Raw genomic sequence first — 139,888 nt, 5'->3', positions numbered from 1 at the left:
GAGTGTGTGTGTGTTTATAAATACATTTCCTGGGGGGGGGTGACTTCCTCTTAGAAGACACCTTGGAGAACCTTGTGGTCTGTAGGGCCCAGTTGCCACCTATGCTGGACAGTCTCAATCTGACTACAATGAAATCTAACCAACCATGGTTGAGTCAAGTTAAGTCAACAAAAGTGACTATTACAGCTATACTACAAACTACAGACTACTTCAACAAACCACTATGGCGTGGGTAGTTGAGCTGGGAGAACCCTTTCTCGCAGCTTCTGAATCCATATTCAGTCAAACACTGATAAGCTAAAGACTGTAGAACAGACTAATATTCTGAGACACGCATTGGATGCTGAACATTCCCATGCTGATTGAAAGCATAAATTACTAATCCCGGTGTTGAGACAGCTGGTGGTGACCAAACAGTACCGGTTGCCAGGTGTGTTGCTGACACAGTGCAGCAGAGTGTCGCTGAGCGTCAAATTCGGCTTCCGCTAGTAAGCCGTCTTTGATGAAGTCAGATGCTGACATGTACGCTCACATAAGAAACAGACGCCGCTGTATTGGCCTGCCATCCGCTGTGAGAGCGCAGGGGGATCCCGCAACCATGAAGATTAGCATCTTTCTCTCTTTGCCTGTCTCTCTCTCTCTCTCTCTCACTCTCTCTTTCTCTCTCTCTCTCTCTCTCTCTCTCTCTCTCTCTCTCTCTCTCTCTCTCTCTCGCTCTCTCTTTCTCACCCGCTCACTCTCTTACTCAAGACTCACTCACCCACTCAGTGTACTTATTGTTGACTCGTGCTAACATGGGAATAGGTAGCAATCATCCCACAAGGGCCTGTAGCGTGAAGATGACCCTGGCTGGTCTCTGAAGGCTCCTGGGAGCAGCAAACATGTGACAAGGCAAAGACAGAAAGAAAGTGCATCAGTTAGCAGGCTTGGGAGAGTCAGAAATCTGTTTAAAGATGGCATGCTGGAGTTCCGTTCCGTCTCTATGTCTGGAGACACAGACTGGAGCTTCCTGTGGTTCTCCAGCTGGACGTTTGTGTAGCAGGTAGAGCCAGGCTGGTCTAGACGGAGAAAAAAATCCTCACTTGACTGACAAGACAACAGATGGCCATGATGCGCTGTTGCTAGGCAACCACTAATCAAACACCCCCGGCACGCCACTGTGAGAAAAAAGAAAAACTTAAGAAGAAATAATTAAATAAATCTGCCTTTCATATTAGTGAGTTAAATTCTTGAGATTTGGTTAAAATTCACTCAAGCTGCTAGTGGCATGGTGTGGAAGAATAATAGACGACCTCTGAAACTGAGTCATGGACAGGTGTAGAGACAAGAGTTGCGGTGATGGCAGATGGTGTTAGCACGAGCTGGCGGTTCTCCATCCGGTGTACAGTAAATGACCCCAAGGTCATCTCTTTCATCAAGGGTGTGAGAGAAGTGATATCATCCCAAAGATGAATGATCTTTGATATTTTGTGATATTGTAACCCCTTGCCGTCAACTGTATGAGGATGCACGGATACGCCTTAGGTGTAAGGCGGACACAGACGCACCAGATCCTCCGGAGGACCAATCGAATCAGAGGTGAGAGGCGGGAAACCTGGGCGACACAAACAAATCGACCTGCAGGAACCACTGCTGGAGGAGCGAGGGAGTTGTTAATTAACACTCTATATTTAGACTGCTCTCACACAAAGTCATCATGGGTAGCCTACAGAGCGTATCCACAACAAAAAACGACAGATCGTACCTGAGTTGAAGCTCAGGCTATTTGTGAAATGTTAATGTGTCTCGGTAAATCCAAGAGGATGCTCAGTAAAAAGGTAAGAAAGAAAAAGAGAAAGAGAGAGAGAGAAGGAGAATTACACTGTGACACTAGTATACTTGTATATAGATATGTAGATAGTAAATATGTCTGTGGCAAGACCAGGAAGGAAGCCCTGGTAGTCACCCTCCCTCCCTACCTCCCCCTCCCCAGGTAAAGCCTCTGATTCTCTGCAGCTGCACCCCGGGGTGCTGCTGATGAATTGTAGGCTTCCCTTCCTATTCCACACTGCTTGAATCACGCATTCCATGGTTGATCTGGCTGAGGTCACCACCACCATTCATAGTCCACATCCACCTGGGAGCCCACACTCCACCCCCTCTCTCTCAGCCCTCTCTCCCCATCCCTCCCCTCCATCTCTCGACCCCCCCAGGTGTAAGAGTGTAGGAACGGCTGATCACCCGGGTGTTCTTGGCAGGGAACCAGGAGATAAAAGGCTTTATTGAGATGAATGGACCAGTGGAGAAACACATAAGGAGTGGCGCAGCAACAGACCAGGAGACTGGAAAGACAATCCCAGAAATGCTATTCTAAAGGGAACTAATAAATCCCTGATAATCTCAATGAGGTCTGTTGTGCTTCACTATATGTGACTACAAAGGTTAACAGTGATTCATTTTCTCACTGCTTGTTTATGATTTTCATTTGTGTTAACTCTAAAGCATATGGGTCTCTGTGCACGTGTGTGCTTGGATGTGCGTGTGTGGGCCTGGGTACCTTCTAGTATGTGTGTCTATGCTTGTATGTTTTTTTGTGTTTATGTTTGCGTGTGTGTGTGTGCGTACCTCAAGAGCAGCCCTGGCAACATCACACACCGTGGCTGACGTGCTTGTTTACACCTCCGCCCACTAGGCGCTGCCACATGGGGAATAAGCAAACAGAAAGACCAAAAAAAGCGCTCAAGAGTGCAGAATCTGCAATTAAACAGCATCATCCTAAGTAACGAGACCGAGGGAAAGAAGTCAATGTTTAAAAAGGGAAATACAGAGAAAGACTAATCATTGTAGTTTGAATTAGATTTAAACACCAAGATGACAGTCAAATAGCGTTTCTCTTGAGATATGCCTCAGTTGAACTGAAGCCATCTGATAAATGATTAAAAGCAAATGGCAATCAATATTGCAGGAGGTGAAGCATGTTTAATTCTTCATTCACCCTGCGGATGTAGATATTGTCTGTAGACAAAGCAACAATGTAATATCTCATGTAGGAGAGGAGCCCATACATAGGTGGCTCATTCCATCTAAATGTTTTCCCATTTAACTATGGTAGCTTGGCTCATCCCAGTATGTTGCTTTCCACAGTACTCAGTTACCCAGTCAACTAGTACCTTCAAGACGTTGTTCACTATTGTTCACATATCTAAGCAACTGATTATAATGAAACTGTTACTAACTTAACTTAACTGGGACGAGTTACAGTGTAATGATGTTAGTATTGCTGCCAGAGACAACATCTCACGCACACCATTTCCATCAGAGGAAGTCCAACAGTCTTTTCCATTTAATGAAACCCTTCATTTCTCATTTGTTACACACCGCGTCTTAATCAAATGACCCCCTCCTCAGTATCAAAATTTCACACTCTCTACAAAGCACATCCAACGGCAGATTGCTTTGAGCTTGTGGACAATCAATGGATTTTGGCATGCATTGATTTGCAAGCTCTCCCTCTCTTTTATTCCTGGACGTGCTCATACATGCAAACAGCAGGATTATACATTGGAGACAAGCCGTCATGAGAGAGCACCATGGAGGGGTTGCTGAGGGGCTTAGGGGAAATAGTCATGTCAATTGAGAAGAGCCCAGTGTTACCAACCTTCTCATACTCTGTCATCAACATATGAATTGTGTTTGTATGAAAAAGTGTGGGCTAGTGTAGGTGGGTATATGTTTGTTTGTTTGTGTGTGTGTGTGTGCGTGCGTGTGTGTGAGTGTGCGTGCTGGGGGGGTGGGGGGGGGCAGGTACTGAGGGAGTGAGAGCGTGATAGAGAAATCAGGAGAGTAGCCTTAAATTTTTGCGCTGGCGTTCCAAACCTCTGAAACATTTAAGGCATTTAGAATTCTACACAGTTAAATCCAGAACATCAAGGAGTGTGACCTGCTTCTCCTTAGCTTCCTCAAAGAGGCTACCTTCCTCATGAATGCAGCACAGGTGCAAGTTAGTTAGCTACGCACTTCTGTATCTCAAAGCGGGTGTCCCAGAGCTGGGACATAAGTGGGTCATTTAGGATGCGTCTTTATTTATGAGTCTGAAGAGTTTCCCAGAGTTACATTTTTATCCGCAGTAGGACGCATTACCATCTCTTTGAATCCAACACCTAGATGGTGCCGGAAATGAAGAAGCAGTACAAAGAGCTTCACACTGGAGCCATTAAAGTTTAACTGAGAGGATAAGCAAGAACAAATACAAAAACAACTCAGGGCTGAGTCACATACCCTGGTGGGGGGGACATAAAACACAGCTAAATAAACATCAACAAAGCACTCTGCATAGCCTTGTCCGAAGTTTGAAGAGATAAGTCTAACCAGACATGATTGTTACTGGTTGAAAAAGGTTTTAGCAAATAGATGACCATAGTCATGCTATAGGATTATCGGCTATCAATGTAGAAAAGACTGAGTCATGAATTTAGCAGGTAGCCTGCTTTATTAGCTGTTTTTTTAGCTCTACTACTGAGTCCTGACTGTACACTGATTCCAGGGTGTTCCTGGAGCTCCCTTCACCTTCATATTTCTAACTCTCCTAAGGGGCCAGTAATCAATGGCCTGTCTGGCCGGTTTCACTGTCACACTTCTTCTCATTAGTCCACTGCACCGTGGGAGCAACCCACGTCTAGACTTTCTGATTGATAAACACAGCTCACTTCAATTTGTGCAAGAGAAATTCATAGAAATGTAATTATATCTCCCACTTGCAAATTCGGGGGAATTTAAAATGGATAAATAGAGGTGAAGACGACAAAGTGTTGTAAGGTCGATGGTGCTGCGGCTGATTGTTTACCAGCTCAAGTCTTAAGCTAATAGTTTCTGCGAGGAACGGTCAAAACGGTCAGCGTTTTAACCCTAGCTGAGCAGTTCCCAGTGAAAAAGACTTCCGACACACAGATCAATTACACAACGGTAAGGTGTTCCCTAGGTCCTACATCTCAGAGAACTCCTCTGAAATTAGTTTTCAGAAAATGATAAAGGGATCTAAAGAATTTGGTATTTTATGGTGTGGGCCTACAGATTGATCACATAACCCACTGTTGGGAACTGTGCCCCTTGCTATTCAAACAAAAATATCAATATGCATCATGATTAGCTGGTTCAAATGATGACACAAACAACATGAAAGGAAATTAAGGGATAAAGACGTCACCAGCACCTTCTAAACAAACTCCACTAATCCTACTGTGCAGGAAAAGCAAGGATCAATACCCGACTACAGACTAGCGGGACGTCAATTCAGAGAAAAAGCAAGACAGAGAAACACTGTTTACAAAGGGGCTTGTGTGTGTGTGTGTGGTGGTGAGGAGTGGGGGTGAGGATGCAAACTATACCCACACCCTGTGGCGTTTCCACAAAAGCAAAGTTGGTAACATTTTTGGGTATTATGCTAATTTGGTCCTCCATTTTACCCTTGAGAGCTGACTAAAATGCTTGATTCAGTGGTCACACCAAAAAAAGGGAAACAGATAGAATATGTTCATTAAAACTAAATGGTCTTTTAGTTGTCGCTTTTCTATTATCCCCTTTGAAATGCCAGAGAAGGGGGTAAACAATCATGCAATTTATTGTAATCGAAGCTGTGTTACAGTCAGAACCAGTGAAACTTTAGAGGTGAGACTCGTCAGAAATGTTGATAGCTGACTTCTTTCTGTTGTATCTCTAAATTCTAGGTGTTGTCGGTTATGGTTTCTGAATATAGTAGGTCTTAAGGCACAATATAAACAATGCAATAAGTCTATTTGGGGAGAAAAAAAAACATTATATGCAGAGGGAGGAAAAGGCTCCAAGCTCCATTACAAGGATCTGTTCCTAATCACCAGTCTCTGATTGGCTGAGGATTCTCCATTCCCTCTCGTCTGTTATCAAGGCAGAGTGGAACTAGTCTGCTGTCTGCCCTTTGCCCAGGTTGTCCTTTAACCATAAACACATTTGGAATATAAATACACATGGACAAACACACACACATACACACATGCAATCTCAGGCTAATTAAAAGCTAGATCAGTAATAACGATCATTATGTTGTATAGTATATCCACAAAATGTTTACCAAAATCATTACATTGATCAATGTGGTACAATTGTTTATGATTGTCCCCATGTTATTAGGATATTCCAATTTCCTGTTTGAGAAATAAGATAAATGTGTGTGTGTAAGTTTGTGCATCCGTGTGTTTGTGTCTTAATACAACAATGCTGCAAATTAGTTTGCCAATAACTCATTCCTGACATTTAAACCGGCTTGCATTATTAATGTATAATAAAAATGAATTACTTTCATATGCAACTGAAAATGTAACTTTTGCTATTTCATTTATTAAAAAGAAACAATGCATACTAAATTATTTATATCTCATCGTTTCCTCATTGTCAGGTTACGTTTGGGTCACTCAAAGAAGACTGGAATCTATTAATATCAATTCTTGAAACTCGGTACCAAAACAATGTACCATGGAAATATCTAATCCCACTTTCCTATATGGGTGCATTTTAATTGTGGATATTGAGCGGGGACAAGGGTTGGGTAATATTGTCGTTATGAGAATATTCCCCTGTGACAGGGAGAGAAATGTAAATGCAGCCTCAGCCAGCCATTGCTTAACCTTTTAAGGTTCATTATACCCCAAATAAAACTTCTACTCTTCCAGCAAATGTCTTGCATAAAAATATTTCAGGCACCACCATTCAGTGTCAAATTACCCTGTAGGCAGTCTCCCTGAGAAGCGAGGTTCACAGCCACAGTGGGGGAGATAACAGGGGAGGTTGCTGCAGTGATGTTGGACATTGCAATAAAATGCTGATGTTCCCACATACATTAATAGCATTATTGGGAGGTGAACTTACAACCTAAAGTTTTCTTATGTCCCGGCCTTCAGTAATATCACTGAGGAAAACACACTGAACACCAAACTTCTTCTAAGAGCTAGACTGGTGAAGCCCTCAGATTGAATCCAGGCGAGGTATGAGCACACTATGTTCTGAAAGGCTGCCCTGATCAGCTTTTAAAGGGTAATTTAACAAATGATCTGATGTTCTACATACTGGCGCCCACCAGTGCTCACACACATCTCAAAGGTAACATCAGTCTGACCATGACAACATTTTAGCAATGCATCCCAAAACAAAAAAATACACTTTATTGAATTACATTGTCCCTCTATAGCAATTAATAATAATAAAAGTTCGGGAGATTGATTTTGCATGTCTGCCTTGTGGGAGGCACGCAAAATCTCGACCACGACATTGGAACAAGTACTTTGTACAGGCTGTAAAGTGGATACGGGGTTTAGAAAGCTGGTCCGGGATGAGTATTCAGGTAGGGTAAATGAACCACTATGAGCCTCATTTGTTCCTCACTGGCTGATTAGGCCTCAGTTAACAGATGGGAGTTTCCAGTTAAGGATGAAGGAAAGCTGGACAGAAAAAGGGGTTGTGGCAGCCATGATGTGACGCTTAAACTGAAGCATCAGCTCTGAGATCAAAGAGAAGCCATATCAGTAAGGGGGGGTGGGGCATCTGAAAGATACATGAGGGGTGCCCCTAACCCCTCCACCACCCTCTCCAGTAGTGTCATGAGGACGCCTTCCCACGATTGAGTCACTCCAGTCTGACGGCTGTGAGTGAAGAGACAGATGTGGAAAGGCCTGATTTGAGCTTCAGTTAACATAAAAACTGGCTACCATATACTCTGAATGAGACCTCATTGCTAGTGACTGAACCGCTTACGCATCACAGATATTTATTCAAACATAGACATTTACACAAGCTCAATTGAAGTGCATGCCACAACCTATGCTATTATGAGTTTGCATTTAAGGTTATATGACAAAACCAGTGACAGCAGGGGTATTGGAGCCACTGTTTATAAAATCAATGTCTATTATCCAGTTAGTAGTGTAGGCGTAGGTTGTGTTCACCAATCTGTCTGTGACATTTCACCAGACTGGATGGGTGGGGGGGGGGGGTGGGCAGTGTGGAGGTGGGAGTGGGAGGGGGAGGGGATCCCAGGTATACCAATGCCCGATATACCTGAGATTTTAATAGAGTGAGCAAACTTCACAAGGCTGCATCCTGGAAGGCTGTAACATTCAATCTAGACACTTTGGGTCAAAACAGCCAATCACACGTCTGAGGTGACAAGGCACCCTCTTTTTGAGTATGGAAAGTGGGGAATGCTGTGCTGTTATCTTCCAGAGTGTTTGTTAATCAGCTCTAATGATAGGGGAGCGTGAGGATAATTGAGGAACAGCTTTAACAGAGTTAATTCTTTGCAATCAGTATTCATCAGAGGGATGCATGTCCTCTTAAAGGCTACTTGATCTTATATTGACAGGGAGTAGAACCACACACTAGCATACTTAACGCATCAACCTTAAAAACTTGCTGAAGTAACTGCTCTTATTCAAGGTTGGAGAAAACAACCTTAGCATGGTGACGCAGGTTCTCTTTTTTGCTCTCATGCCACAAGGTCTTGGAATGGTTATGGAAGGAATATACCGTACAAAGCAATGTGTGTTGCACTATTGTGTGTTGCACCCTGTCAGTGCAGGACTGTGGCTGTATCTCTGAGTCCATCTCTCTTTCCCGTCAGCCTAACTCGTTCTCTGTAATATGAAATAACCTCGTTGCTTATATCCTTGAACCAAGTACCTTGTGATTCTGCTGATATTCTCGGAGATAGCTAGGATAAAGACTGCCAACTAGCCTTGGCATGCAAGAAATGTTTTCAGCTTGTTGAAAAGTAATGAGTGGTTTCTATGGAAACCCATCAATACTTAGGAACAGTGCAAGGTTGGATGGCACTCTAAGACCTTCCCCCTCCCAATACTAGAGACTCACTGTGTAATTGGTTGAAAGTGTGACAAGCAGTAACAAGCGTGCCGGTGATCAAAACTTACTCAAATGATTCATTTTCATCACTCTCTCTAGGATTTTGTGGTTTTCATTGCCTTGTCAACACAGAAAACACTCAGGCTGGGTAGTCAAGCAAAATAAATAACTCCACACAGAACTGAACCCACCCTGTCTGGGTGGGTTTAATTAAGCAATTAATACATATTATTTTACATTACATTTACATGTATTCATTTAGCAGACGCTTTTATCCAAAGCGACTTCCAAGAGGCAGCTTCACAAAGTGCATAGGTCACTGATAATAACAACAAGATAGCCCCAAAGCATTTCGGGTAGCCAAAACAAGAAGCACACAATGTGAACAACCAAAAAAATAAGTGCCAAAGGGAAGAACCATAAGACCATGTAGTTAAGCAAGTTACAATTACAACATGAATCTCTAAGTGCAAGTGTACCTGTAGGAAAAGCAAGCAACAGTAAAAATAAAAATAAGATTAACTAAAATAGAATATTTCGCAGCGAATACAACAGTTTAAATCAGTTACCACTAACCAACAAGAGCAACAAGTCTCTAAGCAAGAGTCATTGTGATCCTTGAGGAAACTAGCATTGGGTTCAGCAAACCATTCCTTAGTACCGTTGTACTCCCGGAACAAGTGTGTCTTGAGCCTTCTCTTGAAGGTGGAGAGACAGTCTGTGTCTCTGATGGAGATGGGGAGTTGATTCCACCACTGTGGGGCCAGGCAGGAGAAGAGTTTGTGTTGGGTCTTGAGCGGTGGGACCACCAGGCGGTTATTTTAATCCATCAAATGTTCATATTAATTTTCAACATGGTAATAACTTTTCTACTAAAATCCAATCCCCCATATTTGTTTTATTTTGTATGAAAAGGGATCATTTTTCTTCATCAGTCCAGTGACACACAATGGTATAGGGGCAGGAGAGGAGGGGGCTGAGTTGAGGCCTGTGTTACCTGAGGCCAAGTAAAAGGACACCTACCTGCAGCTGTAGAGGTTTGTGAGAAGTTACTCCAGCTGACCTAAACTATGGATCCAATGCCATGCCTGTAAACAAGGCACAGGCAGGGAGTCTCATTGGCTGTTACCAGACTAAAGAGACCGTCGCTGACAAGGTCCCGACCTGTCGATATTTATCGATGGTCTCACTGTCGGTATTTTTGAAAAGGGTATTGGATGGCTTGAGCTGCCCACACTGAAATGAGTGGACATCAACTTTAGAGGGGACTTGCGATAGCCTTCGCTGCTCAAAGGGCATTCTCTATTTATGTCACCTTGGGGGAAATACCGACGGCTTTTCATTCAGTTTGTGTCAGTAAGCGGAGGCATTTTAGAAGATGATGTCTCCACATCAGCAGATCGTTATGCACTGATAAACACCTGATCCTTCCTCAACTTTGCAAAAGGGACAAGCTAGTCAAATAACACATTTATTTTTCTCAAACTAATCAAAACACGGTTTATCATCTGATGCATCATGTGCCACAATAGGCTATACGTGATGGGTTATTAATCTGAAAATTAGGTCTCAGTTTGAACAAACGGAAGATAATGGTAGGCTACAGCTGTCTCCTTGTCAGGGAGACTGCCTACAGGGTAATTTGACACTGAATGGTGGTGCCTGAAATATTTTTATGCGAGACATTTGCTGGAAGAGTAGAAGTTTTATTTGGGGTATAATGAACCTTAAAAGGTTAAGCAGTGGCTGGCTACACATGCCTTTTGCATGTGTAGGCTTTATGATGTAGGCCTATATAAAAAAAATGTTTTACCTTGATCCATTCTTGAGTTTGTAGCCTAATGTAATGAATTTGGTGTTGTTTTGTCTGTGTCTGGACCCTGAGTTTGTGAATGAAGTTTGATTTAACAACAATTGAATTAGCCTTTTGAAAATAAATATCTTGTTGCTATACGAAACTCGACAAAGAGCGATTCTCATTAATGGTCCAGTTGCTATGGTCCTCCATCCATCTTAGCACCGCAATTGGAAGTTTATTGACACAAAGCCTAACGGGAGAACAGGTTGGACTATCAATGGAGAGACCGAACAGAGTCTTGGCTGATTTGTATTTTTGGTGCTTAGTCTACTTGTGAATCTCAATGAGCTCCTTCTTGACGCTTTCTTCACACAGCTGTTGATAAACGTTAACTTGTTAGAACGTGTGTGTAAGGGACTGCTTATATCGTTCTGATTTGTTTGGGAGTCAGGTGGCTGAGCGGGTAGAGCATCGGGCTAGTAATCTGAAGGTCGTCAGTTGCACATGACGTTGTGTCCTTGGGCAAGGCACTTCACCCTACTTGCCTCGGGGAGAATGTCCTTGTACTTACTGTAAGATGCTCTGGATAAGAGCGTCTGCTAAATGACTAAATGTAAGTGTAAATGTTTGCTGCGTCCAGAGGCAGCAATCTAACTCCAAAGTGCAGAGAACCAAATGCATATTTAATTCCCACCATTACTATTCCTATCCTGTTTGCACCAGCGAGACCTTTATAACCAGCCAGACACAGCTGCTTGCCATTACATCTTCTTGCTTTAAAACAAACTAAAAAAGCTATTGTTTTTGGGGGTTGTTCACCTGGAGGCTTGGAGGAAGAAGAACATAAATATATTCAACGATTCCCAATAACGCAGCCGTGATGTATTGTGCAGTATTACTCTTTTTAATGCTCTCAATAAATGTAGCCTCTTTGCCTTCTGTAACATTGAGATGTGAGCAATGGGTCCAGCAGTCGATTCTTTAACAACTAAATAATGGCCAGAGATGATGGCTGTGATTTTCATTACGACAAAAGAAATGGAGACACAACTACCACAATACTGGCCCAGATGAGATAAAGACAGATTCTCTCGACACCCCCCCGACACACACACACACACACACACACACATATTCATCCATTCAGTCAAGACCCACAGGCCTGTATTGATTTTCCAAGTGAAGAATGTTCTGCATTACTGAATGCTCTTTAGGCTTCATTCATCAAATGGCGAAAGTGGGCAGACTTAGCAACTAAACCACAATGTGTATGTGCCATGATGTGTGTCTCGTGTGTATGTGTGGCACCTCATATCTGTATAAGGACAGCTCCATTAGTCTTTCTATGTCTTTGAAACAGAGAACCTGTAGTCCTGTTTCTCTTTTATCGTGTATCACTAGAACAAAAAACAAGAGTGAAGGGGTTTATCTGTTAAATCTGTCTCATTCTGGGAGCATTTAGTGCACTCAAATAATTGCTTTGTTAGTAATTGTTAATGACATAAGTGCATGAGCTCATCTATGAAGTCATTAGAATTGGCAAACAGGGACAAGGTATCATAATTCTTACAACTGTTAAAAGATGCCAGGGTGTAAAATGGTGTTTGCTGTATTGTTATCTCAAAAGCAATTAGCGACTGTGAAGCAGAGCCAATTCCTTGATTTTCTGGAGGCTTAATTACATTTCAGACTGATTACTTAATTACCCCAGTCTTATTGTTCTTGAGGTGATGCAGCAGCACAGAGTATTAGCTCTGAAGCAGAAGATTGTAGGCACAGACGGAGGGTTTCTGTTTCTATACATTTCTCTTCCAAGAAGATCCACTAGTGCAGTGCCCGTGATGTCTGGGGCTGTGATACAGCTGATGATTAACATGTCAGTGAGGACCTCTTAATCTGGAATTGTAGGTATATGTAAAGCTTAGTTCCCTGGGGTCTGCTCAAGCAATGTGTGTCAGTCAGTACAAGACTCTTAACATGAATGATTGCACGTGCCTGCTCACTCACACATGCACACAAGTACAATCACGCGTACATGCACGCAGGACCAAGGCAGACAGACGCACACACACACACACACGCACACACACACACTGTGCTTGAGCAACATTATACTTCCATAGGCTCGATTACAGAGACAAAGTCACAAAAACTCAAGACCCAAAATTCAAGCTGAGTCTAGTGATTGCAGTTGACTTTTACTCTGTGTCCATTTCCAAACAGACGTGACACTTGACAGTGTTAGCTTCTGGGCTGAGGCTACAGCAGAGCAGATGGACTGACAGCCTTGTCGACCCCTTGTGCCCGTTAATCTTGTTCAACACTCACTTGTCAGTGACACGTTTGTGGGACAAGATGTCTGCCTACATGCTAAATGAGTTGTGGGTGACCGAAGCAGGCCGCCTATAGCTCAGCCGGAGTGTGTGTGTGTGTTTGTGTGGCGGGGGGGGGGGGTCAGGTGCTGCTTTGTGACTCACTGCTCTCCAGGAGGGAGGGGCATTGATAATGACAAGGGCTGGATAATTAGCTCATGTTCATTCATTACCTTCATTAAATTGAAGAGCCAGACACATGCTCACTGTCTAAATAAAGGATGTCAGTCATCCTAGGGCAGTCACGGTGATTAAAGTTAGACTGCTTCTGTTACAGCCCTTACAACACGGCTCAGGCTTCACTTTGATCTGAGAAGTGTGTATGTGTGGGTTTGTGTGTGTGTGTATTTAAGAATCTTTAAAGATTATTGCTCGGACCAGTAATTAGGAGCTAGTTTGATTTAAGATTACGGTTCAGGTTAGGTTTTTGGGTAGAGTTTAAGTGTATGGTTAGGGTTAGTCTAGGCTGCAGTTAGCTGCAGGGTTAGTGGGTTAGGGAAAACAATTTTCTGATCGGCGCTGAATTGTGAGTACCCGCAAGAATAATAAAACAAACGTGTGTCTGTAATTGGGGAGGGAGGGGGGTGATGGCAGATAAAGTATTTGTCATAACACCGTATTGTCAACACAAATGCTCCAATTAATAGAGATAAACTATTTGAATGTAAAAGAACAACCTCCAGTAAATGCATGCCAATATTTATTTAGCACACTTCCCACTATCTTAAACCTCCGCCATCAAACCCCTAGAGTCTCCTGAGTCACCCTTCTATGAGCCTTCGTGTTCCACTGCCGTTAATCAGCCAATCATTGTCAGTCATTGGCACAAGCGCGTCAGCCTGTACGATGGCCAGACAGTGTGACTCCCAGCCTCCCTCTGTATCTCCTCCACATACAGAAAATTAGAGTGCTCATTACTGGCCGGCAATTCACCACTCTACTGTCTGACACCTTTGGTTCTTTTGTGCGGCAGGGTGGATATGTGCCTTGGGCGCCTTTATCTGAGGCTTTATCTGAGGGTCGATGCTGGGAACACTGGCAGAGATCTGTCTTAGCTGATGCAGGCTGGGATGTTCACCACAGCTGCCACTGTGTGTGCAGGTTGCAGACGTGGTGTGAGACAAGTGAAGCTCCACTCTTTTCAGCATGTGTCAGACGTTAACAAGCTTAACGAAACGCACACGCCTTTCCGCAAGGCTTGTCTGAGGAAAGTCGATACGACAAGTAGAGATCAGAGCGAGTGGGGTAATCTGCACACACTTAGGTTGGACTGTATCTCCTTGCCATATCTGTCAATACAAATGCCTCCATCACCTGTGGTGGCCAACTACAGAGCTATTTCAATACTCATTTTCATGGAACATAAAGACAGATGCAGTACCTCATAAGTACTGGTGACAAAAAAATCGAACTAGATATACAACACTTATCCATCTATGTAGAACACAATCATTACAGTATATATTACAGTATACACATATGTTTGACCATTGTGAACAACACAACAGTGTCGGTGAGGGGGAGCAAAGCCCGACTGTGAGGAATGCTTGAGCATTGCCTAATGATCCAGGTCACAGCTGTGCCAGGGGCCTCAAGGCTGGGCTTGTTGTCAGCCTGAAAAGGGCCTGATTGGTGCTAGGCTTATCTAGTGGCTTGAGAAGCCAGCAGGGAGGGCCACAGGAGGCTAATTGGTCTTTGGCATTTACCACATTGTCAGTGGAGGTGGATGAACACATTTCCCTGTGTGGTTCCTCTTCTGGGCTAACGTATGAGGACAGAGCAGGCCAGAGACCTGGAGAGAGATGCTAGTGTGAGCTGTGTTTGAGCTGTGTTCTATCTAGGAAGCTTGTTTGAGTTAAAGTACAGCTTGGTCTTATTTCTTAGTTCTGGTCTAATCAGCTTGCATCACAAGATGTAGCACTAAGAACCTTGAACAAGTGCAAAAGCATTATGCTGTCTGACCTCTTTACAAAATTGTTCTAATGCAGATAATCACAATTTTTTGGACTTTTTTACAGGCAAAGAGAGCACCGTGAACCCATCATGGATGATGGCAGCTAATTCTAACAAATTGACAAAATTGAAAGCACATGCACTGACACCTCATACAGAGTTACGTAATAAAATACACCAATTGGAGCACTAATATGAAGCCATTTGAAAAGGGCCTTATGATTCACTGACCACACAGTCCCCAGCCGACTAGACCCATCAGTTAAGAATCGTGTGAACACAAAATAAATTAAGCAAGGAACATGGCATCCTATTTCTTACTTTGTTATTGCAGCAAGAACACAAAAAACACAGGTTATGTTTAATTCATGAGATTGTATAGCACAAAGTAAAATTCTAACCAACAGCCTACATGTGTGTTGCATTATTTCACAAAGCATCAGATCTATGGATAGCAAGCCTAGTCTTTGAGTCAGCTTTTCACCAAGTTTAAAGACTACAAAAACCATCTCCTCTCGGCAACCCTGCTGTGCCTCTGGAATCTCACTGGTGACTCATTTGTTTATCCTGTAATTGCCCTCGCTGACAACATAGCTGACAAAAATGTACACATGGCAACAACTCTGTGTATAAATATAACCTTTTTTGCTTTTATTTTTGTTCAGACTAACATGATTTAAGATTCAGTCTTAGTGTGATGTAAATTAATCAGCCCTTGATTTGTAGTTGGAGTGCGTTTTTCTCATTTGTGACTGTCTACATTGTTTTCATATCTCACACTCAAGCTCCACAAAGCCATCTGATACACAGATTTCCTTTGGACGATTCTCTGTAGGAATGAGAAGAGGAAGGATGGGGTAAAGTTTTTTGCTATAGCGGTGGGCAGAGAAAGCATCATGATTCACATTAGTCTCTATGGATGGGTGTGAAAGCATATTCCTGCCCTCTGCAGCCAGACAAAGACAGATAGGGCCCAATGGATGCATCCTAAAGCATTTACCTGATGAGTCTCCAACCTCATTTCTCAGACATTTACAGTTTCCTTTCAATCATTCACTTTCAGTTGAAGATGGCCTGTCAAAAAATATTTACCTCATCTCAACATAACCTCATTTGCCAAACAAACATTATTCAAAACTCCAATGACGCATATCCACAGAATCCTATTTAGATTCAGGATATCACTCAAGGGACACTGCTCTCTCAGTGTTCTGAACAATTGGCATTTGTTGGATCTGCCATAAGTACATTGAATTTACAACCTCTGACGTATTGCGCATCTAGTGACGCAATGTGTGTCGTAGTTATTATCAAAGGTAGCAGAAGGCCAGCTGTAACTCTGAGCAAGGGTCCAGTCCCCAGGGCATGGTGTCCTAATGATCCTCTCAGGTCCCAGTCTCATATCAAACACTTCCTGCCACACAGAAACATGCACATATGTACACTTACACACACAAACACAAATGTTTACTCATTGTTGTCAAAACGTTGTGTCCCAGGGGAAAGATGATTGTTGCAGCAATACATTCACAGAACCCGTTTACAGAATCTACAACCCCGTAGGAATGTTGCATTGAACATGTACCATTGTGAATAACTCTGCCATTACACATACATTCAGACTTATTCCACTTGCTCTTAACTAACTGAATCCTCTTTTCTCTGCTTCTGTGTCCATCTTTTATAAGTCGATGAGGAATGTCGGTAGCCATAGAAACAGGAGTTTTGTATTTATCCTTGTGTCCAGGGCGGATGGCTTGAAGACCCTTGAAACACATTTGTATTTCATTCAGGCAATGCTTTAGTGTCCCACAGGACCCCCGTCTCATCTTCAGTGATTTAATACTCATCCCACCCTATTGATTGAGTTTAATTATGAGGACTATACGACTTTTCAGCTACAGATAACCCACCTTTACAAGAATCTACATGTATATCCTGCCAGCATAAAGCTGCTTTCTTTTCTTTGTTTTTATCTTTGTCACCAGGAATTTGTCTTGTTACATTAGCAAAATTACAATGTCCACACCCCTTACTAAGAGGTAGAAAGAGGAGTGGTTGTGTGTTGGACGTGAAACAGATTGTGACCAGCCAAACTCTGTGACACTGCAGTATGCATCAAACCACCAAAGACCCCTTACAGGAAAGCTTAATTGAACCGATATCCCTGAGTGGGACACAGTACACTAAGAATAGGATGATATTGTGCTTTCAAACAGATGGGGCACTGAGAGTTCTAAAGAAGGCTCTGGGCCACTATTCCACAAGAAGAAACTGTTATAGAATCAAGCCATCAATATATAATGTGGTGCCGTTTTGTTCGTGTCGAGGTTGTGAGTAAGAATGTCACTTGTGGCCCAGATTTAGCCTGTCCCAGCAGGCGCTATTACCTGATTTGTGCAGAAATGGTCTCCCACAGCAGATGTTAAACTGATTTCCACTCTGTGTACAAGTGTGAAATCCTACATGTGTTAACACGGCAGATTTTAAGGCGTCCTCTATAGGTTGGTCTACTGTGGCATTCAAGGGTTGTGCTGGTGCAAAGACGAGACTATGCACCGTTACCTTTACTGTGAGTTCATGTTAATATAGTTCCTCTCACAGGAAGGTGGAACCTGCTGGCACACATGGGAAAGCAGGATAGTTTGGCTGCTCAGAAACTGTGAGTGTCTTGTCTGAAATGGAAATGAAGGGGGAATCAACAACAACAGATTCCAGACAAGACTCTTACCAAGTAAACAAACACAAAAGGATCTGTGCATTTGAGGTGGAATTTGAGAATTCTCCTTCACAGATCAGGGTTGGCAACTGTGTTTTCTACAGCCTTCCTACTGAAATAAAACCTACAGCCCTGCTGACCTGTGTCAATTCTCAGATTCCCATCTAATAATATGAGACATCTTAATTTTATATTCTTATGTTCTTGTCTTACACATACACCTTTGTCTCCTCGGTACTCTACAACTTTTAACCCTGCTATTATCCTGTAGTCATAATAACCCAACATCATATTCAAACCTAAGAAAAGGATTGAAAACATTGATCTAAGTGTCCTTCTCAGTTTATTCCTAAATTTAGGGATTTCCTTTATACGTGTATTCTACACTTTGTGCTGTGCATTGTGTTTCGACCTACGGTCTCGGTTAACAAATGTTTTAACAAATCTCGGTCTACAAAGGCGTTTGCAGACCTGTTGAGGAGTAAACATTTGCTGTTTATTAAGTTAATTGGACAATGCAGAAGTGTTGAGGGAGGACATTGTTATTCAGTGAATGAAGTATTCTTGTGTAGTATGTGTCTCATACTGGTAGATATACAATGTTGATAAGTTATTTGAGCTTTTGTAAACAGAGGGGGAGGAAGTTGAAGAAAAATACAGCAGGGAACCACCCAGTCAACATTCAACAGCAAGGCCCTATAATGAGTTGAAGCTTGAAGCTTGGACAGCCTCTCTATAGGATAGATGGCTCCTCGTTTTAGGACCCAGAAATGTGACACTGGCACTCAAACAGGCTCAAATGGTGATAAATGGCAACTGCTGGGCAAAAATCAGCTGGAATGAGTCACACAGAACCGTGCCTGGACCTTCCCAAGACTGAGACTGACAAATTTGGGCTCAATTATATTAGTGAACCAAGTCGGTCCTTGTCTCTCTAGTCTACAAGGTTGGAACTTATAATATGATGCACACCAGAGCAGTTTATACCTTTTTTAGTGGTTCTAGAACTATATTGGGAGCTGGTTACTAATTAATTAGTGTGTTCAATATTCTAAATGGACCTTCATGAATCATTATGGAGACACATGCAGCTGTGATGTTCAAAGGCAGCTCCCTCAAGCACTTTTCCCCTTTTCTATGAATTCTAACTGTTTAAAGAAACATTACAGTTGGTCAAAAGCATACTCGGAGGAATACAAATGAAAAAGGATTGGACGGCTATATAGAACCATGTATATGTGTTTGTTACGGTTTAATTTACGATATGGTACAGTATGATACTGTTCAATATGGTACTGTTTAGTCTGGTATGGTATTGTATAGTGTGGTTTGGGATGGTACTGTACGGTATGTTATATGGTATGGTACGTATGGTACATTATGGTACACTTTGTTGCGGTACGTTACATTATAGTTTGGTATAGTATGATTATGGTATGGTACGTTTGATACGATACAGTATGGCATGATACAAATATGAATGCTTTAAAAACACCACCTTTATTGATACACAGTAACTAGTCAGTGTAGCCTAGTACTTTCTGGATTTTTTTTTTAACGGAAACGTAGCAGAAGACATGACATCCCGCCAGAGATTTAGAAGACACTCGTTAATAAATTAAATATTAATCTGCTTAGGGGGGAGAAACCATGGTCAAACATAAAGTAAGTAGGGAAATCCTTTAATTATTTAAATTGTCATTAAAGATTTATGTACTTCTTCACATTTGTGCTTCACAAGGGGTGGTGCAGGTTTAGCAAGGTGCTAGGTGGTGGGGGTGGTGTGTGTGTGGGTGGGGGGGGGGGGTATATGACAGAGTCTCTGACATTCTACTGCACAGAATAATTTGTTTTATAAGTGCTTAGAATATGTGAAAATGGTGTTACACAACATGAAACTCACAGACTAAAAAGTAATCGTGTGCAACATTTCTTGTGATAAGCCTGAATCTGAGGGCTTCTGAATTGCTTAATTGTGGTTTTACAACAAATTGAACTCTCAAGTCAAGTCAAACTCAAGACTGGAGAGACAGCAGTGGTAGTATCGATCCTAAGCAGATTGAACAGCTTTTGATATCATGGTTCTCCCTTGCAGAATACAGGCTTTAACCCTGGGCTGCAGGGGACATTTCTCATTCGAAACCTTAGTAGCAACAGCCAACACTAAATTACAGAGAGAACCTCCACCAATTACTACACATTGGAGAAACAAATCTCATTTGACCCTATAACACCCCTGCATTAAATTAGACAATAATGAGCAAGTGCTCATTTTCAAAACATGGAGGGATGAATAGGAGAGAGAAAAAACCTCTTGCTGTACAATGCATCAGGGCTAGTAATGGAGGCTTTTAACTCAATGACATTTGAACAAGACAAGTAAAAAGGTTTCCAAGACTATCAGGCCAGTGTATCTGCATTCCTCATTTGTGTCTTCATGTCAGGAAAGAGGGGATAAGAGAGAGGAGAGAGAGAGAGAAAGAGAGAGTGATACAAAAAAACAACATTTAATACATTTTCCTCATAGGCCTACCTACTCATGTGTCATTGCTGATGAATTATTTATCTGGCTCCACTGAACCCCTGACCCTCTCCAAAAAGCTGAATATAATGGTGTTGAATAATAGTCATTTGTCTACAGGGTACTTACATCATCATTAAAGGCCAGTTAAGCTAACACCAGGAAACAATATACAGATCATTAGTGTTTGTCGAGAAATAGCGCTAATGGACAATTATTCACCCTCATAGCCTATCACCTATGGGGACTTAAAAGTTCATACACACAATACATACCGGTATACCGGGTACATTTGTTCATCCCAAATGTGTTGGTTCAGAACCCAGACGCATGTGGTGTGGACTGCGCTTCATCAATGACTACAAAGGGAGAACGCCCAGCCCAGCTCTTCCCATCAAGTTCAACACCTTCTATGCACAGTTTGAAGCAAGCAACACCATCCAGTTGGTCAGTCTATCTGAGGGTCTCCAGTATGCCCTGTAGACCTTGTTCGCACATGAGTGTGTGGCCACGTGCAGCTCCAAGTTCACCCTCAAGTTCATTGACAACACCACCATACTTCTTTCATTATATATATATACGAAGATATATTTTCCCTATTTACTGCTTAGTTGTGCATGAATCTCTCACTGCTAATTTTTCTATTATTTCCCCATTTGCTAGTTTTTACCTCTGCATTTTATACATATAATATTTACATGTGAATATTTACACGGATCATCTCTGTCCGATGGTCACAGGCGGTCCAGCCCTACAGTTCCTTTTAATTAGACTGGGGGCCTCTGATACAAATCAAGAGAGGAAAATCTCATTCAGTTTCTCTGCCTTATGTGTCATTAGCAAGACATTGTCATTGTGAGCGAAGGAAAATATCTCCCCTGGCAAATCTGGGTCATAACGGATAGCGTTATTAAAATATCCACCACCAGGGAAGTGAAATTGTACCTCTTGGTCACACACTTGAATTCAAATAACGATGAATCTGTGATAATGAATAGTCAGAGCTGAATTAGTTTTAATGGTGAGCTGTTAACTACCCTTGGCTCATGAACTCTGGAAGACAAACTTTTCTATTGAGCTTAGTTTTAAAATGTATATTTTTTGCCATCTGGGTAACAATCACCAAACGGAAGGACTTAATCAATGAAACAAGTGAATGGTTAGGCAATTAAATTCTCTCCAACAAAGAACAACAAGTTTTCAGAGATAGATTTTTCAGGTCCTGGGTTGACAGTTCCATACGACTCCTAAATGTAAGTAAAAAGCCTGACTTGTTATGGTTATGTGTCATTTTGAAATGGAGCCAGCCAGGATGTGAATATTTCACTTGGTCCTGTGTTTGGCCTGGTAGTACTTGACAAACGCTGCACAAGCATTTAGGCAACTGGGACCTGTAGCTACCAGCAAAGAAAACAAGGTTCATTCTGCATCCCAGCACACCAATGTACTACTATACTAAATACATTTCTTCTAAACTTTAACCATGAACTTTAACTGACCGGTGGGGATCTCATTCTATTACGACTGTAACTGTTAGCTGCTCCTGGCATTCTCTAATCCCTGTTCTCCTCTCTGTCCCCCCCACACATCCCTTGTGATGTTGGGGGTCTGAGCTGTCAGGACCTGCCTGGTCGTCGGTCTACCAACGCTGGACCAGGTCGTCAACCGGAAACCAGTCTCCATGACGGCCAACAGCAAGTTTCCAGGTCCCATCCAACGTCTATAAAGCCGATCAATGGATTTTGGTGTTTCAAAACCCATTGACATTGTATGACTATGTTTAGCTTGTGTTCTGCTCCTCTCTCTTACCAACCGTCTCTGGAGGAGGGGATCCCTCTCTGAATTGCTCCTCCCAAGGTTTCTTCAATTTTTTCTCCTCTAGTTAGTTTTTCTGGGAGTTTTTCCTTGTCTTCCTTGAGGGTTTAGGTTGGTTGAGGGGCAGTTCTATTGGCATATGTGAAGCCCTCTGTGACATGCTTGCGTGTAAAAAGGGCTATACAAATAAATTTGATTTGATTTGATTTGAACTTTCCAACTAACTGTGGGCTTAAAATGGAATCTGTATTCATATGATACTGGAGCATTTATAACATCATCCAATTTCAAACTGTCTGTTTGGCAAAATATATGCCTTGTGTACTTGTGTAGGATGGCTATATGGATGTGAGAATTCTCTCTCATAGAAAATGTGACATTTTTATGAGGTTCTGCTTGCACCACTGGGGCACTTGACGAGGTCGTCGGGCAAAAATATGACATCATTAGAGTAGTTCCCTCAGTGGAACAGGGGATTAGGAGATGTACAGAAAGCAGGAGATGACCCGCCAGGTCCACCTCCTCCACAGGTCTGCAAACACTTAGAAAAGGCTTTGCTGAATGATTTAGAGCTGTGTTCACAAGCTGCGTGTTGAATCACTTTTGTTGAGGTACTTTGTCAGGCCAATGGTACATCAATGGCACACACTGGTTTACAGCCTGACAAGGAGAGTATCAACCCTGACCATTTCTTTCTGTTAGTAACCCGGTCTTTGTGAATGTGCAGGGTTTGTTGTACCTGTCTGCCGATCATTAATTTTTGATACTCGTGTCACAAAATGTTACTTGTTTTAAAGGTAGAACCTTGTATAGAATTTGTTTTAAAGCATAATTGTCTAACATAACGCATTCTGACAAGTAAGAGTCCGAAGCTAAGTCTTCTTGAGTGACTTCCCAAAGCCAGACTAAGTCAGTTGGGAGGGGGAATATGAGGGAACGAGTCACACTGATGAAGAGAGCAGTTATTTCAGGAGCAGTCACAAAGCTGTCAGCCTAGATGAACTGTGAATAGCTAAAGATAGAGGCTCTATTTTAAATATCAAAGATATTAAAGATGCATATCAAACAGGCAGAGGTGGAGATGAGAGATGATACAAATTCCATGAGGGAACCTTGTAGAAACACATTGAAGCTTATATACTGTACAACTCATGCCAGGGTATGGAACATGATAATACTGTGCAATGGTACTTGATCGTGATTAGAAATGGTGAATTAGTTGTTGATAGACTGTTGATAGAAGTACACCCACCAGCTGACAAGCAATTTACGCAATGACTTTAATTATTAAAGATTCTAAAACTTTGGACAATGATAATGGTAGACCACAAGACCTCATTTACTATGGACTGCAAAATGGAAACATGCAAAATATGAGGCTAGCATTGCAGCATAAGTGTCTTTGCCAAGCCATGTAGAAATGTATAATATGTATAGATATCAAATCAAGTAAGATATGCTTAATTTATTTCACAAACCTAATTAAATGTTGTATCTATTGAGCAGACGTGGAAGAATGTATCCGGCTGAAGTCATATCCAATTATATTTACAATTCATCAGATGCTAATTATGTGTCAATATACATTCACTGGTAACAAATCCCCCCCTCCCCCAAATTGAGAAGTAATAATATGCTGTGGGCAGTCAACGAGTTGGGACACATGACAGTGCACATACCTTGTCTCTAGATAATACAGTGAACCTTTCAGTAAGGTACATGGAATGATCAGAAGCTAACACTTATTTCCATTTATGTTGTGGAGGAAACCAATATGAAACCACGTAAGATGGTGTGTTGGTGTGGATGTGGATGTGCTTGTGTGCACATGCACCCACTGATCTGATGCTGCAAGAGCAGAGGAAGAGATTGAACTGCTCTAATTGCTGCCCGTCGTCCTCAGAACCATGGTTCTTGTTAGCACTAGCAATTACTGGCTGGAGCCCAGCCTACACCAGGGCTAGCTGAGCCATATCCTCAAGGAAACTGAAATAACTGTCAATGTGCTTGATGAGCAACAATCGTCCCATCATTTAAATGATTATCAGATCATCTTCATCAGACAGCTGGCCTCAGTGGATCAACTGCATTGACATGGTGATATTTGGCAACGAGGATGTGCTCTTCAATGACAAGGTCCAGTTTTTTATTCCTGTCTCAACAAACACCTGCATGGTGTGTCTTGGGAGAGTGCCTTCATCCTGTTCCCACCAGTCTGTCAAAATTCAATTAATTTGTCACAGGGTTATTGAGCTGCCAGCATTCAACGTTTTAATAAAGTTGGATCCTTTGATAAAGCTTTACTTTAATTGGCAGGGAGCAAGTGATAAGTCAGCTTTATTTATTTCCTGTTCTCTCCCCCTTCTGTTCAGGACTCAGGGCACTTACTTTGATCAATGCAATGAGACAGTTGAGATTGTCCTCTGACTGGGAAACCAGAAGTTCTGAGTGACTGGACCACCACTCTCTTTTACTCCCTCTCTATCTCTCTCTTTTTGTGTCTTAGTCCCCTCTCTCTCTCTACCTCTCTCTCTCAGTTTCTCTCCCATTCTCTCTCTCACTCTCTCTCTCTCTCACTCTCTCTCCATCTCTCTTTCTGACTTGAGTTAACCGCTCAGGTTTCTGGGGGGAAGGTGCAGTTGGTGCTCTACCTCAGGGCCCCCTTCCTCTGTGGAGGCTGTCACAACCACAGACATGGCTGACATGGCCCTGCTCCATCAAAGCAGCACATCACGTTTTCCCAGAGACCCAAATGTCACCCAGCATCTCCCACTAAGCCATGTCACCTCCGTGTTATATTGTGCCACAGCGTTCGCCAGATAGAAGGCTTTGCAGTGTCAATTTGTGTATTAGGCTACACAGTGGATCTCATGCATGTCCATGAGAACAGGTTTAAATATATTTAACTTTTTGAATCTGTTTGGGGTTTCAATCAAGTTGGTGGATTCAAATCAGGGGATCTAGTTTTATTGTGGTGACAAGATGCATCAATCAATTGTGTTTTGTCCTAGTTTTGTCAAACATTACTTGTGGGACTTTTCAACTAGTTCGGTATTGACGAGATCCTTTGGCTGGGAAAATGGTACTTTGTGTTCACAGTTCATATAGCACACGTATGACAAAGCTCAGCCTGCGATGCTTATAAAAACAAGCTTCCATGGCATTCTGCAACTTTGTTGAATGACTGAGATTGTAATTAGATGCTAATCATAGAAGCAGGTGAGTAATTACTCACCATTAAAACCAAGAGACAACAGAAGATAATACCAGTGCCTGTAGTGTGAAGTACAGATATCACCAATAAGTCTAACTTCTTGTTGTGCTGTGATGTTCTCTACAGACGAAAAGCTATTCCTATCTAGAGGTTGACAGCTTGGTGAGAAGAGGCAACATATGTTCCCTCTAAGCATAATCTAATGAATATATATATTCATTATCGATTCGCCATGGTTCAAGAGCTTCTTCCACATTTCAGTGTGGGGAGAAAAAAACCTTCCCTACATTTATGGGATGTTACCTTTATTGTGTGGAGCAGAGCAATAGCTCATGATGAACGACAGCAAACTTGATGTCTACAAAAATAAAATGGTAAAATCTCAAGTTGTAATTTTACATTTAGAGTAAGCCCTAGGGGAAGTTAATTGAACTTTGCAGTCACAGCTTTTTCAAAAGTTTTTCCAAACTAATCTTGTGCCTAGAGTGGTTTCCCAAGTGTCAAATTATTCATTCCCGTAAAGATGTACCGTAGACAGGTAGCATTTGTAAAAGTATTTAGTTAGTGTAAACCAATAGTCTCTGACTATTCTATTTTCACATCTGTGACTAAGTATTTTCACATCAAACATCCCTGCTCTTATTACTCTTATTAGCTTTCTGTGTCTCAGTCCTTCCTGCTCAATTCAGAATAGGAAGAAGCAATGGCTTTACAAGTTATTCTCTTCTATGTTCATATCCTGTGTGCAAAGTGATTTCTGTTTGTAGTCAATATGTTTATGCGGCTGTTATAGAGGGATTTTAGCTTTCCAAAGGGAGACCCCTCCACATGTGTTACGAAACGCCTCCCATAAATAACTGCTTGGCTGTATGCAGGCATTGGCATCACCCACAGCATCTCCCCCGAGTCCAGCTATTCTGGGAGGCTCTCTCCTTCTCATCTCTGATCATTCACAACGCGCTGTGTTTAATATCAGATCTGCCAACAACGCCATCCTTCCACCCATAGGGGGTTAGGTGGGGGGCTGTCGTCCTGGAAAAATGGCCTGTTTTCTGGTGGGTGCGGCAGAAGAAGAATTTTTAAGCAAGACAGTGCTCCCTGTTACGCAGAAAGGCTGGTAAATGTCTTTGGGGGACATATCCGTTGGCCCTTTGATCGTTTCAATGTTTCATTCACCTCTACGCACTTTTCTTTCTCACATGGAGATTTGATTGAGTGGATCTGAAACTCGCCCTGACAGGTTAAGCAGGGACAGGACCCAGTCCCATGCCCTGTGCTAGTTCACATTATTAGAAACATCCATTTTTAGAATCAGCTTTAAAGGCCAATAACTCAGGATGTCAGGGGTAATTTACCTGGGCAGTTCCTAATGTAGGACTTTGGGTGTGGGAACACGCCCTTGAAGATACTCAAAAGCAAACCATGTGGTGCCGCAGTCTGGGACGGTGAGCAAAGCCTTGTCCCATGGCTCGGCAGTTTTAGATGTATTATGCTTTGTACGGTTTATTAAATCCCTTGCACGGTTTGTGTTGTTTCCTGTAGGGTCTCTCCCAGTTTTGATTTAAGACGAGTCCTGTCTTTTACAGACAGTTTATTGGATGAATGAAAATGAGTGGCGCTAATATTCTGCAGAGGATGCAACGGGATGAGAAATCTGTGCTTGTGTTTGTGTCCTTGTCTTTTTCCGACACAAATCATCAGGGAGCTTCTATCACCTGGAGCTAACGTTTTTATGAGCCTCATTCATTCTTGTCGTATTATGAGTCTGTTCTGTAAAGTTGTTTAATTTCAGAGATATCTCACCCATTATAGCAAACTATGTGAAGCCTGACTGCATCTCCATAACTGTACAACCCACAAAGAGTAGCCAGAAGAAGACAAATGTCCTATAAATGCTTTGATATTATTATCAAATGCATTACATTACCAGTGAACCCACAGCTATAGGTGTCCTTTTCAAATTACTGGTCATTGTACCGGGGGCTTGAGTGCAATAATGTTTTATGTTATTATTGTCATTCGGATTATCGTTGTAATTGTAATCTTATTATGACCATGCATTCATAAAAAATTGATTCCTTGGATTGGATTCCTGTTTATGTGATATAATTAAGTAGGAGCACTGGCAAAACATGAATGCTGATTGTACACCTCAGTTTGTGAAGTACACAATCAGCAGTTAGCACAATCAGTCTCATATATTCATTTACTTGTCACTGGATTTCCCAGAATTGGTCAAAAGGTCACAAAGTAACAACCATGTGAACGTGCTAATGATCTCGGAGGCTGGGTCACAAGCAAGAAGCTGGAAGCCACTAATAAATGTGTCAATAAGGTAGGTCATTAATCCAGGGCTACTCCTAGATATTGAGTCCTAGGTCATTAAAATAGGGCTAGTCCTGCTGGGTCTATAGGGAGCAAAACAACACCTTCTAGTTAATAGGGGAATCACTGTGGAAACCTGGGAAGGTGTGGATGAGAGTACTTCTAACATGACATCAGTGTGAAAAGGCATCCATAGGCGAGTCTAGCATAATTCAATAAAAGGGCCTTCACAGTTATGTCACATAACTTTACAGTACAGTCACATGTGTACTGTAACCATGTACAGTAGGAGCCAGTCTCTCCTTTAATGTTCTCTGACCACAGCAAGGACCAGAGATATGTAGAATGGTGGTTGGGATGGGTGTTTTCTATGGAGGGCTACTGTGCAGCATAGCTACAGCTGTTAGTTAGTTCAGGAGAAAGATGGATGCCCACCTTCAGTATCCTGCACTGCAAGCTTGGGCTGGATGACTCATCAGGCAGTGAGTTAGGAATCCAGAAAGTTTAGTTGTTGAAATGACTAAATGTTTCTCTCTCTCTTTCTTTTTCTTTCTCTATCTGTGCTAACCTCTCAGTGAGAGGCCAGTTCCAGAATTCACAATATCACAACACAAGTTTGTTGTGGTGTTCTGCTTCATCAAGGATTCAAATCATTGAGCACCACCTGACATCTCAGCAAAATTGCTGTGTTCTTTATGTATTTTAATGTTGTTTTTTGTTGCCTGGAGTCATTTTCCAATTTCTGTGTGGTCTGGCTTTCCACATAAACGCATGTCCGGAAGCCTCCTCCAACACAAAACATTCAATCTGGTTTATCTAACCAGTTATTCAACACTGATCAATGTAAATGAGGACACAGTAAAAACGTACTTAAACATGTACTGTCTGTATGTGTGTTTGTCTGAGAGAGAGAGAGAGAGAGAGAGAGAGAGAGAGAGAGAGAGAGAGAGAGAGAGAGAGAGAGAGAGGGAGAGAGAGAGAAAGGGAGAGAGAGAAAGAGAGAAAGAGAGAAAGAGAGAAAGAGAGAAAGAGACCGAGTGGGCTGGTGTGTCCTTGGACAAGTGTGAGACTGAACATGTCCCGTCCCCAGACACATGGACAGATGTGCCAGACAAGGCTAGGAAACTCTTCCCTTGGGTGGCGAGACTACTTTCATCTACTGTAGAGGCAAATGCTTTTATTCAGCTGTAGTCATGTCTTCAGTTTTTTAATGACACTTTCTGGAAGTGTTCTTACTGAGGTGATACAGAACAAGATGTTTACCAGACAAAGCTATTGGCTGGAGACTTTTTTTGTTTGTCGAAAAATGTGACTGACAACATCACAAGCAAAGTTCTAATGTCAAACACAGATGGTTGATTAAGAGGTCAATTACATTTCCATAAACTAAAGGGTCTGACAATTTCTGCCAAGATGGCATGAAGAAATGTGGCCTCCACATATGTACAGAAGATGTTGGGGTTTAAACAGGTAGACATTTATCATATAATTAAGTGCCATGTCATTAAAAATAATTTTCTTTCTTAATGAATTATTGATAGCTTTTTTGTTCAATTAAATTAAGACTGTTCTTTAGGGGCCTTCTGAAGCATTTCAATCAATGTGTTGCCTATTTTAGTCTCTCTCTCTGGTCCTCTCCATCTCCACTCTCCCAGTCAGTCAGTTTCCTCCTCATTGAGTTTTTTCTGAGACAGGACCAGGGAGGGGAGCCCTGGAGAGTCAAGGCTGAGGAGCTGGTGTCATCCCTCTCCTGTGTTTGTGACTCATCGAGCCCTGAGTGTCCCTGCCTGTCACAGAACTGTCTCTCTCCCCGGCTAGGTTGCTCTACGGAGGCAGGAAGCTTCGCCTCACCAGCCCTGGTGTCATTAACACTAAAATAGGCTCTCACAGCCAAGGAAATCCTCGTTTTCCTCTCTGGGCCTAGTTGTTCTTCTTTCTATCCAAGGTCCATCCGCCTTGTCCATTCCCTTGCAGCTGCTTAGCCTAGCTATGTACTCCACATTAAGTTGTTTTCGCTCGTGGGATGTGCTGTGACAAAGTACTTTACACTGTCTCATAGCATAGCATGACAAGATGGCAACAGTATATGGTGTAAAAAGAACACGGTACGTCACCAGCAAGTGTAACGTGTGTGAGCAGTGCCGACTTGGTCCTAAAGCTGACATGATGGGCTGATTTAGACCTGAGGTGCGCTTGGTTTATGACCCTAGTCTCTGCTAGAGGGTCGAGTAATTACACACATTCCCACAAGAAACATATTTCCCCTGGCCATGTGAAGTTTAGGGTTTTATTAAAGGGAGACTAGGCCTTGTTTGGATGGATTTGTGTGCTGAAGCAGTGGGGGCTGGAGAGTGGGGACAAGAGGGTGATTAACTTGGACTGTAAGTGTAACTCATACCAAACAAAGACCAGCTTTATTGAGCCTGACAGGGCCCACAGGGCATCCAGCTCTAAGTGATGGAGACGGAACAGTGTCATTTGTGTGTTAATGTGAGGGGCGAGTGTGGGGGTGTGGATGGATGCAATTTGTGTTGCTGATCTATGATGATGGAACACAATGAAAAACGGAACTGACTAAGATTCGACCAAGTGCCTTTAGGCTATCGGGGATTGGAGTGGGAGAGGGAGAACACATATATTACTATTTAATAACTAATGAAACCGTAATTTACTGACTTAACAGCACTACCCTATTCTAGTCTGGTGATGCTTTTGTCTTGTTTCTTAGTTGTTACTTAATGGGGATTGTGTATAACAGGTGACCTGTGTTGTAACAAATTGGGCCATTAAGACATGGAAACCATTCACTCACTCAACTCACTCACACACACACAAGAAATGAACAACAAAGGAATTTGACGAGACACAAGAATTTGGTGAGGTTCTGACCTAAAGAGATCAATTAAGCCCAAGTAATGAGTTAACATTTGTGAAGAGCGCTGTGAATGAACCCCTTCACCCTCCCAAGCCCGGTATCCCTCTGCTTTGGCCTGAGACACATTAGAGATGGGCCTGTTCCATCAAGACTGCTCGCCATTAAAGGTGAAACTAATTAATCTTAGTTTCACCGACAAACCAGCTCGTCTCTTCAGGAAAGAGACAGACTCTTGAGTGATTGTTCAGGAGGTTGCAGGCCACCACAGGTCTGCCTAGTGTGCTCAGCACAGACTAGTTTACATTTATTAATACAAAAATCAAAAAGAAGAAATCATTCAAAATAATGTAGCCAGCAGTCCCCTCTGATGAAAATGTATCTTCACAGAATAGTCTCGTTCACGTTTCATTCAGTAGCCAGGTTTTGATGTTGCACAGTCTTGTGTCGTGTTGAAGCATCTTTGAGAAAGCCATAACTCATTGAGGATCAGATTTCTGTGCAGGTGACCTCACACTGCCCCATCCTTTCTCCATGTCCTTCTCTCATCAATTATAACTGTCAGTACAACATAGACAGAGCAACTACAGAATCAAAGTATGGGGATTTGTAGGGTCAAAGCTGACAGTGACTGATGTAACTGTTGATGCTTCAAACTAGTCTTAGATGTTCGGTAGACATCGACAGATGTCGAATGTTAACATGTTGAGTGAGCATTTATTAAAAATTATATTAATTACAGCTAAACAACTTGGTGGGCCTTAAACAAATATTACGTTTGAAGACATGCTGAATAATTTAAGATTCTGATAATGAATCAGGCCTTCTTTTGAGGTTTAAACTTTTTTTTAAGAGGGGAAGGGGGGGCGGAGGGAATCAGGCAGCTTAGACCAGGTGTTGCTGCCGTGATCAGCACCGTTGGAGCTCTCTGCTCCATCCAACTTCAAAGTAAAGGTGTCTCCCTGTGAGCAAAACAAACACACCCGACATGACATCATAACACCTTCAGAATACCTTCCCCTTGATTTCATAGGGAATGGATACATGAGAAGAATTAATGGAGGACCAAGGAAAAAATACATGGGCTTGGAGCTATTGAAATATCTCATGACTGTATGTATGGTGTCTGTCATCCTCAATTCCATTGATTTATATACTTCTAACAGAAGATACTTGGACACACACATGCACGCCATAAATAATGCCTCTTGTTATCCTTTGCTATTCAGGGCAGATTCTAATGGAGTGCAACATTTTCCAACCACAATCCTTTAAACACATTCTGACTCTGCCAATGTATCTGCCTCGGTAGCTAAATGTACTTTTGATTCTTTCTCTTCTTTATTTGATGTCTGAGAAGTCCTTGCACTTATGACATTCCGTTGTTACTTACGCAACTCATTCATCATAAGGCTGGAATTTTCGAAGAAAACCTTGGAATTGCGCAGCCTTATTAGCTACAGGACAATGCAGTAGGCTGAACAAGAACACAAGTAATGCAATGGATGGGTTCACTCGTTTGATGACAATCTTCGGTGTGTAAGTCCTTCCTTGAAACTTGAATCCCTTCTACGGGATTCAGTCAACAAGTCCAGTCTCCTCAGTATAGCCAACCACCGTCTGTAGTCTGACGCAGAGACGCCGGAGCCTCGCATCCTCTGGAAAACCTCACCAAGACTGCAGCTACAGAGGCTTCTACTCCCTATTTATCAAACATGCCACCTCCCACCCCAGCTCCTGAGCACCCACGGATGTGTGCTTTAAAGGTCACGGTATAAAATGGAGATCTCTGTTCCTGTAGCTTGAGGGGGCAGGGGGGGGTGACACACCGCTGGGATTGTGATTGATGGAATTTCCCCTGGCTGGGGCTCCATCTGTATTATTGGCAACAATCTGCCCGAGCCACACCCTCACACACACACACACATACATAAACACATGTGCATACACACACACACTCACAGTCCAACACATGCGTACAGTAATTGATACACACACTCACAGTCCAACACATACGTACAGTAATTGAGTGGCACACAAACCGATTTAGTTTTATTCACACAGACACACACACTCCCGCGGTGACAGTCATGGAGAGTGTATTCATTTTCTATTCATCTTTCACTACAGTAATAGCAGACTTGACTAGTTATTTTCTCCTGGGAAGTTGAAATAAAACCAGGGCTCTCTCCCACTGCTACTTCTATTCTCTCGTCTGAGAGCGTCTGCTAAAATGTCTAAGTGTAAAATGTCTAAATTTATTCTAAGGATTCACAAAGTAATGTTTGTTACGCTAAGACTGGGACACTCGTCTTGGTCCTTGGTCCTTTCTCAGACAGTGTGTGTGTGTGTGTGTTTCAAGTTAGTAGAGGTGTGATGGAGGACATTACTACTGGGATCTTTTAACTCGATCCTCCAGATCAAAACTGTTATTCCTCCTTCTTTAAAACTCACAACGCTATATTCACAACACATTGCCCTTTCACGTCCCACACAGTAATGTACATGGAAGCGCAAAGGTTCCAAATGTTGCCCAGCCCTGCTCATCTATTACGCAGCAGATTTGTTCATGACCACAACCAGGTGTCTACTGAACAGGACAGATATTCCCCTGAAACATGCTCCAAATTTTGAAGGGCATGTATCTTCAGAAAACTAGAATAACTTGTTTTAGTCTTTGAAAAGGACACATTGTGTATAGTCCACCTTGCTTCCCTGTACAACAGGACAGTCTAGGAGATGTGGCATGAAATGCCTCAGTCCAGAAACTTTTTATAACTGGATTAAAATGGGATCTTTGAGAATTGGACGCCGGAATGGTGCCGACCTTTGCAGGTGAGAGATTGGAGGATTGGTATTCTCCTCCTGAAAACCATTTCTGCTCTTCCGCCGCGCAGAGAACCCAAATGGCTGTGGATTTTTGATCTTTTTACAAACATTCAGTTACTTTATGCAGAGCAAGGCCATCTTGGCTGACACATTTCAAATACCCAATTTAACCCTATTGATTGTGTTAAGGGGGGGAGTGTTGTTGGTGGGTGTGTACGTTTCCTGGGCTGATGCAACAATTGACCTCAGGTGAAAGCCAAGCCAGATAAGTTGACAATGGACTTTAGCTAAGAGGAGAAAAGAAGTGAACAGCAATGGACAGCAAACAGGAAACATCCTAAATTGCTCTGAGTTTCTGACCCTTTTTTGAGTGACCAAGTGTCAGTGTTCATCTCAAAGTATCAATACTGTCAATAACTGTCACCATGATGTTATTGGAGAGAAATCGATTTTTTATGATTTGCACTTGATTTAGTTGTGTTAAAGCATATGCTATACTGTAAAAAAAAAAAAGGGAGTGAGGAGAGAGAGGGGTGGATGGAGAGATAGTTTGATGCACCTATGCACTGAATTGTGTCATTGTGGTAGAAACCAAACAGCAAAACAGAAAAGGTATCTGTACCATCTCTAAACTAAGCTCCCACAACACAACCTAGTCTTGACAATCAAAACTGACTAACATTTTATTATAGTAGCCATGACTTCATAGATAGCATTACACAAGATAATAATTGAATGTATTAGTTATTATACAGTGGTGTGCGAGTGCTATTGCATAGATACATTTTCCTTCCACAGAAAATAAAGGAAAAACCCCTCATCATTCCATTTATTTTCCCCACCATGGAAAAACAATGGGTAGTGTGTGAACCTATCTTTGATATTACATCAATAATAAATACTTACGTAGAAGAAATACTGTCACTGCATGTTAATGCTCGTGAACATGAGCATCTGGCTGATGTGTAACTGTGTGCTCCTGCTTATCCTGTGTTTCTGTTGCAGTGCGAACTCTCAATGCCTGTGCTGTGCACAAAGAAGTCATGTCCCTGGCCATATCTTCAGTTGTGGAAAGAGATACCTAATGCCTCTCATATCACAAAGAGCTTTATCAAAGCCTTTCCGATGAACAACCAGCACCCTGTTCTGCCCGAAAAGAAAACAGCAGAGGAGGGCCAGCTGTTATGAAGCTCCTCTCTGTTTCAACAAAGCCAAATCTCAGTAAATTCAGCTCTAAGTGATTTTACTGCCGTCACAGACCAGGAAGCTTCGGCATCATCCTCCTGTCAGTCAGACTGACAAGCAGCCTGCTCATATCCCTCCATTTGTCTCCCTGACTTTCCATTGCTATTTTGGGGGTGTCCGCTCATTTCCAGATATTGAAGCGGCGTCTCTCTCTCCCACCCTGACATCCCCTCATTGACTCACTGACACGCTGCTCTGCTGACAGACAGATCTGTAAACCTAGGAGAGACACGAGTCATCCTGTGAATGAATATGGAAACCTTCTCTCTGTCTGTCCATCTGACATTAGCCGCCCACTAAGTTTGAATACTGAAGGGACCGCCTGAACGACTGATGGAGTGACAGAAAAGAATCTCAGGCTTATTCAAATCGAAATCTGATATTCAACACAATTTCCAAATTACATATTCGTTGTCAGCCAACGTAATGTTTGGTTTATAACTTTACCGGCGCCTGATTGAGGAATTGGAATTCATTCCCATGTGCTTAAAGCCAAGTGGTGAGGTGTGCAGTTTGAATAGGGATTGATTTCCTGTAAGCTCAAAATTCAATTGGGCTCCTGCACTACTGATGTCTGTCCTCCTTCATTGCAGGGTAATCTGGAGAGCAAATATCAGCAGCCAGCATTCCATCATCCTGGGAGAGACAATGGGTGGATCAACAATGGAGGGAGGAGGGGGGGATGAAGGAGGAGTGGAGAGGGATGAAGATAGGGTAGGCCGGATGATGTGGTAGGTGGAAAGGATTTGGAGAGATGAGGTGAAAAGGAGAGAGGAGGGGGAAGGAAGGAGAGGATCAGAGGAAGGAGTGGGGGGTGAAGAGGGAGAAAGGTAAGGAGGAGAGCAGATGAACTGGAGGAAAGGAGGCACAAGAGGGAAGGATGAAAGTAGGGTAGAGAGGAGGTGAGGAGGGATGAGGGGGAGGGGGAGGAGGGAGAAGGAGGGGGAAAGAGGACAGAGGAAGATGTCTTGAAAGCCTTCAACTTGCCCATACATAAAAATGACAGGATTTGGAAATGTGCAGTCGTAAATCTACCTACCCAAACGTGTGCTTAGATGATTCCTTTCACCATGCTGTCCTGTCTAAAGTCTGAGCCTACAGAGATTGAGGTGTTGGTTGTTTTCGCAAGTAACCTTCACCATATTAAATGTAAACATGACTTGGAATGTCACTGAACATTTCCTATTGCACTGTGATGACCTCTGACCCAACCAGTCACACTGAACTTTGGCTTCAATTTATACTTGACTCCATTAGAGGTTAGGTGATGTATGTGGCCAATATGAAGCACTATAACGCATTCTCTTGGTAGAGAGGTTATCACCTCTGAATTGATTACAATTTCATTCAACTGGGTTCTCACTTGGGAATTTAGGGGAATCTTTTTTTCTCAGAAGGTAGTGGCTTGGTGACTTTTACATTATTTAACCACATTATTTATTTTATATCTTTCTTCATTGCATCATATCTGTATTCAAAATTAATTCAAGCCCACTATATGGTCTCCACTATATGTAAATGAGAAGTATCCTCTGGGGGACTGGTAGAGCATGCCGATGGGAAACAAAAAAGCATCTTTAATCTGATTAAATTATCCCATTCCCAATGTATAGAAGTAAGGTCACTGAGCATCTCTTCTTTACTCAGTAGATCTGACATCCTTACACACACACACACACACACACACACACACACACACACACACACACACACACACACACACACACACACACACACACACACACACACACACACACACACACACACACACACACAAATCAATGGTATCCAGCCAACACAATACTACATTCTAACTTACATAAGAGATTATCTCCCTAATAATAAACAATCTGGGATCCATGTTCATTCTCCTTTTGTAATAACTTTTCAGTAGCTATTTTCTCACCAGTTGGGCTGTGTGTGTGGTCTGGTTTCAGTGGTTTTGATGTGTCAGAGAGGAGAACAGAGCAGAGTTAGTCAGAAACATCCGACAGAGAATGACGGCTCCTGGAAAATAATTATCTCTATCTCTCAAGCTCCTTTGGGAACACCAAAGGCTGCCAGTTTGCAATACTGCTGTCTCTAAAACTGTCTTTGACCAGAGCACTGTATCACTGTAGCACAAATCCTTTATCCACGGCAACATCATTTGTCATCCATGTCATGTACAAATGATGGAGATTGTCAGTGCAGATTCTTTCAAGAAATATCACTCACAATCTGAGTAATGTACCTTAAGGGAAAACTTTTAGTAATGTTCATCTAACATCCATGTACAAAGTACAAAAGGTGAGCTGTGCCTATTTTGTTCTCAAGCAGTGATATTGCATTTATAATCTATTCCTACGCTGAATATTCTCGTTAGTCACATTTGTAAAAATCACAAACCAGACAAGCAGTCACGTGAGTCTAATCAAATGACTGTCGTTTACACAGGGTGACTGTTCTGTCTCTGCTCAGAGTCTGGACTGTTGAGCTATGAATGTGCCAGACTGGAAAAAAGAGTGAAGATGTGGAGGAGGTTAAGGGTGTGTTCAGGCTCCTGCTTCATCCTTGGCTTGACAGAACACCTTCGCTCCTCCCAGTGCTGGCATCTGGAAAAAGGGCCTTAATTACTTGTCTCTTCAGAGAGAATGGGGGGGGGGGGGGGGAGGAGTAAAGTGTAAAGTGTGCATGTGTGGAGGGAGTGTAAAGGGGGAGGAACGTGCGGCAGGCATGATAGTGGCCCAGAAGAGAAGGAGAGGAGGTAGAAGTAGAGGAGACAGAGCACAGACTTGATCTGTGAGGTGTCAAAGTAGAGAGTGTGAAAAGAGAAGTTACTTATTGTATTCCTCTTTGACTATCGATATAACACTAGTGATATCACATTGACAATATAATGAGTCAACGAACTTGCCTGACGCAGTAGATGATTCTGTGGGTCTGGTTTTGCTTCTACGCTACGTCAGTGTGGTAAATGGTGTGTTTGCTTGAGGCCAAGACATTTGTCAAAAAGGACGGGCTTCGTGGGTGGCATCTGGAAATAGACGATGGAGATAGGTGTTGGACTGCAGTCAAAGTATCTGACCTTCCTGTCTCTGCCATCTCTGGAATATACGGGAGAAATGGTGATGCTGTCACGTAGGCTACTTTGTAGTTTCTTTCAATAACAAACGGCCAATTACACAAACGGAGGCCTGTGCATGCTTAAGTATGTGGGGGTGAATGAGGTGGAGGCTGTATGAGAAGGCAAGGTCGATAAACTGCGTCATGGATGGGCTCCTGCACACCAGTTTCAGGAATTATCAGCCAGGACACATCAAGTCCATTTCCATTTTCAAAATGGAGACTTTCTAAAAAGTCAAGGCTGAGGAGTGAGCGTTTCTATGGCTAGGCCAACGTTTCCGTGGGAACGCAGACAATACATTGATCTGTTTCAGTACGGAGAGAATCCTTGGTGACCAGGTTGGCTTTGTTGGGCTGAAAGTACAATTTCCCAGTAAGGAAAAAGAAAAGCATTCTATTTGGATGCGTATATTAAATCAATACCCTGTTTCAGGGAAATATTTCAACTTTAGAAAGTGGATTACTAAAGGTTAAATAGCAGCACTAGCCTTGGAAGTGAAATATATAACAGTAACCTATTATAAAAGAACTCACTTAACAATCTGAATAGTTAAACAGTTTTGAGTATAGCACATTGCACATTCATTTAGCTGGCACTAGTCCTCCACTAAAATGTCATGATCTTCGTGATGCCCTATTCAATCTTTTGATATGAACTGAAACCTAAGAATAACTTGGCGTGTTCTGAGAGTAACAGCGAGGCGGGGGGAGTCAGTGACGAAGCATGGACACAATTTACAGGCTGCAGACGTGATTACTGGTGATCACTGATCATTACCCAAGATGAACCATGGGAATCGGTTCAGGAAGTGAGACACTAGGAAACAGACCATTACAGATTGGAATACAATTTTTCACCATCAACACTGATTGGTGCAATGATGTGTGCCTATGACCAAACTGGTTAACTTTGAAATGAGAACTTGCGCCACGCAGGTCACCAGAGTCAACAGGGTTGATGTGATTCTACCCTACCAGAGGAGGAGGCTACAGGTGGATGAGAAACTCAAATCGAGTTCAACCATTTTTATCTTATCGAGTTTTGCACTTTAAGGCTTTCTGTCAAAAATGTTTTAGATAGATACTTTAAAGCTTATGTAACCTATCATTAATGGTTTTTAAAAGCTTAATAATGCTATATTAGCAACACCCACAACACTTCCCATATTCAGCATTGATTCAATGTGGCATTTAATTTAATATATTAATTTTGCCAGCTCCATGGGAGTTTGAAGGATACAGGGTTGTTTTGAATGTGGCTATGCCCAAAAACAGAATAAATCAATTACTACACACCTGGGGAGGGAGCTAATGAGAAAACCTTACCCTCCTTTAATTAGTTGGATGTTGAAAGCCCAATACAGTTGCCTCTCCTCACCCAGACAGGAATACATTACAATAAATCCTCTCTTTTCTGTTTCTCAGTCATGATCTTCTCGCCACAAGGAAGAGTGAAAGGAGATGGAGCGAGACAGAGAAAATAGGTGTAATGTTGAAATGAATCTGCATCAGTCTTTCTCCGGATTTGTCGGAGATTGCTGAGTTTCCTTTTGCAGCAGCACCACCTCCCCCATTATGTAGCATAGGTGACACCCCCCCCCCCCCCCCCTGGACCCTAGGCCCATCACAAGAGTGCAATCCCGCTGGAGAGAGAAAGCAGAAGTTGCTTTCAAAAGCGTGCATGAATGGTGAGAGACAGTTTGAGGAGGATGAGAGACTTGCTCTGATTTAGAATCAACTCTGAGCAATCTGGCAGGAATGAGAGTTTGGTGATCTTGTTTGAGGAGATGAGGGAGATGCCTAGGCATCCGCTAAGGTAGCAAGGGATATGAGGCAGATGCTGAACCACTAAGGGATCTAGGAAGTGACTAGGGCAGATAGGGAAGCACTGAGGTAGATCCTGAGGGCACTGATGTAGATGATGATGCACTGAAGTCCTGTGGATTCTGACATACAACAAATGGTCTCAGAACCATGATCTTATGGCCACTGTCTTTCAGGACATAGTGTCACATTGTTGTTAGAATCTGACTTAAACAATTATCAGGCGGATGCATAATTGTTGGCATTTTTATTTACTGAAAACTGTAAAAAAAAAATAAAAAAAAATCACAACTTCAGATAATATAAAATATAAATATTATCTAAACATTCAGTAGTTTTTCCTTCCATCCCATTCTTACTGCAGCAGCAAAGTCAAAACTGTTCTGTTGAGGGCAATATGACAGCTGAGATTCTGAATTCAAGGATTTTGTTCCTTACATAAAGTTGATTTGCGCACAGGAGTGATTTCATTTTCATCTCAGCTCTATCACACCATCGGTTCTGTGATCCACCACCAAGCAAACACACTACGACCCAGAAAACAGAAATCACAGATCAAAGAGGAAACAGATAAAGATGTTCAAGCGCTCACAGAAACTTTACAAAAACAAATTGGGACTTGGATACAAAAAGCCCTGACAGCACCATAGTTAGTTTCTTAGACCAGTGTGGGAGGAGAACGATGAGGGGGTTTCCGTGACTGCAGGCTGCTCTATGGATACATCTGTGGAAGCCTCTGGAGGCTTCTCTACGGGGTATTCTGTGGAAGTCTCTGCAGGCTGCTCTATGGGTTCTTCAGTTGCCTCAATGGTGAAGTAACTGACATGCTGAAACTTGAGCACCTCGTTACCCCAGCAGGCCCAGCCCGGCAGCAAGCTGCGGGCAAACAGCTCCAGGCAGCTAGCGTCCGCTCCAACAAACGGCTTCAGCACCTCTGTTGAGGGAGAGAGAGACCAACAAGAGGAGGAGAAGGGACGGCTCAGTCAGTGAAAAGAGAGATTCAGCTGGAGAATGCCTGCCTGTCTCCAAAGCTCTGCTGCTTACTTTGCAATGGAACATTTGTATTTTTTTACAATACAATAATTCAATAATGTTCTATTGTGTTCTATTCAAATCTGGGTTTTATGTAGAGTAGGACTGTATGTTAAAGTAGAGCAATTGAGTGACTGACCTTGCATCTATGGGAACAATGGCATTCCGGGAAGCACACACCTGACAGATATGTTTCATTTCACCTCCCACGCCACCTCTCACAGCTTTGTCTGTGCACATGCACCCTCACACGCGCCACCCCGATCCTCAGCACAGCCTACGCTCCGCTGGGAGTTAATGAACACCACCCACCCCCCCTCCCCCCACCACCACCACCCACTCCCCCAAGACATCTATCCAAACTACACAATTCACCACCCACCCCACCTTCCTTCCCTCCTTCCCTCCCTCTACCTCAGCTCCCCTCGTTCTACACGTCACATAGGAACTAGCTGCAGGCGAAGTAAAGGCCAAACATGCCCCTCTCAGCCGAACACAGACCTCTCCGGTTGACTCGACTCTCAAAGTTGGAAGAGTAAAAGGTCTAATTACGCTTTTAACTCACCGAGGAGGAAAGGACAAGGTGCAAGACAAGCAGTTGGAGAGACAATGAGAAGGCACTCAACTTGGGCACAATTAAAAGGAAGTTTTCATGGTCTATTTCTCTGCGTGTGCTGTGCTCTCACACTCATGAGGGAGGGAGGTGACGTGCCTCTCTGTGGCAGACAATGAAAGAGCATACACCTCCGATTGGTTAACTTCACTACCGACAACACCCCTGTACCCAGTCATCTACCACCACGTTTATTTTCAGCATGGTTTGGAATGAATTGTTTCGGCATTGGTGAGTCAACGAGAAAACACACATTACTGAGTGACTGTACTGTCTGCACTTAACTTTTACATTGTGGGGTATTATTACAAATGTAGTGACGTTTCTTTTTTCAAATCACAGATCCCAGTCCATCAAGCGGGCACTGCCAATTAGCAGCTGATTATATTGCGATGCTGAAAGCATCCTTCTCTATTTCAGTCATTATGAAAAAAAAAATTGGATACCAATTAAAAAGCAAACATTGAATTTTCCAGACACACATAAACGCTCTTTTTCCAACAGTTAGGCCATCTGGCAGGAAAATGTACACCGTCACGTGTGAGAAGGCTTCCCTGTTTGTTTCCTGCCCCTACCCCTTGCCCCCACACAAAAGTTGAATGTCACTGTCAGCATCACCAGTTAAGAAGGGGACCAAAAGCTATAGGGTCACAGGGTTGTGTAACCCTTCCCTGGGTGTTTGAGACAACTGTGCCAGGAGGTCATGACTGAGGCTTAGGCAGTGGAGGGGGTGGAGCGGGCACTGACTCAAGATGAGCTGGCACATTTGGAATTCACTGGAAAACACTGGGACTGCACAATGCAACAATTAATGGTTGAGATTGGAAATAACTTCACCTGCTTTAAAGACAACTTTCAAAATGTTGCATAATCCTCTCCAAAGGTAGGGAAAGGACAGCCAAATATCTTTTTTCATGCCTCTGGGTATACAGTTAATATCTTACATTAAAACCCATAATCCTCATGGTCATTTAGGCCTGCCAGCTCAGTGGAACTTTTCAGGATCAATAAAGTTAATTCAATGCCTCTCAGTTGGAACTTCTCTTAATGTGAGGTGGCATCTCAGGGGAGTTCTCTCCGCAGGAGACGAGGACCAGCCCAGCTGACATTTTCTTTCTGCCGCCCACAACAAAGCCACACCCACCCCCACCATGGTGCCCATGGAACCTGGGGAGGAGAGAGGGGTGTGGAGGACTGCAGTGCAAGGACAGAGAAAGGGAGCACATCACTAGCAGGTTAGTTCACAGCTACCACCCCCAACCCCCCCGAAAAAAAAAAAAAGACGACAAAAGGTTTGAAGGATCATCCCATTTTGTTCTTTGAGCTATTGCGTTTCACTCAAAAGGGCATTTCGAATTAGCCAAGCCGCCCAAACGTAAAAAGGTGTGATTGTTTTCCAGACGCCAAACTGACCTACACGGTTGAATCCTGAGCTAAACTAGATGAAAATCAAACCCTCAGAGAGGATCTACACAACACAAAGCATCACTCTTTCACAGGGCCGCCATAATGGCCACCATAATGACAATTATGGCAGGATATTTGACAATATCCTGCCATTTACACAGAGTGGCATCTTTTATATTTAGCTGAAAGGGCACGGACAGACCTTCTTCCTGCTCTGGCTTGCTCTCCAAGTAAATCTACGGCATAATAAAACGCTTTCCCTTGAGAAGGAGGTTGCTGACGTCAAACCTTGCTCGTTCAAAGGCTCTCTGCATATTCATTGTTGAAGTCTGTCACCATTCCAACACCACTGCTGCTTAGTTTTGATTTGAGCTAAAAGTTTTCACTTGCTTCTAATCACAATAAATATTGCAATGTAATGACATAGAGGCCACAAAGGTGGTAAATTCCCAATTAGGCTTTAATTACCTGTCGCAGCTTCTGTATTATGGCCATGAGGGTGTGGCAACCTGCATGACTAAATGGCATGCTCTTGTAACAACGTAGTTGCTTTCTCAAACACGACGGTGAGAGAGCTGCAAAGCAGAGGTCATCTGCATCTCTTCTCCCCCACCCCTAGTTCATACTAAGACATTCTTCTGTCTTTATGAAGAAGTGAGAAATATATAGACAACGCTGGTTGGAGCTGGTCAACGAATCCCTTCATGTAGTGTTATTAGTGTTGTTGTACTGCCCTCTAGTGGCAAGATTTAGTTAACCCACACATTTTTTTATACTTAAACAAGTTATCTGTTTTACAGATGCTTACCAGAGAGTGATGGCTTCTGGGAATGCAGGACTGACGGGACACTGACAATAACACGCTGATCCTCCACAGAGATTTTGGAGGTCTCTGAAGGACTGAGACACAGGGGCTCATGTGAATAATCCATGACCAATGAGAATATAAGAACACACTGATAAAATGGAAGTAAAGGTATAGGGCTAAAGAATAAATGGTCTCACCTGGGGGATTCTGTGCTGTTTCCATGATAACGACCCAAAACTAGCACTTCGTAAGGCCTCTTATGCTGAGAGTCCAGGGGGAACACAAACTCACCGGACCTTGTGACCTGAAGAGTACAACACGACAACATGATTCAAAAACACTACAACTATAGCTAATATTCACAGACACACTCGCTTACTTCATCTCCATGTTTACCATTGTCTTCCTAATGTGCTTTTACCTTGACCCATAGCCATTCTGCTAGAACTTTCACTCCCCAATGTGGGTAGAGCTCTTCCCTGACGAAGCGCAGGTGGCTGGGCCTGTTGGTGACCCAGGTGACCACCAGACAGCCTGGAGAGGCCAGCAAGGGCACGGGGAGGCGTTTGAGCTGGGTGGAAGGCAGGAAGCTGTACCTGTGAGCAGAGGTGGCGAATCGTAACGACAGGGGAAATAAAAGGACATGCATCCTAACAGAGTCACACACTCTGGATTTGCTGTTCATCCCTTCTGCGTTGCAGTGTTTGATTCTTCCGCTAACCTGCGACTTCTTTTCACAGACTTGTTTTCCCATGGCGGATCCAGAACAATGAGCTCATATGTCTGTTCACCTGCAGAGGAGACACACGGTCATACACGAGCCAGATGCTATTCACTGTCTCCAGACCATTTGTAACTGCGCTGCAGTGATGTCAGCTGTGAAATCTCAACCACGTGTTATGCACTTACGGTCAACCAGCGGCTGCATTCTGGTGAAATCGGAGAGTAGGAAGGAACATTGTGGGGGTATGATGTATTTCTCCCCCATCAGTGTCACCTCCATGGCACAGTCCATACGGTTCTCTGTGACCCGTGTGAACAGGTCCAGGTGCGTTGCACTGTCATCCTCAGAGTCAACAAACTGTACCTGTTGAGTATTCTTGTCAGGGTCAGACACAAGAGGGAGCACTTTAGCCAAGTCACACAGTGCCGCCAGGTTGCACTCCTGAAAGGGATGGGGCCCCTGTGGGCCCATCTCTCCATTTAGGTATCCACAGGACAGACCAGCTTCCACCAGGGATTTGGTTCCCTCAGCGATGAATGGTCTAACCTGTAACAATCACATACACACAGTGTTATGTTGAGAGTTTAAAGATGGCAGGCAACATGGGGGGGGGGGGGGGTAAACATGACTGACATGAGTGTACATCACCTTGACGTGGTAAGACAGTGAGTCAATTTCCCCTTGGTTTAGATCACTGCGTTTCCGTTTTCTTTTCTGTGGGAGTATGCAAACCATGACCATTAACATGTGATGAGGACAAGACACAATACACGAGTAGTCTACTCACATACACACTCCCATAGGAGGAAGTAACAGAGTATGGCAATTAATTAGTAAACTCTGCCTTGCTCAAAGGCACAACGGTGGTACATTTACCTTTGATGGTACTCTACTCGTAGTCCCATTTTCAGCCTTGGACACATTGTCTAAGGTTTTTTGCGGATCAGTATTAACGGGGTTCATATTAAAATGACACTTTAAAATCTGAAAACATTGCTGTTTGAAACGACATTTAAAATAACGCTCTCGATCTGCTTTAGACTGCGAAATGCATCGTGCGTGTCCCTGGTCTATGAGTGAACATGCGTCCAAAAGCCACCCTTTATCATTTTCAAATACAATCGACATGTCCGCAAAAGAGCAGCAAAACCTGTACTTTTGGAGGAGTAGGCTAAACAAACTGCATTCTCGCTTAAGCTAGCTATGGCTAATTGTGTGGTAAACTATCACAAAGCTTAATACCAAAGCCAAAACGTTGCATCTTTTTTAAATCGCTCCACTTCCTAGTTGAACACGCTGTTTTTACCTTACATTTGAAGATTGGCCAAAATAATTCCACTGCGCATGTGCAGTAGTGAGGCCAGCGCGTTTTCCGCAGCGCGTGCGGGCTAGCGATCCGCCAATCAAATTCGAAGAAGAGGAAGAAGATGCGCTTTGCATAAAAATTATTAGGCTATCACAAATTGGACGCACATGGAATTTGAAGTGTTTGGTGTAGACGTCTAGTCAACAGACGCAGAGATAGGAGCTAATTTCAAAATATGCTAGCGAGCTGTACTGGCATTCGTCTGCTAACATTAACTTAGGGCTAGCACTGGTCATCCAGCACGACATAGCTTAACTAATATCTGGCTAGCGCCTAAAGAAGTTCAGAGAATGTCAGAGTTGGGCGTCGAGCAAAACTCAACTGATGAAAGCTTCAAGGCGGATATACCATCTAAAAGATTAGTTGTGTATGACTGTCGCATAGAGAGCAAGACATCGACGAAGAGAGTTGTAAACACAAATGGCTTGGACTTTAATGCTTTTCTACAGCATATCTCGAAGGTAAAGAAACCGTTTCCAAACGACAAATAATTAACCAGGCCCCAGGGTTGCGTTTTTGGTGGTAGAGATAACGCTTGACTTGCTCACGTGCATTCAGGATATCGTAGACAACGCTACCTATGCATTTACCCCGTAATGCACAGATGACATTAATGAAAAGTAATTAACCATGTGACATATCTAGGTAGCAACTACAGCATCATATCGTGATGTTTTTACAGGAATTCGCCATCCCCACAAACGAAACATTTGTCTTGACGACAACTGATAGAACAGGAATTGATGTTGAGAGATATGGTAAGTGACACTGAATCGTTCCCAAACTGCCAACTGTAATTGTACAATTTGTAGATTTGTTCTTTCTGGTTCAGTTACCCAAACATGTCATACGATTTACACCACATAAAGCCTCAATGTATTGTGTAAATAAATGTTGGCACGCAGGCAGATATTTTCTTGTTCTTCTCAGTGTTGTTATTTTTCCTTTCAGAGGAACTTCAAGATGGCAACACACTCCACCTTTTGCAAAGAAATGATCAGGTTCTATATGTTGCAACAAAGGAACGGATTAATTTCCTGCCTCATTATGACACTATTGTCCAGAGTGGAATGTATGAGTATTATGCCAGTGAAGGTCAAAAGTCACTACGTGAGTTTCTCAAAGCAAATATGTATTTATAATCCTGTTTGTGAAAAGCTGGTGTAGTGTCTCATACACACTAGGTTGTCGTTCATGTTTGACTTTGTTTATTTCCTTAGCATATGCTTTTGCAGAGCTAATCGACAATTCACTGGCAGCAACTTCTAGGATCACCGGAGTTAGGTCTATAGACATCCGTTTGGTTAGTCATGAGTTTTTCTCAACTTTCAATGGTCGTTCTGTGGTTTGCCTTACTCAAATATAGATGTGTTTTCAGTGTTGTATTGCTATCATTAAAAGTGATAGGTTATTATATATCCATAACAACAGCCTTCATTTTCCTCCAGATGTTTGATGATTCCCTAGGGAGACCAGCAGTGGTTGTTCTAGACAACGGCTGTGGGATGTCTTCCAAGCAGCTCAATAACTGGGCAGTGTACAGGCTGTCTAAGTTCACCAGGGAACTCAGCAGCCTCTCCAGGTTGGTTCACTGCAAGAGATATTTCATAAACCACAGCCCCTATGTATCATGGAACCACAAGGTTGTGTACCAATTGTTTGGATTACAAATTTGCATTGATCGAAATCCCCCCCCCCCCCCCCCCCATAGTGATCATTCCCAGTATATCCGTCCTGAGGCTGTCCCTCGCAGTCTCAACAGTGATATATCCTACTTTGGAGTGGGAGGGAAACAAGCTGTGTTCTACATCGGACAGTCAACCAGGGTAGGTGGTGAACATGCCCGTGTAAAAATCCTGTCCCCGTTGCTTCCGATACGCGATCCATGGTGAAGTCTGTGTTGCAACTATATCTGATGTGTCTGGCAGATGATCACTAAACCAGTGGGATGTCCAGATGTTCACGAGTTGGTCCTTTCCAAGGAGGAGTTTGAAAGAAAGGAGAGAAACAAGGAAGATATATACAGTGGTTTCATCCGAAACAGAAAGGTAAGGGAGACATCTTTATCCCACCAACAGATCCGTCTTCATCGCTGTGGTCTAATGTCACCTGTCGGTCATTCAGGTGGGGGATTCCTCCCATGTGAAGGACGAGGAGGAGCGCTTCCTCCACGGCCTCATCGCAGAGGAGGTGGGAAAGGAGAGCTTCACAGCTGTGGTGGTGACTGGGGTCCAGCCTGAGCATATCACCCTTCTCAAGCAAGACTTCCACCTGTGGACCAGAGAGCTGGCGTGAGTTCACTCTCCCTCTGCCAGTCCTCCTTCCCTCACACAGCACTTCCCTCACACAGCACTCCTATCAACCTGACAGGCTCCCATCCCTGTTAAAGCTCCTGATGTCTGTGTAATAAATCCCTGTTTCAGCCATCTATATCACTACTACATTCATGGAATCAATGGAAACGACATGAAATCCACCTATCGGAACTCTGATTGTGTCTCCAACATTGACATTCAGGTCAGATGGTTAACTGTTATTACTATTACTGTTTCTTTTTTATTTATTTCAATAATATGCTTTTTCTGTTGTTCTGACAGATGCTCGCATTTATCATTCTATATTTGTATCCGTCCAATCAGATCTCCTTACTGGAGAAGATCCCCAAGATTCCCCGGGTGGTGAACCTCAGAGAGATCGATAACGACATGCAGACCCTCTACATCAACTCCACAGCAGACACGTTTGAGTTCAAGGCTTACGTCGAAAGCGACGGCATCGTGGAGGGCATTCTGAGATACCATCCTTTCCTTTATGATAAAGAGACCTACCCCGAAGATCCCTACGCCCTACCAGGTGAGGTCAAGGTCAAGAAGACTCACTGCTCAGTGCTGATGTGAGATATTACTGTCTATGACATGGTTATCAGTGAACACTAGCATGCTGAAGTCTGTTCCACTGTATCCCTTTCTTGTCATCAGCACCCATGGAGGAAGATGATGAGGACTGTGTCATCCTGAACCAGGCCCGGGGGAAAAGGCCCATATTTGAGTGCTTCTGGAATGGAAGACTCATACCATACACTACAGTATCAGAGTACGAACTGTTAGGAGAAATGTATTCAGGTTTTTGCACCCGTTTGTTTTCATTGATCAACCAATTGATGGGGTTGTCTGTCTGTGTGGCTCTGTGTGTTTTCTAGGTTTGACTGGTGTGCCCAGCCCAAGAAGGCAGCGCCGGTGCCAGTGGAGTGCTACAGCCGGTTCTCCGGGGTTCTGTTCACCAACGACAGGTTCCAGGTCAGCACCAACAAGCTCACCTTCATGGACTTGGAGCTGCAGCTCAAAGACAAGGAGACCTTCTTCACACGTGTCGTCAACGGACAGGTAGACGCCTTCCTCCAACATCCTCCCAAAACAGACGCATAGAATTTTGACTTGAAATGTGTTTCATTCTTCCATCTTGTGTTGATATTGATGCATGTACCAGGAGCAAAGAGTAAAGATCCAGAGAGAGTTCTCCCAGTGGCTGAAGACCTGCCACGAGAAGCTGGACAAGCAGGTGAAGTTCTCCGGCTTCACGGGGATGACTGCACGCACTGACGTGGCCACCAAGAAGATGCAATATCCCTGGGCAACCTTCTCCTCCATCGAGTGGGAAGGCAAAACATACAAAGCAGGCCAATATGTGAGTACAAAACATGCGTCTTGGGTAGACAAGCTTGCACTCGAATAACAAATCTTAGGTGCACACTAGGTCATGTGGCGACCCAAAGTGTGGTGAGGTCTCATTGCTGTTCCCTCCTGGCTTCTCTCCTGTTTCAGGTCAAGTCCCTGAGAACAATGCCCATCTTCTGCGGCTCAGTGGCTCAGTTCCTGCTGTTCGGAGATCACGACGGAGATGTGTACGCCACGGGGGGGCAGGTGCAGGTTGTCATGGTGAGAGAGGAACATTCACATTGACACTAAAGATTCTAAGAGTTACGTAGTCCTTGTGACTGTGAATGACTTGTATCTGTCTCCATAGGAACCTTCCAGCCTATACGATGAGATCAAGATTATACCCATCTCCAAGCTGGACAGGAACGTGACAACTGCAGCGATTAAGAAAAGCATTGACGATGAACTGGCCAGGTGAGCTATCTTGGTGTTGATCCACATTAACCTAAGGACTTACTGTCTCTTATTTGGTTCTAAAATGTAATGTTATCATGAAAGCTTTGTTGTTTATGCCCTGTTGTTGATGCCCTGTTTCCTTGGTTACCCCTCCCCAGACTCCCAGACAAGGTGAAGGTCACGTGGCCTGAGAATAACCCCTGGGCCCAGAACGATGTGCGCCCTGCAGGGACCTTTTTAGGTACACTGGACTGCGCTCCGCTCCTGCTTCTTACAGCTAGTTTCATTGTACAAAGCCACCATCGATATTCATATCACACTCTTGTAACCAGGCTAGGCTCAAGAGGTTGAAAAGCTCCTCTATGAAGAGGTTGGCCGCCCGAGTACATTTTTGTTTAAGTGTTCCTTTTCCCCCATTGAATGTAATCCATGTCAAACAGTGCTCACTGCATACTGTGTCCTTAAAGGGCCAATTCATGTGGATGTGCTGAACAAGAAGGGGGAGTCCATGTCACGGATGCCCTCGTCCTCTCAGAGCACCGCCAAGAAGCTTCTGATGGAGCTGAAGGTGATCTGGCATGGTGAGTCTTCACTGCTGGACTGGGCCCAGTATGGCACGCTGCTGAAGAGCTGAAGCTTTTTGAAATGTCTCATTCCTCTTCTTCTTCACCTGCAGGTCCTAAAGGAGATGTAGAAACCAACTCTCACATCGCCCAGCATTCTGGAAAGTGGGCATTCTGGTTCAAAACTATGGGTACTTTGTTTTGATAACTCACTTACAAGCAGAGCAATGAACATGCAGTTAAAAAAGTCATCCCAATGTATTTTCAATATTTATTCCCGAGGCTTATTTGCAGCCATGTTTGACTCTGTCTTGTCCAAACTTTACAGAGAACCTAAACAAGCTAGGGAAGTACACTTTACACCTCAACACTGTTCTCAATGAGAGCAATGCCACAGTCTTTGGTGGGAAGCAGCTGCCCAGCTACAAACTGCATTTCTCCATCACAGGTAACACTAACTGTGATATCACAAACTAGTGGTGAGGAACTCCTTATAAATACACCTAAGTGTATCAACGACTAATCAAGTCTCTCCCCCCTCACCTCCCTGAACGTCATCTGCTCCACCCCAGAGGGCAGTGCAGAGAGGTTTGTGCTGGGCGCAGTGACCAGTCCTGTCCACATAGGGGAGCCCTTTGACCTTCCTGTGGAGGTGGTGGATGGATACGGACACCCAACTCGGCCCCCTGCAGACAGCAAACCCGTCTTGGAATGTCGGTGGGTTGCTCAATGCCAAATGTCAAGGATTATCAACGTTGTCCTATTAAAGTGCTTAATTATAGCTGTTGTGCTTTAACTATAGTGTGTATGATTAAATTATTATAGTCCTCGGCTCTACTGGTGGTCGTGAATATCCTGTGGTGCCAGATGTGTTTAGCACCTTTTCAGCTGCTAGTTGCTGTCTTTCAGTGGTCTAGTAGTGAGTTATGAAGGTACAGCTATGATCGGGACCAAATACACCATCAAAGGTGTCACAGCCTGTGGAAAAGTGCAGAACTTTCAACGCAAGGTCAGAGATGCCTCACACTGTGTGTGTGTGTGTGTGTGTGTGTGTGTGTGTGTGTGTGTGTGTGTGGCCATATTAACCTCAAAAAGTGAATACTCTTGAAATAATGCCTGTTTGATGTGGTGTTTTTTTTTTCCTCAGACATTTGATATGAAAGTGGTCTTGCCTGGGCTCCAACAGGACTCGCAGACTTTCAAAATCAGTTTTCTCCCGGGTAAGACCTGCTTTTGATCTCTCTACACTGAATGTTCAGGTTCTCTCACCCACATCTCTCCCCCATTCCACTTGTTTATTTGGTAAACATTAAACAGGCCGTTGGCATTATGAGTTATTGTACCCTTCAGACATAATAAACACTTGGGTGCTCCCAGCTGATATATGACGGTCACCTCAGCCTGGGGGGTCTACGAGAGGAGAAACATCCCGTCTTCCTGTCTCAGGGGGAGGGGGGGCTTACACAAGCCTTTAGTGAAGTGTTAGTGACAGACTAGCAGATGCTGTACAGCTGGGGCTTGAACTGGCAGCTAACAGACAACATGGGATAGGGGAAAAACTGACTTGGGTCGCTCAACGTGACCTAAACAGTGTTTAATCGACCGCATCTCTGAAATGTTGTTCTGCCCGTTGTACACAGGAAGTATTAACGGCTACATAATAGTGGTACTTTTGTCATGTTTCTGCTGAACTGTGTGATTTTGACATGTCCCCAGGTATCCCACATTCCCTCAGGGTTACACCAAAGGATCAGCCTATCACAGTTGAGAACGGGACACCCGTTGTCTTTGACATTGAAGTCTATGACAAATCAGGGAACGTCACTGCCCACCCAAAGCTGATCGTTCGCTGCCAGGTAAAGTAGACCAGACATGTCCCAGCTAATCAAGCGCTTCCTGCACTTTGCATCCGTTCTGACCTACTGATTTCTCAATTTCCAATGAACAAATGAACTTTTATTATAGAATTCCTCTATTAAAATAAAGGTTCCCTCTAAGCTGCGCGCCTGCATTTTTCAGAGCGTGCAAAAATAAAATCTGTATTTTTAAAAATTATTTCATAAAACTGAAATGTTCAGTTGATCGGCCAAATGCGGAGGTCCACTTCATACATTTCCATGTCACTCTAGACTACATGCAAGCTGTTAACAGAACAACGGCCCTGGCACTCTGCTCAAGCTTTGATTGTAATGAAAATCAGGAACGTTACCTTAACAGGTGCCCCAGAAAGGGGGAAGTTTTACATTTAAACATGAATGGCGTGATGAAATCAAACAAACAGACACAAGCAATGGTCCAGGTAGGCTGGTGAAGCTTTCTGATATATTTAGCTACGAAGAAGCTGGCGGAGTTCTCTGCAAACTTTGCTCAGAGTACTGAGGTTTGCGCTCAGACAGATTTGGTCGGTGTGGATTTTTTTTTTTGAGGGAACATTGGTTACCATTTCTGAAAGCATCGGGTTCTTGTTAAGCCATTTATCATGTTGTCATACTTGGAACTTGCAGCTTAAGGGGTGTACTTCTGTCTGTGTACTTCTGTGTTACAGTCATTGGCAAACGGAAAAACATGGGACACTCGGAACATACATATTTTTCTGAGGGAAGTCATATACCAGGGAGAGGCTGTGTGTCCCTCTGCCAAAGGCAGCAGTGTTTCAGACCGGGAGGGTTGAGTAACTGTTGAAGTTGAGGGCTTGGCCCTGTGTCAGCTAATTTAAGGTTTTGTGGCCCCTCAGGGCCTCTGTCCATTCACCCCCCACATCAGTTCATTTTCTCATCTCATGGAAGAATTAGGGCGCAGAGTCAATAAAAACAATTGGAGCATTTCTTACCAGAGGCAAGATCACACATCTGGGGACGATTGTTTAAACTTTAATCTAGGATTCATAAAACTAAGGCTTAAAACAAATCCATCCCTAACAGATGCTTACCAAACAAGATCCTGATTTGTCATAAACAATTTTTTGGGTCAGATGTTTGAAAGTGTTTCTGTGAAGGATTTGATGTCATTTATGATGGACGGCAGCTTCTCCAGATGCTCGTTTAAGACTGTTTCCCACCAGGCAGCCATAGTGTTACTCCAAGACCTCAACCTTATGTCACCTTTCTTTCTTCTATAATGACATAATTCAACATTCTGTTCTCAGCTGTGGATCCTCTCTACTGCCTAGTTAGATGAACACGTTGCTGCATTGTCATCTGAATGGATGCCTGTGCCGTTTTTTGCCCAGTTACAAGGGGTTCCCGGCTCCACATTGGTGGCCGTAGACTGCAGTAACACTGGAGCCGGCCAGATAGTGACCAAGCCCATCACCCTGAAGGACATCAAAAAAGAGCAGATGGTCAAAGTGAAATTTGACGTGCCTGTAAGTCCCTAATGACCTCTCCTTGGTTAATCAGCCTTTTATGACACTAGAAAGTTCTGGTGTTTTTGGAGAACTTTCTTAAGCGTACGTTGTTCATTTGGGGGGTAAAGTCTGTGTGTGTCTGTGTCTCTCCATCCGTGTCTGTCCTGTCAGAGTCAGAAGGGCGTGGTGGCCTTGCTGCGGGAGCTGAAGGTGGTCCCCAGCAAGCGCGTGTCCAGGCTGGAGGTGTACCGCCAGGAGGACGGTGAGGACACCACGGTGCTGAAGGACAAAGAGAAGGTGGACTGGGTTGTTGGGGACACCCTGGACAACCTGTGCTACAGGCTGTCTGACGAGGGTGGCAGGACGGTCACTCTGTCAGAGGAACTGGCCCTCAAGGTCAAGGTAAGGATCCTGGTCTCCCTCACTAACTTATACTGATGAAGAGTGGGTCTGAAGGAAACTGGGGTGGTTTAGGGTAGTGCCCTTTGGGCTTGGTGTTTACTCTTGTGTTTCTCTGCCTGTGTGACAGGTGAACTGGACGGCAGATTTGAATGTTGAGGAGTTGGTTCAGGGGAAGCTGCCCAACATCCAGGTTCCCACCCTGGTACAGGACGAGCACTACTACCAGGTCTCCTACCAGGACCTCAACTCTACTGTCGACACCTCCTTCATCATAGTGTAAGCTGATTGGTTGATTGCACGCCTGCTTGACTGACTGACTCAATTCACTGTAAATGTATATATGCTGCTTGAAATCATGACTGTACATTGTTTGAAAAGGAAGCTTTGGGGAGAACACAGTCTCTCAAAAATTCTTCTCACTTGAACATGCATACACATGCCTTGGGATCAGCTGTTAGTGGGTGTGTCTGTGTTGTAGGCCCCACCCTGATGAGCCCAGGACCATGAAGGTTACTATGAGAGACAGCTCTGTGAGGATGGGCGAGGCTCTACCTGGAAATATCTGTGAGCCTGAACACACAAGCTCAGCAGCCAATTACAGAGCAGTTTACTGTCCCCTCCTCAACTGTCATATCACTAGAACTAATATGTTACTTATTATTAGTATTGTTGTTGTTATTATTATCGACAACTGTTGTATAACGGTGCAATTTCAGCCCACGGATCAATAATGTCTAGTATTCTAAGTGATGATTTGGTTAGCTGCCAGATTTGAAAGCAGATGATTCCTCTCCCAGACTTGGAGCTGACGGACCAGTACGGGAACAAAACTCTGTCTCTGCCCCCGAGCGGCCTGGACGAGGTCAGCGCAAAGGGAGAAGGTCTGGATGAGGCGTCGCTGGTGTTCACCTGGCAGGTGACAACCTTCAATCTAACACTCAGTAGATTCAGGATTACAGAAATCTCAGCAAAATAGGCAATCTAGACTCGACCTCAGCTGTTTATGATGTGTCACAAGGCTTCCGGCAATGTGGCCTGGAGTTTATACATAAACCTGTCAAGTTGCCCCTCTTAACACTTGCATGTTCTGCTGCACTGCGTCCAGGAGAGCCGACACGCCATGGTGGTGACGGGCTTGCGCTTCTCCCCGGGGGTGCCCGGCCCCCGGGAGGTCAGCTTCACCTGGGGGGGCTTCACGGCACACGTGAGGGTCAACCTGGCCGCCGGCCAGCCTGCCCAGTTCAGACTGGTGGACGGGCCAAAGGAGGTGAGTATGGAGACTCGATGATGTTTCTCTGAGAGTGCAAGGCCTTTGGCATAACAAGGTTTAAACCCATAACCTCTAACCCACTGGTTTATACTCCGATCTGGAGCCAATTCTGAAGATAAAAGTTGCAATTTTGACAAACAAATGATGTACTACTGAAATACAGTTTAAATGTACATATTCGAAAGAAGGGGAAAAAAAAACTGGTGACAGTGAGTTTCCAGTACTGCACACCAGTCTTATCTGTTAGCCCTCTGTTGTGCTTCTTGTGCTCAGCCCCTGCAGGTGTTTAATGAGCAGAGCATCGCAAAGTCCTTCATCCTGCAAATGTGTGATGAGTGGGGGAACCCCTCCCCCGGACAGAAGGTGGTTGTGATGATGAAGTCCCCCAACAGCTCCTTGAAGGTCAGCTCCACCAACCAGACTCCATGTAGAGAGACTGGAAATGCGGCTGTTGCTAGGAGATATGAACCCACAACGATGACCATGTTGACCAAGGTTGATTTTTGTATTTATTTTTCAGCTAAGATTGTCTGCTGCCTCCCAGCCAGTTGACTTGGAGGGAAGAGCCACTTTCATAGTGGACAACCTGAGCGGCCCTAAGTGAGTGAACCCTCATCTTGATCCAGAGCTTCGGCTATACTACAGATGGTTTACAGTTGGCAACAGGACAACCTTTCCGGAAACTAACTTGCCGTTGCCCTGCTGTAGAGAAGTGTTCCATCCCCTGTGTGTTCTTCCAGGGGGGAGTACCAGCTGGAGTTCCGGGGTTCCTTCAACAGGAAGCCCATCCCTGGCCCGTCAATCACCATCATCATCGTCCCCAGCCCCAACAAGCCTGTCAGACTGGCTGTGGAGTACGACACCAAGGCTGTGTTTGCTGCTGGAGGCACTCTCCCAGGTCTGCACCTCTCTCTGGGTCTGGGTCGCTCTCACTGCTGGAGCCTGTCCATGTCTGTGCTGCTAGCTGTTTTCATCTGTCTGTCTGTGGATCCACATGCATGTCCCCTTCCCTCTGCTGTCTCTCTCAGGCTCTTTATCTGTCTTCTTTTGTTCCTGCCTTTCTCTCTCTGTTGGTCTGCTTGTCGCTGTCTGCTGTCTGTCGATTTCTGCCCGTGTGTGTGTGTGTGTGTGTGTGTGTGTGTGTGGCTCCACCTCTCCTGTGTTTGTGTGACCCGTGTGTGTCAGCTGACTGACCGCCGGCTGCTCCTCTCCAGTGTTCACCGTGTCAGTGATGGCGGAGGACGACAGCCCCATGAGGAAGCTGAACCCTGCGTCTCTGTCCATGCTGATGTGGAGGGGCGGGGTTTCCGCCTCCAAACTCCCGCCTAAAGCGGTGAGTCCCACATTAATTTACATTTAGTCATTTAGCAGACGCGCTTTTCCAAAGTGACTTACAGTAAGTATGGGGACATTCTCCCCGAGGCAAGTAGGGTGAAGTGCCCAAGGACACAACGTCATTTGGCACGACCTGGAATCAAACCAACAACCTTCTGATTAATAGCGCGACTCCCTAACCTCTCAGCCATCTGACCCCCCTCACATGCACCACCTCACATTCAGCCCTGCATCACCTGCAGACCACAGAGACCATACTAAACACAAAGCTTGTTTGAAGGATCAGTATCTATGATGAGTGATGGCTCTGCAAGGTCAATGTGGTGTAATGTGTGTTAAAGGGATGCTTTTTCTCCTCCCTCTGAAGGCCTCTCAGCTCAAGTGCAGCAAACCCATGGGGGATGAGAAGGATGACTGTTTTTACTTCAGGTACATGGAACGTAAGTCGCTCTGGATAAGAGCGTCTGCTAAATGCCTAAATGTAAAAATGTAAATGTAATGGAGCAATCACGTTTTTGCATTCCTATTAAAACTGGATGTCTTTCCAAACTGATTTCTCTCTTGATTTCATTGTTGGTTGGAAATGTGTTTGTTACTTTCCACCCATTAGAGACAAAGTCATCCCGGACCATGTGGGAGATTACACGGTGCAGTTTGCCCTGTGTGTGGACGCGTCCAAAGGCCTGTGGAGCCAGCAGGTGGGTCAAACAAAACCAAGCCTGGCTGGGCTGGGACCTCCACACACCCCTTAACAAAACTTGTAATGAAACACAGAAGCATGGATGTGGCTGTCAAATGGGTCTCTCCAGCATCTTACACAGCTGGCTTTGAATGGTCATGTTTTTGGTTTCAGTCCTAAAACCACACATCATTCATTGTTGTTGTTTTTTCACTCAGTATGTCATAAACGTGGTGGCTAACGAACCTGTCAAGCTGGCCCCTGACTCACAGCCACCAACCCCAGTCATCTCCAACAATGACATCATTGCCAGCCGGACCCTGGTGGAAGACATGACTCTGAGGATAATGGTGAGATGGCTTCCTCTGAGAGGGGTGGCCATGAATCACTCAATACTACCATCTAGCTAGCCCACGCCAGACAGTACATTAGACAGGATGTAGACCCATGGACTTTAAATCCAGCACTTTCAATTGTAAACATTCATCATAGAGATTCAATATCAATAGCATCGTCTCTTACCATCTATTAGTACTGCTACTCTTGGTATTACCTCCATACAGGGTGTTTACAATAACAATTCAGTAAGACAATATTTAGTTTTGTGTGTGTGTGTGTGTGCGCGCCGCTCATCCCTGCAGGACGTGTATAACAACCCGGCAGGCGCGGGGCTGCAGGGGAAGGTGGTGGTCACCATGAGGAGCTCCAGCAGCTCAGCCACACTGCCTGTGTTTGACGGCAACAAGAAGAGCCTGCAAGTGCCCCTGTCTGAGGGCCAGGCCCGCATCACTGTGAGTCTTAACACTGTCTGAGGGCCAGGCCCGCATCACTGTGAGTCTTAACACTGTCTGAGGGCAAGGCCCGCATCACTGTGAGTCTTAACACTGTCTGAGGGCCAGGCCCGCATCACTGTGAGTCTTAGCACTGTCTGAGGCTTCCTTCTACCGCATTAGTCCATAATAGGCGTATCATTTGTAATTTTTTGACCATGCTGCTGGTTTGCTTCTTGTTTTGTTAGCATAGAGTGAAATGTGTGTTGTCTATCTGAAAGTGTGCATGAAAGGATTTTCTCGTCTCGGTAGAACCTGGCGATCATGATGAACAGCCCTGGTGATGACGGACAGGAGTACACCCTGTTATTCAAACCCTCCATCTCGGGGTTCAGCTCCAAGAAGCAGCTGGCTGCCTTCGAACTACCCTTCCGCTTCTACAACGGTGAGGAGGGGGTTCTCACAGGGGGTTCTTACAGGGCTGCATCTTCACACTTCCCTTTTGACAGTTGAAGATAGCTCTGATGATCGTTTTGGCCTTCTTCCTGCAGACGTCGAGAACCAGAAGCAGATGTTGGAGCTGACCAAAAAGAAAGACCAGCTCTCCCAGACCATCGACATCTACAAGAGCTTGTTTGACACCAACAGACAGCTTGTCACTGAGCTTAACAGTAAGGCTGTTGTTCCTGAGAGTTCCAATGAAAACATCATCCATCCATCCACATGAGAGTTTCGAATGTGGTTGTCTCGCTTCGATTTTCAGACCAGGTCAAAGACGTCACCAACAAAGAGACCCTTCTGAAATCCCAGTTACGGAGACAAAGTCTAAACGTTGCCAAGTTATCATCTGTGAGTACATTTCATACATTGCTATTAATTTAAACTTTTATCTAAAGTAACTTAGATGAAGTGCATATAATAAGTGCAGCAGATCATTGAAGACTAGAAGTACACTGTAATACAGCGTTGGCAAGCGTGAACAAGGCATAAAAAGAAGATTGGATGATGGGTCTGAATTTGCTTCCATGCACGTAGATTTCAGAGATTGACGCAGCCATCCGTGAGAGCTCGGCGGAGGCCGAGAGGGTCAGACGGCAGCCCAGGAGAGTGTGCTCCATGCCTGATCCCTACAAGGGCAGCCAGGACGTCCTGGGAAAAGTAGGCCCACCAAAACCACCCCTGCTGACTACCTGCTGCTCCGCTGAATAAGGAGCCTCGTGGACTGCCTATTAGACTACACCATCGTGCATTAGTTATCAAACCAAGATGCCGAAACTGTTTTCTCATTTAGGAGTGAGGGGTTTGTCTGCTGGTTTCTGTGAGTGTTCATGGCAGTGATTCCTGCAGATCGCCCACCTGGCGCAGGTGGTGGATGACGATGCCGCCACGGTCATATCCTGGCATCTCCTAGGAGACATGGACTGCGTGGTCACCAAGACGACAGTTGCGGCACGGAAGATCTACGATGACACCCAGGGAAGGCAGCAGGTCTTGCCTTTGGACACAGTGTTCTGGAGAAGCGTCCAGAAGTAAATACGCATATGTGTCTCAGCAGTCCTGTGCAATGTAGTGTGGTAAATGCTGCTGAATGGGTTTGATGGGTGTGTGTGATTTCTTTCACTACAGACCCTTACCCCACCTGCGAAACGGTAAAACCAGCTTTCAACCCACTGGAAACCCTGTGTTTGCCAAAGACCTTCTCATCTTCCCAGAGAATTCTGAAAGCTGCCAGATGGGTGAGTCTCTAAGGGTTTGAAGCGCACACACAAGCCCCCCCTCTCCGCTCATTAACCGGGACTACTCAGACCAGGGGGGTCTGTGCACTACATAATAGTGTGGTAGGCCTTGGTTCCTGAGCAGTTCCAGAGGCTTCGCTGTGTCTTGGAAGAGGGGGGGAGGGAGGGGGTTGTGGACGAGACTCCACGTCAGTGTTGTAAGGTCTGTGTGTGTTTGTTGTTGTTAGAGTAGTCCCCCGCCCCTCCCCCTCTCTGTCCAGCTCTTTCCTGGTCCCAGTGGTGGTGAGAGAATGGGGGCTTGAGGGGAAACATTTCCAGAAGGAACCCCAGCCTCTGGGGGGGGGGGGGACCGATTAGATATAATGCTTCAGGGGGTAGGTTTTCACTGGGCTCCGTTTCCACTTTGCAGTTATTTTATTTTAGTGCCAAATGGAAGAAGTTTTTTATTTATTTACAATTTCGAGATTTGGGCTGATGTCACAAAGGGATTCCTGTAAATAGACCCACATCCTGTCATCAGCAGTTGTTTATCTACTAACTACGAATACAAGACAAAGAATATAGCTTGGAGCTTCCAAACAAAACACCCAAGAGTTCGAATGAGTTTATTTGTTGTCTGTAGAAGTAACTGTGATGTCATTTTCCTCTGGGCTGCCTTATCAGGATTGGAGTTTGATATAAAGATGAGTCACGAATAGTAAACGCTGGAAAGTGAACAAGGGCTTTTTACGTCTGGCATTGATTTAGTGAGGAAGTACACAAAACCCCTTTGTACCAGCATCCCCCCCCCCCCCCCGCTCTTTCTCTGACATCCCCCCACCCCACTCTCACAGTGTTTGGCAGCCTCCTGGGAGATACCATTTTGGTGGACGACCTTGACTCTGCTAACCACTACAGGAAAGGGGTGAGTCAGGCTGGGAGTTGCATGGCCTCTATCAAACATTCTGCAGCACCACAGACTTAAGTTGTGTTTCTAGTTTAAAACAGCCGCGTGCCACTGTTGTTGGTGAGCAGAGGATTAAATTAATCAAAACGTTCTGCGGGAAAACAGTCTTCTAAGTGTGTGTGTGTGTGTTCCGTGTAGGTGGTCCAGAGCCAGGTCCCTTGCCCCACTCTCCTGACCAGAAAGGGAGAGAGGATCCGTGCAAACGGCAAGTTTGGGGGTTTGCAGAACAAAGCCCCCCCCCTCGAACGGATGCGCTCCCAGGTGTTTGGTGCACCCCTGCCCCAGCAGTACCACACCCTCATGGGGCAGATAGGTGAGCCAGGCTGGTGAATTTGTTGGTAGATTGCAGAGGTGTGACATCACATGTAGCATATCTCTAATATAGAGATGATGATGAAGAAACCCTTTATTAATGTGACATCACATCCTGGAATCTACCTGGATTGTGATTTGACGTGACTGTTTCAATGTTGCTTTACATTGATTCTCTGTTCATGGGATTGTTTTTGTTGTCAATAGATTTGCTCCAACAGAGCAAGATGACCATGCAGAAGAGCATGCAGGTGAAGATGGAGTTTGAGAACCACTTGCAGTACCTGAAATCTCCTGAGATGGTGAAGAAGGAGGAGGAAATGGCAGAACAGGAGAAGCAGCTCAGAGACATTGAAAAGACGCTCGGTGCGTTCACAAAGTGTAAATCATTACATATACATATAAACCCCATCATGGAAACTTTTTGATGTGTTTTTCTTTCTCTTCACAGCCAGCACCCCAGTGCGACCACCGCCAACTTCTGCTGTGAAAAGGAGGATAGAGGAGGTTGATGAACTGTCTGATATCATTATCAAAAGAACAAGGTCAACAAAAAGGGATTTACATTAGTAGTGTGTTTTTTGTTTTTTTGGGGCAACATTGTGAGATATACACTTTTATTACACAATTATTTTTATTAAAATTCATGTAAATAGTTTGTATAGATAAAAACACATTAAGTGTGCACAAGTCAACATTGAAACATTATGCATTTTATTTCTTTTTTGTTATTTAAAACTGCGTCCTTTACCTGTGTGTGTCACATAGTAGAGCAGCGGAAAAAATGTCAAATCTGTTTGTATAAAAGTAAGAAATAACGATATTGCTCTTTTTTCAAATTTACATGAATAGTATGTTCTATATATTTTATAACCTACATACGTATCAATACAACCAAACTGTTTTTTATAAACGATAAAAAAATCTTCTTTGTTAACACCTGTACATAACATGAGATAACGCAGTGATGTTCATATGCTAAACATTTTAAGTTGATAGTAGGTTGAAAGAAAATCTCAATAAAGCATAGCGACATCTTTGTCCAGTAGACATGCAATCCTTTTTCGTTTTTCGGAGAACTATCACCGGTCATCTGCGTGCGTGTCTACCTGTTGATTAGCAGTTAAAGATACTGCCAGCATGAGGAGTGATTTTTTGTTTACCCCAGATGTTTTATATAAGTCATCAAATGCATTTGGCTACTTCGTACTGAAGTTTGTAACGTCCTATGGATAGAGCTGAAGCAAATGAGTACATCTGTATAGTTTTTCTTCTTGCTACGCTGCTTGTAAGGGAGCGCATTTCTCTTTTCAGAGGTAGTTCAAAAACTTCAACGTCACATTGCGTGGGGCGCAGGCAACCCCCTGAATAACATTTAACAGCCATCTGCCTTGCGCGCTCCAAGACAGCGACTTAAACTCTGAAGTTCATTTCCACAATTTCGGAACAGTTTCTTCATTTTGAAGTTTATTTCATACACAATGGAGAGCGAAACCTTGACACTGAAAAGTGTGATATTTTATATCACACTCACTTTACCATTGATAAACGGAACACCATCTAGATACAACATGTTTCACGGCAGCGTTCATTCTGGCTCCGAACACAGGCAGAGACATAAGTAAGTACACTTTTAATTAATAAAAGTTAGTTCAATTGTTTTCTGGCAAAATCAAAGTAATCATCCTGTTAAGTAGCCTATATGTTTTGTTATAACATTTGGATTGCATGATCAATTATAACCCAAATAGTCCAGCATACATGCCTAATGAAAACTTTAAATATACAATATTTCCTTTGTATGATCATGAAATGTCCCTTTCTCTAGAAATTGGTGTGCGTATGTTGTGCATAAGAACGTGAGCTGTTCAGTAGTCGGAGGCACTGCAAGTTACGTGCAACCAGAGTTCTCTCCGTGCCCAATGCATCAGCAGAACTGTGCGCAACAAGTGATGTAAGTTTCCCGAGAACCAGCTGTGGGTGGAGGGTGACAATTTATTAGGTCTTTAGAGCAGTGGGTTTTAGCTCGATATCGTTTCGACATTTGGCTGAAAATTGTGTTCTTCCGTCATGATTCACTGGGACAAAACTGAAAGGATAATTAGCTGTAAACCACACAGATCGACGGTGGGAGGAAGTGAGCAGGAATTGTGCTTTGATAGGTGCCAAGGGCTCACTATCTCTCTCCTTTGTGATTTACGTTCACATTTTTAGATCTCATTGTGTATGCCTATTTGCAACCTGTTATCTCTTGATAATTAGATATGATGGACAAGTGAATGTGATTATGATGTTTTTTGATGTACTCAGCAGAATGAAGACTGTTGAGGTCATGAGAAGTAGGTTCATTCTACAATTACACTATTGTCAGTCAAAACATGACTGAGTCAATTAGTAATGACAACATTACTCCCTACCCTGTGTCAGACATTTCATTATTTTCCAGTGTTCCTCTTGGTCCCACATTTGGAGGCAACTGTGAGATGTGTCCTGAAGTTACTAAGAAACAATGTGTAACTGGTTGTGAATGGTGGAAAATCCATCCATCATGTCTTGTCTTTGATTAGAGGTTAGAGGTTGATTAGAGGTTTGACTACCTTGCCCATCTGGGGTTTGTTGTCATAAACGTATCTTTATTGTTGGGATACCAATGTTTACACAGCTCTGCATAAATAACTCACTGCCCAAGCATAGTTGCGGCACAGCAAAACAATGATCACATTGAGCCAAGAACGACCATTAAAAGCAGAAGCTTGCTGCACAATAATATTGTTTATTATGGTGGTGTGATCATTTTTGCATAAAGGCTTGATTGTCTAGTTGTTGCCTACTGTCTAATCTTTATAAACATTTGATTCAATGACAGTAATAATGTCTTTCTGATGCCAGTGACTTGCGAAAAAAATAAAATAAATAAGGAGAACAGGGACATATAAAAGAGACTGGACAAACAGAGTGCCTTCTCGTCGAACATTTATATTGCTTGTTCACTCTCTAGGTATAGGACGCTCTTCCGGCCCATGTACAAGATCGCCTATAAACTGGTGACAGAGCTAGAGTGGAGGTGCTGTCCAGGTTTCCAAGGACACGACTGCAGAGACCTAAAGGGCGTGCCATCCCGTCAGACAGAGCAGAGCCAAAGGCCCCACCCCCCTCCCTCTCCTGGAAGCATCCCAGCAACACATGGTAGGATGGACATTTGGAGATAGTTTGTCTGTTTTTGACTTTTAATCATTTTTGACTGCCAATCGTGTAATGAAATGTTGACATACAGATTCCATACAGCCAACCAAACCACACCATGTGATTCCCCCCATGTAGGTCAAGAGCAATCATCAGGGGGGCAGAGTGGCCATCCATGGAGTGAGGCGGGGCAGACGGGCCAGGTGGGTGTGGGGCATCCCGGGGGTCAGACCACTCAGGGGGGAGTTGGGGGCCAGTGGACAAGGGGACCAACCAATCAGCAGTTAGAAGAGGAGGTCCAGCGTCTTGCCCAGACAGTCCTGGATATGCAGGCTGCCATGACAACAATGTCCTCCAACCTGCGCGTGGACGTCCAAGAGGACACCAGTAAGATGCTGGTCACTCTGCTGAACAACCTGCGGCAGCCTGACAGCGCGAGGGCTGGGGAGACCCAGAGCATTAGCCTACAGGGCCTCTCACTGGAGCATGACTACATGGGCATGGATGAGGTCATGAGCAAGATCAATCAGGTCACCGACACCCTCACTGTGAAGAGCAATGCTCTGGAGGACCTCCTGGGCAGAGTCAATCAGCACGATGGACAGCTCCAGTTGCTTATGGAGGCCACCCAGGGTCATCAGGCCACACCCCCTCCTGCTCCACAAGCCACGGATGCGTCCCTGCTGGCATACGTGGACGAGAAGTTTCGCGCCCTGAGGGATGAGTTGATGGAGGGCATGGAGATCAAGATGGCAGACCTAAAGAGCTCATGTGATTACAAGATCATGTCTGTGCAGGAGCAGTGTGAGGGCCAAGAGACCAACTACCTCAGCCTGACTGAGCTCCTAGACTCCAAGGAGGGCGACCTTCGCAAGGAGATCCAGGACCTCAAGGTCCAGTTGCCCAGCTCAGAAATGGGAGTCGGAGGAGGATCTCCTGGGATGGAAGAGTTGAGAAGGGAGGTGGAGAAGCTGTCTGTGAACCAGATGACTCTCCGGGCCAGTGTAGAGAGAATGGAAGGGCTCAGCTCTCCCCCCCGGACACCCCACCCCCTATTGACCCGTGTAGAGGTCCTGGAGAACCGTCTGAACACGTCTGAGAGGAGCCCGGGGGGGTGCTGTCTCTCCCTCCAGCAGAAGTTGAAAAGAGAGGGGGAGGAGAGGTCTGCTGGCCTGAGGAAGAGCCTGGAGGACAGGCTCAGCTCCATGGAGGGCAGGGTCACCAACCTCTTGACGAACCAAGATAACAGCCCCTTGAATGGGGCCCGGGGGCTAGAGAATCTCGAACGGGAGGTCAGCTCTTACAAGACAAGTGTTCAGGGCCTGGTGGACAGACTCCAAGCCCTGGACCAGTTGTGTTCTAAGGAAAATCCTGCTGTCATGCTGAACATTCAGCAGGACCTCCACACCTGCAGGACAAGCCTGGATGCCATGCAGAGCCGTGTGAATGGCCAATTGGATAGCTTCAGAGCCATGGAGGAGATTGTGCAGGGCCGTCTCCTGAACCACAGTGCAGGCATCTCAGACATACAGGGTGAGCTTCATGTTCTGAGGGGACTTGTGGGGACTCTGGAGGGCTCTCTTTCGGACTTGGGATCCTCTCTCAGCCAGCAAGCCAAGGAGATCCATCGGATCAATTCCACCTACAGCCGGGCCAGCACAAGATCACCCCAGGATTCAAGAGACCTGCTGGGGCGTGAGGAGCTGAGGGGTAGACTGGAGGAGCTGGCCAGGCAGGTGAGGGCTGAGGCCGACCGCTGCAGGCAGAGCGCCGAAGGAGTGGAGAAAGAGGTGGCTGGTGTGGACAGCAGAGTGGCCAACGTTGAGAACATGTGCAGTAAGCTGGATCCCATCTCAGGAAGTCTGCAGAGGATCAAGGAGGGGTTGAACAAGCACGTGACCGGACTGTGGACCTGCATCGGCCAGCTGAACCGTACTGTGAGAGCTCAGGCCCTGGATGTAGGAGGACTGAAGGGAACCTGCCAGCACCTGCAGAACCACATCTCTGACATGGCAAGGGACCTTCACGACCTGACCAGCAGTCCTCCAGGTAACTCAGGTAAGGGTTAAACTTGAAGCTTCAATGTAAAACAACAGGTGAGCAGCCTCCCTGTACTTTACTTCAAAGTAAATGATTATTCCATAGCCAAAAGTTGTAACCTATCTTCCATATGTTCTTAAAGCGTCCCCTACCATCCCTCTCCCTCTCTCCACCACATCACATCACACATAAACATGATTTATCATCCACAGGAGCTCCAGTAGCAAAGTCTGATCAAATAGTGTTAATAAGATTACCATCCTGGAAGCATCTGGAGACCATTTGTGGCTACAGGTTGCTTTTGTGTGTAAATTGCCCTTACTGGAATGTGTTAAATGGAGGATATGTTACTGTGTAAGATCGAGGGAGAGAGAAAGAGGGTTGTAGGGTCTGGGATATTTAAACTCCCTCTACTTTCTGACTCAGAGGAGGCAGGGATGATTGAACACACATGCCTGTTTTAATGGGCCCGGCGTGTGTTGAGCAATGCTTTTGCTTTCAGGGATTACTATGTTTGTGTGTGTGTGTGTGTGTGTGTGTGTGTGCATAACATTTATTTGAGTATGCTCAAGGGTAATATGCATTTCCACGCTCTGCAATTAATTTGGGTCTCTGTGAAAATGGGCCTTGTTGGTCTGTGCATTTCTGTCAGTGCAGAACCACACATCCTTGTTCACGATACATTACAATTGTGGACAGCTCAGTTGTGGTGCCCAGGCAACCCAATCTGACCCAGTAAAAGTTCCACAACAGAGGATAGAAGGAAGGTTTACAGAGCCTGTCTTCATCTTGTAGGACTGGCTTGTTATGAGTCAAATCTCAAATCTGCATGGTTTGGTCTGACGTGTTCTGGTTCCAGCAGAGAAGTAAACCTCAGATTCAGGTGGCTAAACTGCTCACTTCTGGGCTTAGTGCCCAGATCTGTTCTGAATGTGTGTCAAAAAAAATTAACACATGATCAGGCTCCACATCTGGCTCTGAAGACACATGTCACAGTCCAGAGCACGCCTATGGAGAAACTGACACATGTCAGCACCCCACCCTTCACTTCACTAGTAGAGTCATAATCTAAGTCTAAATCATTACTGTCAATTTAAGTGTTTGGGTAGCAGGCTTGGAGGGAGGGGCGTTATTCATATGTTCCAGAATAGGATGCTACGTCACCGTGGCTACGTGTTGTGAGACCACTTTGGCTCCCTGCTCCTCTCCTGCCCTGATGTCTGCCTGCCACACTTCTCTATCTCCACATCTGCCGTGTCTGGGAAGTGTTGCATGTTGGGAGTCCATTACTGGCCAATGTGTCATCGGCTTATCGATGAGCCACTTGCCAGAATCAATTGGGCTGTTTCAGTGGGTTCAGATTAGGAGCCAGTGAGAGACTTAATCTCCTCACCACTTCCTTGTACTCTCGTTAGCTCCTCAAATCCCTCCCCACCTCTGTTGCTGCTTTGTAGAATCAGTCCGACCCAGTCCAGCTCAGTCTTCTCTCTCTCTCTAAATAAACAGACAGCAGTCAGACATGTCCAGATGCTCAGCGCGTCGTCACGGCACATACCCTCTGATCGATGAGGCCAAACTGGAACAGTCACTGAGGCTCAGATTTACCATCTAATGTTTGTTTTGTTTGGTCTGTGGGTTGTTCATAGCTGTTTTAGCTTCCAATAGACAACGTTAATATTATCCTATCTGGCAAAATACAGAACGATTGTCAAATAGGTGCAGTTTTAGCTTGGCTAAACGGGTATCGGTCATCAGTGTAAAACATCTAGAATATGTAGTGTGAACACTGACACTAGAGTTTGTGACTGTGTGAATTCCAAAGGAAATGCACATTTAACAATTCCATCCTATTCACCCTACTTAAAAGAAAGGCCCTTTGTTCGGTTATCAAATGTGTGGTTTAAGTAGGGCAATTTCCCAAACCATTAGTCATTACTAAGCATCCAATGAGCTCACACTGTGTCCAAGAATCCCTCTGGAGGACAGCTCCCTGTGTGTGTGTGTGCGCGCGCGCGTGTGTGTGTTTTAAATGTTTGTGTGTAAACAGCACTATAGTTGTGAGAATCTTCTACTTAGGTGTGTGTGTGTGTACACTGTGTGTGTGTACTGTGTATGTGTGTACAATGTCTGTACTGTGTGTGTGTGTGTACACGTCTTCAAAACTGTCCTCCCTTGTCAATTCCCTCCTCCAGCTGACACGTTTCCTGTAGATGCTATCTGTACCAAAGCAGAGCTCTGCAGCTTTAAGAGGCACTTCCTCTGTTTGTGAGAGAGACATGTCCATGTGTGTGTCTAGGTGCCTCCGCTTGGTCACAGCCCATCCTCTTCATTGTGTTTGACAAGGTGGTCTCGGGTCACTAAAAGCCTATTTTAGACAGCACTTCAGAACCCCATTATAGGGACCAGCGAGATAAGTCAGCATGCTTTCCTGGCTCCTTGTCTGCTTCAGTGGCAACACTGCTCAGGTCAGTGACCTGGGAGAGATAAGGTTGGCTGGAGGGTGGCAGGGCAGACCTACTGGACAAGCCTCATAACCACAACAGAACAAGGCTGCTATTCAGAGAAAGTGTCCAAGTAGGAAAGCAGACTTTTAAGTTAGTTTAGCCCTGAAGGTCCTAATGAACTAGGTCGTTGAATGGACAGATTGGATCTGATCCAGGATCAATGCTGCAGGTCATGGCATCACAGGGTCTGGCCCACAGCTAGGACCAGACCTACTTCAACTTCCAATTGCTTTAAAACTCTAAATGTCTCCCTCTTTTTATGTTGGACCCTCCATGTGCCTGCTCACTGTTATTCCACCCTGTTCTGCTGAGCAAGGCAGTATGGTCCCTCGACAGATTTAAGGTATTTAAGATGATCGGTTTGGCTCTCTGCAAACTCAACTTTGGTTCCAAAGTCTGGGAGTAAATGCATTCATTCTCAAGACACAGACTCAGAACAGTGTCCTTTTTGGCTGGGAGTGATTCATAAATTCTGTATGTGGTACTAAATGACTGCACTGCGCCTATAATATGGTATGTAACTGGGAGAAGAGCTAGTTTTTTTTTTTCTTTCTGACCCACTGGGACGTGCATGTCATCTGAATTGGGGGGGGGGGGGGGGTGTTATAGGGGTGTGTGTATGTAGACTTTAGGCTTTCCTGGGATTGCTACATTTTCTATAAAATGCTTCTAGACACAGAGGCCCCCAGCTGCAATTGTTTACTATTGATGTATTTAGTCATGGGCTGTACGCACACACACACGCACACACGTGCAGATCATTTTCCCTGGTATTAAGGTAGGCATCACTTTTCTAAATGAGCCAGCACACGTGGGCAGACGCAGACTACCCCCCCCCCCCCCCTGGAGGTTTAACGGTGCCCCACCGGCCTGCCTTCTCAGCTCTATAACACTACCCAGAGATCTCTGGCTTTTATAGAGGCTGACCTCCGGTGCCTGGGGTGGGGGTGAGGTTGCCTGGTAGCTGGACATGTGACTAGGCCTCGTTATGCTGGTATGTCTTTCATGTAGCTCTGACATCAGACCTCTGTGAAAGACCAGGTTATAGTTAGCACTAGCATAACACAGTAGTTGATGGGCTTTAGTGCAGCAGTAACGTGTTTGTGAGTACAAAATTGGCAACGAACTTCAATAATGGAAAAAAACACATGGACTGAAAACCAAAAAGTAATTAAAATGGGGAGAGTTTCTACAGCACTGAAACTTAAAAACCCCACCTTCATGTCAAAAGGGAATTCCCCCTTTGACTTGGGAGTTATTTTGTTATTTGTGCACATTCAGTCACGTGAAAGTCAAAAACTGTCCAAAAACCAGCTGTTTTGTTAACACATCTGACTTCCAGACACCTGCTTTTTCATATCTACCTTCACTCTTTCTCCTGACCTCTTTCTTCTCTTTACCCGATTCAACCCTTTAATCTCTCATTCTTCCTCTTTTTACAGGTGTTCGGGTAGGTGTGAAAAACTCTGGCCTCTCCACACCGTCCAAGCCCCGGGTGCCACCCAAGGAGTCCCACCTAGAACTGGGCCCTGTGGGCCCCCTAGATTCCCCCCTCCCTGGGCCACATGTAATGGAGACTGGGCAGGCAGGCCCCCCTGGAACCAAGGCCTCCTCCAGGCTGCCCAAGGGGACCGATGGTAGCATGACCCCCCTCAAGGGCTTCGCAGGAGCCCCGGGTAGGAGCTCCGAGACGGGAGAGAAGGAGTGGGATGTAAAGCTCATAGAAGCACTATGTATATTCATTTATGTGATTGTGTAGAGTGTGTCTGTTTGCATGTCGGCAAAGCCTCATGAGATTTCCCCTTTCTGCAGCTCCTCCACCCATCTCAACGGTGTCTGTAAAGCCCAGTGTGCCTATGCTGTCAGGTGTGTTCCTCTCATCAGTCTGGTACTGTGCCATCACACACCACTCCATCTCCTCATGCTGACACGGCAAAATAACTCTTCTCTCAACAGCTCACATTCCACTGAGACCACAAACCCATAAACCATTCATGGCCTCAGGTAAGTGAAGACAATGCTATCTGTAGGACAGGGTCATCCACAGCATGGGTCAACTATTGTAACCCTGTGTGTGTGTGCCAGGTGAGGGGGTATCGTTTTCCGCTGGTCTGAACATCCGGTCTTTCCCTGGCGAGGTTGGAATCATACGCTTCAACAAGGTGCTTGTCAATGATGGAAGACACTACGACCCTCAGACAGGTAACTGGTACTGCCCTGGGATCGCTCTCTAACCCACACAGGTAGACACATGGGTGAACTACAAACAAGTCACACTCTTCTTTCTCATCTATTTCAGCTACCATCAGAGCCTGATAGTGGTAGAACGATAATAGTACTGAGGTGTCATGTTGTGGTTTGACTACTTGCAAGACTAATGTATCTTATACTGCCCCCCTCTGGCATACATTGGTCAGCTTGAAAATATCTAACCCTCCCCTTCCCCACCCACCCCATCTCACTGCCTTCTTTTCAGGGATCTTCACTGCTCCTGTGGAGGGCTTCTACCTGATCAGTGCCGTGCTGACAGCCCAAAGAGGAGAACACGTGGATGCTGTCCTCTCTGTGTCCAATCGCAGCATCCAGAGGCTGGACACGGCAGGTTACCGGGCAGATTTGGCCAGACCTAGACCAATCAAAGAGGGGAGATGTGACTGTGGAGGCTCTGCCTCTCTGAGCCTCGTGCTCACCCTGAAGAGAGGGGACAAGCTGGGGCTTGTCATGACCGCTGGGAAACTAGCCATCACTGAGTCCACAGAGGTTCTGTCCACTTTCAGTGGCGTCCTCCTCTACCCTCCCGCCCACAGATAACAGGAGCTACAGGACCTCCATGCCATGATGACAAGACTCTAACGATAGTTCAAACTGGCATTATCCTTTTGAGTTCTGGGAATATATACAGTAGTGAATCACACATTTACATATTGTTTTGTATGCTGTGCTTAAAACTACCTGTTAAAAGTTGTGTTATCTTTTTTTAATTAATTACATTAATATCTTTTATAGAAGGAGAAAACAACACATCCTGCCTTTATATTGAAGTATTAATATATTCAGTTACTTTGAAAAATGTTTTTGTAATGTACTGTTCTTAATGTGTGTTGTTTTGTCATTGTTTTACCATTGTGTTTTTACATAACTTGATTTGTTAATTCTTATTAGATCTGCTGTTGAAAATAAGTTGTTCTTTGAATACCTTCACTAAAGATATCCATATGCAACATTTGATAAAGGATGTGAAAACTCAGTAGTTTTTTTTGTTTGTTGCAATAACCGTGAATAATCTTAGAATAATGTTTTATTAAGAATAATTTGTTTCATTATTTTATTTATTTGATACAAACGTTCATCCCAAACATACACTTCATTAATTATTGACAAGCCAAACGTACATGACGTTTATCTAAAACATTGCAACCAGAATTATCCAACTTTAATACTTGAAGCAGCAGTAAAGGCATTTCAGATAAGACAAAAATTGATTAATTCTGTGTGATCAGGATACAATACATCACTCCTTAAGCAGTTGCTTCTTCACCTAAAGCACAGATCTGATGTGTTCTCAACACACGAAATGTCACTTTCATAGAAAGAACGGCAAAATATTTTACAGTACAGAGGCAACAACATTGAACACCATCAAATACAAAAGCAAAAGGATGCTCAATCAGGGATCAAAAAATATTTCTCCATATTATCTTTACAACTTCAGTTATTGTGAACCTACAAAAAAACAATCAGACCAAGAACTTCAAAATCCAACCTGAAATTGTCAAAACTAACAATTGTGCTTTAAGTGCATATGAACTCATCTCCATCAGAAAGGTCAGTTCTGTGTATGTGCCTGCTCGTGTGTGCAACAACAACATCTACAGTTTACATCAGAAAGTGCCTCCGAGACACAACTTCAAAGTGCCATATTCTATGATACTGAGTCAGCCCACATGTTACCTATCCGTGCATATTATCTACAGTGTCTGTATTTAAAACACGTGGCAGTTCTACTGGCATCTCAGTGCTAAAGCTTACCGTAGTTAAAGCTATAATATACTTATACAGCAAGGCTTTTAAAAGCAGACTTTCTACGTACTGTAAGCAGCACATCATCAATCAAGTGCATCAAGTCATTGAGGCTGTCCTGGGAATGTAAACCTACTGTAAATAGAGGTACTGTTAAACAGCTTTCTACTGGTGTCTATCAGTAAATAGTCTCAAACCTATTGGGCCTTTGGAATGCTATGCATTGCACAAAGCATATGCAACATTTTGTCATTACATATACTGTTCATACAGGTAGTAAGGCAGTACAATCAATGATGAAAAACACCATTAAAAACGTCACAAAAATATATTGGTACATATCAATGTTGATTTCAAGTTCTGTTTTCAACAATATACACACTACAATGGCTTTCCCACAGCATAGCTAGCTATCACTTCATTTTAAATAATACTAGAGGTATAAATGTGCCATTCTGGATCACAGCTCCTCAAGACCGACCTCCGCGATTGGCTGTCTCCAGAAGCAGAAGGAACTGAACTCTGGGAAGAGGAAGTTGGCGTTCTGTTCCTTGCTTCGAAGAGGGAAAACATGCTCCACAAGCTCACTCAGTCGGCTGTACCTGGAGACACAATGTGGAGGTAGGTCAGTGGTTGTGGTAGCCATGGAATGGCAGCCCATTGACTGCATATAGATACCACCAAGATAGAAAGTAGTGTTGGGTGTGGCTGTCTTACGAGGTTTTGTTGCCCTTGGTTTGCTCCAAGATGAGCTCTCCTTTAGGGTTGACGGTGAAGATCCTACATACAGGGACCCCCACTTGCTTGTAAGCAAACACATCCTGAGACAACCAGCAAAGAAGTATCATTGGGTGAATTTTTTGTAGATAGTCAAATTCAAAATCAAATTCATACTTTAAGGTTAGAATAAGAGTTGGGAATCAAACTTACATTGGTTCTGTTCCCAAAAGCAGCGTAGAAGGGATGTGTGTTGGGGTGGAAGAGGTTCTTAATATCCGTGAGGCACTCAATCTTAAATTTCTCCGGCTTCTTCTCTATAACCTCTCTGAGAGAGACAGAAGCAGAGATGGAGGATTAGAAATGTCCGCTGAGCGATTAGCTGGGTGCTCATTAAATCAAGTGTGTCTGGAGTCTGGGTGTTTGTGTTGGAGGGACCTGTGGAAGGCTGAGAAGAGGCTGCTGGGGCACAGCATGAGAGGGCCCCTGGGCAGGATGGTGCCCCTGTCATTCACCCAGTGCAGGTACCCTCTGGTCATGTCTGCCATGCCAATGGCCCGGGCCGAACAGTAAAGGAACTTGTAGCCATTCCTGAGAAGGAGAGAAGGGAGAGACAGAGAGAGGAAAAGAGAGAAACAGGCCAAGTGAATGAGAGAGAGATAGAAAGAAAGAGACATGAGTTGGACTGAATCTCTATTGAGATGACTGATGTTGTGTGACCACTGACTATAGAGTATAGAGACATACTCGTGCACTAGGTGGTAGAGTCTGGCGATGCCAGGGTGAGTCCAGTCTTTACCCAGCTGAGGGAGAATCTGACCAAACACATCAGACCTGGAGAGAAACGGGATTCATTTAATGAGTTTTCAATTGAATACGATTTGACTGACATGCATGCAATGTTATTAAGGGTTTTTATAAAGCACAAATACATAAATTCCTAACAAATCCTCCAAATAATCCCTGGGTTTAAACAAAGGGTTCAAATCTAAACGCTTTGCCAGCAGGTGTTTTAAAGGAGAGACAGGATGAGAGTGCTCATTACTTGGTGATGGTCCCGTCGATGTCGGAGATGATGACCTTGTCGTCCCAGCTCCACAGGTAGATGGTTCCCTCGCAGCGGCAGGTGCCCTGGTACTGGGTGGTGATGCTGAAGGTCACGTCATTCGGACCCTCCCTCAGCTTCAGACTGGTCTATCGGAGAGGGAGGGGGAGAGGGATGTATGTCTATCAAGCAGTAATACATTCTGAAGATGTGGTCTTGTACAGCTCAATGGAATGGAACTGACTGACTGCACTGTGACTTGTTAGACGTGTGAGCGTGTGACTTACTATCTGGTTGGAGGAGAGGCGGAGGGACTTCCTGTAGGAGTGTGTAGCGGCTGCAGCTGGAGGCTCGGTTGAGGGCGGAGCAGGAACAGGGGCCACAGCGTTGAGCTCTTGGGATTCGTCATCGCTGGAGGAGTCGGCTGCTTTCTGCCTGCATCACACAGCCGCCACACCAGTACGAACATTAACCTCTCTCAGAGATGTCAAGTCATGGAACTGTACTGTTTCCCGCTTGACATTGTGCTGAAAAGCTACATTTATGACACAAACGGTGCTTGAATAACAGCTATAGACCTGCATGTGGATGTACGACCACTAGAGGGCAGTGTCCCAATACACCTACTCTCTGAATGCAGACTTTTGGTAAAAAAAAAAAAACTTATTTAAAACACTCAGTGATTTAGATGAATTGGTTAGCCAAGATTGGAGCCAGTAGTGGATTGAGAGTTTTTTTTTTCTTGAGGAAAAAAAAGACTATAAACTATAGTTTAAAGTCTACAAAAAACAGATTAGTATTTGTTTTGATCATGAGGCAGTGAGGTTGAAAGAGCTGGGAGGCTGTGGGTAATGGGTTTTGAGGCTAGCACTCTGTCACAGCTGTTTGTAGTGCACACTCAAGGGAATTTTTTATTTTTATTTTTTATTTCACTTTTATTTAGCCAGGTAGGAATCTGAAACTTCTGCTCACAAGGTTGTTGTGAGCTGCAAAACAACAACTTCTTATAAACCCTGGTTTTGTTGAATTGGTTGTTGACTCACTGTATAGCAGGGGCCTGGTGAGGAACAGGGCTCTCTCTGCTAAGGGACTCCTGTCTCTCCATCTTAGTCTCTGACTGAGGAGAGGAACCAAAGACAAATCAACTATTATTTTAAAACACCATACATCGCAACGTTGACCACATATGAAAGAATATTGTGAACTAAACTAATACAGATAGTAGCAGATAAGAATAATTTCCATTCAAACACAGGTAGTCTGATTTCCCTATGGTAAAGGAAATGGAAATGTAAACAAATGTAGTTCCATGGGAACATCAATGAAAAATATACAGTATACTGTACTGTTTAGTATACTGCAATGTACACCTCGATATGCTAGAAACCACTAGATTACCACTAGATTATTAAAATCTAATGTTTATTTTGCCCACACATTTCATGTAACTTGCACAATAGTCCAACTGCTTGTGAAATAGCTTAAAAGTAGTTTTCAAAAAGTCAGATGTGTGACTCCCCATCCCCAAATAGCACCCTGTAATGCAGCCCTGAGACCCCCCCTGTAGTCACCTGCTTCACACTGCTCTTTCTCCAGAACCACCAGCGACCAGACTTCTTTGGCATCTTCTCCTTCACCCACGCCTCCTCAGTCGCCTGGGAAACCACACATTCACCATGGATGAGTATTCACACACAGAGAGACAGCTTTAACAATACATAAGCAGGAGAGCACACAGAAGGGGAGACATGTTCTAGGTCTACAGTACCTTGGGCAGGTTCTTCTGGAAGGCCTGCATGCTTAGTATCAAGGGAGCTGCCAAGGTCCAGTTGTAATATCTGTTCAAATGTGTAAAATTATGGTATACAAAGCAGGCTTACCAGAATGAATAGTTGTACTGTGTGTATACATGTGTGATGTCGTGATGTGAGTCAATATCATTCAATATGTTATTCAATTTGACTCACCGGTTGGCGATTCGAACTACTAAATTGGGATTGTCAATAATCGCTGGATTTTCAGCAAATTCCTGATATGTAATGATGTGCTCCATGAATCTCTCTGCAACAGAGAAGCATCTTTATCTCCAACAGTATGCATCACCACACCCTCACTTGATATACAGCATTATTAAACATACTATGCATGTTAAGTCTAGGGAAGCTCACTGACTGGTAGACAATCAGGGTCAACTGCACAATGCAGTCCTTCCTTCATCTATTTCCCCAATTTGTAGTGCTGATATTCTGTAACAGTTTAACGAGTTCTAACTGGTTCAGCAGCCTGATATATGTCAGGATGTGTCCTGGTCACCTTTGGAGATCTCAGAGTTCTCTCCCACACCCCCACAGAGAGATACGGTGACGTCGGGCAGGTCACCGGCGGAGTCCGACAGACACTCTGTCCCACTGTCGGCCGCAGCGCTCCCCACAGAATGAGGTGACTGGGAGCCTGAACGCCTCTCCACCCAGTCCTGAGGAACCTGCTCGGACTCGCTGGAACACAAACACAGCCATGGATTTGATGAAATCCAACTAACGATAATGAAATAGAATTGGTCCTCTTCTCCCACAGACAACACAATGGTGAGGCTCATGTTAGTGTGTGAATGATGAATGTAAAAAGGTTCACAGTTTGGTTCCATTCTAGCAGTGAAGGGTCAGGGCTCAGGTATAGTCATGGGTCACTACCTCTTTGGGAAGTAGCGTGCCACAACATCAGGCTCCAGCGCGCTCAGGTCGTCCAGGTAGATGTCCTCAGGCCCCTGGTGCTGGCTCCTCTTCCTCACTCCTTGGTCACACAGAGAAAGTGATCACACCTGCCCCGACCACAACCTGGTCAGCACTATCACACAAAACCTTTTTTCACTTCCTCCTCTTCATGAGAACCTCTGCATGGCCACATGCACGGCACATTCACTGGTTCGGGTAAGAACTTCCCTGAGCTGACTAAGAAAACCACTTCCTTCCTGTCAGCTCTCCCAGACACACATTACTAAAACCACCCTGTCTGGGCGTAGCGCTTCACAGCGCTACTAAGTACATACTCAGTACATACTAAGTACATACTCAGTACATACTCATTAGAAAGATGTTTCCTCTAAACAAATACTACCCTTTCTATTTAGGGAGCCGTCCCAAATCACTCAGTGCTATACTTGACTTCGAGAAAAGCACATCCCAAAACTATTCAACTAATTTATGCTCATAACAAGTGAGATGGGCAATAAGCTACATAAACGCCATACATTCTGAATACATAAAAAACGATCCTTCCATCATTGCTAGACAGAGAGCCGGTGTGGAGACTTCAGTACCTCTTCTCTTGGAGGGCGAGTCTGCCCTGGAGCAGGGTCTGGTGTCGGGGTGTCTGGTACCCTTGTGACTGGCCGCGGCAGCCCCAGCCACACTGGCACTGTCTCTCCGACTGGATGCGGACACACTGGGGGGGGAGGACGTCCAACGGGTCCTGCGCTCCAGTTTGGGGGGACAGACATCAGACTTGGGGACACTGAGGTCAGGTTTGGGGGGAGAGGGCTCTGCTTTGGAGGAGCATGGCTCCGTCGTGAGAGGTGTAGTGTTGGGTTCAGGTTTTGTGAGGTCCGGCTCACAGGGGTTGATTAGGGCCCGGTTGGGTTCAGATACAGGGCTGGGAAAGTTGTTGTTGGGGTTATGCCGGTCCGCTTTAGGGGTGCGGGGTTCTGGTTTGATGATGGTGCGGATCGGTTCCACGGAGGTCTGCATGTCCTTCACCCCAGCTTCCATGGCCTCCGAGCTAAGAATGACACGGAAGTGGGTGCTCTCGGATGGGGTGATGGTCACTGTCTTAGGGAGATCTGATCTCTCTTTCTTGCTGACCTGGACACATGGATAGAAAGAATGATGTCATTAAACTAATGAAATTATTCAATTACAACTCCAGAATTTCCATAGTCAAATAATCATTTGATTATCTGCAATCTATGACTGTCTGAAGGGGTCTGTTTGTGGTGGTGGTAGTGGGAGGGGGGGGGGGTGGTGAGGCCTTACCCTGGTGGATTCTGGGAACTCTCCCCAGGACCACTGCATGTGGGACTCAGATCTGAGCATGCTCTCTGTCGACTTCACCATGAGCTCTGAGTCACTATTAGGAGACTGGGGTTCTGAGAGGGCTCTGCAGCAGTCAAAACACACAAATACAGTCGGTCTAGAGACAAGTTCCAACTACCCTTTTACTTCAAACCACAAGAACACTTGCGGTTGCTAACACATGAACTAACTAACAGGAATCGAAACAACAATAAACAAGAAAAACTGAGAGAAAGAACAGCTACCACGAGGTCAAGCTGAGCATATTTAAAAAACAATTTTTTTCCTATGCTTCACCTAGTATAATCACTGCATTTGTTTAGTAGATGACACATTTGCATTTTTCATAACGGTTATCTCATGATCCAATCTGTTTTGTGTATGTTAATGTTGGTGAGTTTACTGTTGCTCCCTTATACTGATTGTGTTTGCATAACTTGTGTTGACACTGTGTCGATGGCTACCTGTCAGAGTGAGCCCAGTCTCCGTCAGAGAAGGGGTAGCTGTCCAGGGAGTAGAGGGAGGGGTGCTGCCGGGGCTCTGCCGGGTCCTTCACTGAGGAACTCCTGAGGGCACACAGCTTTATGTATTAGACAGGTTGATTAGACAGGGGGTCAGATGGCTGAGTGGTTAGGGAGTCGGGCTATTAATTAGAAAGTTGTTGGTTTGATTCCCGGCCGTGCCAAATGACGTTGTGTCCTTGGGCAAGGCACTTCACCCTACTTGCCACAGGGAGAATGTCCCTGTACTTACTGTAAGTCGCTCTGGATAAGAGCGTCGACTAAATGTTAATGTTTCGATTTTGTTTATGAACTTAAGTCCCATGGAGTGTCTGGGTGAGGCCCAAACACACCTGCCGTTGTGTGTGGCGTGCTCCTCGTCAGAGCTGAGCTCACAGGCCTCCTCCCCTGCGGCGGCGGCGGCCCCGGGGGCGTGCTCCTCCTTGCGGGCGTCGGCTTTGTGCTTCCTCCGGCGCCTCTTCTTCTTCTTCCCGGCACCGGCGGCGTTGCTGGGCTGGGTCAGGGCTGAGGCGGGGTCCTCGTGAGGCGTCCCGTTCTCCAGACCCGACCCCCCGGCTTTGGACTCCCGGCTCCAGGACAGAACCTCTTCTGTGGGGATAGGCGAGGTGGCGAGGTGGGCCGGGACGATCTCCTGGGTATGGGAGCAACAACAGAATAACTGTCAACAAACATTAACTACAGCTCTAAATAGTGGACAGATTTGCATAGCTCCCCCCTTGAAAGATTTGTCTAAAATTTTTCTTTGATAGTTTTTACACATTTATTGAACTACTTTTTGTATGAAGTTCAAAACACTCACGTTGTGCTGCTCTGTCTCCTGGACAAAGAAGGCCTCTCCATTGTCTCCTAGCTTCATGTGTAGCTCCACCGGTTCCCCATTGATCTCAATGTCAATCTGCAGGTACCAGAGAACAGCTGCTCATGTGGCCTCACTTTGACCTCAGTCTGCACAATCACAGTGCACAATGATGCTTCATTACAAGTGAGCCACAGGTAAACCACATGTGAACAAGGTAGTAAAAGGAGTTGGGCCAAACACCAGCTGTAGGTCGAGACACAGGATTAGCTAGAGCTTTAGCGTTAGCCTTACAGGACAGCATACGCCATAAAGTGTTGCTTTTGTGATTGCTATACAGGACAGGTCACGTATCTCTTTAACCTATACAGGACAGGTCACGTATCTCTTTAACCTATACAGGACAGGTCACGTATCTCTTTAACCTATACAGGACAGGTCACGTATCTCTTTAACCTATACAGGACAGGTCACGTATCTCTTTAACCTATACAGGACAGGTCACCTATCTCTTTAACCTCCGAGAGTTGCACACCGGTGTGGGACTCTTAGTAAGGTCTCAAATTTGGCCTAAAAAAAAACATTTGGTTTACCAGTCCCAAAAAAACACATAGAGCAAGAAAAAAGAAAACTGCCACGTGTACAGTAGATGAATATACACTAAACGAGCAGAGAGCGTCAGTCATGTGAAACTCTTTATTTACAGTTCAGAATGTATCGAATCGTATAATGTATAGAATGAGTTTATACAGGCAGTGTAGGACTTATGTGTTTTTGATGTGAGTTGAGGTCATCTAAACAGAGCCGTGTCAGAGTTAGTCTACCCAGCTATAAATAGAGAGAGGACTGTAAGCCTTGAAAACAAGCAGTGAGACAACAGGGAAGTTGCTGTCCTGTCATACAGCAGAATATGTGGAGTAGAGCAGGGCTGGCCTGAGGATTGGGATGAGTGGAGAATGCATTGTGTCCTTGATTGTAAACTCTGCAGCAGATTTAGAAGAATCTTATGGTGTCCAGAACCGAACCAATCTGACAGATGTCATACTTTCAGTGTTGCACCCTTCACTATCTCAAGGGCACAATCGTTTTTTGCTGGGGTAGGGCAAATGTGTTGCCATGGTGACCAGTTCCATTCCCCTCTCCTCCTCCCTCTCCTCCCTCCCTCCCTTTCCTTCCTCCCTCCCTCTCCTCCCGTCATCTCCACCTGCCCCACTCACCACTTTCTCCTTGGAGCGGAGCACACCCAGTTTCCCAAAGCGCACGTGGAAGGGGGAGCACTGGAAGCTTCCATCCTGCTGCCGGACCACCACCACGTCGATGCAGCCGGAGAGCGTGGCCTGGTTGATCCCCTTGTACAGCTCCTTCACTGTCACCAGCACCTGGCCAGCCAGCTGGCCCATGTAGTTCATGGTGTCTACCTGCCGACCACACCCAAAGCAAACAGTGCAATTAAGCGTCTAGTTTGAGGATCAAAAAGTGAAAACGTATGTTGAATCCCTCCTGAAAACACTTGTTTGTACACGACACAGCTATCTTCACCATACCTTTAAGATCTTTGCGCAGGCAAACATAAATCATCACGACAACAGCATAAGGGTGGGGATCAAAGCTAGTGGAATCTGATGTTGAGTTTGAGGTTAGAATAGAAAGCAGGTATAACGTTGAAATTACTGGGACACTGAGCGACCCTGTTCCTGGAGGAATGCGGTACTAGTGCAGAGCTGCACAGCAGCTTAAACCCAGTGGTTCTGTCCTATATTTTCCTCTACAGGGTCTGGAACAAGCATCAGGCTAATCAGGCCCGGGCTCTCAGCTCTGAAGAGCCCAGCAGACTGTCCTGCTGGTGGGCTGGAGACCAGGAGCCCTGGGCCTCCTGGAACTTGCTGGCTTCCCAGTTCTCCCTCGCTCTACACAACGCCTCCCACAGGGCCCCACCGGGGCTGTGTCTGAGGGCCTGGTTCATCCACGGTATGCTGTCACATACATGGGAATCATGGGGGAGGCAGAGGACACCCATAGGATGGGGTACTCTGTGGTACTACTGTACAGGGATCAGACATAAAGTGGGATTTTATGACCTAGATCCTTCTGTTTATTACAGACTGCAGAAACAGCTTCAAAAACTCGTAACCTAAACAAAGCGTGTTGTGAATGTGGGTTTTAGAGGGAAGTGAAACAGTCTCTTTCTCCTGGAAGCTCTGTGTGTTCATATGATTTATGTCACTCTAAGAAAGTTAGTGATTAGTTAGATCGACTCTTATTGAGTGACTTGTTGCTATTGTAGGTTAGATATAACGAAGTTAAGTCTTGTACTTGCTGTGTAATATTTTACTGTTGATTGTTCTTTTACAGGTACAGTCCTGCACTTTTGTGGTTCATGTTGTTTTATTTGTAACTTGTATAACTACATGCTCTTATGGGTCTTCCCTTTTGGCACTTGTTTAGCTTTTTCACAATGTATGCTTCATGTTTTGGCTGCTTGCAATGTTTGGGACTATCTCGTTGTTATGTTCAGTGACCTATGCTCTTTTGTAAAGCTCTCTCTTGGAAGTCGCTTTGGATAAAAGTGTCTGCTAAATGAATAAATGTAAATGTAAATGTAGTGATTAGTCCATAAAGGGCTTCCACGAAACAAAAGTATTGTTGAAAGTTTTTGCAAGTCACTAATTTGACTCAGGACTGGGTTGTCCTGAAAGGAAAAAAATGAGCCAAACAGAAACCTCACAAAACAGCAACACTTCAAACTGCCAAAACATGTTTTTTCCCCAGAGCTCAATTATGATATTTTGTACGTAATAAAATGTTTATATGATATTTGGTAGGCCCCTTATCATTGTCATAGTACTTGCCTATTAACAACCTATTTGTGGTAACTGTTACAGTCTGCACACTGTAATAACCTGATGCCACTGTGTACAGTTAATAACAACACCTTTAGCAAATATGTAGTTGTACTGTATCAGCTGTCCTACACAGTGCAGAGACAAAGGACTTAACAGCAGACCAGTGGTCATGGGCCAGGGCCACAGATTACAGCCCTGCTCCAGCCGGGAGGCCTGGTTCTAAACAGGGACACAGGTCCACTGGGTTCACTTATAAAAAAAGCTAACGGTAACAGGGCCACTTAAAAAGATCTATTGTTTACCGGGGTTTTGCTGCTGCTGATGCTTTTGGGGCTATTCACCGTATCACACTGTAGCTGGGTGACCTGCTAAGCCAATAGACGAGGAGCACAATAATGTGGGACCATGTCAGGTCTAATGCAGGACCTGGTATGGCTCCCATATACACACACGTGTATGTTTTCACACACACTCACAAACATCCAATCGCACACAAACGCCCACAAACACCCCAAGTACACACAGATGCACACAAATACCATTCATTTCTACTATTGGAGCTGTCCTCTCCTGTATAATACAATAGGCCTATATTACAGTAAAAATAGGACAAGAAGTACCAGAAGTGTAACTCCACAACAAGATCAAGAATGCTTAAGAACCTTAGACAATCGTTCTGTTTGTGCTGCATATACCAGTACGCTTTAAATCTTAATCTCAAAAGCCAGTGTTGACAATTTCTGCTGAATAATAATTAGGAGAAATCAGTCATTTATATGACATTATCAGTACACATTAAGTTCTACTGCAAAGACCACAAGTAAATAACAACAACCGCATAAATGAGGCAGGTCATAACCATAATACTGTAACTCAATTCAAAAATGTGAATATCAGAAGAAAGACTCAAACCAGACTGATCCCAAGGAGGGGTGTCAGAAAGGTCAACTCACCAGAGTCCAGGAGGACTTGAGGTCCTCCCGCTGTTCCCCCATAGAGCTGTGGAGGCCACGAGGCTCCCCTGAGAGCTCCATGTCTCCTCTGGCCCTGACCTGCTCACCAGAGAGGCTAGGACTGTCCTCTGGGTCTCCCTCAGCTCTCTTCCTCCTCTCACCCTCCCTCTCCTTCCCTCCCTTCTGTCCCTCCCTCACACTGACTCTGTGTCTCTCACACTCTCCTCATCTGCCACCCCTTCAACAAATAGGTGCCATGCACCGCTGACTCTGATCCCAGAACCCCTAACCCCCGTCCACCCAACTGAACACAAACACTGTGAGGTCAAATCACCCCTGATCCTTAACAGCTATTACATAACCACCAACAGGACCTGCACCCAAACGCCTCTGCCATCAACCTCCTGTTATGGCATGGAAAAATTCAGTGTTAGCCTGATGAAGAGTCACCTTGAGACAGACCTATCTCCTCTGGCATTTCTCCATTACAATTATTTTGGAGAAAATAATTTCCAGATAAAGAGAGATTTGAAGGGTGCTTACAACATTGTTTCCCTTGGGTTAAGACATTATTTGGTAACAAAAGAGCATTGTTCAAGTGGATTAGTGCTCACTACAAACGAAATGTACTGTACATGCTTATGTAACTACAAAGTGTTTCTGCCGCTTTACAGTAACTGCTGTCTTTTAAAGAAGAAAGCAAAAGGTTGTTAAGTCATGTCAGATGACCATCACCCATGGAAAGCTCCGTGACTCCCAGAGTTAGGATTCAGCTGACTGTATGTCTATCTGTGCTGGGTCAGAGACTTTTCTAAACACATGCAGAACCTAATTTAGGCAGGAAAAATCCTGATCCAGACCTGCACTTCACTGCACAATATCTCGATATAGAGAGATATAACAATGTCACCCTTTCTATTGGTTGGACAATAATGACATACTATCTGGTAAACAATTCATTCGCAGTACTGATTAAGACCAAAACATGTTCTGCAACTTTAATAACAGTGAGCTATTTAAGCACCGTTAATAAACTACAGTGGCCCTAAGACTCGAACATAACTGGCTTATCTGTCGGCCCACTATTCAATTTGATTTCATAATAAGCTTGAACACGAGTTGTTTATTGTAAAGTGAAACGACTGACAACAAAAACAGAACTCTATCACCCTCCCTCTGAGAAGGTTAGGAGCACCTTGAGAGGCGTTAATCTCGTTTTCAAGCTTAGAGTAAATCTAGCTTTCTCTGTCTCGTCACGTTTCTCCGGGTCTCCAAATACAGTTAGCCAACGTGAAGAATGGTCACGCGTCTACTCCCAGGCCAGCCACTGGCAGGCTCTGGTCAACTCAAGGAACAAAATCTCCATCATGTCACTCGTTCATCGGTAACTTTGAAAGTTATCCATAGAGACGAACGCTTGTGTAATATTAGGCTACAACAATTGTTTTATGTAGGCTACAACATGTTTACACAACGTGATAGTGACATTATATAAAATGGTTGTGTGTTACATTAATATATAGAGCATTCTCATCCACTTGCCGGTCATTTGTAGGTAGGCTATCTATAATTCAAGTGAATTAAATAGCCTGTGGTAGAATGTTCTGTTAACTTTAATGTAAAATATAGGCAGTAGACCGCTGAGGAACTACATTATATTATTATACTTGGTGACACTTAATAGGAAAACAAATACATCCACATAGGCTACGTACGTGTACGCGTTCACAACGAAACCAAACCCCTTTCCCCAATAACGTTCCATTGGTATGGGTTTGATCGGGATTCACATTTTCAAACATGTATTCAGTTTAAATCTCAACTGCCCCATTATATGTTAGTTTAATGTATGTAATGTCTCCAGCACCGAAGGTGAATGCAGCCAACATACCTTTCAAAGACACATTCGCCGGTGCGGGAAAGTATGAGCCCTCACTTCACTTCTCTTCAATAGGAGACTCACAGTTGCAGCGTTATAATCTGAAATCATGTGACCTCCGGAGCGTTTACGTCATTACATTATAACACTGTGGTTCGCTACAATGTGAGCGCACTCTCCTGCCACATTCTCCCTCAATGGATGTGTTGACTATCATAAGTCATTTGATATTTTTCTGACAATTTTATTTTAGTTATTTATGCTACCCCAGCCCCTGTTCCAGTCGAACAGCTACTAATGCTGTGCCCCATAGTCTGTATAAAATCAGAGAATTACACAAGTTTATATTGTGCATAAATCTATCTAACGTCTCTTAAATTCATAGTTAACTAAAGGGAATTTGACAGCTGCCATTGATGATTTATGTTAACCGTATGCCTTTATTTGAAGTTTATGATTCAAACATTAAAGAATATAAAATACAAATGTCAAGAAAAAAAGCAGTTCCTACTGTGCAATATTGTAACGTCAGGCAAATTAAATGGATATGACCAAAATTATTTTCTTCTTTGGATATCAATAAGTCATCATCTAAAGGTTATGATGTATTTTCCATGGAGAAATAGGAAAGAAAATAACAAGTGGCCATTAAACAACAACTCATATTTCCAAGTTCTGCTACACACCAATCATGCCCCGAACAAACTACAGCAAAACCATTTCACACTGTGATGAATCTATTCTCTCCTTTTCTAACACTCCTGTTTGTCCTGTTCAGTCTGTGTTCTGTGCTTGCGTTTCAGATGTGAGCTCTGTGACTGGCTTGTCTTCATCCGTGCCTGTGGCCTCAGTCAGGTACTCCTGTTCTGCAGCAGTAGGGGTCAGGTTCTCCTGTTCTGCAGCAGCGGGGGTCAGGTTCTCCTGTTCTGCAGCAGCAGGGACAGGAGCCCTTTTCTCTTCTGCAACACCAACCTTTCCACCCACTTTCTCCACTTTCATTTCCTTTTTCTTATTAGACTTTTCCTCTGCTTTGCTCTCTTTTTTTTCTTCTGCGATATGCATTGGTTGTTTCAGAATTACAGAGTCTGAAAGGATACGAAAAGTGGATTAATTTCCTAGTTTACATCCACTCATTCATATATTCATAAAACCACTTCAAGTTTCAAGTTTTTAAATGGTGTATAGTGTTTACGATAGGCCTACAAAGAAAGGAATGTACTCCATTCCTGTCCATGCAGTAACATGAGCATACACATACACAGATCTACCTGGGGGTTGGTCTTCATCTTACCTTTCCTTTTCTGCATTTTCTTTCCAGTAACTGTCGTCTTTTTCTTCTCCTGAGGGGTGTTTGGCCCAAACACTACGTTCCCATCAGCATCAGTCAGATATGCAGTCCCTCCCAAGTCTCCTGTGCCCTCTGTCACTTTTATCTGGCAGGAGAGGTTATCCACTTAGACACATACAAACCCACAATAGATTATAATAACATATTGAAACTTATCTTCGTAAAATTAGGTAAGGCGGCGATACTTACCAAGGACACATTAGGATCACTTGAATATTTATTATTTCCAGACTAATAAAGGTGGCATGTGATTTGAATTTCTACAATGAAGTCATAATGTTAAATGAACATATCTGAGCGAAATTGTCTGTCCATATTTTAGACATTGTGGTTCACAAAACCAGAGATGTAAACAATCAGTGTTTGTTTCCTATCATCAATTACGTAGGCACTACCTGCACATCTATAGAGACTGCAAGATGGTAAATGAAGATTATAGGTCAATCTTGTAGGCAGATATTGACCATGCCCTGGGCAATCGGGACTGATGAGTCTCTGTGGGGCCCACACCCTGGCCTCAGTGTGAGAAAGGTGGCTGCTTTCATTATACTGCTGTGACTTAACCCTTTGTTCAGTTAGATGTCATTACAGCCACATTCCCTGGTTCATCCATCCACCTTTTCCGGTCAATGACCTCAAATGGAGACTCAAACACACACACACACACACTTTCACACACACACACACACACGCACACACAGGTATGACTAAGAGTTTTTTTCCACACGCCCCTAGCATTTCCTTGTTGTGTTCTTCATAAGAAACACTTTCTTTTTCTCGGTCACATTGTTACATATCGTTCCCAGTCAAAGATCATAGGTCCATGTAGTAAATAATTGATGAGTGGATATAAAATCATGTGCCTAAGGTTGAATCGAAATGTGTGTTACGTGCACAAAAAGGCAACTCAATGCACTAAGGAAGGAGAAGGAATGTGATGAGTAGGGAGGCTTTACTAGATGTGTGTGGAGGACATGAAGGGCAGTTGGTTTGGGTGTGTTGAGAGCCCAACAGGATGTGACATGTGACATGAAAGACGAGTGCTTACGTGTGTTCTGATCAGACCTGGACCAAAATGTTCTTTTAATTATTTAGGTGCACTTTATTCAGTTTGCTGGGCAGGGGGATGGGTGGACTGACAGCAAGAACTCGCTTCAGTTACTGTTACCATGGTTTACTCCATTGTTCCCAGTAAATTAAATCAAATGCACCTCAAATAATGGAAAGATTTCATTTGGGCCGTGGTCTGGCTGAAAAAAGGGGAGTGTCTTCATGCGTTGATTGTTGACTCCATGCTCTTGGCAATCTACTGTAGCAAACAGAATCAGACAAGTGACTGGAGTGAAGGGTGAAGAGAATACAGAACTGGAAGGAAGGGAATGTGAGGAGTTTGTGATAGGGGAGACCACACAGTGAAACCCAACAGGAGGAGGTGGGGGAATACATGCTACCTTTATTAGTGCTTCTGAAGAGACAGGGAGTGGAGGAAGTGATGCAATAATTATCATTCATAGACAGACAGAAAGTGACATCATGATCACTACAGGATGCCTGTGAAGGTAACATCATAATCACTACAGGATGACAGGGAAAGTGACATCATAACCACTACAGCGTGACAGGAGAGGTGACATCATAACCACTACAGCATGACAGGGGAGATTACATCATAATCACTACAGGATGACAGGGGAGGTGACATCATAATCACTACAGGATGACAGGGGAGGTGACATCATAACCACTACAGGATGACAGAGGAGGTCAAATCACTACATAGTGATTGTGAAAGTAATGGAACTTACAGTTAACACAAAAGCTGTTCTTACACATATTCTCAACCCATCAATGTTTGTTTTTCTTCCTCATCGTCACATAAATACTTTGGACGGTCAGCCTTTCATTTCTTAAGTCAGTTGCAGCAAATCAATTCTAACTTACACTCACATTTGACTCTACATGCCTCTTTGGTACTGAACACAAAGAACAAAGGAAATAACAGAACATAATATTTGGGCAGTGAGGGGGTGCGTAAAGTTATAATCATGTAATTACTTTAGGCCTACAGTGATTTCAAGATAAAGAATGTTTGGACTTACTAGTGTGGTTTACGGGTTTTGCTTCAATAAATTGTATTTTCCTTGATCCACTTTGGATTTCTCAATGAAACTTCAGACATGTTGCGCTCAGACTATAACAGTTAACCACCTCCTTGTATGAGACTATATTGTTTACACTTCTCAAACCACAATCCAATGCAAAGGCCAAAGACGGTATGACATTTATCTTTTTTTGCTGTTCATTTTTGTACTTTTTTTTTATACATATTTACGTCAAGACCGGGAAACCTTCTTATTTTTTCTTGCCGCCGACATCGTCGGGCATGAAGACACTTACGGTGAAGTCTCCGCTCTCTGTGCCGTACTTGTTCTTCACCAGGATGCTGTACTTGCCAGAGTCCGCCGTGTTCACCGTGCTGATGGTGAAGCTAGCAAACTTGCCCGACTCAAACTTCAGGATGTAGTGGTCGTCTGACACCATCTCTCTGTCGTTCTTCAGCCAGGTGACCTCAGGCAGAGGGTCGCCCGAGATGTTGCAGGTCAGGTTCAGGGCCTGAGGAGGTAGATAAACACAAACAAACCAGGTAAAACAGACAAATAACGTTTACAGATCAACAACCATGTTTTTTTTAAGTTTTTTAGTTTTTTTCTATTTACATGGGAGTGTATATTACTTTCATATTGACATACTGTGTGACCGTTTTCGAAAACCAATAGCTCACTTCAGGCCATGATATATTAGGCTACTCCGCATCGCGTTGGGTCGACCAACACCCAACTGTCTCAACAACCATGGTTACTAATTGCAAGTACCAGAAGTACCGGCGTTCCAGGCCAAAATGAAACCATGAACATCAACTTATACACCCAATACAGTATGTACAGACCCATCCCACCACACTCCTATGTGATGACTGTAACTGTGGTGTAACATTCTACTGCTCCACATGGTGGACTCAGCTGCAGCAGTTTACCTTGCCCTCCTGTATGGTGACCACATCAGGCAGGCCTCCTGCCACACGAGCACGGTCTAAAACAAAGAGCATCAGAATTACGAGCTGACCTAAAAAAGACACCTGTTTCTACCGCCAAACTGGATTTGACTGGAAAACGTTTAACTTACTTCTTTCTGCAATGGCAGCCGCTCTGAAGATTGACGGGAAGGGAAAGAACAGTCAGGGATGGTGAATAAAGAGGTTGCAGATAATGAGACCAGGAAAAAGGGGAAACCCTAATCCTAACTTTGAACTTTTGCATAGAGCACAAACCCCCACCCAACTCTGAGTAACTCACTTGAGTCTCTGGAACTCTGCATAGGCGTCATCAAATGCTGCAAGGCCAAAACAACAAACAAACAATTCAGTGCCAACACATTGGTACAGCAGAGTCAGAGCAAAAAGACTAGTTCATTCCTTCCAACACCTGTGAATGGACTCACCCTGTCCGGACAGCTCCACGGTTCTCCGTAGACCACCCTTCCCATCGAAGAACTCAATGGCGTACTTTCCCTTGTCCTTGTCGGTGGGCTCAGAAATCTGCAGCCACAGCTGCTCCCCCACCACGCCACTTTTGATCCGGTCCGTAAAGGCTATCGCTGCATCCCTACCAGAGAGGGAGAAAGAGTGGTTTGATACACTGAACACACACACACACACAGTCGCATACACATAGACAATACACATACAGATACAAGAACAAATACAGACAGTCACTAAGACATGGCAAGGGGTAGCAGTACACACTTGTGGTGCCAGGTGACATGCAGCTCGTCATTGTAATAACTGACGAAGCTGTACAGTCTAATGCCCTCCTCGGTGCTCTGGATCTTCAGAGCGGTGGATGAGTTGGCTGGGTGACACAAACAGAAGAAACTGGTTTTATGTACAGGAAAATACATACAAATGTAAAAAGGTGTTTTGGTTTAGACCCTGTAAGATTAGGAAATAAATGGTGCAAAAAAAAGGAACAGCTGGATTGGAAATACCAAAAGATATTCTTACCAATAACACTGAACACTTCGTTCATCATGTTCTTGAAACCTGAAAGATGGAAATTCAAGAGTTTTGTTAGTTCCAGTCAAGTACCGCACGGAGGTCTGGTTCAGCAGACAGCTCTGACGGTGTACCTTGGTCTGTCAGGTTCAATGTGGAGGAATCCTTTCCTCTGTCATCCTTCAGAATCACCTCATAGATACCGGCATCCTTCTTTGAGATCTGGAGGGAGAAGTTGAGGTGAGAAGCAAATACCCACAACCCGTTGCAACACCATTTTGTAAAAGAAAAACGTAAATAGAAGCTCTACGGAAAAGCCAAGCTTTTCTCCCCTGCTAAGGATGCTGCAGGACACACATATTTGACGCAAAAGCAAGAAAGCACTCTCAAAGGCAATACAAGAGAGAGGCGTCTTATGGTGACAACACAACACGGATCCCAACTTTGAGTCTTCTCCAGTAAACGTCGTCGGGCGGAATGTCTGCCACGGCTGCGCCAGAGGCTGCAGGAGTGTCACGCTGCAACAGGGACACATGTTTACGTTCACAGCCGACCAGGGCTCAAGGCTATCACGTGACTTGCTACAATATGCCCAGTGAGACGCACACAGGACAACACACTGGGATGGAGGTGGCTCTGCCCATACATATAAACTGAAGGATGGAAAAAGGAATTGACAGGACAGGCTGGATACAAACAGATATAAGAGTTAAGATAGAAAACAAATTGAGATTTTCTGACAGAGATATTAAACGTGGTGTTTAAAGTCCGATAGGTGTGATGTATTAGGTTCATTAGTTAAGATTGAAGAGAAGGTGGTAATATCATGTCAAGTGTTCAAAAGATCAGGTCACAATGTTGACATAAAATAAAGGTATAATAAGGTACTGTATATGATATCAAATATAAACAATAAAAATATAACTATAATGTACAATATAATGTAGGTAATAATACATAGAAGTTGTGCCAAGATTGTCATGTTCACTGTTATCGGGCTGGACTGTGCACATAGAAAACCACTTTAGACCCCCTTTAAGCCACCTGGAATATGTTGCTCCACAATGCATCTTGCATATTGAAGATACACAGGGAAGTGATGCCTGTGATATGTGAAGAGACTGTATATTTACAATATATGAACAAAGAGAGATTTGATGAACATTCATATATGCAGATGATGAGCACGTTGACAGGAATAATACTGCACAAAAGACAAAAGTGTTAAACATGTATACATAATAGGCAATTTGTATAAATATCTATATACATATATATGTATATACATCTTTCTTTCTCCCACCTGAGCAATCTCCAGGGTCAGCACTCCCTCTGAGAAAGTAAGATGCTCATCTGCCTTAATCTCACGCCCGTCTTTGTACCACAACGCAACTGTTTCCTTCTTGATGTTTCCAACCTGCCAGGGAGCAATAAAGGGATGGAAAGAGAGAGAAATAGTTAGAGATACAAACCGTAAGTTTTAAAGAGATTTAACATCCTTCTCATTAAGGTTTCCCTTATCTATTTGACTCCTTCTTTAAGCCTCACCTTGCACTTCAGGACAACACAACATTCTGGGGTCACCTCATAGCTCAGGTAATCCACAAAGTGAGGACCTACACAAAGCAAACACGCCAGCCATTATAAACATTCAACTTGAAACAAACCCATTTTACAGCACTAACATAAGCTTCCCAAGCAGGTATGTGTGCTTGCTTGTGTGCTATAGTCTGGTTCCAGTACCTTGCTTTCTGAACCACTCTTTCCTCTGGAACTCAGACTCCTTCTGCAGCTGCTTGAACACTGGAGAAATACGCAAAAGATCACAGATGAGGCAACACATCTTCAGTGGAACGACTACATGAAAATGATCAACGTATTCACTGTCTTAGTGTGGATACAGTTACAGTGTATTAAGTTGACTTCTGGTTTAGTTAGACAGAAAAGGGGACCAAAAGGACCAAAGATTCCTCCCTTTCCTTTTCAAAATGATCTCCCAGAGAACATGATTTGATCATGGATGGCATGAGCTCCTCTGTATCACAGAGACCTATCCAGCCTCGGAAGAAAGGAGGGAAGGAAGGAAAGAAGACAGGAAAAAAGAAAGTAAGTTGGACAGGGCCTAATCTGAGGGTTACCATCTCCAATGAGCACCAGGCTGGACTGGTTGGTGGCCTTGCCGTCCTGCAGCTGGAAGGTGAAGGTCCCCTCGTCTGCAGGTGTTAGGGACTCCATGGTCATCTCAATAACACCTGTGTTCTTGTCAAAGTTCATCTTGTACTTCTGCAAGGCAACAGCCCGAAGACCAAAAAAATTCAGTCTTATCCCATATACGCCATCAACAACAACACATGTTGTGACTGTGTTTAGGCTGTTAGCAATTATAATGCCCTATGGTGTAAATCTGATTCAACTCTTATTAAACCAGATACATTTATATGTGTTAAAACATGTATTAGGCTGTACTTACACACATAGTTTGAATACATACTAGCAGATTAGAAGTGTGATGTATAGGGCGACCATTGTTTATTTTAGTTCTTTCTTTTTCAGACTACTTGGTATGAGTGCCCAGCCGTTTAGCCCAGTGTGTTTGCCATCATTAGTTTTCTCTCTGCGCTCTCTCACCTCGCCCTGAGAGACAACGTTATCGTTGAACACGTATTCCACTTTGCCGTTGGCTGAGATCTTCTCAGCCTGCAGCCAGAAGCGAACCTTGCCCTTCTCCAGCAGCTCCACTGCCAGCTCTGTCTTCAGGGGAATAACTGAAGGGAGAGGGGGAGAGGAAGAGAGAGAGCGTGTTTGAGAGAGAGAGAGAAACAGAGCAAGGGAGACGTAAAGAGAGACGTAAAAGGATGTAAGTTATACATGAGCAGATAGTGAGAATGAGAGGGAGAGATTATAATTCGAGAGTCATTCTAATACGCCACTAAATTCTATAAAGAGGGTGGATGAAAGTCAGACACTCACTTGGGAACTTGTGGTCGTGACTGATCTCAAGCAGCTTCTTCAGCTCTGTCAAAAAGTAGACATGTCGGCATGAAAACATGACCCCAGAATAACAATATATTGAAAAAGTGTTACAGAGAGGACTGTGCCCACTAACAAGGGTCCTCAGGTCAGGAGCAAAGAGAGTGTGACTCACCCTCTGCGGAGAGAGTGTAGCTGGATGAAGCCCCATCAGTGTGGGTGACCAAACAAGAGTAAATGCCCAGATCGTCTTCAGCAGGTGTTTTAAAGGTGGCTTTTGACCTAAGTAGACACATACCAGCATTAAAGGAATAAGAACACTGAAGAACGACTCAGACCAGAAACACACACACTGTTTTCTGGAAATTACTTGTTTCCTTTGGTTTCCATGGTAATGCGGGTCTCATCTGTGATTTCTTCGTAGTTTTTGGACCACACAAATTTAGAGTCTGGTGTCAGGTTTGCGCACTCGAAGTTCATTGAGATCACACCATCATCATCAACGTCCACGACTATCTCCGTGGTACCTGAGTGAGACAAGAGGAAGATTCAGGTTGACATATCCTAACCAGGACACGATGACAAAGCATTGTGCTCCCAAGCCTTGGGTTCTGGGTTTGTATACCTGGTTTGGTCTCGGCCAGGATTGGTTCTGTTGGTTCGGAGGCCTTTCCAACACCGGCCTTGTTCTGTGCACGTACACGGAACACATAGGTCTCTCCCGCCTTTGGGATTTGGATCTGTCAAATAGAGAGAAAAGACTAATAGTAGACACCGTGAAGAGATGTGTCTCTTGAAAATGTCTCAAAGAGAAAATCTTGAGAGTTTTTTTACATTTATTCAAAACTGAAAGAGATGGTTCTCCAATAAAATGTTGTTTTCTATGTAGTTTAATCTTTTTAGTGCTTTCAATGAGTTCCTAATAAGAAGACGGGAAGGCGCCGACCTTCATGTACTTCTTGTTTGTGGCTTTCTCGTTGACTCCTCTCCACGCCTCCAACGGTGCCTCAGCCTCCTTTATGTCAATGTAGAATCCGTTGACCTCATCACGACCCTGGTACACGGGTGGTTTCCACAGCAACATCAGGGAGGTGCTGCGTACCTCCGTGGCCTGCAGGTCATGGGGGGGTCCTGTAACCCAGCAACCGGAGATAACCAGATGGTCAAGATGTTTTGTGTATGCAGCCGATGACTTTTTAGAAAATTGCCCAATTGGCTTTTAGCCAAAACGTATTTTGTTATTCTGATCATGCTGAGACGTGTGAAACTCACCTGGCACAGCAATGGTCCACTCCGCACATGTAAACGTTTCACTGGACAAAGAGGGGATGCCCACACCTGCCATGTTGGCAGCCCGTACCTGAAACTGGTACTTCATGTTCTCCTTCAGATCTGACACCTGAGCAGGCAGACCAGGCACACATTTTAGGGACATTAATAGACATGAATGATGAGAGGCCAGAGAGAGGACATCATCCCACATCAACCAAATGCCCCCCTCACCCTGTAGGCTCTGTCAGTGACAGACTTGATGTTGGCCTCGTGCCACTTCCCCACCACTCCCTCGACGACCTCGCGGTAATCCACAAAGTACCCGGTGATGTCTGCCCCACCGATGAACGTCGGCTGCTTCCAGGACAGCACCATGGCGTCACGCACGCATTCCAGAACGCTGATGCCATAGGGCGGGGCAGGGGTCGCTGTGGCAACGCAGGAGACCAGTTAACATCGGGCTGAGGCAAGTGTGAGGCTAGGGAGTACTGGGACACTGAACACCTGTTATCTGAAGTTTGCTATTATTCTTAATCCTTTTTACTATTTCTTACAGAAACAGTTGGACACCCTTGAGGATATTTAATATTGATGTTCATTATTAATAAAGATTTATATGAAAAGTAAAAGTACTTTGATTTGAAGATAGTAGGAAATAGAGGATGGTGGACCGAAGCCAGTATAGTCCTTGCTGTAGACTTGCTGTAGAAAACTCTTGTTAGCGACACAACGCTGAACATTCAACCTTTTGACTCATGCTGTGTTTTCACAACACAGTGAGTGACAAGGTGGAAAAACAGACTCTCTGGATTTGAAAACGATAGAATTGCATGTGGGCAGAATGTCTTTAGATTCACCAAGTTTCAGGGACTGGACTGCAGAATAAAACTCTGGAGAATAAAAGCTCCCAAAGCAAGTTGGATCCTATTACAGAGTGATGATAAATTGAGCTGCTATGTCAAACACAAATAGTCACGTGGACATAATGTCTTCCCTAATTTACAGCAGAGGGGGTTCAGTTCTTAAAAATCAAAAAGGGGTGGGTTTTTAAGAGGCGGAGAGTACACTACTGTAAAGGTCTCAGGTCACAGGTGGTCATGTCTTCATTGCGATTTGCTGACCTACTTTGGAGGCGAGCTGTGATTGGTTGGCAGGGGCTATGTCACAGTGTGACTGCGTGTGTTAATGTGCACTGAGCTCACAAGGTGAAAGTGGGGTCCTAAAGAGCCAACCTACATTTAGAGGTAGCCAACACATTGCCTGAACCCGTAATGTGGGTTTAGGACCCCGATAAGAACCCCAGGGTGTGTAAGTCAGCCTTGTGGTAAAGGTGGCCAGCAGAATGCCTAAAGGGCGTGACTTGAGTTGAGTTAACTGTAAGGAGTGGTATTAAACTTACCTGAAAGACTTAATCTACAATCTACTTGTTTTGCAAATTTCCTGTGGACGGGACAATAGAACCTCACCATTCAGATTTTTACACTGTCATTATTATTACTGAGAAACAATGGATCCAAAAATAACATATTTCCACGAATAAAACATAATTAAATAGAACCATTCCTGTTGGTGAAAGATGAGTGTTTTTTTAGGGGGGGGGGGGGGGGTTGGATGAGGAAGAGATGGTTGTCCCTGACTGAGTGCTCACCTGCTGGGTCTGTCCTGGGGTTCTCTCTCCCATGTGTAGATGCTTTGGCAGAAGCATCTACAGAAGACTTACATGCCTGCCCGACCACTGGCACCTGTTCTTGGGCTACAGCCTGACTCTGAACCTCATCTGTAGCCAAGACAGAGTCTACGGCTGGGTCTACCACTGAGTCTGGGCCTGAGTTTAGGTTTGAGTTTGGGACTGGGACTGGGTCAGAGTCACAGTAAAAATCTTGGACCAGGTCAGGTGCCCAAATCACACTGCCTCTCTTGCCTCCCTTGCCTTTACTCAGCACGGGCTCTGAGGACTCTGAGAACTCTGAGGGGTCTGAGCTGGAGGTCCCAGCTCCGGCCCCCGGCCCGGCCCCGGCCCCAGACACACTGTCAGTCTGAGCATTGAGCTTTAGCATTGTGTCAGCGGGAGGCTGGACGGCTGCATGCGTGCCCGCCCAGCGTGGCCTGTGCTCGGTTAGTCCGCCCGCGTTACCCCCCGGCCCAATCTCCGGCAACACACCATATGGAATACCGCCCCCTATAGGAGTTAGCAGAGAAAAGCAGAAGAGGCCATTTTACACACACAAAAGAGGGACGATTATCACAAACAACTCAAATCTCAGTTACAACACACAAACACAGAAGACAAATCTGAGACTATTAAAGCAGAACAATAAATTCACATATCAGATACAGTTACACAGTCTTCATCTGACAGAAAAATGAAGACAAGATGACAAACGGGTGACATCTGGGTGAGGAGACCAAAGGCCATTCGTGTTTATGAGGAAGCGCAGGCCTGTGAGGAGGAAGGAGAGCCAGTGTGTGCAGGCTTTGCACCGACCGTTATGAAAAAGCCACACTGTACTTTAGAAATGATGCTAGTGGATTTCATCCGCTGACCTTGGTTTATATTTTGATTGGATACAGTATGCTAATGTGGTACAGTCAATACAAATCAGTGCAATCGTTGCATTGAGCATGAGGGACACTTTTTCCATCTACTAGTAATGGACATCAGAAGAGGAGAAATCCATTAGCATTGTTCCTAAGTGCGTTTCATAACGGCGAACCGAGCATGCTGCTTGGTGCAAAGCTAGCCAGTGGATGAGTGATGTTGCCCAGCAGAAAGCACTGGAACTCAGGGTGCAGACAGACATTATGGAGCAGCTGGAGGTGAGCAGGCAGGACCTACTAACAGCAGTGGTAGTGGTGGTAGCATGGCAGGGTTTTCACCTGCGTAATGTATGTGTATCGTGCCTACTCACTGTAGAATGCTTAGAGTATGTGCTACTTTTACATGTTTGAATTGTTGGTAATGTAATGCATTGATTGTGTTACTGGTATGCTGCCCAGACCCATGCCACTGTCAGGTTAGTCATCCCAGATGAGTCAGAGACAGACAAGATGCAGATCTGGGGGGGTTCTGGTGGGAGTGGGATGGGGAGGATACCTTAAACACCAGGAGGGGGGGCCGACACTAGTGCCCAGGACAGGTGAGGGGTTTCGGGGTGGTGGAGAGGGGTGCGCGTGGCGGAGGACCGCGAGGTGGGCTGGTTTTGTAACCACCGCTGAGTTGGATCGCGTCCGACCCAATTTAGAGGAAGTCTACAAGTCCTGACCCTGACCCCAACTCAGGGGGAGTGCAGGGGGGGGGTTGGTGGGGGTGGGGGAGGGGGGAGGAGGGGTAGCAGGGTCTCAACAGAATGGTGGGTGTGGCTTACACGGTTACTACGGTGCGGTACAACGTGACGGCGGAGGAGAAGGAGGAAGTGGTGGAGTGACAGAGTAAAACCATAGAACCAATGAAGAGAACAACGTGTAGATGCGGATGGGGACACAGAGCTGAAGGAACATGTCTTAATGGACAGAGATAATCCACAATGGTACTTCAGATACATGACATCTTTATGGTGTCGAGACAAAACCTTACTTTCATCAACTTCTAGATAAATCCTGTTCCTCAAAAATATGAAGGCCTACTTTTAATCCACATGAACGTCAATTAAACAAAAATAAGTCATTATAATAAGAAATCTTTATGACTATTCTGCTCTCTTTCGTAAGTCTCAGGTGACCCCCTTTGTGGGTCTCACTCACCAATAGCAGCCTTCACCTCAATAGGCTCAGACTCCTGAGAGCTCTCGCTGAGCCCTGCAGCGTTCACAGCCTTCACCTTGAACACGTAGGTCTCTCCTGTGACCAGACCGTGGCAGATGAACCTGAACACATCATGAATGCAATGTCACCATTTACTTGTAATGCACCTGTTGACCATCCAGAGGGCAGGCTTCATTGGAGGGAAAGGAGTGCTGTTTACATAAACGGAAAAAGGTTTCGGAACACACAATTGACCTTGTGAAACAACCCTCAAGGAGATGTTGTGGTTACTTGTGGAACTTTTCATTGCTGAGATGGTTCTAGCTGGAGCCTCTATCTAAGAAGAAGGTTCCACGTGGAAAGTGAAGAGTCAAAGTGTTTTCCTGAGAGGTACTCCCTCCAGAGAGCACTGTAGAACCATGTATGGTTCTGCATGGCAAATGTGACCCTGCCGTACCTGGTTGCTTTGACGGGCTTGTTGTTGCAGGGCTCCCAGACGTTGCTGCCCACAATGCTGGCCTCAATGTAGTATCCCACCAGCTCCTTGGCCTCACGGGACGCCTCCCAGGACACCACCACGGATGTGTCCGTGTTCCTGATGGGCACCACATGACCAGGGGGAGCTGGGATATCTGGGGACCGAAATGACATATTTGATTAGATATAGCTGAATGTAATAGAGTGAACTTTTAATTTAGATTTGAGTATAAGGACTGACACCAAACTCCAAGGGCAAGCCAAGGGCAGATTGGCTTTACGATTTTGAGCTTGTGATTGTGTATGCGCCAGCCCGAGTGTTGATGTGCAACCTTTGACCCCTCACCCAGCTTGTCTCCCACAGTGGTGGGCTCGGTGGGGCTGGAGGGCTCGCCCACGCCAGCAGAGTTGCAGCAGCGCACACGGAAGCTGTATGACTTCCCCTCGGCCAGGTCGAACAGGGCGAAGCGAGGGGACTTAACCGGGATCTCTGTGTTCACCCTCTGCCAGCTGTCGGTGCCAGACACACACTGGAAAACAACATTTACAATTGGGTTATTGCTGTTTCTAGATCTCTCTAGTAGTCATATAGAAATACAGAAAAAAGGTAATAATGTAAAACATAACAGTTCTTATAAATCGGTCATTGGGTGAACGTGGTGTTTGTAGTACTGAACAGCTTAAGGCTGTGTTCTGAAGACCAGGCGTCAGATCTTACCTTCTCCACGTAGTACATGACGCCCTCATGACCTCTCTCACCAGGAGGCTTCCAGCTCAGAACCACGTAGTTCTTGGTGGCCTCAGTCACCTCCAGCCCGACTGGAACACCGGGAACCACGCCCTCTGCAAGGACACGCTCAAACGTTCAAGGTACACCCACTCACCCATTAAGGTAAGCTACTGACCACGTTACCGCCAAAACGGTTGCCCGCTAAACGGTTGCTAACACTTACAGGCTCACATCAACTTCAAGATGATAATTTCTTGTAAATATTCATTCAAAAAATGGAGACCTTCATGCAGAAAGTATTTCTTACCAGCGGGCTCCTCCTCAGTCACGATGATCTGACCGGTCCAGGGGGCAGAGGTTCCTTAGAGGATACAGGTGTAAAAGGGACTATAGACACATGTGTCTAATACTGTTTTCCATCTACACAGGAGAGGATGTCAGGGCCATAGTTTCATACATTTTCATTTTAACCTCGGCACAACCTGCTGTATCCTGGTACGACTGATGTAAGATTACCGGTGTTCCAACAAGTTTGCCTGACATGGGGTTTACGGTGCTGGCCATACCTCTCATGCGGGCGCGGTCACCCGGGTCCATGGCGGCCACGGGCTCGGAGGCGCGGGATGGGCGGCTCATGCCGGACTTGTTTACAGCTCGGACGCGGAACATGTAGGAACGCCCCTCGACCAGACCGGTCACGGGGAAGCGGGCAAACTTGATGGGGGTGTCATTGCACTGGCTCCAGTGGGTAGTGCCAACCTCACATCTGAAAAGGAGGAACAGAAGCTGAGCGGGTGGATGTGCCAACCGAGTGCCAACCTCTGGTTGATCTCTACAAACCGATTCATAGCCTCTAATTCATGTAAAAGAGCAAATTGGCGGTAATAAAAGGCTAGCAAATCAATGTTAGAGCACACCCAAAACTCTGACCTATGACATGTTCTAAGACTGACCTGTCCACGAAATATCCCATGATTGAGCTTCCTCTGTCCACAGCTGGCTGCTTCCAGGTGACGATGACGTAGTCCTTGTTGGCGTCCTGACAGCGCACATCCAGAGGGGCACCAGGGGCCCCCTCCATCTCCGCATCAGCATCTGACCGCAGGAAGACACACATCTTCAACACTTGAGACACTCACTTGTGAGGAATGTTATGGTTGTGAGTTACACTGTACTGTGTGAGTTACACTGTACTGTGTGAGTTACACTGTACTGTCTGAGTTCAACTGTACTGTGTGAGTTTAACTGTACTGTGTGAGTTTAACTGTACTGCTTGTACAGTACAGTACATACATTACTAAAAATGTAAATGTTTAATAGTCCTTTACAATGTGTGTGTTAGTCTGTAGTAACAACAATCTTTGTCCCCCCCCCACACACACACACTTAACATAAATACAAATACAACCACAGACAAACACACACGGATACACTTACACACACATCCAGTTTAAAACACAAAAATAAATCCCTAATATGTTTCTGTGTGGTACACAGTGGTAGGACTCTGTGTCTGGTGTCGGGTTTCCAGTGTACAGTGCAATGGACTGAGGTGCGCCAAGGCTGAGGTCCAGAAATGCTACTGGTTTTGAGCCCCCCTCTGAGGCATCCCACAGAAGGGGTGTGGATGGGGGGGGGGACAGATTTAGCAGCAGCCATCTCTATAGACGTAAGAGGATCGGAGTGGAGACTTTTAAAGAGACATAACATGGCAGGTCCTTCATTAAGTCAGTGGCCACTTAGGTGGTGATTCAGGGAGTATTTAAAATCACTGGCTATCATATGCATTGAGTGTTAATGTATGTGTTGAGCGTGTATAAATCGACGGCAAGTGGGGTGGTCTATGTGTGCTTGTTGCATGTTTTAGTCAGGGGAAGGACTGGGAAAAATTGGGAAATGTGAGAACATGTGCGACTCTTGTCTTTAAATGCTTAGTTTTTATTCTATGTAGAGTTCATCTTTGATCTGGAAACATACATTTGCTGTGTTAACTCTGTTTAGTCCTATCCACACTCCTTGAGTTGACTGAGAATTGACTTAGCTAGCTTGGTCTAGTATAGCTAGCTACCAGAAACACTGTATCTGGCCTCTGAAAGGTTAGAGAGTGAATAGGACCTATTTTCACCACGCTTACACTCACTGTCTCCCCTAAGAGCAGGCGTATGGACACCATGAAACAGAGAAGGTCAGTCCCATTGTACAGGGTAACATTCACAGATAAATATTTTGGCCACACGAACAGTATCACTTTTTCCGTAGTTACAAAAGACAGATGCCTGTTGAGAGGATGACAGTTCAGAGTTTTTGACCTCCAGGGTCATAAATTGACAGATTTCCATTGTGTGGGAAAGTGGGATTTAAAAGCTGACGCCAGTATGGCTCAGCTACAAACTCCATGTGGGATCACACTCTCACACACACACACACACACACACCCACGCATGCACGCACACACACACACACACACAGGCAGAGATCCCAACCTGCAGAGACTCATTTCCGGGAGGTGGACGCAATCCGGACACATGAAGTAGGCTACGCCCTCAACCAGCACGTACACCCCCCCCCCCCCCCGAAACGCTGTCATGACGCGCGATATGCACCTATCTCTGACAGAAATGACCATTGCACAGTCTCTTGCTCGCTCTTCATACAAAATCCCTGATTTCAGGGAGATTGTATAGCTTTTGCTGGCGTCAGGGAGCCGCTATTGAAATGCGGGAGACTCCCGGACCTTCCGGGAGACTTGGGATGTCTGCACAGGGCGTGACTCCACCGTTATCTGCTGTGACTTTGACCTTGGTCGTGTTAATGACACATGACACATGGCAACAGAGAGAGGGGCAAACAAGAAGCAGAAACACTACTTTCTGTGCTGCATGTCCATGAACAAGTACATCCATGAACTTCACAGAACATGAAGGGCCTGTTCTACTCAGGTCCACACCTCTGACGAAGACGTAGGCAGAGTGGGTCTCGTAGCCGCTCTTGGTGGTGATGCGCAGCGTGTACAGCCCCTCATCCTCCTTGTTCAGGTGTGTCAGGGTAATGGTGGCCCGGTCGCCACTCCAGTGCATGTGGGTCCACTTGGAGGGAGACAGGAGAACGTCTGGCAGACACAGAAGAAAATGGGAGAAAACAGGATTGGATGGCAGATACAGGACTGTGTAAAAAACCTTCTAAATATTGTATATGTTCTACTGGCACACTAATGCAGAAGACGCAGATTCATCTAAGACTAAATGTATGTATTTATTTTGATATGTTCGCAAGAAAAGGGAACCATTTAAGCACTCCTTCACTGTCTTCCTTTGGATAAGAATTTTGCAAGCCCACTGTATCAGTAGACAAGGCAAGTGTGTACATTACCACTTCAAATAGGCATGAATCAGCGCACACACAAGTCATCAAGTACAGTGCATGTCGGAGTATAGGGTTGTATTTCTATGAGTTTGTGCCTGTCAGCACTGAGTGGGTCTCAGACATGGAGAGGAGTGTATCAGTGGCCTGATGCATCACACAGATGACACCTCTGGGACACGTCCCAGCCAAGAGGTGTGCACCAGCGTGCACCACCAGTCACATTCTCAAGACACTAGCTGCATTAGACGATTATGGATCAAATCCCATAATCACTAGAACCATTAAAATAACCATAAATACCTGAATACTCTGTTGGGTAATTGTAACTCTTGATACAAACAGTTTATGATAACAATAAAGGAGTTGGACTTGCTGTTCATGTTAGTTTCATGGATGAACTTTGGCCAATTAATCAAAAGAAACCCTTGGCTGGGAACCTACCGTCTCTGTACCACTGCACCTCAGGCTGGTAGCGCTGGAGGTTGGGGTAGATGATGACAGTGCAGCCCAGGCTCAGGGTCTCCCCCTCCCGGCCGAACGACACGTCAAACTTCTCCACGATATGGGTCTGGAAGGTGATGCCATACTCAGACACGATGCCGTCTGAAGGACGAAGAGACGCGAGGTTACTAAGGGTTCAGGTGAGGAAACACGTCCGCCATGCAGCTGCACATACATCTCAGATGGCTAAACTGAAATATAAACATTCATATCGCATCAAGGGACGAACGAACATTGGTCAGGTGACCCGTCATGGTAAGATATACTGGCTACAAAGTCAAACGTCTTCATTAAGTTCAGCCAAACCACTCTTCAATAACCTTCCATTCCATCAGAAGAGAAAAAGACTCAAAGAATGCCACACAGGCACAACTTCTCAACAGACACGGGTGTGTAAGGGGCTTCTTCAGTCACCCCCAGGCCTACACAGAGACAACACCACAACAGTGTTCAGGGACAGAGACTTGACAAGGTGTCCACAAACAAAACAGAGGTGACCAGGGAGCACGCAGTCATGCAGCACAGAGAGCAATGCACATGGTACACATGGACCAAATCCTAGTTGGAGTTAAAGACTTTCCACATCCGACCATCCACTGCATCTAGTTAGGGTTGTCATTATTCAAATTTAAAGGTGTGATCGGTAGGTGTGTCCCTCATATATATAAACCTGCCGGGGAAGGGATTCTTCATTACTTTCTGAATTGGATGGATTCATATCTATGTATTTGATTTGCAAGAATAGCTGATTCACACATTGTGTGATATTATATTCAGAGATTAAAGAGCATTTATTTTCAAGTAGGCTATAGTTCATGTACAGTTTAACTGTATCATTATGCTACTTGCCTACAGCCAAGACAGTAAATTCTCATTCCAAAAACATCACATTTTGTGTATATTAATATTGCGTATAAACAACATACAGTATATTTAGCATATCCATATATATATTCAAACTTCATATATATATTTAAAGTATCATATTTTACAAACAAAAAAGAGGAGGGGGAACTGTCTGAAGACTGATCCCAAGCAAATTATGATTTGATTATATTATCAAAGTCCCAAAAAAGAATACTTTCAAACAGATGCACAACAAAGTGACCATGCAGATACACATTGAGACAGTCTGTGAATACATCAAAAGTTGAACAAAACATAAGCAAACCAGATGTGGCCCTGTTACCTTCAGAACCGCTTGCTGCACTTGCTGCGCCCACCAGTGTCAGAAGAACAAAGAAGCGGTTAGGTTAGTAGCACCCAAGGCATCCCACCCTGTCCCCACCCTCCCCTGACCTCCACAACCATACACCAGCATACAGCCTACTGTACATGAATGATGTTATGTTGAGTCATGTTTGGCAGTTACAGAACATCCTGACTTACATCTGGGCGGAGGGAGAGCTTCATCCACTTCTCCTTTGAATCCTGAGGAGTGAACACGCAGAAGAACAGTGTTTATGCTTCATTTTGAGGAACTTCGGTAACTAACAGTCTAGTTTCAACAATGGGAGAGTGGGCGAATCTACAGTAGGAATAAGGACAACAAGTTCATATAATTGAAGGCATGGGTCTGAAGGAGAAGAATGACGTAAACATTATTATGATGAGAGATTTGATTTAGTATATCTACTGTATTTATCTAGTATGTACTGTATATGATATCCTGAAAATAGTAAGAGTTGGGAATTGTATTCAAACATACTCTTAACAACGACAGAAGCGAAGGCGGAGAGCTCTCCTTTGGAGTTCATGGCAGACGCACGATACTGTGCCGTGTCATCGAAGTCACATCTGAAAGATCAGCGGGAAACAGGTGATTTTCAGGACACACACGTTCTGTCTCTTTATGCACTGGCTCACGTGTAGCCTACAAATAACCCCTTGGCCCCCCTCCCATCCGACTCACTTAAATCACACACAACTATGTGAGCCAGGACTGTAATGTGTACCAGGACTCCAGGCTGCAAATACTCTGGAAATAAATAACCTCTGCTAATGATGTCATATGCATCAGTCGCTAGGTGTTATTTGTACGAGGTGGTTACAGTGTGTCCTCTAATGCACCATGGTTTCAGCTATAATGTTACTTTCTATTAACGAATAACTTTCCACCTAATATCTGTATGGACCTTAGACATGCATCTATACCCAAGGGCGCTTTCTCAAGTGTTCAGTCCAGTGTGAAGTGATCTAAAACAGGCCACATATCTCCAGAGACCTCCGCAGTCTATGTTTAGACGACCTCTTTGTTATCGAAAGGTGAGACGAGAAAAGGCTCCAAAGATCCCGTCTCATCAAACCCTACGAACGGACGGACAGACAACAGACAGACATCTCTCTGTACCTATGGTGTGACATATGACAAGACTGTCCCTTAGCCCTCACACACTGCCCGCTCACACACAAAGCTACCAAAACCTATTCCTTCATGGAGGTCTAGTTGCACCATTAATGGGTGCTAGGACGATGTGGTGACATCACAGGGATGATATACCCCACTCAGAGATGGCTGTGGCTTGTTTCAGAGTACGTGTTAATGCACCACAACAGCCGTTCGCCTACCTGTTGATCTCCAGTGAGTGCACATTATAGCTGCTGACGAGCTTGTACTTGCCCGGTTGGGCAAGGGGGTCAATTGTCACATTGTTTTTGTACCTTGTTGTCGAAAGTAGATAGAAGGAAAGAAGAAGAAGGAACGAAACCACACATGTAAAAAAGGAGGGAAACAAATGTAAATAGTCAAGGCTGAAAAGGTAGAGTGTGAGGACAGAGAGAGGGAGAAAGAGAGAATGTGTGTGAGTGTGCATGTGTGTGTACTGTGTGTGTGTGTGTGTGTGTGTGTGTGCGTGTACCGTATGTGTGTGTGTGTGTGTGTACTGTATGTGTGTGTGTGTGTGTGTGTGTGTGTGTGTGTGTGTGTGTGTACTGTATGTGTGTGTGTGTGTGTGTGTGTGTGTGGGAGGGGGGGGGGTGTACACTCACCAGACTACTCTTGGGTCGGGCCACCCGGAGACAGTGCAGTGCAGACGTACGCACTGCTTCTCCCACACGGTGTGGGAGCGAGGCTTAATCACAAACTCTGGGGTATGCATCAGGCTGTCCTCGTTCATGCGCTTGTGGAACTCCTCGTTTTCATGAATCTGAAGACACCGTGATGATTAGGTCAGTTTAGTTACTACATAGAAACACTCACATTTCCTTGACCCCAACCAAACACCAAAACCCAAGAACACGTAAAAACCATTTATTGAACACCGACAAGGAATTCACAATGCATACTCAAAGCAAAGACAAAGCATTTTTAAGGCTCCTTCTTGGAAATATTTTTGCGACATGCCAACTACGTGCATCTGTCTCTGTGTGGCACTGTTCCCAGGACACATCTATAACCACAGAATAGCTATGGGCTTGGGGACACCTCCTCTTGCCTCCAATAACCCTTAACACTTCAACTGACAACACTCCCTGGACACTGCTTCCTGTGTCTTAAGAAACCAGATCAGTCGAGGAATGTCTCACCCAGTAACAGGGCTCGTTGGCAGGGGAAGGACAGGCTAAATGCAGGGTGTCCTACTCTGGGGGTCACAGTGGCTCTTTTGATTCGTATGACTGGGGCAGGATCTTTGACACGATCATTTTAATAAGAAACGCAAATAACCCCTGAGGGGGAAACCGGAGCAGAGTAAAATGATGACAGTCACACTAGACTGACGTTTGTACCATGTACATGGAGCGTTACTTTGCTCATTCTTGTCTTCAAGGGATATTCCCATAATTATAACATAACCATAACAGTCCTTTACCACTATCATACTATTTTATGACCTCACTTGAAAATGTTTCTTAGAAGAAACTCTTCCCTCTATGATGTCACAAAAGGAGAATTCCATCTACCATGATGTCACAAAACCATTGTCTTGTTAGATCTCTGTCTATGACGTCACAAGAAGAATCCTTCTCTTTATGATGAAACAAAGCAGTACTCCTGCACCAACCCTTTTGCTCAGAGAGATGCGCTCGGCCGACTCGCGCATGGCCGTCTTCCTGGAGCTCTGTTCAGTCCTCTCCATCTCCAACCCACTGGTGAACAGGTTCCTCCGGGCCATGTGCCCAGCGCTCTCCTTCATCCTGGCCTCCTCTGTGTCAGAGAGCCCACTGGCAAACTCCTGACTATGGGGGCAGATCCGAGTAGGACGGAGGAGGTGGTTTGTCAAGTCATGTTCACAAAACTCTCGCAGATCAAGCCATTACTGTAACTGTGTATCCCACTTCACCCCATTTACCTGCCCCTGAAGATGGGCACTACATAGCCAATAATTTGATTCTCTCTGTCCACAGCCAGGTAGGTGGGCTTGGATCTCTTGGGTATTGGGCTCAGTCTGCTTTCCTCCAGCCCAGAGTAGGAAGACACTCTAAGACTAAGACACGTTACAGGACACTGTTAACCACTACCACATAAGAGAACTGGAGGTTAAATGATAGGTCTTTGAAATATTATGGGATGTATTAATGGGAAGAAGGGAAGCGGGTTTAGCCAATAAGATGAGAACATGATCGAACATGGCCACCAAGGAAGATAAAACAATGTAATTCAGTACTAATAGTAGCGATATGCATTTGTAAAATAACTGCATACCTCTCCACTATAATTCACAACGCTACAATCAAAGTCTGCAAAAGTCATACAGTATTTCCATTCATGTACAGTATACAAAGCACACTTATAAAGCCCTTCGTGGCCCTGACATACCAGCCACAACAATGTCCCTCTATGTGCACTCTCTTTTAAATAGATTCATGAGAATGGAGGAAGGGATAAAGACAGGAATAACAAGCTATCTCCTCTGTGTTGGATTGTGGACATGATGAAAGAACTTCTCGTAAACATGACATGAGAATCAGAGGTCAAGCTTGTTTTTTTTCACCTCTCCAGAGGTCTTCCTGTTAAGACAGACTCCACATAGGGAAATGTCCACATTACTATCTCTCATTACTATCTCTCCTTTCTTCTTCTGGCTCTTTGTATGTCCAGTCTGATTCTGACCCTGATTCCAGAAACACTATGTCAGTCTGATCTCTGGCCTGGACAAGCAGTCATCTAGACAAATCATGTTGAGCAGAGCTCGACATAACCGACATGTTGAGCAGAGCTCAATACCACATATGGCAATGGAGTACAGCTTATTCCTGCACCAAGCCTGTGAAAGGAAGGGCCCCAAAACTATCTCAATTCTGAACTCAACTGAAAATATATGTTTTCAACAGCCAGTTTGGTATGACATTGCTGTCCCCATGGGATGTCTGTTAGTTACACAGATGCCCCATGGCCTCCTAAGAAAATTGACAAGGCCAGTGTATTTAAAGAGTGGCCAGGTGCTCCCATGAGAAAGGCCCAACACTTTCAACACTCTAAACCATTCATCTTTATCTAAGTCAACGTAGATGTAGCAAAGCAAGGTTCTCATTGTCTTTGCATGTAGGTGTCTGAATATAAATTAGCGTTTTTTACTCAGCAGGTCTAGGTCAAATCACATTCAGAGAGCAGCACTGACACAAAATCAAGAGCTGAAGCGCTGACACAAAACCAAGTCTTCAAGATTGGTTTCAAGAATTCCATGTGACCCTATCATCTTGCATCTGCATGTCAGTCTTAAACTCTGATCCTGTATGGTGATCTAGCATTACTGTGTACAGTACTCCCAGTAAACTCATCGATGACCAGCTTCGAGCACCATGTCTCAGTTAGATGATCTCTCACTTAGTTCTGTGAATACTAAGAGAAGGAACTTAAAAACTAGTTTAGCATTCCAATTACCAACTCAACTGCAACACAGCCTGCATTCCCTGTGGCATGGTATTCACTGGTCAAGACTCTATTTCAGTCTATACCATATACCATAACACGCCATTATATAACCTTGCGTTGCTGTAAAGCTCATCCAATACGGTAGCCCGCTAGAGATCAGCAAAAACAGGCTAACAACCAAATAAATGGGGCAAAATGTCTCATGAACTAGCCAGCCATGGAAGATGCATTCTCACACTCACATGCAATCATACATCTTGGAACTTCAGAGAGCATGCAGGATTCACAGAAACAAGGTATTTTGGCATGGGTGTTTAGATGTGGGTGGATAAGGTGTTAAAAGGCGGCAGAAAGGTTTTAGCTTCAGCCAAATGAGACGGTGGAGGGAAGGTTGGGATATCAGCGATGGCAGGAAGGAAGTGACATATTGGGTGGAGCCGTCCAACAGCAGGAGAGGGAGGTAAGTTGATTCCAAGTAGTGAAATGAGTATTTTGACAGGGGGACATGGATGGATGAGATAGCTGACTGAAGTAAGAGGTGGGTCATGAGGGTTAGGGGCAGCAGGGCTATCCTCTGTTCTGACACAGGGTTGGGTAGGTGGGTGGGGAGGAATGGACCCTTCAGCCTCCAGGGCATCTCCCCTCCTCCTTACCCCCTGCTGGAGCTGCTGCTACGGGCAGCGTAGCTGCTGCTGCTGGCCTGGTATTGGCTGACGGACGACTCCATCTCCTTGCTGCGGTAGCCACGATCATAGTGGCGATGGTTCTTCTGGTAGAAGGGTATGGATCCCGACATCCTCCACAACGCTGTGCCTGTCTCAAGCCCTGAATCTCCCAAGTCTCCGATTACCTGTCTGTCTGCTTAGCTATTGTAGGGAAGTGGTGGTATTGGGTGCAGTTGGATAACTATTGTTAATTTGGAAAAACATTATAACAATCTGTCTGTGGGATTATGGTTAAATTAATCCCTGATATGATTACAAAGCAATCCGATTGCATGATACAATATGTGTAATCAGTATAAATCACTAAACACGGATCATTTATTGCTGAATTATAAATTGTACCACTAAATAATCTATGATGCCATGTCATTGATTTCTTTAATCACTCAGTGTGATTTCAGAAGATCTGTGAATGTGGAATTCCAAACCAGTGTTTATACTGGAGCTAGCCAAGCACAACATAACTTAGACAGCAAACAGACAAACATCCCATCAACATGCCCATAATCCACACAGTGAATAAATGCATTAACACGGTTATATACTCAAATTTTATCTTTCCAAACAGCGTTACTGTCTGATGTGTTTTGAGAATGTCTGGTATTAATCAATATCACTTACCTAGGCCAAAAAAGCCTCCAACTAAATTTGATAGAACAGGTGATTAAACTCCAAAAGTTCCCAATAAAGCTTGCAATCCAGGCAAAGCAACAGGTAGGTGCGGTAGCAGAAGACAAGGCAGCCTTCTAAACAACAAAAATAATATTGGCACTGGACGGAATGTCGAAGCCACAGTCGCGTCCTTTTATGGTGAGGGGTACCGATAAATATAGCCGAGCATAGGGAACGAAGGGAACTCAACTTTCAAATGCAAGCAACACACCCGACCCAATGGGATGCACTACTAGAGCCACTCAAGTTAGCATGACAGAAGTTTCAGCGAGTGCCCCAAAGTAGGCATGCGCTTTACGGATGAGCAAGCTATTGGCAACTAAAACAAATCACAAATGTTCATAGGGTAAGGAGTTGGTTAGTTTGGGTTTTTTGTTTCATGAAAAGGAGTTCCAAGGTCATTACATAATATGGCTATAGATTTATGTAGATTTCTACCCATGGGCTAAATGTTAATATTTTATTGTTGATTATGTTACCCATCATACCATAAGACTCGAAAATTGTAAAACTGCACACGTCTCCTGACAGTACTGGCTCCATATCTAAAGTGGCTTCAGCTGTGTCTGTGGCTAATTTTAGCCATGCCATTGTTACTTGTGTCACATACAACGAATGTCAGTTAGAATAATGTGTGTGTGTGTGTGTGTGTGTGTGTGTGTGTGTGTGTGTGTGTGTGTGTGTGTGTGTGTGTGTGTGTGTGTGTGTGTGTGTGTGTGTGTGTGTGTGTGAGAGAGAGAGAGAGAGAGAGAGAGAGAGAGAGAGAGAGAGAGAGAGAGAGAGAGAGATAATTTGCCATGTCGTGTTATTTCTCCAAATAAAGGACGTCGGGCTTGGAGTCTGGTCTCCAGAGTGATTAGAGTCTCTGCTCCCAATTTATGTGAACAGACACATCAGTTCTTAATTACCTAATAGTGTTAAGAACAATGTAATAAAATTAATGTATTTACATACAACTTGTTTTCAGTGACCTTTGGCACAAATGTCCTGATCTTAATTACTGTCCATGGATGAATCAGCTAACAATCACTCAATCAACACACACATGGGGGAGTTTTCCTTGAAAACTCCCCATCCATAGAAAGCTCAAGCACCCAGCTAGCAAGGAATGTGATAACATGGTTGGCTAATGACTTCATCCCATCACACGTAAAATGCTTTGCTGCTTGCTAACTTGTCAGTGATTATTACCCTAAAAACAGCATACTTCGAATCATACACACACTTTACCACAGCAATATTTTCAGTTTATATTATTAATTAAATTGTAATCTGAAGTCCGCTTTCTTGTTGAAAATGTGCTACGGGGTTAGCGGACTCTAGTGGTAAAAGACAGTGGTGCGATATAAGGACATTACATCTAAGAGCCCCTCAGCAAGTCCTCTGTAAACACAGAGAACATATCAACCTAACATCTTGATATCCTGTAAGACCCACTGGATCTCAAGAGCTCATAGTCAAACAATGTGAGAAACCAGCAGTCAATCTGGTTAACCAAGTTCTCTCTCTAGGTTGTACTCGGGTGTTTTCAAATGACAACCCCACCCTTCTTTGGAGAAAAAAGGGTCTTCTCTAAATAGTCTCACCAGCACTTAATAAGGCTAGGTACAGTGATCTGTGTTGAGATCACAGGGGGAATTCATTACCACCCTTGGGTAAACTGTTGGGTTCGATGTTTCCGTCTCCATCTGTGAAATGCCTTGTTTTGCTGCTGAGACCTGGGTCCTGTCATCTGAACTTGCTATGATAAATGTTGGTTAACATCTTCCAGGAAATGTATTAAATACTGGCATCATGTCTAGAAGAACTGTAAACAATTGCTGTAACACCAAGGATTTATTATACATTTTAAAGGCCTCTGTGAATGTTTAAATGCCAGTGCCTCATGTTTGCGCAATACACTGTAAGCTTTTTACCCTTTAATGAGAATGTTCATGTGGCTTGGATGAATTGTTTCATGAGGGGTCTGTGATCAACAACAAACCAGGTTACTGAAGTTTCCCATTTTAACCAGTGACTCATATATTCCACTGGGCTCTCTTGCTTGGGATCATCTCCATTAAGCTTTCTCCCAAGTGGCACTGGGGTACCAACTGTTCTCTGACCCAAATGGGGTTGCCATGTCATGTACCCCACATGCATCTATTATTATCCACACAGTAAACTTTTGTCCTTCATGTATTGTACTATATGCATATGTACACTGTGTTAGAATGTGAAGTTTCAATTTCATATCTAATTTAAAAAAGTTAATCCTTTAATGCCACTTTCTCCTTCCTTGTTTAAGTTACTTGCGGAAGAACTATGTCGAATGGGGTACTCAAATACTGCCGCAATACCACAATTACATCGTAGTTAAACCTGAGATAAACCCAATCTTACTAATGATTACACATCCCAAACACAGGAAGACACATTCCTTCTCTCCTTAAAAGGACATACTCAAGAATGTAGACGCAGGCAAGATTGTGAGGGAATGGTTGTTTTGGGAAAGCCACATTGACTCTCTGGGGGTGTATGAACAGACAGTTTTAATGTATAAGGTCGTAATTGCACACTCTTAAGCACATATGACTGTCAATCTTTTATAAAAACGAATTTAATACTAAAAATACACTATGACGTATATTTAATAATGATGCAGTATTTACTACGTTTTATGTTGGAAGTGGTCCCTATTTGAACAAGTTGGTATGATCCACATTTCCTGTCCGGAACCAACTTAATCGTCAGGAAGTTAGGGCGGTGGTTGAGACGGAGCACAGCACAGACTAGTAGGCTATTCTTTCTTTTCGTCAGGTAAGGCTACGTATTTACACTATTATAAATGTATGTTGGGAAAGAAGAAAATCTTGGAAATTCCCTGTTTAATCAGTATGGTATTGCACATTGATTGAGAAGATTCATAGAAATTCTTGTTGCTAGTTTGTATCACAAACGGACTAATTTGACTGTAGTCTCACTAGCCGACAGCTAAAATAGCAAATTGGCTAGCTACTGTAGCTCCCCGCTGTCTTGGTATATAACGTTTATTGTTTTAAATGGTAGATAGTTGTTAGTTTAGACTACATTTAACGTGGTTTATTTAGTTAACTTTCTAGATAAATATATACAGCTAACGGCTATTTTGTAAGCTAGCCCTGGCACACTGACAAATGTTAGCTAGCTAGTACCAGCACGGCAATATACCATTTTATTTCCAGCAAGCTATCTTGCTAGCACTAAAATAGGCCTCAAACGGGGAAACGTCACAATTATTTGGTGCCTTTCTGAACACGAATACAGACAAACATTTATTAAAACTACATATTAAAGAGTCAACCATTTAAGACTTGGAAACTAATGTTTGACCGTATGACTAATACGGTACCTAACGGAACACGTCTGTTGTTGTATTTTGTTGCCAAAATAGTGGATCAACGGTGCAAAATATTGAAGATGGCTATTCAAGTTAGTCTAAGTCTACATTTTGTTCCGTCAGTCGGTAAATGCCAGAGGGTAGAAGGCAGAGCGACCAGTCTGTGTACAGGAGGTCTTGGGTGGTCTTGCCTGAAAAGGCAATATGTCCTCACATCACTAGTTTTTCCTCTGCAGTACTAAAGGAACAACTAGAACAATCTTAGAAGCTGCAGAACATGTCCATTTATAGCACAGTGAGGGACACCCCACTTGGGGAATCATTGCTTCAGAATTAGATTAACTTGCCAAAGCCAGAGAGCTGGGCATTACTGGTTGGATCTTATTTGGGGTAATTGCATGATCTATTTTGTGTGGTCATGTTGTGTTACAGAATCCCATGAGTTACAATATCCCTTATGAATTGGTTTTTGATTTTATGATTAACAATTTAGTATACTTTCTTGGTGTGGATGTGTTTTTATATGAAGAAATGAATTTTAAAATGTTAGGTGTTACTTTGTACATGTAGGCTTAATCTGTTTTACCCTCACAGATAAAAAAAAATACAAAAGCCGCCAACATGTCGAGCAAAAGGGCAAAGGGAAAGACCACCAAGAAGCGCCCCCAGCGTGCTACCTCCAATGTGTTCGCCATGTTTGACCAGTCTCAGATCCAGGAGTTCAAGGAGGCTTTCAACATGATTGACCAGAACCGTGATGGGTTTGTTGACAAAGAGGATCTGCACGACATGCTGGCCTCATTGGGTAAGCATCATTTAAAGCTCCTGACTTGGGCAGATACTGGCCAACTTTGGTTTATACTCAAAAACACTGCTGGCCTGCTTTCTGCTTGAGATTTTGTACTACTGTTGTGATCCTGTGTAAAATGACCAGTGCTTGACATCTTGTTTATGCGACCCATTTGATCTGGAGAAGCCACAGACTCCCATCTGTGTTGTAGACAGGGATTGGGCTTTCATGTATGGTATTTCCTCAGGCTGGAAGGTGTGGTCCCCAGATGGTATTTAGAGTCAGAAGGGAGGAACATTCACACAATAGATATTGCATTTAACCCAACCTGTTCTGTTGTCTATAACATCAAATGTCTTTCTAGTGTTAATTGTGAACCCATGTTTTGCGTACCTTTTTTAATCCAAACTGATCTGTTGTTACAATAACCGTGATTGTTTATTTTTTTCCAGGGAAAAACCCAACTGAAGATTACCTGGAGGCCATGATGACTGAAGCCCCAGGGCCCATCAACTTCACTATGTTCCTCACCATGTTTGGAGAGAAACTCAACGGCACAGACCCAGAGGATGTTATCAGAAATGCTTTTGCCTGCTTTGATGAGGAAGGCACTGGTAAGGAAAGATATCTCTCTTTCTGTCTCTGTACTTTTGGAATACAATTGATGTGCAGGATCTTAGATCTTAACATATTAAGGCTAAAATTAATTATCAAGAAGTGTCAAATGTTTTTACAAATTAAAATTGGAATTATACTGCATTGTCAGGGGGATGATTGATTGGAGGAGCTGTAGTCATCTGAGGTGGCCTTGTCCCTCCCCTCAGGTTTCATCCAGGAGGATTACCTCAGAGAGCTGTTGACCACGATGGGAGACCGCTTCACAGACGAAGAGGTGGACGAGCTCTTCAGAGAGGCACCCATTGACAAGAAGAGCAACTTCAACTATGTGGAGTTCACACGCATCCTGAAACATGGTGCCAAGGATAAGGACGATTAAGACGGCCACATCGTATAGTTTCCACGCTCTCTCCACCTCCTTCACCTCGGCTAAATCATCGTGCTGCATGTCTGTCTCTAAGCCCCCAACCCCCACCCAATGTTAAACAAGGCAAATGCGACTGTTAAGTTACAAGACAGATGTAGTAATGTGCTGGTCCATGATTCAAAGATTTTGAAAGTGGACGTGCAACTGTGGAACACCATCTATTCAAATGGCCTGGTTTAGCTGAATTTTTACATTTTATAATAAATATAAACTTTTTAAATAAAGTACTATATCAACTTGTATTTGCCCCTTATTCATTGCTCTGTATAAAACAGTTAAAATAAACCCTCTTCTGTCTCAAGGCTTCTTTATGGTCAGAAAGCATCTTGTTTTTTCCTGCAACTGACTAGTTTTGAGTTATGTTCCAACATGTAGGGGCTTGATTTAAAGAGGGAACTACTGTAAAAGTCAACTATAAGGCCTAGCACGTCCTTCCCTATCACAGCCGTAATTTCTTTTAGATCGTTTGGAATGGCAAGATGTGTTCCTTTGCTGCATTGTAAGTGCTCTACAGGAAATAATGTGGAATAAAATATGTATTATATATGCTTTAGGACTGGAGTATTTACTCAAGCAAACATAATGTCCGATAGAACAAGGCAACATTGAACCTGAACATGACTTTACGATAGATTCAACCTTGGTACGATGTTGTCACCTAGTGGACATACGAAGCTTTATGAAACACTATACGTCACTTAGTACGTATTTTCAGTACAGCCAATCATGATAGCACCTTACTTACGGAACCACGTTGAGTTGGTTTCGGCTTTCGGCATTGTTTCAACTGGATTTATGTCTTGAACGGTAAGCTATTTCCACATCTCGACTAGAGTTTTTTATTAAATTAAAGTTTAACAATTGATGGCAAACGTTACATGCATTGCGTTAAAGCAAACTGACCAACGAATTAACTGCTGCTCTTTTGTAAGTTGAAAGATAGCTAGCTAACCTCAAACTGCTAGCAAACCCGCTAGCCACACAAGGGCAAATTACATTTATGTTGCATGTTCTGCACTTGTTCTTTATCAGCAAGTCGGTTCCACCGAATTTCTTCAGTGAGCGGTTTCTCGGGTGGTTTCAATTACTTATCCACATGGTGTTTAGCTAATTTTAGTTATGTTACTCTAGCGCTGTCATTTGATAACCACTCTGAAGGTTAAATATCTTAATGTTGGGAACATGATTAGTTCTTACGTCATTTTTGATGATTGCAGATTTCTTCTGACCTGTATGTTGGGTAGGATAATTATTTATGGCGATAGTATGAAATTGTTTAAAGTCTACATGTTTGGAACATGAATGTACTCAGTTAGTTGCTACTACAGGTCCGTTGGGTTGGAAGTCCTGGGCCCATGCCATGGCTTTAAAGGTGATCCGGAGGCTTCAGCTGCTGGGACAGACGGGGAAACTCCTCTGCTCTGATCTGGGACAGAGTGCCCAGTGCAGGACCCGGGAGCGCCTCTGTGTGGCCTGCCTTTGGACCTCAGCTGGTCGCTGCATCCAGAGACATGGCTGTAAGAAGCTCCAGCCAAACTTGGGGAGGATGAGCCTGTCCACAATCATCAGGGACCCGTCATTCTTCAACACTGGGTCTGTGGGCCTCCACAAAGACTCAGCCCTCCGGTTTTGTCTGAGCCAGCTCCACGGGCTCGCCCCTGCCGATGAGCAGGCCTTCCAAGTGCGGCTGGACAGCTGCTCATCATCCCGGCAGGTCTTCCGTCTGCTTGGTGCCATGGAGATCATGTCTGACAACATGGCAGCTGCAGTGCTGCACAGAGTAGCTGACCTGGAGAAGGACACCCACTGCCTGAAGGACCCCTCGGTTCTGGAGCAGGACACTCTCAGGGCCCTGTGCTACCAGTTGGAGCAGGACTCATGCCGTCTGACGGACGCTGGGCTGGTGTCAGCCCTGCTTGGCTGCACACGCCTCTACCTGGACCCCTGGAGCACACTGGTGGTGCGGCTGGTGTCTGAGAGCCAGGAGAGGCTGGACAAAGGACAGATGAGTGTTGGCCAGCTGTGCACCCTAGGGCAGGCCATGCTGGCCCTGGAGGGCCCTAGCTGTGGGATGCTGGAGCAAGTGATGGAGCAGGTCAAGAAGCAGGAGCCTGGCCAGTGGAGCCTAGCAGAGCTCACTGCTGTCTATGGACTTTTGCAGGGCGGGGTTGGTAAGGAGGGACAGTATCAGGGTCTCCTCCATGCAATGCATCTGCATGCCATGTCAATCGCCTACCTTATGGACCCACCTGCAGTCAGCAGGGTGATGGGTGCTCTGGTGGTACTGAACCAGACCCAGGCCATGCCCCTGGTGATCAGCCTGTGCAAGCAGGCCGTAAGGCATGTTCCCAATTTCAGGGATGAGGAGTTGACCGTAGTCCTTGGGGCTCTTATGCACTTTGGTCACAGCGATCACTACTTTGTGGAAGCCATGGAGAGGTACGTGCCCAGCATGGCCTTCACCTCACACCCTGAGACGGTCTCCAAGGTGATGCAGTATTTTGGGCGACGGAACATCTTGTCACTGCCTGTGTTTGATGCCGTGGCTGAGAGCTTTGTGTACCGAGCAGATGACTACACCACCAGCCAGGTGGCCCATCAGATCATGCCATTCGGTAAGCTGGGCTACCTCCCACCAAACGCTGGCCAGTTGTTCAGGAAAGTGGAGGCCATCCTGCACAGGCGCTTTTCCCACTTTCAGCCCAGGACCCTCCTCAACCTGCTCCACACCTGCATCCTGGTGGAGAGATACCCTGTCAACTTTGTCTCCAAGGTCTTCAACAAATACTTCCTCCAGCAACTACATGGTAAATGAGCTTACAGTACATCTAGAACTTCAAAATAATGCTATGGAGATTCCTTCTTGAGTTTTGACATTGTACAGATGTCACAATGTGTGAAATACCTGTGCTTGCTCCATGTTTTCCAGTCAAAGACGAAGGTATGGACCGCATTGTTTTGGGACAACTTACTCAGCTCTATATGTCCCTGAAGCTCGAGTGTCCCTTCTATGAGGTAGGTAACATGAGTTAAACACCTGTCAACATTAACAATATTGTTTTGGAACTGTTGAGTTTGACTCCCTCAATACCTTTTTATATCTCCTTAGGGTCCTAGGCTCCCTCCCAAGTACCGGGTCAAGTCATTTCTCACCACTGGGCGGTCCCTGGAGACTCAGGTGGACAGTCAACTCTATAACTATGTCAAGAATGGCCTTGTGGACCTACTCGGGTGTCGTGCATACTTTGCATCTAAAGTCCTCACTCCTTACCGTTACACCATAGGTAGTACAGACAAAATGCCTGTCATTCAATATGGTTTCATGTTACTTGCTAGACATGTTGCCTGATGTTTCCCATCTTGTTATAGATGTGGAATTAAAGCTTGATGAGGAAGGATATGTTTTACCTGCTAGTCACATAGATGACGTATACAAGAGGTACGGACATGTTCATTCTTCTAGAATATAAGGCCATTAATTGTTTGTGTGCCGCAGTGTTAATGCTTGAATGTTTCTTTTATGTTTTATCTATGCTTCCAGGATTGCGATTTGTATCGATGGGCACAAACGGTTCGCTTCAAATGCAAGGCAGCTTCTTGGAAAAGAGGCCATTAAACAGAGGCATCTTAGACTCCTGGGATATAAAGTTGTTCAGGTTAGCAACCTATGATGCAGCCCCGGTATCCATAACTGAAGCATGTTTAGTCTGATGAAAAAGAGTGCTTTGACTACAGATGTGCTTGCCTGAGTGTTGCATCTGGCACCTTGTGATTGCCAATGTTCCGTTTCAGTGTCCTTGCTGTTCATTGTCACCAGTGTTCTGTTTGCCAGTTGCTGTCAGTATTCCTTTTGATTTCTTCTGTCTGGTATGATGGCTTTGTCTGTTCTTTGTTGACAAATGTGCAAGTGAAGTGGAGAGTCAGGTTTGTTCTGCCATGACATACTAATGATTCTCATCTCCTTCTTTTCCAGATTCCTTACTATGAATTTGAGAAGCTGCAAAACCATACTGAGATAGTTCAGTATCTCCACAAAAAGATATTCCCTCACAGTTACAGGCTAAGTTGGTGATACTATGATATATTCCTTGTTTGAGTGTATCAGCAATACATTTACGAAAGCAAAATAAACTTATCATGCTAAAGTGTGCTGGTGGAAAGATGTGTCCAAATACACTAACACTATTGGATAGTTAGTATATTGTAATATTAGTAATGGTTTGAACTTGCAGTTAATTAAAATGAGGTCACTGACAACAATTTATATCATTACTGACAGTGTGAAATATATATTACATTTATTGGTTCTTGGACACACAATGCTGCAGTATAAAGTTGAGAGAAACCACATTTCCCAAGAATCACCATAGAGAGAGAGAGAAATATCCATAACAAGATCAAGATAGGCTCTCAACATTAACCAAATGTTTTGGATTTGTTTTTCCACTGATAACCAATGGTTGATATTATTCTGGTCACCACCATGACCTGGGAGTGTCAGTTGGATAAATATAAAAATGTTATACATAAAAAAAACAACTAATGATGGGTCTTGGTGTGGGCTCCTATGTGGCTGGAATCTGGGGCAGGCCAAACTCATCCACCAAAACTCCATCCTGAAACACAGTTACAATCACAGTCAGGTTCACAGGAAACACTGTGATCTTCAACATACACACACACACACACAAATATATGGTCCATCAGGAGAATGAAGATGAGTAGTACCCGGTTGATGCTCTTCTCCCCGGGCACTCCTTCAGGGATGGAGGGGTGACTGGTGGCCTCATCCAGATAAGAGCTGTCCTCATCCAAAAGGAGCTCATCTCCCAAGGCGTCCAGCTCTGTGTACACAAACACTGATATATCACAGCCTATACATTTTGTATATAGCAAAACATTCTAATGGTCGTCACACAAATGTTCCAAAATGAGCAACCCTCCTAACTGTAGAAAGATGCAAAAGTAGAGAGAGCTGTTTGTTGTCAGTTGCAGCTAATCTAACACTGCCATAGTGCTGCACTCACCTGCTTCGAGGTCATCATCATCGATCTCTGGCGTCCCGTAGCTTCTGCTCATGGCTTCCTGGACCTCGTTGGCATCCTCCATCATGTCCTCCAGCTGATCCTGGAGATCCTGCAACACAAGCAATATTTGATTAACTTCCCAGCCAAGCCAAGTAGGCAACAAGGTTGAAGGTTTTTAAGTATCTTAACGTTGCCAAAACGACTTTGTGACCTTAAGAAGTCAGATCTACAGTATCAATAGCACATACCTCAATCTGATCGATCTTTACATTCTTGTATGCTTTCTTCATCTCTTTGGCTCCAACCTTCATGGCGTCCACCTATGGCATACATTAATAACAAGCCAGTGTTTTTTGATGTCGGATCAATACACAGGAAGCCCAGTGTAATAATGGCATGGTGAGAGCTGTGCAGGAGGGATAGCATCACATGTTTCATACGGTAGTTTTGGTGTCTTTGAGGGTCTGGATTGTGTAGTTGGCCTGTTCCATGTTGAAAGACTGTTGCATTAGATTGTCTCTCTGGCCCTCATACCTGAATGACAAAAATCTCATGCTTAGAGTACAGTTGGTGCATTTCTGAATATTGTACTACTGCTCGTAAGTTACGAAAGCAAGTCATACTAATTAACATGCCATGGATAAGGAGGTGAATGTGTCCCATAACTTACATTCTCTTTTGCTTCAGCACTCTCATGGCCTTTTGCTTGACCATGTTCTGATAGAAACAAAATACAGGTGTGAGATAAACAATGGTCCCACAGAACAGTACTTCATGTGATATGTATGTATCATGTAACCTAACCAGTTCCATGTTGAGTATAATGAGTTTCCATAATGGACCATTAAATTCCAAGTATAGAGATGATATCACATTGTAAAACCAATGTTACCTTTGACGGCCCATCTCTCATCTTCTTCATCTGATCTTTGTACTTGACAAGCTCAACATCTAACCTTGAAATTTTCTTGTCAATAGACTCAGCCCTAGAGTCCACCTATGGTAATAAGTTAAACCAAAATTAGAAGTAGCAAAAGGTGTAGATTTCATAAAATTGAATTTAATACACATTTCTGATGCTGTGAAGCAAAATATATCTTTAAGCCAAAACCAGTTAAACGGGTTGATTTCAGTCAATGCCTTGCCCCATTTCATAACAGGAATAATAACCTGGTCTTAATTTGCCCAGTCACTATTGCGTCTTATAAAAATTAAACACAACTCAATTGTATGCCAGAAATGCTAACAAAACAAACAGGTATTTCAGTTGTAAACATATCGTTCTGATAGACTAGTACCCTCATTGTATTGTTTTGTGTTTAAATTAGCTGGCTAATGTTAGCCAACTAACGCTTAGTACGTCTTTTGCCGGACAACTCACTACAGATAGTTATTTAAAACCGCTATTAACTTAGATTTCTTCGGTTTTCAGTCTAAAACATATATGTAATTCACCCCAAAAGTATGTCTAGATACTATTTCTACGTTAACTAGAAAGCAGACGTCACTTGACACTGAAGTGCTTGTTCCCTCAAAGTTCTTTGTTTATTTATTAAGAAGGAGCAGCTCTGCAAGTTGTGACAATCGATACTTACACCTCCAATACAGTCTGTTAGATTGGGTGGGGGTCCCTTGGGCTTTCCTCGACCAAAAATACGATTCATTTTGTCCCAAATAGATATTTGTTAGCATAAAATAATCAGCTAGCTAAATGTCACTTCAGCTGGGACACCCGGAAATAACCCTCGTGACGTCAAACCAGTCACATGGTTGGCTAACTTTGCTACCAACGCCCTACCATCATTAGCTGGAGGATACATTCAAAGGATTGCTCTTCTAAATGAACGGAATGATAATTTGTAACCTTTTAACGTTGGTGTATTTATTTGAAATAAGAAAGATGATTGAAAAGCATAATATGTCCATTAGGGGGCGCCTCAGTGACATGTTTTCAAACACAAACACACGTTATATTAAATTACATCAGCCCATTCCATATGGGCATTGGGCAGTCATTTGGAATACTCTTGCTCTTAGCCCCAGTGTTAATGTATTCAGTTGTGTTCATCCATCTCTTGAGAATCAATCAAGCCAAAGGTGATACTGATGCTTTGTCGAAGTTTATCCAGAATGATAGGTCACTAATGTATTTGCAAAACCGTAAATTAAATCCATTAACAGTACAATTTCAGTTCTACAGTAAATGAGTGTGACATTTCCGTGGATTCCATCATACACACACCTTCTCCAGACACATTATTCTAATTGAAAGCGACAGACCAGTCTATAAACTATAGCCGTTTAAGACTATAATTAAAATGAAAAATATTTTTATTTAGTGGTCCAATGACTTCGGTTAACTTCAGAACCATCTACAGGGATTAAGTCATTGTGCTTGATTACACTGTACTCGATGATCCATAAGAACTATGGATTAAACATTCAGCAAGAGCTTCACACACACACGCACACACACACAAATACATAAATTCATACATTCATTTTATATCAATAGGTCAATATACCATATTGATGTACATATCCGTAAAAGAATATTGATCAATGATGCATGACATTTCTATATGTTGTAGACAATTGCCTACAGGCCTCTTCTGAAATGACATAGAGACTTGAATTTGACGATGGAAACAAGGGCATTGTATATAGCACTGTAATTTTCACATTGCAGATGTCACATGGGTTAGGCCTAGATCATTTGAGTCTTCTTTCCAAATCCGGGAGATTGAAGACAGTTCCATGGCTAGTCATGCAGGTTTAGTCCCGTCAGGATTCTCCATTGGGAGGTGACTTCTCTCACAGTGCTCCTGGCCTTACTGCTCCCTGGGCCCCTCTCCCCCTTCAGCTTTGCTGGGAGACAGAAATCCCTGAAGCATCGCTTAAAGATCTCATCCAGGAAGGCGTAGAGGATGGGGTTGAGGCTGCTGTTGGTGTAGCCCAGCGCCACACAGAAGAAGTAGGCAGCCATGACGGTCGTGGTCTCCGGAACGCTCACCAGGGCCTTGATCATATTCATTTTAAATCAATAAATTAACATAGTATATTGATGCAAGACAGTTTGTTGTTTTCATTCACTTTAATACTGAGCACTGCACAGCATGTTTTGGTCTTAGTAGGCTATCATCTCTGCATGTAACAGAAAACTAAAAAAGCAATAATGGATGAAACACCGATACTTACAAATAATGCACAATTTGTGCTTGATGTTGATCACGGTGAGGTGATACTAACTTGAAGTCTATAGAATAACCTCCAAAAGCTTCAATGATTACCTTAAACTAATTTTTCTACAAACACTCACATTTAGGTTACATCAAAAATGACATGTTAACACTCTAATATTGGTCAAGAGCAGCGACCAATAAAACCTAAATAATGTTTGTTGGGTTAGAACCTGTATATTTGTTTTACTAGTCCACATCCCTGTAAGGCTATCAACTCTAATCTTACAAAACTGAAATGACCTGCAGAATAGGTGCGAATATCTGTCTTATGCTTGGACTTTGCCTCTGAGAATAAATTACGTTACTACAGTACTATCAGGCTCTTAGTCAATGGAGTTCTAGTTACACGTTTACAAGTCTTTAAATATACATTCAAAATCCGGTGGGAGTCACTGTACAACATTAACAAAAAGCACAGACCACCAAGCATTTACTTTGTGTATCATCAAAGAACACTTAAAATATTTGATATTCATATCTGTACATGTGTTCCAATAATTGGCCATGCTACAAATACTGATACATTTCATATAATGTCTGTGCAAAGCAACTTTAAGCCTATACAATTTCTGAATAAGTATGTTACTTATTGATGTATTTGACATGAATCTGAATACTAAACCATGTGCACAATATGTCCATAAAGGAAATATCATAATTTTTTGGATTGCATTGATCTACTCATGTTTTTCTATGGTAAGAACATTCATAAAATAATATGTATAACTAGGCGCAAGTCAAATTAACAGCACAAAAGTGATTTATATTGTAAGATTAACAACTTGACACAAGATCAAAGTTGCTAAAAAAGCCCTCTGTCAAATTAGAAAATAACAATTAAATCCAGGATTTCTTACAATAACAGTGATTGTGTCAACAACAGCATTTTTATTCGGTCTATCTCAAAGGTCCCTCTTATTATCTAACCCTGACACACTGGAGCCAATCAACACAATTCTAAGAAATAGTTTGGATTCTTGCATTATGACTTAATTATAGTGTTTCATTGACTCCTTTTGGTTACTAAAAGAAAATGTAACTGAATGTTCTTCATAACGTTCCCTAATTGCAATGTTTCTTTACATCAGGCACACAATATAACAAGCGTTATATTGTACTGCCTTGATGTCAACCTGGAAATACCATATCTGGACTGCACAAGGCACTTCTGGCCTAAGGAACTATATAGACAGTCCATAACACATTTAAATCTATTAAAACGTATATTAATAAAAGAAAGAGAAAATGCAATTTAAATGACTAACATAATACTGTCTTTTTAAGCACTATATTCTCTATTATTTATGATGAAAAGGCAAATTATCGCTAATCGCTATCCCTGAGAATTTCAATTTAAAACACCTTAGAGTTCTGTCATCTCACTGCTGTATTCTAACACACAATATGGCAATAGCTCATAATGACACAGTGCATGTAAAAATAAAAATCTATTGTATTATTTTTGTAATTCCCTTAAGTGAGAATGTTATCTGCAAATCAATTGTATGTCCAAATGACTAAATGTATACAAGTGTGCACATAAATGTATTTGTGTTCATTCAATATCCCACTTATCCGTTTAAAAATAATGATCAGTGATGCATGATATCTTCATATGTCGTGAACATAGCCCACAGGCCAATTCTGAAATGACATAATGACTTGAATTTGATTGTAATAACAAGGGCAATGTATATAGCACTGTAGTTTTCACATTGCAGATGTCACTTGGGTTAGGGCTAGATCATTTGAGTCTTCTTTCCCAATCCGGGAGATTGAAGACAGTTCCATGGCTAGTCATGCCGGTTTAGTCCCGTCAGGATTCTCCATTGGGAGGGGAGCTTCTCTCACAGTGCTCCTGGCCTTACTGCTCCCCGGGCCCCTCTCCCCCTTCAGCTTTGTTGGGAGACAGAAATCCCTGAAGCATCGCTTAAAGTTCTCATCCAGGAAGGCGTAGAGGATGGGGTTGAGGCTGCTGTTGGTGTAGCCCAGCGCCACGCAGAAGAAGTAGGCAGCCATGACGGCCGTGGTCTCCGGAACACTCACCAGGGCCTTGATCAGGATGAAGATGTGGATGGGTGTCCAGCACACCACAAACACAGCCACCACCACCATGACCAGGCGGGTGATGCGTCTTAGAGTGCGGTCCTTTTCACGCGAGCCGGACAACAGCCTGACGCTCTTCAGCCTCAGGACCATCAGAGAATAACAGACGGTGATGATGAGCACAGGCACCACGAAGGCAAACACAAACACACAGATCTTCATCAGAGTGTCCCAGTAGATGTAGGGCTCAGGGAATTGTAAGGCACACTCTGTAGTGCCTAGAGGTGGAAGGATGAGAGAAGAGAAGAGATAAAAACAAAAGGGGGGTGGAGAAAGAGAGAAAGGAGAGGTACGAGAGAACAGAGTAGAGAGAACAGAGAGAACAGGGAGAGAGGAGTTACGACAGGGAGACTGTTAAATGTACCCACGCTTTGGTGTAACATAAATACCATTTCACAGTGACTCTTTCCACTCATGCTGTCTGGCTGTTATGGAACAGCTAATGTGCTCTTAAATGGGAACATCTTGCGCAACATTGGCTCTTTCACTTTTCACAACATCCTCTGTATATGGCTGTGATACATTGTGAAGATAATGGAAAGCTCATTACCATCAGATAGATAGGCTTATGTTCCTCTCCGACTATGAACATGAGACAAAAGATTCTGCATTGCTAGAAAAACACAGATTTCCAGAGAAAATGGGACTGGCATTTCTCATTTTACTGGGTTCCTCCACAGACCTCTAAGGGCAAATAAAGCATGATAATGGACTAGTCCACTCTGTGATGAGACAATTCCTTGACATCTCTTGGGAAATTTGCTTTTGAAGACATTAGCGAGTGGCTGTGTTGAGTGTGTACGTGCTTGTGTGTGTCTGTGCAATCGTGTGTGTGTGTATGCGTTTGTTTATTTCTCACCATTGTTTGTTTGTGTACCCCCAAGCAGAAGAGCAGGTATCCCTGCAGCCGATGACAGGATCCAGATACACACGTTGATCATCTTGGCTTTTATGGGCGTCCGGAAGTCCAGCGCCTTGACTGGGTGGCACACAGCCACGTAGCGGTCCACACTCATCATGGTCAATGTGAAGATGCTGGTGAACATGTTGTAGTAGTCTATGGAGATGAAGACCTTACACACCACCTCACCAAACGGCCACGAGTTTAACAGGTAGTCTGTGCTCTGGAAAGGCATTGTAGTGGTTACCAGGGCGTCAGCAAGGGCCAAGTTGAATATGTAAATGTTGGTGGCGGTCTTCATTTTTGTGTACCTGTACATGAAATACATTTGAAATGAATATGAAAAAACATCCATTATTTAAATGACCGGAAGACTAAAATGAAAACACAATTGATGAGAGAATATTTTTGCATTACTCAAAATCAGCATTACAACTGGATCACATGACACTGCTTCAACCATTTAGAGGCTGCTGAAGCCTCCATGTTTCCATCTTTGCTTCTGTCACTGGTGGTTTATAGACACACACTAGTACAATGCATCAATTACAATGGCCACAAACCTCTGTCCTATAACAGTACCATCAATCACCACACTGTGGGTCATGCAAGTGAAAGACTCACAGGTGGCTCTTCACGGAACTGATCTATTGGTTTTATTGCACTGGGTGAGATACAATTTATGTATTTGAATCATCATCCTATTCCTATATACTTATATTTAACATGTTTTGACATCAACAAACAGATAATATAGAGAAATATAGATAATATATCAGTCCCATAATTGAGACATTTGGCTGCAGAATGAAATCAACATGACATCAATTGTAATAAGCAAACACTAATAATAACTAACTAATAAGTTTAAAATGCATGAGTGTGTCAGACAGAGAACGACTGAGGAAATTCTTTCCAAATACACTACAAGGTAGACCTTGTTGACACAGAATATGTAAAATGTGCCGTTTTGTGTTTTTTGTGCATACATTTGACAACAAATATACGTTGTGTATATGACATACAAGCAACACAACTGGTCGACTGGGAGATGCTGAACAATATGTGATGATGCCTCAATGCATAATCTGAAATATCTACCATCCCTCACATCCATGTCAAGATGTTCATGAATCACTCCCTATGTTTTGATTTCCATTACCAAATATACCCTTTTCCCTATTTTAAATGAATTTAGGGCCTGTTTATTTCCATAATACATACTGTATGTATTCAATTACTCGTCATGCGTGCATGCAAAAAAGCAATTGCCTCTGGGTCTCTCGCAAGTTTTGGGAATGCAAAAGAACTTGGTCAGGAATGTTTATCTATACTATCATACATATTTAAGAAGGTAAATACATATTGATACATTAATTTGGGTTTCCTTGTGCATTAATAGTCACTTTTCATTTACCAAACGGTGGACAAACAAACCGAGCACTGACGGTACATGCAAAAAAGTTGCGCCTTACCTGATTATAACATACATGACGAGGCAGTTTCCCACTAAGCCCACCACAAACACCACGGAATAGACAGCGGTGATGATGGGGATGATTGGGGACATGGGCTCCTCGTCCCACTCGTCGCTATAGGTGCGATTGGGAGTTTGTGATTCAGACAGCCAAGTAGAATTAATGAAACAGTCTTCGGCGAGCGCAGAAAGACACTTGTCTCCTTTGAAGATTTCCACCGGAGTGCTTTCCATTTTGGAAACGCTTGACCACCTCACAATACGAATGAAATGGGCTAAGATAACACTTCTTGCGGTCCGTTCCACAAGGAGAGAAAAAGGAAAGTTAAAGTGAGTATTATACCTGAATAGACTTTTATGGCATTCTTTAAGTGAATGGTTTTATGGTCTTTCTAGGCTCTATCAAATATTTTAAACATGCTATTAGCCAACTGTGAAAAGGTGATACATAAAGCATTTCTGTAAAACAATTTTCAGACCGCATAACCTTATCCAACCCACCCGCATCCATGAACTCACCCATTTGTTGTTAGGCTGATGTATTCGATCCTTTTAGCTCTATGGAGATCAAATCTGAGGCATGGACGACGTAGCCTAGTGTGTTTTCTTTTCCCTTGCTGGAGGATACGGCTAGCCAAAGTTTGTAGAGAGAGGTATGATGAGGCAAGTGAATCGGCTATGCAACGGCTGGCAGACACTCGTGGGCACGCACAGTGTGGGCTGCTGCGAGCATCCGACAGTAGCGCGCTCTCTTGCTCATTTCTCCATACCCCCTCCCCCTACCCCAAATATGACATCAGTGAAGTGACAATAACCTTAAGGCAAACACTGCAAACTCTTGTGTCCATGTAACAAAATAGGTCCAAGTAACAAAATAGGTCGATGCAATTCTAAAACCAAGCGAGGAGACTTTCTTTCGGATAAGTTACGATGCTGTCTGTCTAACAAATGTTGATCATGATAGGCCTATAAAAATATTTTAGCTTTTTTATCACTTCAAACTTTGGGTATCTTAACATATTGTTAAACCCCTCAAAATATGAATGGTTCTTTGGATGAATAGTTTAATCCTTGTGCTAAACTAAACTGTGAGGAAGTAGCCTATATTACTATATGCTCTATATAGATAAAAGGCAGCAATGGATACCACACAATACCACAGATACCAGACAATAACAAGCGAAGTAGGCTAAATTGAATATTCTCTTTATTAGGCTACATACATATTCTAATGCTATAGATGCATTAAGATCATAAATAATCTGTTTAATCCATAATGCATCATTCACAACAATAAACACAAAGTGTCTGTGTGTTTGTGTGGAGATAACATCCACTGTGAACAACCCTGGATGTGCAGGGGCATTGGCCTCATCCTGCCGCCGCCAGTCCATGCGTTCCTGCCTGTAATTACAGCTAACAGGAGAAGAGAGCCAAATCAGAAGCCAAACGTAATTATAACGAGGGAAAAAAACAACCTTCCCGACTTTATTTGTACTTTCTGCAGTGTATGATGCATGCATACCTCTTTTCAGATGAGCGGGCTGGAGATAACGGGTTGGAGCTCTAATAAATCATGTAACCATACGTCACCTGGGCCATTCTTGGATGGAAGGATGTCTGTCGCTAGGAGCAAGAACGGCGTATTATTTTTAACGTTTTTGCTGTTAGGCTGCTTAAAGAGCCAGGCTCTTCCTACCCTCAAAGGAATCATATCATGAGTGGTGCTGTGGTCTGGTGGGATTGCCTTTGATATAAGGCAACCCCCTCCCCCCCCTCTTTATCTGCATAGGCAAAGCAGATTTCTTTGGTAGAACTGAAACTTGGGCAGTCATACACACTGATATTGCGTGGAATGACTGATTCCTTGATAGGAATAGAGGTGGAAAAAGTTAATTGGCTGCTAAAATTGATTGAGTGCATCTGATTACGAGTTTTCAGCTGAAAGGCCGATGAGATATGTTCTAATTTCAATTTCAGGGGAGACCAGGATCAACCATCTTCAAAAATGCATTCCTTCTATCTATGCTAAATGAACATAATAATTTATACACAGTATATAAAGCTTTCTTGGAAAAGTGATTTAGCAGTCCAAAAAAAAAAAGATGCCTTTTGGAAATCTTTATCTGCACACGCTAATGATTAATGTGTTACCCGGTACAGCTAAGTTAATACAAATGTAAAAAAGCAGGCCCTTGCTTGTAGTCATAACACGGAATTGAAATTAAATTTATATAATAAACATTTTACCATTTCAATTCATTTCATTATAAAAATGTTGCCTCAGTGGCAGTGTAGCCCGGTGTTCTTCCTGGGGCTCACAGTCAACACCTGTGTACGGGTGACCAAGTGATGCAGGCTTCCCACAGGTGGTAAATATTTTGTTAGCCACTGTGTTACTCATAAGGTAGTCATTTACTTCAATTTAAACATCAACAAAAAACAGACGACAATATTATTGCACGTGCATCATGTACTGAAATCCTTTCCTGCTCTGGAGGACCATAACGAAGCCCCCCCCCCCCCCCCCACACACACACACACACACACACACACACACACACACAAACACACTCTAGCAACGGCTCTGGAAAACAAGTAAAATGCTTGGGAAGGATTAGGGAGGATTGACAAGGATATGTGAAACAATCATGTTTTCTCAGAGCGCTGTATGGATTAAATAAATAAAAAACAGACAAGAGAGAAGTAAAAAGAAGAACAGGAGAGATTACAACATACGTCACAGTACTGCCGTAAAGGGTTTCAAGAGGATTTATAAAGGCAGCATGATTTTTTATCAAGTATTTGTTCACAAACTGTTGTTAGTCTTGATGGACAGGATGACTGTTGAGGTGTATTTAGCATTACAATTTTACGTCAAAGTGTGCCAGAGGCCTAAATAATACCTGAGTTACCACTAAACTACATACTGTATTACCATGAGCAAGTGCTTGACGGAAGCACTATGAAGTGTGAAATTAAAGCAGTCTGATGATTTCCATCAGCTCCTACCTGAAAATATGATATAAATGTTTACACGCTGGTGTCTCAGTTTAAATCCAGAAACTGTACTGAAATTGAAATTTCAGTACATTATCTTGGTTGATTTCATTTTGATTTGAAGCTTAAGGATTTTTATAAACGTTCATTTATGCATTTATCTCTTTTTACTTTGTAACTTCCATTCCAGACTATCATTTGCTGTACAGTACTCTAAAACACACATGGTGAGATCTAGTAAACATAGATAATGTTGATTAGGGTTAGGGTTGATTAAGATAATAGACCTATTTGTAGATTGCTAATGTATATGAGACTGCTGGCTTGTTCTTGTTTTTGCAAGCTTAACCATAACCCTTTCATTTGAGTTCATTGCTGAATGAAGCCAAAAACACAAACAAATTGTGCAAAAGCTGTTTATCAGCAGCAGGATCAAATTGAACTTGATTAAAAAAGGAGAAAATCCAAGAAGGGTAAATCCGCTCGTTCACTGCGACTTTCAAAGTTCATTGAAAGTCAATAAGGTACTCAATTCCATGCATAAGAAAAATTATAATTCTACTGTATTACTTTTTAATACATACTTAATGTGCTCAACCCAGTCTTTTCCACCAAGAAACCTTTCTAATTTGGGGTTATTAATCAGAAAAAACGAGATTCAAATGAAAGAAAATAATGGATGCCTTATACCAAAGTCAGCTTCCTCTCTCTCCAGTGTTTATTACTTTGATCCTCCAAGATCATTAAGAGACATAATCTACCTTTCCAACTCTCCAAGGTCATTCCTACACTCCAAGAGGACCACAATTGAATTAAATACGAAAAACAGGGAACAGATCAGATTGTGGCTTGGGCACAAATGAAAAAAGGTGGATTTTTTTACATGTAAATGACAGTTGAAAATGTGATAAACTGCAAATGACTCTTCGCTTTAAGGAGAAGGGTGGGGGGAACTCTCATAGCAACACAGGGATACAGACAACCTCACAATACCTGGCATACATGGTTTGTTTCTGTTTTGATCCACTGGAGGCGGTTTGAGGAGAAGAAAGGATGTGTTTGGTAACTGTGTCAAGTTAAATATGGGTGTGACTACACTGCTGTTGCTCAGATTGACAAGCCAATGATGATAGTTCGGTTGATTTCCAGCATTACGGAAAAAGTGTGACATCTCATATAACCTGAATAAAGATTACTCTTAAGGTGAGTGGATAGTCCTTTCCCATAAGCTTCCTGTTTATCTGAAACACATTTGTTGAGACACATTTCCATAATAGAAGTAGAGGAGGCAATTCCCCCAAGCACAAAGGGAGAATTGCAAAACACCTTGAGGGAATAATACACCTAAACGTTCAAGAGATATGCCTACAACAGGCCCACTTACTGACTCCCCAGAGCCATTTCAAAGATCATGTAATATTCGCAAAGCCAAGTATGGTAGCTAACAAATGTCGCAATAATATGTCCAGTAAACAACCAGTGTAGGATTGGAAAGGCAGAGACCAATGAAGCAGAAATTCAGGTTGCCTTGCCCTTGGGCTGTGGAGGCTATGGCCAGGCCAGGGGCAGTGGGATGCCATCAGTAGGGGGGCACTGTTTGATGTATAGCCCTGAGGTACAGGCGATCATCTGAAAGCGCTGACAGTGCACTAGGGGAGGCCGGGTCGTTTACGATCACCGCCAGAGGAGCAGGACCGCTCGCTCATGAAACAGTACATCAAAGAGAAGAGGGAAAAGGTGGAAAGGGAGGGAGAGAGATGGAAGACAGACAGACAAACAGACAGGAAGACAGAAAGACATGCAGACAGGAAGGCAGGCAAACAGACAAAAAAAAATAAATAAATAAAGAAAGACAGACAGACAGACAGGGAGGCTGGTTCACCCCCCCCCCCCTCCACCACCACCACCACCACCACCCCCTAAAAAAATCTGTATTTCTCTAAGGGAGCATTATCTGTTTTCATCTCATCCATTTCCAAAATTGGTTTACTGTCTCTCTGGACAGGGATGTATTACAGGTGGCTTTTACCACCGACAGACAAAAATAAGTTATCCATGATCTATATATGCCCTCAACCATCCCTTTACATTATTTAGACTAAGGCACTCTTTTTGACAACAGGTTTGTTGACCAAAAAGATTAGTAATGCATGATTGATTGATGATCAGTATGCATAATATAAGTTATGTCACACCATAATGGAAATGCCAGAATATGTTCCACACTGGTCGAAATGCATCCATCCCTTTCCAAATCCAAATATTAGCTCAGCCTAAACAGCATACTGTAAATGTCCTTTGTTTAAAGATATTGCAGCCTCCATTAAAAAAGATGGTTAGGCCGAGTTCCACAGAGAGCCACTCATGCATGGGTCTGTGTAGAGAAGCCCTCTGGGGCTCTGCTACCAGCCCCCAGATGTGACCCTGTTGGGCTCAATGGCCCTGGGCCCACTGTAGCACCACTCGCCTGTCAAAGCCACACATGACCACATCCTCGATCGGGCCAAAATGAATTAATAGACATTTGTTTGGAAAGCACCACATACACACGTATACTGTTGCATACAGATGAAGAGAAAGAGATACCGGACTTACATATCCCACACACACACACACACACACACACACACACACACACACACACACACACACACACCCACACACACACGTAGATACACACACTGGCACATTTCTCTGGCATGTGTAGTTCTTGCTATTTTTGCAGGGCTGAGCTAAAAGAAACGGTCTGCTGCTCCCCCTGCCTCTCAGTAATGGTGTGGTGAAGACTCTCCCTCAGTAATGGTGTGGTGAAAACTCTCCCTCAGTAATGGTGTGGTGAAGACTCTCCCTCAGTAATGGTGTGGTGCAGACTCTCCCTCAGTAATGGTGTGGTGAAGACTCCCTCAGTAATGGTGTGGTGAAGACTCTCCCTCAGTAATGGTGTGGTGAAGACTCTCCCTCAGTAATGGTGTGGTGAAGACTCTCCCTCAGTAATGGTGTGGTGAAGACTCTCCCTCAGTAATGGTCTGGTGAAGACTCTCCCTCAGTAATGGTCTGGTGAAGACTCTCCCTCAGTAATGGTCTGGTGAAGACTCTCCCAGCTATGCATTGATGTGTGGGACTTAATGAGAGTTGAGAGTTGTCAATACACAGACATCGATGAACGTGTCGTTCCATCTCAGCAATTTCATCCGATGCACAGCACATACTGTAAAAAGCCACACAGGAGCCTACTCAGCCATAGGTGATCAAAGGTGAGTGACAGCAAAGGCTGTGGGTGTGGCAATCTCTTAAAATAGAAGTGATTTAGAGATTTGTGTGGTGAACCAAACGATGACAAGCTGGGCTGCAGTGTGTAACAGATGGCTGGGAGGAGTGTGAACACTGGTGTGATCAGATCTATCCCACAACATTTATATGCCCACGTTCCAGACAGTGAAAGGTTACCTTTGTCTGCAATTGTTTTGTTTAGTCAAAGTTTATTAATGTGATTCCATCCTAAAGACAGGAGACTTGTTGGAAATACCAGGAATTTGCTAAATGAATTCAACTATCATAAATGACGGAAATTAAATCGATGGTTCTTTCATAAAAACATAAAGTCAACACAGTTTAGTCAGCATATTATCTTCATCAACATCATCCTTTTATTTTGTATTTTGATATGTTCCCCATTATTGTACTCAAGTATACATACCTTTTTAAGAAAGTTGTACTTTGATGCAATGTACATATTTTACATTATTTCTGAACTGAATTACCAGCGGGCGCACAAAGCCAGACCGAGGGAGTAGAGATAAACCCATGCAGTAACCTCTTCCATCTCCAGTCACCGCGTCCAGTCATGGCAGTCACAGATGGTGCTGTGGTGGGTTGCCTTGTGGAGTCCTGCAGAGTGACTAAATGACTAAATGACTAAATGTAGAGTGTGAATTATGCCACTCAGCTGTCTTAAAGTGCCTCCATGTCTCCTTCGCTAGATCGACACATCCCAACCCACTGTTCTTAACAGGAAATGGTCCTACTTTTTATGAGTCAACATAAACACTTGATGTGGTTAACTAGCAAACAACTTATCAATCAGTTAGTGACACTGATTTAATTTGTCACAGTACACTTGGATGTGTGTAGCCTGCGCGTGCAAGCATGTTTTCTTGCACAAATGTGTAGTTTTTTTTTTTTTTGCATCAGAGACTAGCTTGCTACGTGATTGAGCTAAGTGTTTAGCTACTGAGCTAATCTTATCTGTTAAAGTATTGAGAAAGACAGAGAGAGAAACAGAAAGAGAGAGAGAGAGAGAGAGAGAGAGAGAGAGAGAGAGAGAGAGAGAGAGAGAGGGAGAGAGAGCCCTTGAGTCCAGCCAGTAGTGCTGCAGGGTGTTAGCTCCAGCCAACTGCACACAGTACGGACTGATGAGGATGACTTTGACTTGATCACTGCCCATCCAGTGGGGGGTAGACAAAGGCTGTACATTATCACCACATGGACCATCAGAATACATCAGCGATCCATAGATAAATGCCTTCTGTGCGAGACGGATTCAAATTGTCAGTCACAGCCTACATCAAAACACCCAATGTAAACGTTATCCATTTATGAATAAACTTACAACACAATAAAGTGTGCTTGAAGAGAGGGGTTGAGAGTACTTACTGATGCCACTGTATGTCTCAACGTAGTTCACACAGCAAATTATCTATACAAATGTAAAACATTAATTATGAAGCAATTGTAGATTAGGGGCTCTGTAATAATACACACAGCAGAAAGGCAAATCTCCAGTGACATTCAGTCACCAAGTGATCAATTGGTGTGCATTGGTGTTGAATGCAAACAATCTACTTTTTAATAGTAATGAGTAACTCACCAGTGTTGCCCCTGAATACATCAATATAACTACAGAATGACATGGTTCATGTTTTGTGCAGTTTAGAATTGTGTTTCTTGACAGACCAACACATAAAAACATACTGTAAGCTAATTTAGATGTTTCTATTTTGAGGCCAGGATAATTTCTCTCAATACAGATTTTGTTTTGGCTAAGACCAATTCTGTTTTTGTCAAATACATCTTTGCGGGGAATGAAGTGTGACATTTTAGCAAAGTCTGCAAAGACTCAATGGACCCTAAATCAAGATGTTTAATTCCCATTCATTCTCCAGCTGCCTTTGAGTGACTTACTGGGCCAAACATTCATTCTGAAAAGAGTGGAGAGAGAATGGTGGTCTATTAGAGCTCTGTCTGCAGTCCTAAATAACCCTGATAAATGCTGTTCCCAGTGAGCTTGAACAGGCAGTCCATCCTCTAATAACTGTAAATTTATACTGAGCTCCACAACTACTAGCAGAATGTGAGGAGATGGGATTCATTGATTATGTAAAGGGAGTCTGATGGGGTGAGTGGGTGTGCTTAAGCTTGTGTTTGTTTTTATTTGGAAGGATGAGGGGGATGGGGGGGGGGGCAATCGGTTGAAAATGTATTCACATGTATTTACTTGTAATAACTTCCCAAAACAGATTCTGGTGGAGATTTTGCTAATATTTTTTTGCTTCTCTCTCAAACATACACACACGCTCACTAAGTCACTCACTCAGTCACTCAGTCACTCACTCACTCACTCACTCACTTACAAACACACCCACACACTTTTGCCTATAATTAAAATGAATCTCAAGCCACAGCATAATGAGGGTAATGAGGGTATTCTCTAAAGCCTTTGCAAAGTTCTGTTATGAAATTTAAATAATTGTCCTTTGGCTACTTTTCCTTGTCTTTCTCACAAGCTTTGATCTCAATAGGTGTTCAGTTTCATCTGAAAACACTGGCTCATTACCGTAAGAATCACATCCTAGAAAGTTTGAGAATTAGATGCTTAGAAAAAACGAAACAAAAACACTCACATGACATTGGAAATTCAGGCTCCTTGTTTTAAATGTATTTTATTTTTTATTTTATTTTTTGCTAACTTTGGTTAAATTGTTTGATGAATCCCATTTGAAACCTACATTGCATGCTTATGTATTCTCTTCCATGGCCAAACTGTATGTGTCAGTGTAAACTGTGATTACATTTGCCACAGTACATCAACTTTTTAATGACATCATCACAAGGCAAGCCAATGATAAACCCAATTTCATAACCCATCTCTTGGGAGTCTCACCTTTCTTAATCCTCTATTTCAGTCCAGCAGATGAAATTAATATATCTGTGAGACAAGCTAAAGTGCAGGGCCGGGGTCCAAAGCTACACAAGGCCTGGTGGAGATAAAGGGATTATGAACGTTACTATGGCTGTGACTTGTTCCTGACCCCGGTGCATTCTGTACGGCTGCAACAGCCCGATCAGCACGCTAAGACCTATATGTGTGTGAGGGTAGAGTACTTACACCGACTCCCACAGGTCAGTATTTTGCTATAGCAGAAGTGGAAATCATTCATAATTAAACACAGAATTAAATGCATAACGCTCATTGATATTTAATGCCAATGGCCTACATTTACATTGTTACTCTTATCCGCTCTGCATAATGTGGCAGTCAGGCATAAACACTCAGTTACTGTAAACACCCTGCCTTGTTTTAAGGGTGATCCTGGGGTGTCATGCGGAACCATGCACACTACAGAGATTCAGGAAAGACAGATCCTGGTATTGTTGTACCCAGCCTTACAAAACCTTGCTGGAGCATTTTACTGTAACCAGCAGGCACAGTAACAACATCAGGATGATGATTGGAAAGATTCAGAGGAAACCACTTTACAAAAACGAATTATGAATGTGTCAACAATGAGTATGTGAGAAATAAACATTTAGGAATGGTATTGTTAACAATGTCGAAACAATAAATGGATTGAAACCATTGAACTTGTTTTTTGACTGGCTATTGGACATGGATGTAGTGTACAGCAGCTAAATTAGAACAGGATCATGAAGCATCATACAAGAAACAGTGTGTGAGTTTGTGCCAGAGGAGAGGGACAACTTCATGTCATGTATTATTAAACAGTGACTTTCAGAAGGAAAGTTGCATGCTTCCCACAAATGGAGATGATAATCCGAGCTGTAAACTATAATATTTGAGGCGATCATATACAGGTTGTTTGATGAGGAATTAGATGCAAATACACTTTGTACAGTGTGCAGTAGTCAGTCTATGAAAAATTATGAATACATTATTCATACATGCATGAACAGTGAATATTGATTTACTCATAATGGAAAATATGTTCTTAGGTTTTTCTGATTAATTAAATACTGCAGAAATAAACAATAGAAAGAGTCCTTGACTGACGAAAAGCAATGGAAATACTAATAGCAAGAATCAAGGACAAATTACTTTACCCCACCCATGACTCAAGTTCTCGTGTCCTCTGTGACTGGATACATCGGAAAATATTAAGACCAGACCATAATAAGCTGTGAAATTGCCCTCGCGGCAGGCCCCTTGGCACTGTTTAGCCCTTTGGAACAGGTTTATTGCGTAATGACATTAGGGTGATTAAGAAAATAAATTCAACATAATTAGAACATGACATCTACATTTTCAGAAAGTGTGCAGGGATTGTGCACAGAAGAACGTGAGAATCAGAGCCAGCTTTGTTCTAAATAAATGAGTGCTTCTGTCCTTGTTTTGTTTTTTTCGACAGCAAGTCCACCTCTTTGGCAATCTAGCTTTTTTAGTTCACTAGTTTCCAGTTCACAGTGGCTGATCTAGACGGTCCAGAGCACTGAGCAACTAAATAACTGTTGGCTAGCACACTCATAGCCATGTGTCTTTTACAGTGTTCTGTGTTGAAAGTATACTTTATCATTTGACTTGGTCAGACACGCACAGGCTCTA

General features: G+C 43.8%; 10 protein-coding genes across 17 annotated transcripts; 4 read left to right on the top strand and 6 right to left on the bottom strand.

Moving 5' to 3' along the window:
- Nucleotides 1-31,264: 31,264 nt before the first annotated feature.
- mettl4 (methyltransferase 4, N6-adenosine) lies at nucleotides 31,265-45,346 on the bottom strand. 4 transcript variants are annotated; one of them, XM_084702932.1, is made up of 8 exons: nucleotides 44,915-45,346; nucleotides 44,687-44,752; nucleotides 44,224-44,584; nucleotides 44,036-44,105; nucleotides 43,736-43,910; nucleotides 43,512-43,618; nucleotides 43,315-43,406; nucleotides 31,265-31,413 (listed from the first exon to the last, which is right to left on the bottom strand). In XM_084702932.1, the coding sequence occupies exons 1-8, from the start codon at nucleotides 45,164-45,166 to the stop codon at nucleotides 31,361-31,363; spliced, it is 1,176 nt and encodes a 391-aa protein (XP_084559058.1). In that variant the 5' UTR covers nucleotides 45,167-45,346; the 3' UTR covers nucleotides 31,265-31,360. The 4 variants fall into 4 exon arrangements, with proteins under 4 accessions (XP_084559058.1, XP_084559059.1, XP_084559061.1 ...); XM_084702933.1 differs by lacking the exon at nucleotides 31,265-31,413 and adding an exon at nucleotides 36,794-37,119 and having other exon boundaries at nucleotides 44,915-45,345; XM_084702935.1 differs by lacking the exon at nucleotides 31,265-31,413 and adding an exon at nucleotides 37,454-37,541 and having other exon boundaries at nucleotides 44,915-45,345.
- A 107-nt stretch (nucleotides 45,347-45,453) lies between these two features.
- On the top strand, nucleotides 45,454-61,924 carry smchd1 (structural maintenance of chromosomes flexible hinge domain containing 1). 2 transcript variants are annotated; one of them, XM_084702929.1, is made up of 47 exons: nucleotides 45,454-45,865; nucleotides 46,087-46,162; nucleotides 46,356-46,514; nucleotides 46,625-46,707; nucleotides 46,853-46,986; nucleotides 47,116-47,230; nucleotides 47,333-47,452; nucleotides 47,529-47,695; nucleotides 47,828-47,921; nucleotides 48,044-48,257; nucleotides 48,383-48,497; nucleotides 48,604-48,787; nucleotides 48,891-49,088; nucleotides 49,226-49,339; nucleotides 49,428-49,534; nucleotides 49,675-49,757; nucleotides 49,984-50,097; nucleotides 50,193-50,270; nucleotides 50,408-50,527; nucleotides 50,652-50,796; nucleotides 50,989-51,088; nucleotides 51,227-51,299; nucleotides 51,796-51,935; nucleotides 53,309-53,443; nucleotides 53,597-53,827; nucleotides 53,955-54,103; nucleotides 54,306-54,391; nucleotides 54,625-54,743; nucleotides 54,933-55,094; nucleotides 55,371-55,499; nucleotides 55,618-55,697; nucleotides 55,838-55,995; nucleotides 56,312-56,430; nucleotides 56,800-56,861; nucleotides 57,043-57,130; nucleotides 57,330-57,461; nucleotides 57,753-57,902; nucleotides 58,194-58,326; nucleotides 58,433-58,552; nucleotides 58,645-58,730; nucleotides 58,917-59,039; nucleotides 59,229-59,410; nucleotides 59,508-59,617; nucleotides 60,451-60,521; nucleotides 60,702-60,876; nucleotides 61,083-61,241; nucleotides 61,327-61,924. In XM_084702929.1, the coding sequence occupies exons 1-47, from the start codon at nucleotides 45,695-45,697 to the stop codon at nucleotides 61,443-61,445; spliced, it is 5,982 nt and encodes a 1,993-aa protein (XP_084559055.1). In that variant the 5' UTR covers nucleotides 45,454-45,694; the 3' UTR covers nucleotides 61,446-61,924. The 2 variants fall into 2 exon arrangements, with proteins under 2 accessions (XP_084559055.1, XP_084559056.1); XM_084702930.1 differs by lacking the exons at nucleotides 59,508-59,617; nucleotides 60,451-60,521; nucleotides 60,702-60,876; nucleotides 61,083-61,241; nucleotides 61,327-61,924 and having other exon boundaries at nucleotides 59,173-59,295.
- A 341-nt stretch (nucleotides 61,925-62,265) lies between these two features.
- Nucleotides 62,266-71,843, top strand: emilin2b (elastin microfibril interfacer 2b). 2 transcript variants are annotated; one of them, XM_084703078.1, is made up of 9 exons: nucleotides 62,266-62,496; nucleotides 62,704-62,829; nucleotides 63,874-64,061; nucleotides 64,197-66,107; nucleotides 70,045-70,278; nucleotides 70,415-70,468; nucleotides 70,559-70,606; nucleotides 70,688-70,804; nucleotides 71,079-71,843. In XM_084703078.1, the coding sequence occupies exons 1-9, from the start codon at nucleotides 62,357-62,359 to the stop codon at nucleotides 71,411-71,413; spliced, it is 3,153 nt and encodes a 1,050-aa protein (XP_084559204.1). In that variant the 5' UTR covers nucleotides 62,266-62,356; the 3' UTR covers nucleotides 71,414-71,843. The 2 variants fall into 2 exon arrangements, with proteins under 2 accessions (XP_084559204.1, XP_084559203.1); XM_084703077.1 differs by having other exon boundaries at nucleotides 64,197-66,116.
- Nucleotides 71,844-71,901: 58 nt separating this feature from the next.
- On the bottom strand, nucleotides 71,902-85,529 carry LOC146274938 (phosphatidate phosphatase LPIN2-like). Its single transcript, XM_084703079.1, has 20 exons — nucleotides 85,456-85,529; nucleotides 80,986-81,186; nucleotides 79,772-79,867; nucleotides 79,305-79,603; nucleotides 78,916-79,017; nucleotides 78,413-78,536; nucleotides 77,701-78,241; nucleotides 77,075-77,174; nucleotides 76,698-76,879; nucleotides 76,352-76,445; nucleotides 76,153-76,222; nucleotides 75,956-76,039; nucleotides 75,428-75,501; nucleotides 74,672-74,819; nucleotides 74,385-74,533; nucleotides 74,087-74,173; nucleotides 73,778-73,930; nucleotides 73,553-73,667; nucleotides 73,340-73,443; nucleotides 71,902-73,224 (listed from the first exon to the last, which is right to left on the bottom strand). The coding sequence occupies exons 2-20, from the start codon at nucleotides 81,175-81,177 to the stop codon at nucleotides 73,083-73,085; spliced, it is 2,856 nt and encodes a 951-aa protein (XP_084559205.1). The 5' UTR covers nucleotides 81,178-81,186; nucleotides 85,456-85,529; the 3' UTR covers nucleotides 71,902-73,082.
- A 349-nt stretch (nucleotides 85,530-85,878) lies between these two features.
- Nucleotides 85,879-88,097, bottom strand: LOC146274937 (uncharacterized). The gene is made up of 2 exons (XM_084702641.1): nucleotides 86,735-88,097; nucleotides 85,879-86,528 (listed from the first exon to the last, which is right to left on the bottom strand). Exons 1-2 carry the CDS (start codon nucleotides 86,748-86,750, stop codon nucleotides 86,218-86,220), a joined length of 327 nt encoding a protein of 108 aa, XP_084558767.1. The 5' UTR covers nucleotides 86,751-88,097; the 3' UTR covers nucleotides 85,879-86,217.
- Nucleotides 88,098-88,224: 127 nt separating this feature from the next.
- myom1b (myomesin 1b) lies at nucleotides 88,225-111,308 on the bottom strand. 3 transcript variants are annotated; one of them, XM_084702640.1, is made up of 38 exons: nucleotides 111,055-111,308; nucleotides 110,362-110,574; nucleotides 108,186-108,320; nucleotides 107,898-108,072; nucleotides 106,885-107,042; nucleotides 106,465-106,557; nucleotides 105,605-105,693; nucleotides 105,286-105,327; nucleotides 103,837-103,998; nucleotides 102,980-103,141; nucleotides 100,986-101,127; nucleotides 100,599-100,798; nucleotides 100,340-100,393; nucleotides 100,021-100,145; nucleotides 99,649-99,832; nucleotides 99,283-99,457; nucleotides 98,826-98,947; nucleotides 96,805-97,263; nucleotides 95,316-95,512; nucleotides 95,085-95,211; nucleotides 94,759-94,943; nucleotides 94,438-94,552; nucleotides 94,183-94,339; nucleotides 93,988-94,094; nucleotides 93,813-93,857; nucleotides 93,471-93,607; nucleotides 92,981-93,125; nucleotides 92,586-92,645; nucleotides 92,391-92,458; nucleotides 92,146-92,259; nucleotides 90,977-91,064; nucleotides 90,852-90,890; nucleotides 90,594-90,699; nucleotides 90,290-90,453; nucleotides 90,145-90,181; nucleotides 89,975-89,997; nucleotides 89,826-89,881; nucleotides 88,225-89,404 (listed from the first exon to the last, which is right to left on the bottom strand). In XM_084702640.1, the coding sequence occupies exons 2-38, from the start codon at nucleotides 110,502-110,504 to the stop codon at nucleotides 89,144-89,146; spliced, it is 4,851 nt and encodes a 1,616-aa protein (XP_084558766.1). In that variant the 5' UTR covers nucleotides 110,505-110,574; nucleotides 111,055-111,308; the 3' UTR covers nucleotides 88,225-89,143. The 3 variants fall into 3 exon arrangements, with proteins under 3 accessions (XP_084558766.1, XP_084558764.1, XP_084558765.1); XM_084702638.1 differs by lacking the exon at nucleotides 96,805-97,263 and having other exon boundaries at nucleotides 111,055-111,302; XM_084702639.1 differs by lacking the exons at nucleotides 96,805-97,263; nucleotides 107,898-108,072; nucleotides 108,186-108,320; nucleotides 110,362-110,574 and having other exon boundaries at nucleotides 111,055-111,297.
- A 2,512-nt stretch (nucleotides 111,309-113,820) lies between these two features.
- On the top strand, nucleotides 113,821-116,538 carry myl12.1 (myosin, light chain 12, genome duplicate 1). Its single transcript, XM_084702813.1, has 4 exons — nucleotides 113,821-113,904; nucleotides 115,058-115,268; nucleotides 115,706-115,867; nucleotides 116,078-116,538. The coding sequence occupies exons 2-4, from the start codon at nucleotides 115,085-115,087 to the stop codon at nucleotides 116,248-116,250; spliced, it is 519 nt and encodes a 172-aa protein (XP_084558939.1). The 5' UTR covers nucleotides 113,821-113,904; nucleotides 115,058-115,084; the 3' UTR covers nucleotides 116,251-116,538.
- A 476-nt stretch (nucleotides 116,539-117,014) lies between these two features.
- fastkd3 (FAST kinase domains 3) lies at nucleotides 117,015-120,446 on the top strand. Its single transcript, XM_084702712.1, has 7 exons — nucleotides 117,015-117,105; nucleotides 117,627-119,105; nucleotides 119,228-119,313; nucleotides 119,408-119,582; nucleotides 119,668-119,737; nucleotides 119,840-119,954; nucleotides 120,272-120,446. The coding sequence occupies exons 2-7, from the start codon at nucleotides 117,659-117,661 to the stop codon at nucleotides 120,368-120,370; spliced, it is 1,992 nt and encodes a 663-aa protein (XP_084558838.1). The 5' UTR covers nucleotides 117,015-117,105; nucleotides 117,627-117,658; the 3' UTR covers nucleotides 120,371-120,446.
- A 112-nt stretch (nucleotides 120,447-120,558) lies between these two features.
- On the bottom strand, nucleotides 120,559-123,078 carry chmp5b (charged multivesicular body protein 5b). Its single transcript, XM_084702713.1, has 8 exons — nucleotides 122,921-123,078; nucleotides 122,218-122,322; nucleotides 121,996-122,042; nucleotides 121,766-121,859; nucleotides 121,574-121,645; nucleotides 121,326-121,434; nucleotides 121,027-121,142; nucleotides 120,559-120,914 (listed from the first exon to the last, which is right to left on the bottom strand). The coding sequence occupies exons 1-8, from the start codon at nucleotides 122,987-122,989 to the stop codon at nucleotides 120,864-120,866; spliced, it is 663 nt and encodes a 220-aa protein (XP_084558839.1). The 5' UTR covers nucleotides 122,990-123,078; the 3' UTR covers nucleotides 120,559-120,863.
- A 3,286-nt stretch (nucleotides 123,079-126,364) lies between these two features.
- Nucleotides 126,365-129,300, bottom strand: LOC146274932 (delta-type opioid receptor-like). The gene is made up of 3 exons (XM_084702714.1): nucleotides 129,050-129,300; nucleotides 127,533-127,885; nucleotides 126,365-126,891 (listed from the first exon to the last, which is right to left on the bottom strand). Exons 1-3 carry the CDS (start codon nucleotides 129,283-129,285, stop codon nucleotides 126,365-126,367), a joined length of 1,116 nt encoding a protein of 371 aa, XP_084558840.1. The 5' UTR covers nucleotides 129,286-129,300.
- Nucleotides 129,301-139,888: the final 10,588 nt, after the last annotated feature.

This window comes from Hypomesus nipponensis, chromosome 8 (genome assembly GCF_054491055.1).
Source record: "Hypomesus nipponensis isolate SF chromosome 8, ASM5449105v1, whole genome shotgun sequence".
NCBI lineage: Eukaryota > Metazoa > Chordata > Actinopteri > Osmeriformes > Osmeridae > Hypomesus > Hypomesus nipponensis.
The sequence above is the reverse complement of the archived record's forward strand: the minus strand, read 5'-3'. Positions and strand labels throughout refer to the sequence as shown.

What these genes read in the sequence shown, in the direction of transcription:
- emilin2b (XM_084703077.1), top strand. Translation starts at nt 62,357, where the DNA reads ATGGAGAGCGAAACCTTGACACTGAAAAGTGTGATATTTTATATCACA. An exon ending in GAACACAGGCAGAGACATAA is followed by an intron (nt 62,497 to 62,703) that starts GTAAGTACACTT and finishes CCCTTTCTCTAG; the next exon opens with AAATTGGTGTGCGTATGTTG. An exon ending in ACACTACGACCCTCAGACAG is followed by an intron (nt 70,805 to 71,078) that starts GTAACTGGTACT and finishes CCTTCTTTTCAG; the next exon opens with GGATCTTCACTGCTCCTGTG.
- LOC146274938 (XM_084703079.1), bottom strand. Translation starts at nt 81,177, where the DNA reads ATGAACTACATGGGCCAGCTGGCTGGCCAGGTGCTGGTGACAGTGAAG. An exon ending in CTCTACCACCTAGTGCACGA is followed by an intron (nt 73,931 to 74,086) that starts GTATGTCTCTAT and finishes TCTCCTTCTCAG; the next exon opens with GAATGGCTACAAGTTCCTTT. An exon ending in ACCAAGGGCAACAAAACCTC is followed by an intron (nt 73,225 to 73,339) that starts GTAAGACAGCCA and finishes TTGTGTCTCCAG; the next exon opens with GTACAGCCGACTGAGTGAGC.
- myl12.1 (XM_084702813.1), top strand. Translation starts at nt 115,085, where the DNA reads ATGTCGAGCAAAAGGGCAAAGGGAAAGACCACCAAGAAGCGCCCCCAG. An exon ending in CGACATGCTGGCCTCATTGG is followed by an intron (nt 115,269 to 115,705) that starts GTAAGCATCATT and finishes ATTTTTTTCCAG; the next exon opens with GGAAAAACCCAACTGAAGAT. An exon ending in CTTTGATGAGGAAGGCACTG is followed by an intron (nt 115,868 to 116,077) that starts GTAAGGAAAGAT and finishes CCCTCCCCTCAG; the next exon opens with GTTTCATCCAGGAGGATTAC.
- fastkd3 (XM_084702712.1), top strand. Translation starts at nt 117,659, where the DNA reads ATGGCTTTAAAGGTGATCCGGAGGCTTCAGCTGCTGGGACAGACGGGG. An exon ending in CTTCCTCCAGCAACTACATG is followed by an intron (nt 119,106 to 119,227) that starts GTAAATGAGCTT and finishes CATGTTTTCCAG; the next exon opens with TCAAAGACGAAGGTATGGAC. An exon ending in ATAGATGACGTATACAAGAG is followed by an intron (nt 119,738 to 119,839) that starts GTACGGACATGT and finishes CTATGCTTCCAG; the next exon opens with GATTGCGATTTGTATCGATG.
- LOC146274932 (XM_084702714.1), bottom strand. Translation starts at nt 129,285, where the DNA reads ATGGAAAGCACTCCGGTGGAAATCTTCAAAGGAGACAAGTGTCTTTCT. An exon ending in GTCATGTATGTTATAATCAG is followed by an intron (nt 127,886 to 129,049) that starts GTAAGGCGCAAC and finishes TTTCATGTACAG; the next exon opens with GTACACAAAAATGAAGACCG. An exon ending in GGGTACACAAACAAACAATG is followed by an intron (nt 126,892 to 127,532) that starts GTGAGAAATAAA and finishes TTCCACCTCTAG; the next exon opens with GCACTACAGAGTGTGCCTTA.
- mettl4 (XM_084702931.1), bottom strand. Translation starts at nt 45,166, where the DNA reads ATGTCGATTGTATTTGAAAATGATAAAGGGTGGCTTTTGGACGCATGT. An exon ending in TCTGTGAAAAGAAGTCGCAG is followed by an intron (nt 43,911 to 44,035) that starts GTTAGCGGAAGA and finishes CTCTGCTCACAG; the next exon opens with GTACAGCTTCCTGCCTTCCA. An exon ending in AACAGCACAGAATCCCCCAG is followed by an intron (nt 43,407 to 43,511) that starts GTGAGACCATTT and finishes CCTGTGTCTCAG; the next exon opens with TCCTTCAGAGACCTCCAAAA.
- myom1b (XM_084702640.1), bottom strand. Translation starts at nt 110,504, where the DNA reads ATGTCGGGATCCATACCCTTCTACCAGAAGAACCATCGCCACTATGAT. An exon ending in TCATGTACTACGTGGAGAAG is followed by an intron (nt 99,833 to 100,020) that starts GTAAGATCTGAC and finishes GTTGTTTTCCAG; the next exon opens with TGTGTGTCTGGCACCGACAG. An exon ending in TCACCATACAGGAGGGCAAG is followed by an intron (nt 89,405 to 89,825) that starts GTAAACTGCTGC and finishes CTACCTCCTCAG; the next exon opens with GCCCTGAACCTGACCTGCAA.
- chmp5b (XM_084702713.1), bottom strand. Translation starts at nt 122,989, where the DNA reads ATGAATCGTATTTTTGGTCGAGGAAAGCCCAAGGGACCCCCACCCAAT. An exon ending in TGATGATGACCTCGAAGCAG is followed by an intron (nt 121,143 to 121,325) that starts GTGAGTGCAGCA and finishes TTGTGTACACAG; the next exon opens with AGCTGGACGCCTTGGGAGAT. An exon ending in GGGAGAAGAGCATCAACCGG is followed by an intron (nt 120,915 to 121,026) that starts GTACTACTCATC and finishes ACTGTGTTTCAG; the next exon opens with GATGGAGTTTTGGTGGATGA.
- smchd1 (XM_084702929.1), top strand. Translation starts at nt 45,695, where the DNA reads ATGTCAGAGTTGGGCGTCGAGCAAAACTCAACTGATGAAAGCTTCAAG. An exon ending in CTGTGGACCAGAGAGCTGGC is followed by an intron (nt 47,696 to 47,827) that starts GTGAGTTCACTC and finishes TCCCTGTTTCAG; the next exon opens with CCATCTATATCACTACTACA. An exon ending in TCTCCAACATTGACATTCAG is followed by an intron (nt 47,922 to 48,043) that starts GTCAGATGGTTA and finishes CCGTCCAATCAG; the next exon opens with ATCTCCTTACTGGAGAAGAT.